This window comes from Canis lupus, chromosome 10 (assembly GCF_003254725.2).
Source record: "Canis lupus dingo isolate Sandy chromosome 10, ASM325472v2, whole genome shotgun sequence".
NCBI lineage: Eukaryota > Metazoa > Chordata > Mammalia > Carnivora > Canidae > Canis > Canis lupus.
In genome coordinates this window covers 69,989,644-70,128,761 of record NC_064252.1, presented here as the reverse complement: position 1 = coordinate 70,128,761, position 139,118 = coordinate 69,989,644, and the positions used below count along the sequence as shown (strand labels likewise).

Genomic DNA, 139,118 nt, shown 5'->3' with positions numbered 1-139,118 from the left:
CTTTGGGGATATTCAAGTGGCCATCATCTGGAGGCTGTTTGGGGTGAAGGGGATGGGCGCTGGCTACAGACACAGCTGGGGGAGCCCTGGGTTCGTTGGTTCTGGTTGTGGCAGTGGGAGTGGGGGGTTGTGCAGGAGACATATTGCTTTATGGGAAGAAAGCTGAGGGCAGAAACAGGAAGTCAACCTTCAGGTGGCAAGAAGGGAAAGCGGTGTTTTTTGAGGACACTATCCAGGTAGGCAGTCTTAGAGGCAGAAGGAGAACCAGGGGGTGTGCAGTTGGGGAGGCTACGGAAGGAGAGAATTTTGAGAAGGAGGTGGCTAGTGCTGGTGAATGAGCTCACGTAAAATAACCCATATGCGCCCACTAACTCTGGGCAATTAATAAGTCATTGGGAATGAAGTTCCTGTGGGGAGTAGGGTGGGCCCTGGGGGCAGAGCACCCTCAGCAGGGTGTGAATGAGAGGAGCGTGATGAGGCTGAGGTGGGGCATGGCATGGCAGAGGGAGGGATTAAAATACACATATCATTGTTATTTACATCGTAAAAACTCCATATTAACAATAGACAATGTGCAGAGATTGAAAAAGAAAATGATGAGAAAATAACCACTTGTATATCCATGAACATTTCTACATTTTTAAGAAGACTTCTTTATTTGAGAGAGAGAGAGGGAGCAGGGGTGGGGCAGAGGGACAGGGAGAGACTGAGCACAGGGCCTGAGGTGGGGCTCGATCTCATGCTCCTGAGATCAGAGCTGAAACCAGGAGTTGGAGGCTCAACCAACTGAGCCACCAGGTGCCCGTCTACACTTCCTGCATGAGTCCACCTCTGAAATGAGTAATACATTATATGTCAATTAAGTGAGTTTAAATAAAAAATGTTTTAAACAGGGTATTGTAGTGGGGAGGGATGGACGAGCTGAGAGTGATAGAGGCTTGTGCTCACGGGATGAGCTTTCAGAGCTTGAAATTGGGGGGTCAGATAGAGCAGGCCGGAGTCGGTGCTGGTGTGGGCAGCTGCGGGGGATGGAGGTGAGTGAAGGGAGTGGGGGTGCAGCGGGAGGGCGGTGCCGCCTCTTAGATAAGGGAGAGGAGGGGAGGTGCAGGGGTGAGGGTGCAGCAGGGGGGGGTACTGCCTCTTAGGGAGGGGCAAGGAGGGGGTGTGAGGTGCAGGGGGCTGCGCAGTGATGGCAGCGAGGCCATCGGGGCACCCCGGGGTGCAGCCCAGTGTCTGGCTGGGGACGGAGGTACTGGGCTGGGGCTGGAGGTGCAGCCTCCCCGCGGCACCTCTGGGGCCCTGGGCCTAAGCACTGTGCCGGCACCTGTCCGGGGAGAGGTGGCGGAGCTCCTGGCTTCCCCGACCGACCGACCGACTGGCGTCACGTCCGCTCCAGATCAGCTTCTTCACCTGATCCTGCAAGGCTGGGAGGCCCATGGCGCCAGCTTGTACTACTTCTCTCACGTCAAGAAGTCCTGGCACGAGGCAGAGCGCTTCTGTGTGTCGCAGGGAGCCCACCTGGCCTCAGTGACGTCAGAGGAGGAGCAGGTCAGCATGCAGCTTCGGGGTGCGGCAGGCGGGGGGGGGGGGGCTTTGGGGCTTGGCTTTCCTCCCCTCCTGGTGGGTGGGGCAAGGCCTGCGTTCCTCACTTCACTCAGGGGACTCCCGGTGACTCAGGTCCCAGGGGCATCTTGCTCTGGAGGTACAAGGACTGACAGCCGACCTTGCTGTCCTCGAGAATGAGGGAGGCACCCAGAGGCCCGCAGGTGCCCACAGGGAGGGAGGGCACTGGGGACTGTCCTTGGTGTGTTGGGAGCATCCTTCCCTCCCTTCCCCCCTCTCCCTTTAGCTTCTGCTCGGGTGTCAGTCCTGATGTGACATCCGCTAAGGCAGTGGCTGTGGAAGGCTCAGGAGCAGGGGACCCAGCCCCTTGGGACAGCCGGACACAGAGTTTGAGGACCAGCAAAGGCAGCGTAGCTGTGGGCCCCGGGGCCCTCTGCCGACGGCCCTGCCAGAGTTCTCTAGGCCCTAAGCTGTTTGGTCCATCTCTGGAGCTGCCCCCGCTGTGGTTCTCCGGAGACCCTCCTCGTACGTCTGTCAAAGGACATGCGATGTTTTTTCAAATAAAATGCTTCTGGGCCACGGCCGGGTCAGTGCTGTCCAGTGAAGCCGTCCTCAGGGCCCCATGGGGAGGCTGGGCCTGGCTGAGGGGACGGACCCCAGGGCCTGCAGGGTGGCGGGCCTCACGCCGCGCCAGGGAGGGGACAGCGAGCTCCCCTCCACGGGGCTGGGGATCGGCTCCTGGCCCGCGTCTCACGGCCTCGCCCTTTATCACAGGCCTTTCTGACGCGGTTCACGAGCACGTCCCACCACTGGATCGGCCTCACGGACGGGGGCCACGAGGGCGTCTGGCGCTGGGCAGACGGGACACCGTTCAGCGCTGGCCGGAGCCCGGCGTGAGTCTGGCAGCGACCCAGGACTCGGGCCCGGCCGTCTACACGCCGCTGCGCTGTGCTGGGGGCACACCGTGGGTCTGTGCGGGCGGCCGTGCATGTGCGGCGGCGTGATCGTGGTCCTCGCGTGGACGCCTCCACGGAGGGGCCTCAGGGCGGGATGGGCCTGGGGCCGGCAGGCAGCCTATCAGCGGGTCTTCCTGTGTTTTCATTGCTGTTTTGTTGTTTGCCTGTCCTTTTTTTTTTTTTTTTTAAGATTTTATTTATTCACTTGAGAGAGATACAGAGAGTGAGCACGAGTGGGGAGGGGGCGGAGGCGGAGGGCGAAGCAGACCCTCCGCTGAGCAGGAGCCCGATGTGGGACTCGATCCCGGGACCCTGAGATCATGACCCGAGCCGAAGGCGGACGCTTCGCTGCCCTGAGCCCCCGGCCCCCTGCTCTTTCCCTCCTAAGCCCTTCGAAGGCCCTGCCTCGGGGTGGGGGGTGACTCAGCTTCAGACACCCTCCCATCCCTTGACCCCCGGTAACCACAGACCACCTCGGCGGGGCCACCCTTGGGCTCCCTTGGCCCGGCTGCATCCCCACCCAGGGCTTCCACGAGACGAGGGACCCGTATCACCCCGGCTCCTTATGCTATGGTCGGGGAAAGGGGCCCTTTCTTCGTCTGGCCGAGCCAAGCCCTCTTACTTCCAGGTTTTGGGGCAGCCATCAGCCAGACAACTGGCAGCACGAGGACGGCCGGACGGAGGACTGCGTCCACATGCAGCACAAGTGGAACGACATGCTCTGCGACACCCCCTATCACTGGGTGTGCAAGAAGCCCACCGGCCAACGCGTGGCCTGAGACGGGCCAGGAGGGAGAGCCGCGGCCACTGCCAGCCCTGGGCGCCACCCCCCCCCATGCCCTGTGGAGACCGCTGCGCCCAGCCCGCTCCCCGGGGCTCCCCGTTCGGCCCTCTGTGTCCCCTGCTCGCCCTTTCATTTAGCCCTGCACACCCGCTAACGTCGCGTGACCTGGGGGGCCCCAGGGCTCCTCCAGGCCAAGGGCTTGCTGTGCCCCCGCGTCCCCCTCAGCTGCCAGCGTGGGCCTGAGACGGCGGCTCCCCAATAAACACTGAGTAGTGCACGAGGGCTCCGGCTCGTCTGGCGAGGGCCGCCGCACCCTCTCCCCTCAGGCGCGCTTCTCCTCCCTCGATGTCCCTCCTGAGCGTGAACCGGGTTTCTGGGTCTGGCTGCCCAGGGAAGAGCCGCGGAGGCTCCCTGGCTGCAGGGGTGAGGGCATCCCGGGTACCCGATAAGGCCCTGGAGCCACTCCGCGCAGCTTCGTCCTGTGGTAGCCCCCCTCATTTCCCGGCTGCAAACCTCGGGTGCTCTCTCTCTCTGGCTTTGGCGTCTTCTTGGGGCCCCTCCCCCTTCCAGGGACTGGAGTGTAGGATGAGAATCCCCGGAGCCCCACAGACTCACAGCCCAGGAGCCCAGGGCAGGCTTCTGGGGCCCCCGGCCTGCATGACTCCCTCCCCTCCGTGCTCCTCCCCAAACCCTGGCAGCTCCGGATCCTGGGGAGCTCAGCCCGCGTGGCGGCTCCTCCTGCACTGGGATATGGAAAGGGCCTCCACGAAGAATCCCAGGCAGCTGGAGGCTCAAGCTGTCTGCTTCCCCACTCGGGAACTCGGATTTCAGTTGTTCGATGTCTGAAAGCAATTGTTTCATCAAAGGTTTCATGAATTTTGTCCAGTGTTCCCATTGCTGACGGCAAAAGGACTAGTCCCGTTGCTCCACCGGGACCAGAAGTGGCCACCGGTCCTACCTGCTGTGGTACCTGTGGCTGAACAGGACTTTAACTCGTTTGTTTCCCTTTTGGCTCTTCTTTGGCATTTTATTTTATGGCTTCTTAGCTTTTCTTCAGTCTTAGAAACTCCTCCCCTACCTCAGGACTGAGATAACATTTCGCTGTATTCTAGTACATTTACAGTTTTGTTTTTTTCTTAGACTTACATATGTTACTGGATCTGATTTCCTGAATCTCCTTGGTATTTTTTAGCTGTGGCAATGTAGGTATTTACGGATAGGCTTATTGTTTTCTTTTTATGTATTTCTATTCTTTGTCTTAGGGTTTTCCTTTTTTTTTTTTTTTAAGATTTTATTTATTCATTCACGAGAGGCACAGAGAGAGAGAGAGAGGCAGAGACAGAAGCAGGCTCCCTGCAGGGAGCCCGACGTGGGACTCGATCCCGGGTCTCCAGGCTCACGCCCTAGGTGGAAGGTGGTGCTAAACCACTGAACCACCCGGGCTGCTCTCATGTCGTATTTCTAATAGCTTTTAACTTATGTATTTCCGTGTTACTTTAACGTCTAAAGCTTCATAACCATGAAGCCTCCTTGAAGATTTTTACTTTTTACCAATATCCATGCAATCCAGGATCATTTCCTATGCCTCTCCCATGGCCCAGGCACTTTTCCAGGTTTTCAAGATTTGAAAGTGAAGGAAACAGGGGCGCCTGGGTGGCTCAGGAGGTGGGGCGTCCGTCTCTTGCTTTCAGCTCAGGTCGTAATCTCAGCATCGTGAGACTGAGCTCCACGCTGGGCTCTGTGCTCGGCAGCGAGTCTGCTTGAGATTCTCTCCTCTGCCCTCTGACCAACCCCACTCTCTCTCTCTCTAATAAAAATAATAAGATCTTAAAAAATAAACCCTCCCAAAGTGAACAACAGATAAAAGCCCCTCCCCGCTCCAAGCCAGCACTCCAGTAGGGAGGACAGGTGGTTGGGACACCCAGTCCCTGCTCACAGCCCCAGGAAGGGTCCCCTGGGGCCTGAAGCCTGGCAGTGGCTCCACTCCGGAGTAGCGGCCAGCTGCTTGCTATCCGTCTAACCAACCTGGTCTGTGGCCTGGAGCTAATGGAACAGGGACCGGTAAACATCCTCACACTCCGGGGTCAATTCTCACGTCCGGGCTGGCCCGTTCTCTCTGCAGAGAAGGTACTGAAAGCTGCAGGTTCCGCAAGAGAGAGCCAGAAAGGCAGGGCGATGGAGTTCTCTGCAGACTGAGCGGAGCCATCTGGGGAGACAGACTGAAGTGCTCCGCTGTCCTGGGGGAAGCGGTCAGCTCGTCGTCCTGGAGTCCCTGCCCCACCCCGCCTCTGCTGTGGGGACGCTGTAGAGCCGCCACCGCGGGTGACCGGGGATCGCACTGGTGAGAGACCTAGGCCGTGACAGTTGGCGCCACGTGGGGCGTGCGGTTGGCGCCCGGATGCCCACAGCCTTTCCTCCCAGCGCCGTGCTTTCCTGCTTTCCAGCGCTTGGCGTGCAAGGACCCGGCCCGGTGGAGGCGGAGTCTGCGCGGGGCGGTTGGGGGAAAGCCCAACTCCGGCACACGGAGAAGGCACAGACCCTCTGGCTGTCATGCGATGACCTTCCAGACTCGGTTTTCTAGGCCCAGGGAACGATTTCTCAGTCAGGAGAAGGCACATTGTGGAAGCAGATGCCACAGCCTTTTGGGGATCACTACCTGTGCTGTAGTCAGCGACTCTGAGCGTCCTCCGCCAGCTGATGCCCCCGAAACTCTGCAGGTCTTACAGCCCAGATTTGCGCCTGGGCCTCCTGACCTGCCTACGCCTCGCCTACCGGAAAGAGCCTCTCCCTTTGTGTTGCTCTCACATTTAAGGACCAGTTATAAGTGGCTCTACCTCCATCTGCCGCTACCAATTCCTACAGCTCAAAGCCAACCAAGACCAGGGACCCCAGTACCAGTATAGCCCCAGGCCCCAGTGAGAGTTACGGGAGAGTGAGGGGGCCTAGGATGCTCTCAGGAGGGGTGGCTTAGGAGAGCAGAGGGTCTGCTGGCTGGGCCCCAAGAAGGCTTTGCCCTGCGGGACAGGCCCCGTGCAGCAGGGGGGCCACCACACAGCTGTGTCTCAGTGCCCCTCCCCTCCCCAACGCAGCCTGGAGCCTACTTCCCCTCGAATCTCCTCAAAGCCCTGCTTCTGTTGCAATCTTATCCTTCTTAGACCTGACAAGCATTTCTCGCAGCAGCCGGTCCCGGGACTGGGATTCCAGGCCCTCTTCAAGGGGGCCCCAATGAACCTTTCATGACATCCCTGCTACAGCATCACCAGAACCCGGCCCTGGACCTCAGTGTCTCCCCAACCAGTTCTGATCGCAGCTTCTGCACTTTTGCTCACGACACCCTCTGCCTGGATCACCCATGACCTGTCTGTGTAATCGCCAAGTTTGTGGACATTGCATCTGGTTCGTACGTCATGACTGCTCTTGCAGCCATCACTCACAGTGGGGTGGGCATCATGGGAGGCAGGAGAGATTGGTGCTTAGAGACCCAGGCTCCATGGCCAGACTGCCTGGGTCCAGTCCTAGCTCTGCCCCTGCCTTGGTGGGAAAGCTGGTTGCTTGATTTTTGTCTCTCGATTTCCTCTTCTGTGAAAAAAGTACAGGGCCCCTCTCTTGAGGCTCGTGTGCAGATTAAGAAAGTCAATCCATAAAATGAGCTTTCACCAGCTTCTTGGGGACAAAGCCTGTGAGTCTGTTCCCCTTCTCTGTTCTTGGTGGAGAAGCACATCTGACCCATGGTGAACTCTGCTGGTGATGTGGCCAAGACAGTAACCCCAGCTCGTGCCCAGTGGGAGTGGAGCAGGAGCCTCAAGGGAAGGGAAGTCCAGGGCGTGGCAAGCAGACAGGGCCCGTGTGTCCGCGGACTGGCCAGCTGGAGGTGACCCTGGGATAGAGGGCGTTCAGATCTCGAGGAGAACCCGACCGTCCGTGCAGCCTTGCCTAGTCTCTCAACGTCCCCGGCGCTGGTTTTCTCCTCTGTACCGGGGGGTAAGGTCCAGCTCCCAGGAATATGGTGAAATAAGATAATACATAGTTTATTCTGTATGTTGGCAAATTGAACACCAATAAAAATAAATTTATTATTTAAAAAATTAAGATAATACATAGTATGTAATAATATGAATTTATATGAATATGAGTTAATAAGAGGAAATTGCCAAATTGATTTAGATAGGACTTGTGGGCCATGTAGATGTGTCGCTTTACAGGTTTGTTTGTTTTTTTTTTTTTATGATAGTCACAGAGAGAGAGAGAGAGAGAGAGAGAGAGGCAGAGACACAGGCAGAGGGAGAAGCAGGCTCCATGCACCGGGAGCCCAATGTGGGACTCGATCCCGGGTCTCCAGGATCGCGCCCTGGGCCAAAGGCAGGCGCCAAACCGCTGCGCCACCCAGGGATCCGCTTTATAGGTTTTTTTTGTTTGTTTGTTTGTTTGTTTGTTTTTTAAATGTTTATTTATTTATGATAGTCACATACAGAGAGAGAGAGAGAGAGAGAGAGGCAGAGACACAGGCAGAGGGAGAAGCAGGCTCCATGCACCGGGAGCCCGATGCGGGATTCGATCCCGGGTCTCCAGGATCGCGCCTTGGGCCAAAGGCAGGCGCCAAACCGCTGCGCCACCCAGGGATCCCCGCTTTATAGGTTTTGACCCCTTTTTCAGATGTCCCTCTTTGCCTTCCCTTATTAAGCTGGTTTTTAGCAGCTCTCTCATGTTCTGAGCAAACAGAGATGACAGGGACTGTGAGCCACAAGCCAGGGAGTGTGACGAAGGGCTGTCCAGGCCCCGGGCAGACGTGGGGAATGTTCCTCTTAGCTGGGCCCCCGGGTAGGAAGCAGGAAAGGCTGATGAGGTGAATGTGCTGGAGCCAAAGATGGAGCAAGAGCCAGCTTGGATGGCATCCTCTGCTCCCACCCCCTCCACCTGCGCTTCCCGCCTGCTTCCCTTCCTTCGGGTGCCTCTCGGCATCGCACAGGTGGGGGCGGGGGGGGTGGCTGAAATTCCATTTTCCAGAACCCCATATCCCCAGGATTCCAGATGCCAAATGACCTCCTTAGAAACAGGTGTATGGGGCAGCCTGGGGGGCTCGGCGGTTTAGCACTGCCTCCGGCCCGGGGTGTGATCCTGGAGACCCGGGATCGAGTCCCACGTCGGGCTCCCTACATGGAGCCTGCTTCTCCCTCTGCCTGTGTCTCTGTCTCTCATGAATAAATAAATAAAATCGTAAAAAAAAAAAAAAAAACAAAAAAGAAAAGAAACAGGCATGTCAGATGGTGAGCATGGACATCGGGCAGAGCTCAGGTCCCTGTCCTTCCATTGTGGACAAGCCCGGGAGTGGGGCCTGGGCGTTTCTCTGCACCAGCGTCCGGGCCCCCCCTTAGCTGCGGGGGCTGAGCGGCAGCTTCGGGGCTGTGTTCTCACACTGAGCCCCTCCTGCTCTGCTGGACCTCCCGGCCATTGTGTGAAGCAACTGGATCCCCAAATCAAATCACCCGGCATTTGCTTGGAATACCTGGAAGCGCTTCTGATCCTGCTCGGAATCATGACTGGGGTGAATGGTCTGGGGCCTTTGCTGCTCGGGGCACCAGTGATGACACAGGCCTCTGACAGCACAGCTGCATTTTTGAAAATGATACTCAGGAGCGACGATGGGGTGGGGGGGCAATGATCTGGAAGGAGCTCAAGTCCCCGGGTGACCACGAGAGCAGAGGTGCCTCGCTGAGCTACCCCTCTCACCGTGGGAGGAGAGAAACACTCACTGTTTCTGCTCACGAGGCCATTGCACCTCCGGGTAATGGCGAGGCAGCGGCACCAAGTCGCTGTCGGGTGTAACATCTTAGCTCAGGTGAGTCCACGTGATTGCTCTCCTTCAGAACACCTGGCTCAAGGTAGGAGTCTAATGGAGAAGATGCTAGAAAGCTATGGTTGGAGCTGACTGACAGGAGCAAGTAGGAAGGAGTAACTTCTGGGGCCTCACACTGGGTTCCTGCTACACACCAGCTTGTCCACTCAAGGGTTTAGAATAAAATAGAAAATGTCAATAGTGTCCTTTCTGATGCTCAGGGAAATTTAAATAAATGGGTAAGTGAGCCCTATTTTAAGCTCTATTTCCACACATTTGGCTCTTTTGCCTTCTGTTTGCCAGCAGACAACACCAAATAAACTTAGAGCAAGCAAAATTATTTTCCTTCTTAAATACATGTATACATATGTGACCCCTGCTTATTGTGAAAAACGTAAGACACAGAGAAGGTAAGAGGCGCAGATCTTACCTCATCCCCAGGCCCCCTGCCCAAGCAACCCCAGTAACGCATTTGGTGCGCCCTCTCCCCTTCCCTTGCCCCTCCCTTGCAGGCAGTGCCACGGCGGAGCGGAGCAGAGCACAGGTGAGGCCGAGGAGGTGGCCGGTGAGGCTAGGAAACTGGCTCTCCCTGGGAGTTAAGTGAATAACTAAGTAAATACATTGAGGAAAACAGAAGTCAGGTTTCTCGCTGTTGGAGACGGGAGTTGGAAATTAAGGAGCAACAAGAGACAAGAGAGAAATTTGAGCTATTGGATTGGAGTTGGAGGTTTTAGTGTGAACTCATGCTTTTTAAGTCTCCATTTATGCAGAAATATATATATATATGGTGGTGTGTGTGCGTGCTCGTGTGTGTCCATACGTATGTTTCCTACCTGCTAAAAGGGCTTAGAAGGATCATATCCCAAAAGGGATGAACCGTCAAGCATCTAAATCTTTGTTTCTAAATTCCATCTTCTACTAAAGGAATTGACTGATTCCACGGCTGGGCTGGGAAAATTCAAGATGAGCCTGGAACATGTTGTTCCTTTTTGGCACAACTGAGAAAGCGCACCAAGAGCGACGGGGTCACGTCAAGAACGGAGAAGCCAGCGTGAAAGGACTCCTATGGGCCAAATCTGGGAACATTTGATCATTGAATAGTGATATGAATAAATTACATCTTATTAAATAAAATAGAAAGTCACGAGCTCATAGTGACATAAACACAAAATGAATAAATTAATCAGGGAGAAGGAAAAGCTCTTCCCCATGACAGGATGTGACCATTTGGCCACAAAGTGCCAGTCGAGGCAGGAGTCGGCAAAGATGCTAAAGATACTGGTTTCCTCACAAGATATTCATCGATCAAAGGGAAAATGAGTCCATTTATGGTGAAGGAACCGGGCAGCCACCACCTCGATGGGGTCAAGGTTAACTCCTCAGTGGTGGGACGAGGACAGGGACGGGGATGGGCAGCCTCACACAGGTCCTGCGAGGAGGTGCTGAGACAGGCCCGGCCCCAAGGGATTGCCCAGGGGGGCAGGAGGGAACAGTGGGCAGCCCCCAGGGGCAGGGTGGCCTTAGAATGAAACACGTCAAGGCCTTGAAACCGTCAAGGCCATGAAGACAGGACAGGACTTAGGACATTCTTTCTTTTAGAGAAAGAATCATGAAAATGTGAATATTCATAGAGAAAAAGGTCAACGGGGTAAAGGGGAAGTTAACAGGCAGGGGGTGTAGGTGAAGGGGCTACGGGACCTCTTTGCTACTGTTCTTGCAACTTTGTTTCAAAATGAACTTTAAAAGTTCTCTGTGTAGCCATCGAATCTGGTCCGTGTACATGCGCACGTGCTGTATTTGCCTACAGGTGTCTCCCTGTAGCCAGGGGCGCAGCCCGCAACCTGCATTGACCGACGGAATTGGGGGGATTGGTTCTACCAGGTGGGCGGGTGAATCCAGGGTGCGGCCCAATGTGAGAGCAGGTGACGTCCGCAAGCCCCTTCACCAACGTCACCTGCGGGGCTGCTGCCCCCCCCACGGCCCCCAGGGCCTGGCTTCTGGAGGGCGGCCCAGCCTCCCGCCCTGGGGGGGCAAGGGGAGGCGCAGGTGGTCCAGGCCCCGCCCCCCGCGTGCCCAGGTGCCCACGCCAGGCCCCGCCCCACGTGGCCCAGGTGCCCACGCCAGGCCCCTCCCCCCTGCCCCGCCCTGTGCGGAGCAGGTGCCCTCGTCAGGCCCCACACCCGCCCCTCCCCCACCTCACGTGGCGCAGGTGCCTCCAGGCCCCTCCCTCCCCACGTGGAGCAGGTGCCGCCGCCAGGCCCCGCCCCCCCCGCCCCCGCCATGGAGCCGGAGCCCGTCCTGGGCGTCGCGCCGGCCGAGGTGCTGGAGGACGTGCTGCGGGAGCAGTTCGGGCCGCTGCCCCAGCTGGCTGCCATCTGCCGGCTCAAGCGGCTGCCGTCGGGCGGCTACTCGTCCACCGAGGACCTGCAGCTGGTGCTCGAGCGGCGGCGCGTGGCCAACGCCAAGGAGCGCGAGCGGGTGAGCGTCCTGCCCCCGCCGCCCCCGCCCCCGCCCCCGCCCCCGGCCGCGACCTCGGAGGCCCGCGGGGACACGCAGCGCCCGCCCCCCTGCCTCGCGCCCGGGCCCTGGGACGGGCTCCGCGGCGGCCACCCGCGCCACCTGTGCCACCTGAGCCACCTGCGCCCCCCGCGCCACCCACCCCACCTATGCCACCCGCGCCACCTGCGCCCCCCGCGCCACCTGCGCCCCCCGCATCCCCTGCACCCCCCGCGCCACCTGAGCCACCTGCGCCCCCCGCGCCACCCACCCCACCTATGCCACCCGCGCCACCTGCGCCCCCCGCGCCACCTGCGCCCCCCGCATCACCTGCACCCCCCGCGCCACCTGTGCCACCTGAGCCACCTGCGACCCCCGCGCCACCTGCCCCACCCGCGCCACCTGTGCCTCTCGCGCCACCTGCCCCCCCCCGCGCCACCTGCCCCCCCCCCCGCGCCACCTGCGACCACGCCCACGACGTCTCCCCTCCAAGTTGTGCCTCGACCTCCCTCCCGGCCGCTCCGCAGGCTGAAGCGCTGGGGCGCACGGGGCTCTGGTGCCTTCCCTCCCCTCGGCACCTGTGCCTGGACGCAGGGGTGGGGCGAGGCGGCCTAGACGAAGCTCTTTTCTCTTGTCTGGAGGAAGGAAACACAGCGCCCCTGCGCGCGGCTCCCGCTCCGGCCCGTGTCCCGCGTCCCAGGGGCGGCGACAAGGCCCCAAGGTCCTGAGGCCGGAGCCCCCGGGGCATGTACTGGGGGTTTCAGTGCTTCCCAGGGCAGCCGGGCCCCCAGGTCCACCCCCACCGGCCTGGGCGCAGGGTCCCTGGGTGGGAGGCGGGAGGGGCCGAGCTAATGACCTTCATTCTTCTTGACAAGGATAGAACTAAAACACCCGAAAAACGGAGAAGCGACAGGGAACAGAGGGAACAGAGCACAGACCTAACGACCCTGAAGTCCTGCGTAGAACCTCGCAGCCTCTTTTCCTAGTTCTGTGTGTGTGTGTTATATTTATATAATGAAATTGTGAGGGGGTACATAGTCTTCTAGGTTTTTTACTTAACAGTATCGAAAGCATTTTCTCATTTTTTAAAAGGTGGACATATAGTATACCATTAGTTTCAGAGGTAGAGATGAGCGATTCATCAGTCTTACATAATCGCTCATTACAGGGCTCGTCACACCACCTGCCCTCCTTAATGCCCGTCCCCCGGTGACCCCATCCCCCTGCCCCCCACCCCCAGCGACCCTCAGTTTGTTTCCTGTGATTAAGAGTCTCGTATGGTTCGTCTCCTTCTCTGATGCTGTCATTTTATTCCTCCCTCCTCTGTTTTGTTTCTTAAATTCCACATATTAGCAACATCATATGATAATTGCCTTTCCCTGACCTGTTTAAGTTAACATGATCCCCTCTAGTTCCATCTGTGCCGTTGCAAATGGCAAGATTTCATTCTTTTTGATGACCGAGTAATGTTCCATTACATGTATGTCACCTCTTCTTTATCCATTGGTCTGTTGATGGCCATGTGGGCCCTTTCCATAGTCTGGCTCTTGTGGACGTTGCTGCCATGAACATTGGGGTGCAGGTGCCCCTTTGGGTCACTGCATCTGTATCTTTTGGGCAAATCCCCAGCAGTACCATTGCTGGGTTGTAGGGCAGCTCTATTTTCAACTCTTCGAGGCCCCTCCACACTGTTGTCCAGAGTGGCTGCACCAGCTCGCGTTCCCGCCCACAGGGTAAGAGGTTCCCCTTTCTCCATATCCTCCCCAACATCTGTCGTTTCCTGACTTGTTCATTTTCACCGTTCTCACTGCTGTGAGGTGGGATCTCATTGTGGTTTTGATTTGGGATTTCCTCATTCTTTCTAAGAACGGCTTTTTACTGCATAGTCTTGTTGTATAAATGGACCAAAAATATCCAGTCTTTGTGCTTTTTGCAGCTTTTTACTGGTCTTTATGTGCATGTCTGATAATTGATCTCAAATAGAACGCTAGAGATGGAATTACGGGGACAGAGGATGTGCGCAACCTCACAACGTTCGATACCAGTTGCCCAACTGCTTTCTAGAGAAGTTTACTAATTTTCATCCCTTCTTACTGCAAATAGAACTCTTTCCTTTGTCCGGCTCCAGTGCTAGGTATAATTAAGCAATATTACCAGCTTGGCGCATGAAAACTGATATCTAATTTCTATTTTGTAGTTCTTTTGTCCAAGTTCCAAATTTTCATATATTTATTGGTCTTTTGTCCTGCTGTAATGGGAGGACTGTGTCCATTGTTCACTTTGATCTGGAGTGGAAGGGGGCTCTCACTCAATGGAATATATTGGCTTACGGTGAAAGGAAGAGGAGGGGGTTCAGCAAGCACACAGACCCCCCCTCCCCGCTTCCAGCCCATGCACCCACACAGCTGAGCTCATGCCACCCCTTCCCGGTCACCAGGAACTGTGCTGCTGGTGCAGCAGTGGCCCCGGCCCAGGCCGGCTTAGGTTCACCCCCCAGACAAGCCCTCACAACCCTCTTCTGGGGTTTGGGGGGAGATATTGTATCAGTTAGCTTCTCTGCCTGTCACTGTGCTTTTTTGTTTTCCAGATAAAAAATCTCAACCGTGGTTTTGCCAAACTGAAGGCACTTGTGCCCTTTCTCCCCCAAAGCAGGAAGCCTAGCAAAGTTGACATCCTTAAAGGTGCAACCGAATACATACAAGTTCTCAGTGATGTCTTGGAAGGAGCCAAAGTCTCTGAGGTAACCGCCAGGCAATTTCTGTGTTCTAGCTGTTTCTTACAATCCTGTGGGTTGTTTATGATCCGTGTCTTAGGGAAGAGGAAACCAAGATACAGGTAAAGGCCACACAGCTAAGAAATTTCAGGACTGGGCTTTGAACCCAGATCTGTGTGAGCTTTGGCACAGAGTTCCTGATTATCTATCTCTCTACTTCTTTTTTCTTTTTTAAGATTTTATTTATTTATTCATGAGAGACACAGAGAAAGAGAGAGAGGCAGAGACACAGGCAGAGGGAGAAGCAGGCTCCACACAGGGAGCCCAATGCGGGACTCGATCCCGGGTCTCCAGGATCATGCCCCGGGCCGAAGGCAGGCGCTAAACCACTGAGCCACCCGGGCTGCTCATCTCTCTACTTCTTGTCACCGTCCAGGGCACCTAGCTTCTTGATAGCTAGGGAGTGAGAGGAGGCTTCTGCAAGCCCACCCTGCAGTGTGGTTTTCCACTGGACAGGACTCAGGAAGGAAGAGGCATTTTCCTTGGAGAGCACCCCCTGCCCCGGATAGACCACGCTGGAATGCTCAGCAATGGTTGTGATGCCCGTCTCATGGGGTTTGCAATGATTCGATGCAAACCATTGGATGAAATCACTGAACTTAATAGAAAATATATTGTTTCCAAATGAATTGGCAAACTGTGAGCACATAGTTGTCACCACCGTTATCTGGGTGCACAGCTGAGAAGTGTCCCTTGGGCAGTAGAAGCTGTGGGCTGGTTATATGGGCTTGCTGCATGGTCAGGCAGGCCGTGAAGACTTGCAAGTGGGTTGGTCACCAGAGGAGGTAAGATAGGAAGAGAGAAAGGCCTTAGAAATACGCCCTAAGTGGCACCATTGGCCTGAGGGGAGAAAGAACCACGAGAGAAGGAAAGGTAGAGAAGCAAGATGGGACCTAAAGGCGGGTGGGGGAGACTTTTGGGAATCTGAGGGTGGGAAGCAGTGCAGGAAGCTATAGAAAGGCCCAACATGTGAGATGTGGGCTAGAAGCCACTTACAGGGGGTTGCGTGTGTGTGAGTGTCTGAAGTCCAGGCAGAGCATGATGGCAAAGTCCATCAAACTTGGAAATCTGAGGTCGGAAGGAAGGAGCAAAAGGATGAAAGAAGAAAAGTGGTTAGATCAGTGAAAGTCTTTCCTAAGTAGCAGAGTGACTGTGTTTAGGAACAGAAGAGGACAGGCCCTGGAGAGTAGAGGAACCCAATCGTTTTAGAGACTTAGGGCAGGAATTGCCAGGCATCTGATGGTACTTAATTTTTTTCCCCTTGTGCCCTCGTCCTACTTGGGTGACTGCTGAGGGGAAGCATTCTGCAGTCAGGAACGGATTGTCCTGTTAGCTAATTGGATGCTTGGCTCGTGGCGCGACCACGGGGTTTGCACACACACGGGCGGCTGCCTTGGCCTTTCCTTGCACGCATAGCAGACGTGCTCTGTTTGTGCTACATTCATTATAAGACACGGGATATGCTCCAGGGGATAATAGTTTTAATGCAGCTGCCAAGTGCACAACACGTTAAGGTCATAGACGAATGGATACAGCCCATTGAGCAATGATTTTCTCTCCACAATTAAGATTGCCTTTGTCGCTTAAGCCACATTGATTAAAATTTGGGGAATATATTAAGTCTTCGAAGTCTGATTGTCGTATTGCACTGTTTGACCGCTAAATATGGTTTCTAGAGACAGGGTCCAGGTCACCAGAACTATAGCAACCGCCCTCCCGAACCACCGGTAGCGCTGGCTGGAGATGTGCGGAGGAACCCCGGGCAGCACGCCGGCCGCCCTGTGGGCTTGAAGAGCGAGGAGGAGAGGCCCTGGGCGGACGGCGGCAGCGGTGAGTCGCGCACTTGTCCCCGAGCCTGGCGTCTGCGACCGCAGTTCTCTCCCCAACAGGGAGTCCGGTGAAGTGTTTCTTCCTAAGTAGCCGCATAGGTGTCAAGACCTCAAAGTACTTTCCCTGAGGTGTGTGCAATTTCCCGTGCTAAAAAGGGCCGGAAATAAGACCGTTTTGTGGAAGTGCCTCGGTGGGAAAGTGAAGGCTGGTCGTTTGGAAAAAATCTATTAAGTCTCAGCAACTCAAGGAGAAGGCACCCCCCCCCCCCCCCCCGGAATGACTCAGGACAGACCTGAGTTTGCTTTCTTATGACCCTAATTATTTCTCAAAAGTTTGACTCTGAGGTCTCCAGGAAAAGAAGCAGCTAGCCGTACGTGCAGGCGCCTGCAGATACCAAATACGCGTGCACGCACGGTTTCTTTTGTTTTTTGTTTTTTTTGAGTCGGCTTTGTTGGAAAGTAGCATTTTCTCTTTTTAAAATTTTATTTCATTTAAATTCAGTTAATTAACATATAGTGTATTATTAGTTTCGGAGGCACAGGTCCGTGATTCCCCAGTTGCAGGTGACACCCGGTGCCCACGACGTCACGTGCCCTCCTTCATGCCCGTCCCCCAGGCACCCCATCGCCCCTCGCCTCCCCTTCAGCGCCCCTCAGTTTGTTTCCTATAGGAAGGCAGCATTTTCTAGGTAAAAACAAGAATTTATCAGAGTAGCTCTTATTACTTTGCCAAACCGGTGAAGCTGCGAGACAGGGGAGCAGCTGCTTCCCCGAGTCCTCGAGGGGACTCCTCGCCCCGTGAGGTTCTGTGCTACTCTGACGAGCCCCCCGTCACCCCGCAGCACGACCGCGTGGAACCGGAGCCAGGCCCGCCGTAGCAAGGAAGGCGCCTGGTGCGACGTGAGGGGCCGCGTGAGTCGGGGACTCATGCGTGATGCCCGCCGGTGAGGGCCATTCAGATAGCAGCTGAGCGTGGGGTTCAAATGCCGGCGTCCCCCCTTGCTAGCTATGCGACAGCCAGTGAGCTACCGAAGCTCTCTAGTCCCCAGTTTTCCCGTCTGTGGAATGGGAACGGTGATCATACCTACCTTGTACATCAGGCCGTTGCGTGACTCAGTGGCATCGTGTCACAGAGGTGTCTGGGGCAGTGGCTGGCCCGTCGGTGCTCACGTGCACGTACACCTGCGCAATCAACATCCTAGCTCTGCCTGTAGCAAGTGCTCTGGTTTGTTCCCTTGGCCCCATAGCGCTCTCCTCGGGTGTGGGGTCCTGCAGGCTCCCTGCGGACCGGCTGGCCTTGGCTGCCACTTCTGACTTGATTACTGTGTCCTGAGGATTGTACTTTTGCACACGCGCTGTTTCAGGTGTTCATGCTCCGGCCACCTGACCTCCCTACAACCAAGCCTTCCCTTCCAGTCAACGCTTGGGGAGCAGAATTCCTATTGCTACCACAGGAGCTCACAGAGAATGGCCGAGAGCAAAAGCCAGGGTGAAGCTATGACCTAAGCTCAACCTCGAACCTGGCTCTCTGTTAGTGACATCTTCATGGGTTCCAGGTGTTACGGCAAGACCCCTCCTTGCGGGTAGTCCTCACCGATCCTCGGCGGGGAGATCTCCGCACGTCATCCTTGTGCCGAGCCGCCTGGCTGCACGGGCGTGAACTGGGCTGGGCGTGAACCGATGGAAGTGGAGCCGGCGTAGGTTTGGCGACGCCAGCAGCAAAGATCTATAGGGCGGCCTCGTCTTCCAAGGGTTATTGATCCTGGAAATAGGCCATTGCTAGTAAGTAGATTGAAAGTGGAGACTAACACTTTCTAGTAAGATGCAGAAAAGTCCTAACTGGAACTTTCTTTGAAAAGGGGAGAAACACACTTAAATTTTTTGTCCTTTCTAGCAGAAGGTCCAGCTGGAAGCATGAGTTCATTTAGCTGTCACACCTCTAGCCTCCATCCGTCCGGAACACTCCGCTGGTCCTTCCATGGCTTTTATGACCTTGACGTGTTGGAGGATCATAGCCCAGTTTTGTCAGGTGTTTGATTTGGGTCCATTTCCTCCTGATTAGATTCAGACATGAGTCTTTGGTGGGGGGGAAGATCACCCCCTACTGGGTGGGGTGCATTCTGATTTGTTCTATTACTAAGGACATTCGCTTTAGTCGTTGGCTTCCCGTGGTGAAGCTATCTCTACGTCCCGTTCTGCATCCAACATTCTGTATTTGTGAAACTTTCGATTTTGAAATAATTATAGATTCACAGGAAGTTACAAAGGTAATCCAGAGAAGTCCCGTGTACCCTTTAGGGTCTGGACTTTTACGTAGGGCAGTGCCCTTAAATCATCCCAGGGGTTGTATTGAAAGTCCAGGCCCCCTTCTCTCCGCTGAGTGTTAGTCCATGGGACGGATGTGTCACAGTTTTTATCATCATGATATCACAGCGTTTCATGACTTATTTTGTTACTCAAGTTGTCCTCATTGTGGCCAGTGAAAGCCCCTCAGATGGGCCACCTTTCTGCTTGACCTGTCACTCTCCTTCTTCGACCACTTCCTTTCGGGCAGAAGATGCTCTGAGCTTGAGCGTCATGCACTTTCCCATTCCTGGCCCTGAAACGGCTCTTTCATCAGCGACACCCCACGTGTGACTCACCTCTCCTCTCTCTGCTGTCTCCCGCGCGGTGGCTCGTCTCTTCACCCCTTTTGGGCTTTAGCACCCCGATGAGTTTGTGAGGGCTCCCATAACAAAATACACGGATTTTGGTTTAAGCAACAGAAATTTATTTCTCGCAGTTCTAGGGGTTGGAGGTCCAAGATCAAGATGGTGGTAAATTTGGTTTCTTCGGAGGCTTCTCTCCTTGGCTTGCAAATAGTCTTTCCTCTGCATATGTGTGCCTCAATTTTCTCTTATAAGGACACTAATCATCATGGATTGGTGCCCACCCTTCGTTACATTTTATTTTATTTTATTTAAGATTTTATTTATTCATGAGAATACACAGAGAGGAGATGGAGAGAGAGAGGCAGAGACCCAGGCAGAGGGAGAAGCAGGCCCCATGCAGGGAGCCCGATGTGGGACTCGATCCCAGGTCTCCAGGATCACGCCCTGGGCTGAAGATGGCGCTAAACCGCTGAGCCACCTGGGCTGCCCCATTTTATTTTTTTAATTTAAATTTTAGTTAACATTCAGTGCGATGTTGGTCTTAGGGGTAGATTCAGTGATTCATCATTTACGTTCAACACCCCGTGCTCATCACAAGTGGCCTTGTTAGTGACCATCACCCATCCCACCCACCTGCCCCACCTCCCTCACCCTTCATTTTAACTCAGTCACCCCTTTTAAGGCTCTGTCTCCAAATACAGTTGCATTCTGAGGTGTGGGGGGTTGGGCTTCAGCATGTGAATTGTGAGGGGACATAATTCAGCCCGTGACAGCACCTGTGACAAGCTGCCCCTCCGTAAGGACCCTCTCCCTGGTGCTGACGTTCAACTCAGGCCACCCCTCCCCCACACAGGGACGCCTCCTCACCTGCTTGGACTCTGGCTCACCACGTGAGGTCACCTAACGCACGCAGGCCTGCTGGCTTTGGCATGGGTGTCTTCTCCCCGTGCCCCTTACCCTTCTTACCCGGCTTGGGTCTGACCCTCCATGCCAGCTGCCCTTCAAGGCCCCTCTCCTGCTGATTGGACTTCACCTCTTTGCACTGGGCCGCCCCCCATGCGGGCACGTCCCGTACCTGCTTGGTCTCTGACACCCTGGACTCAGCCATCTCCGTGTGTGGAGGCCATCCTCACTCTGCTTAGCCTCCAGCACTTAGGGCCACCATGGGTCCCCCTGCCTCACTGTGAGCTAAGCAGGTGGCTTGAGCAGGTATCCAAAATCATAGTTAAGAATTTTAAAAGGCCCGCATTTTACTATCAAGAACCAGGATGGAGTAAGGGGGTCCAGAGAAACAAAGCTCAGCCTGGCCTTTGTTTGCCAAACAATTCATAAGGGTATGCAGCTTACCTGAAGAGGCGACTCTACAGGGCTTCGGGGTCCTGGCCACACACCCTAACTGGGAACCTGGAGATAGCTGATGGGACTCATTGGACTGAACTGCTTAGGTACGGAGGGGCTTAGAGTCTGGGAGGCAGGCCACCTCCAGCTTCCGTTTGCAGGCACGGCAACCTTCCTCCTGCCCTTGGAGAGGATCCTGAGGAGTGGAATCCTGGTGCTGGCAGAGACGGGCATTTTTGGGGATTTGAGGATGGGGTCAGAGCAGGCTGTGCAAGATCAACAACATTCCTGAGAGGCAAAAATCCCAAATGAAGTACATAAGAATCTGCTGATGGCAGGCATGGAGATTAACTTCTTGGGCCAGAGCAGCTTCACTTGGGGACTGAATCAGCAAGCGTGTCTGCAAATGGAGAGGGCCACAAGCTGCGTGAAGCCGCTGCACCTGCCATGGCAGGAATAGGGGTCAGTGTCAAGGTCCTGGTGAGGCTCATTAAGAATTGGACTTTCGGGACACCTGGGAGGCTCAGCGGTTGAGCATCTGCCTTCAGCTCAGGCCGTGACCCCGGGGTCCTGGGATCGAGTCCCGCATCGGGCTCCCTGCATGGAGCCTGCTTCTCCCTCTGCCTGTGTCTCTGCCTCTCTCTGTGTGTCTCTCATGAATAAATTAAAAAAAAAAGATTTGGGCTTTCAAGGTATAGGATTTTGCTGTCTTGGAATCGATTGGGGTGACAGGACGTTCACTGACCCGCCATTGCTTATTTTGACACCTGTGTTGGTGGCTTGGGCATTTCATATCCTGCGAGGCTCTGACTTACATTCAGAGTCGCTTGAGTTCCCACAGAGGCCGTTTCCCTGGACAAAGCCCGTCCTCATGTTGAGGTGAGACGCCAGCTCTGCTGGGGTCAGAGGGCTCTGGAAGGGAGTATGTGGATGAATGTGAGCACCTGTTAGGGCCCAGATGTGCTGGCCTGTCGTGGGCGCGCACCTTGGAAGGGCTGGTGTGGGATGGAAGCCTCTGCGGAAGGTGATTTCCACTACCAGGTTGCGGTTATCTGTGTGTGATGCTACTCCCCGGGGGCATTGCCTCTACTAGCACTTTAAGCTCTGAAACGCGGTGGTCTAGCCAGCTGGGATGTTCATCAGCCCCCTGGGAAGGTGCTGAGCACCTGTGCCCTGCCTCCCATCTCCCATTTCCCCCGGGCGCTGGTGTGTGGTAGGAAACCTCCTTGTGAGCGGGGTGGTTCAGGCTTCTCCCTGGGAACCATAGGTCGCTGGTACCCTACTGGGCGTGTTCTGATGAGTTCACCCAGCAGAATTTTCAAAACTTGAACTTTCTTTCGATGGAGTGGGTGCTGTGTGGTTCATCAGCCCCCCCCCCCCCCCCCCGCACTGCAGTACTGGTTTTGGCATTAAACTCTCCAAGCCAGGACCCGGTGCAGGCCACTCTAACGGTTGCATTGGCTCAGGGTGTTGCTGTGTCTTCTAAAGTCTGGGGGTTCAGGGATTGGTGCTGCGATGATACGGATGTCGGCTGTTCTCCCTGGAACTTCGGAAAGGTGAGATCTAGAGCAGACGGGACAGGATCCATCCAACCTGGGAGTGACAGCACCTCTATCGGAGGGTGCCTCGGGCTGCAGCTGCTCAGGAAGAGATGCGAGCGGCATTCAAGGAAGACTCTTGAGGCTCAGTCTGAGCGGGATGAGGAGAAAATGTTAGAGGAGAGATGAATTTCTCCATGAAAATGAGAGGGAGATTTCCTTTGTTGTGACTCTCGGTCTTCCGTCCCCACAGAAAAACTAATCACAAAAGTGGGTTTGGTGAACGTGTGTGAAGTTGGGTGCGTTTAATAAGATCTCTACCTACCATGTGCTCCTAACTCTGTCTGTGAGCCGAGCACAACTCGACAAAGCCAATAATCTCTCTTTCCCTGACATATGATGGGCCGGGTGGTTAAGTTAATGAAGTAAGCCCTAATCTATTCTAGTGGACTTCTGGAGGGAATATTTATAGGAGTTTTATAGAAGGCCTATCTTGTTGGTTCCACATGGATACAGAGGAAAATCCCCCCTCAAAGGTCGAGGCAGGACTTCTCTGACGTGCTACCGACGTCCCTTATAGATGTCTCATTGGGTTCGCAGAAAGCCATCGAGTACTAGAACCACAGAAGCTAGCTCCTGAGGGGGGTCAGTGTGTCCTCCCACCCTCTACCTTATCGGCCTGTTCTAATCTCTGGGTTATCCGGAATGGATTAGCAATAAGATGGACTCTAGCGACGTAGTGTTAACGGTAGATCTTCTGGTGGGAGGGTAGGGGCTATAAGTACGACTTGATTATTTTGGGGAATTCTTCCGGTCCTCTTTGGGTCACTCCCTTTTTGGAAGACGTTTGTCCCCAAGAATGTATCCTTCTGCAACACCAGTAAGGAAGATGGGCCTGGGGCACCTGCCTCGTTGGGGTGCTCTGAGGTGAGGAGAACATAGGAATAGGGTTTTCCTGCATCATACAATTTGGAACAGGTCCCCAAGGGAAAAGACAGGCCGTATGGGACTTGGTGGCCAAAGCCCTGCTCGTTATAAAGGAGCTCATTTGCTGGAAGACCATCCGTGCAGCCTCCGCCCCCCCCTCCCCCGCCCGGAGATGTGCGATGACGAGGCTAAGGTCGCAGTGCTGGGTTCTGATCTCTGGGCTTTCACACACCAAAGCAGGATTGACGAATAATGAGCACAGTTTAGAGGGAAAGGAATGTAACTTTCTACACTGGCTTCTACTTGTTTTCAAGAACCCAGTAAGACCCATGGCTCAGGTGGTGGGAAGACTGGCTTACCCCATTAAGGGTAAATACTGTATCTCTGTTCAATACTCAGATTCCCTATGGGGCTCTTTGCCTCGTACGCCATCTCCCCTAGGAGATCTCTTGTCCTCCTCTAGGTGCAGCCAGGGTTGTCCGTACTACGGGGCTGGAGCGGGAGTGCTCATGTGCACTTCCCCAGCTATTCCTGGGCCCCATCCTGTTGAGCTGACATCTGCTTGGATGTCCATGGCCCCACTGTGGCTTCTCTTCTCCAGGCCAGGCTTTCTGGGCCTTCTCCCTGCAGAACGCAGGCATCTTCTGGTCCCCTTGACTTTCCCGCTTCCAGACAGGCCATGCCGCTGCCCTCAGGCACCTACTTGATGATGTCCCTCAGCCACGCGGTCATAAATTCCCAAGAAGTGGGTACAAATCCTTGCTTTCCTTAGATCCTTCATTACCTTTCTTGGGTTCTGTTCCCTCATGTAACTCCTCCCCATCCTCGGGTCGAGGCCCAGGATAACGTGATACAGGGCTCCTCCCAGGGATGTGGCAGCTTCTACAAACCAGCTCTGTCCCCTCTGAATAACTACTTCCTGCTGTTTCAACCGTCATCTCCATTTTGGATGTAGGAAGTCTTCCCCATAGCACGCTTGCCTCCTCCCCGCTTGGTGACCACCTGAGCTGCCAGGTGAGCGCCGGCCCACCAGAACGCACACGCTTATTCTCCCTTCCAACAAAGTCAGCTTCTTTCAAATGAGAGCCTTGCTTTTTCAGACTATTGTTGCCGAGAACTGAAATCTGAAGCTGAGCGAGGGCTTCTGGGTGGTATCTAGCTACGTCTTTCCTTGCCCCCACCCCAAGCCTTGGCTCAGCGGGGGAGGGAAAGGCACATTGAACGATATGTCAAACCATACGGTTATACAGCCAACAACAGTCACATACCCACCTAATTAGGGGGACTGAGCAGCAAGCTAGTCTGTTTCTGAGACCACCCTCTTCCTAGACCCTCAACTATTCAAATGAGGCCAACACGCATTTCAAAAAAAAAAATGAACTATAGCAACATCAATAATCTTCAGCAAGTTTCCATATTCTGATACTTAAATACTTACATTTCTGGAATTTTCTAGCTAATGCTTAAAATCAAACTAAGGTGATGATCTTAGTTGGGTGATGGTACAACTCTAGGCTACAGGGTTAAATTATCCTTTAACTCTTTGGGTAAACCCAGTTATACTGGAGTTTGCCTTTTAGGTTTTAGCACACTCTGGATATGTGACAATTTTTTTAAAAATCTAAATGAGACTTTTAAACCTAAATTTGAACTATTAATGTTCACTTAATCACATGTGTAGTGGAAAGACTTGATCAAGATCAGAAGTTATTGATACTTACTTTGTGCTGGGCGCCATTCCTGGTGGTGTATATGTATTATTTAATTTTCATGACCACCCTGTGCTGTATAATTATATCCACTTTACGTATCAGGAAACTAGAAAACAGAAGTTAAGGAACTTGCCCAATATCCAGATGGGTCAGTGAAGGATGGAATCAGGGCATGTGACTATAATACCTCATTATCCACAGTGATTGACTGCAGTGACTTTATTTTTCATCATGAGTTTTTTTTCTTCAAGTTGAGATTTCAGAATATTAAGACCCAAAATGATCTTACCATCTTAGTGAAATTACTGATGAAAATATACTAAAGTGCTTCCGAAATTTTTCTTATACAACAGAATTAAGAAACTATCACAGCGTATACAACACCGTGTTTCTGTTTCTTCTTATTCTATCACTGACACATTTAGAGGCTACTACAAGTTTTAATGGTCCATTAAATGGAATGGTTTTCTAATTTTGGACATTTAAGTTGTTTTCAGGCTTTCGTTGTCATAAATATGGCAAACAGCCTGATGTGTTTATGTCTTTCTGTCTTTTAGGGTAGGTTCCTAGAAGTGGAAGTCCTGAGTCACAGGTAGGTACAATCTATGGCTTGACGCATGGGGTCACTTTATAACCCGTCCAGCTCTGGGTGCCGATTTCACCATATCCTTGCTAACAGTGGGATGTATTAAAATAATGAAATTTCAAAAGGTTAAAAAAATGCTATCTTTCAACTTATAAAGCTTTGATGACTAATGAAACATTTTTTATATAGTTGTTTTGGGAACGGTCTGTTCTTGGCATTTAGCCATTTATAAGGGACTTTCTTCTCTGTTACAGGCTCCCCCAAGTATGAAAAATGAACAGGCCCCACCCAGGGCGATCTTCTAGAGACAAATAAATGCACTCTTGAAAGTTTTGGAGTCTCATTAAAAATTGTGATATTTCAAAGTTTAACAATTACTCTTTAAATGGCCTTACTTGTCACACATCTACTCAACTCCTTTTCCTTAAACTCATGCTTTGAAGAAGTAGGCTTCAGGGTCTTCAGCCTTTTTGCTTACCCCTCAACCCCTATGCAGCTCCCATCCTCATCCTTTCAGGACTTCTGTATAATATCCTTCACTCTGTTTCCATCACTTGACGAATAAGTGCCTATTCCCCTTCCTGGGGGAAATTAACCTTTAATAGGAATATAAACTTTTTTAAATGATTTTTTTTATTTATTCATGAGAGACAGAGGAGAGAGAGAGAGAGAGAGAGAGAGAGAGAGAGAGAGAGAGAGGCAGAGACACAGGCAAAGGGAGAAGCAGCAGTCTCCATGCAGGGAGCCTGACATGGGACTCGATCCCGGGACTCCAGGATCACACCCTGGGCCAAAGGCAGACACCAAACCCCCGCACCACTGGGGCTGCCTGGAATATAAACTTAAACTAGAAGAGTAAGGAGTGGTAATCATCGGCCACTGGTGGTGACAATTTTCAAGGCTGTCTAGGTACCCAGCTCAGGCCAAAGGCACCTTCAGCATGGGGACAGTCTTCATCTTTATAACAACTGCTCACAAAGACGCAGCACTTCTATATGCTGTATCTGCTCCTACGCTTCACAGGTTACCTTGTTCTCACAACAATCCTGTGAAATAGGCATCAGGGTCCCTCCCTGCTGTACAGGCGGAGAAACCAAGGTGCAGAGGTTGCGTATCTGCATGGGCAGCCACAATCTAAATCCTGTACTGGGTGCCTTACACAACAGAAATTTATTTCTCGAAGTTCTGGAGAAGTCCAAGGTCAAGGCCAGAAGGGTTTTGGTTTCTGGCGAGGTTGCTCTTCCGGCTTGCAGGCTTCTCTCCACGGCCTCGCATGGCAGGGGGCTGTGGGCATAAGGAGAGAACAGGCAGTGTGTGCGTGAGTGAGCAAACCCTTATCCCCCTTCTTCTTAGAAGGACACCCATCCTGTCAGATTAAGGGCCCCCAAAAAACAAACAAACAAACAAAAAAAAACAAAAAAGATTAAGGGCCCCAACCTTATGACCTCATTTAACCCTAACAACCACCTAAAAGCCCTATCTCCAAGTACGGTCACGTTGCGGTTGGGGGTTAGGGCTTCAACCTACGAATTTCGGGGGCAGGGCACAATCCCTGGCCTTTGGCCCCCAACTCCAAAAGTTCATGACCTTAACACATGCAAAATATGCTTCATCTCAACAGCCCCCAAAGTCTTAACTTGTTCTAGCGTGAGTTCTAAAGTCTGAAGTTCAAGGTCTCCTCTAATATCCTCTAAATCACATACGGAGGAGACCTGAGTATGATTCATCTGGAGGTGAAATGCTCTTCCAGCCATGAGCCTGTGAGACCGGACAAGTTAGGTGCTTCCAAAATACAAGGGCAAGCAGGCGTAGGACAGACCTTCCCGTTCCACAGGAGGAAATCAGAAGAAAGGGGCGGTGGGTTCCAAGCAAGCCCCGGACCCAGCAAGGCCAATTCCGTTATATGGTCAGCCTTTGTAGTAATCCTCTTTGGCTCAGTACCCTACCTCCCAGGCCCGCCGCGTTGGGAGCGTCACCCCAGGCAGCTCTGCGGTGGCTCTGCCCTCTGAAGCCCAGGAGGAAGCCAACTTGACCCCTAGGCCTGTGGTTGGAATGGCAGCCCTGATGATCCCTGAATCATCCTTGGGGTCGTTCTTCCCCTTCCTGGAAGAGCAGGGCACATCTGGACCCGAATAGCTTTGTGGTTTCGTCATGCAGGATCCAAGAAATTCGACAGTCTTCCTTCATCCTGTCCTGCTTTTTCTGCCCCCTAAGGTCAAACCAGCGCTGTCTTTGCTGGAAAAACCCATTTCTATTCTAGCCTCTGCTAAGGTGGCTGACTAGGTCCGTGAGTTACACCCCCGTGACCTCTCTATAAAATCATTATTCAGCCACAACCTTCGTGCTCCCTTCAAAACAAGCTTTTTTTTTTTTTTTTACCCTTTGCAGCGTAGATGGGCTGAGACTTTTCCTAGTCTTCAAACTCTGGTTCCTTTGTGTTTCATGATTCTTCCTTTAATTCCTCGTTCCTCTTGTATTTTACTATTAGTAGTAAGAAGGACCCTCATTGCCCTTTCACTATTTTGCTTAGATATCTCCTCTGTTCAATATCTAATTTTATCACTTGTAAGTTCTACCTTCTACAAAGCAGTAGGACACAATTTGGCCAAGTTCTCTGCCACTTTTATAACCAGGACTGCCTTTCCCTGGAGTCTGGGGCGCTCCACCAGCTGCGGGCGCTGCTTCGCCACCCCACCCTGTGTGGCCAGAGTTATGGCTGCTGGTTGTCTCATTCTAATCAGTAATACGACTGTGAGTACTTACACCTGGTGTCCTATTTTGTCTGCACAACAACCCTGGGTGGCAGGAGACTATTAGTTTTGTACGGTTGCCATATCAAAGTAGCATAGAGTGGGTGGCTTGGGCAACAGAAGTTTACCAGAGAAGTTTACCAGAAATCAGGGTGTCCAGAGGTTTGGTTTTCCTCTCTCCTTGGTCGTTGGCAGTTCACTTCTTCCCGTGTCTTCACATGATCTTCCCTCTGTGCCAGAGTGTCTACGTTTCCTCTTATAAAGATACTTGTCCTATTGGATTAGGGCCTACCCTTACCACCTAATTTTTTTAACCTTTTAATTATGTCATTCATTATCTCCATTATCTCTTTGAAGATCCCATATCCAAATAGCCACATTCTGAGGTTCTGGAAGTTAGGACTTCAACATAGCAACTGGCGACAGCAGGTGGGTCGGGGGAGCACAGTTCAGCCCATAGCAGAGGGCCAGGGCTGTTACCCCTACTTTCCAGCTGGGAAGTGAGACCCCAGGGTCAGTTCTTCCTCAGTCCACACAGTCACCAGGACTGAGACTGGAGCCCTGGGACTCACACACTGGCGTGTCTCGGAGGTCAGCCCAAAGGACTTACTAGGGACACTTGTTAAATACAAAATTCCTGGGCCCACTCAGAGTCTGGCTCTGCAGCAGCACTGGGTGGGGCCTGGTGATTTTATGCGAGTATCTAAAGGCCTTGGTGCCCACAACCTAAGAGGAGCAGCGGGGCCCTGATCCGGGTGTGGGAAGGGACCACAGCTTTCCTGGAAGCCATCCTTGCCCTGCAATCCACGTTGAAAGAAAACAGAAGGCATGCTGATGTGGGGGGGCCGCTGGAGCCTGTGGGGGGGGCCTGGGGCCCGGTGATGCTGGGCCTTCCAGGTACACCGGAAGCACCAGGTACACCGCGCTTTCACGGACTAGGACGACAAGGCCCAGGAGGGTTAAGTGACTTGGTCGAGGCCACACAGCTAGTTAGCGGCAGGTCTAAGGCTGCAGTCAGGCGGTCCGGGTCTCCATCCGGCTCCCTGGTCCCTGAGCACCTGCCTCCTGGGATGGGAGGGGAGCGCGGAGGCGGCGAGCCCGGGCCCGACACTTGCTGTCCTTGAAGACGGAGCAGAGTTCACACGGTCAACAATCGCCATTGCAATCCCGAGAGTTAATTTTCTAAAGGCAAATCTCCTTCGCAGACCACAGAGACTTTTTTCTCCCCTTGTTAATCCCAGGGAGGATCTATCCGTGAAGGAAGCTCACGTGTCAGACTTTGTTCCAGTAGCAGGATCCTCCTAGTAGCTCCCGGCCCTTGCGGGACCCACGGGGGGGGGGGGGGGGGGGGCAGGCGGCGGGACTGCGGGGGCGCTGCGGGCCTGGGGGAGAGGGGGTGGGGGGAGGGGGCCTGTGGGCGGGGCCTGAGGGGGCGGGGCCTGCATGGGGCGCTGCGGGCCTGGGGCCGGGGCCTGTGGGCGGGGCCACTGCGGGCCTGGGGGCGGGGCGGGGCGGGGGCGGGGGCGGGGCGCTGCGGGCCTGGGGGCGGGCCTGTGGGCGGGGCCTGCGTGGGGCGCTGCGGGCCTGGGGGCGTGGCGGGGCGTGGCCCTGCGGGCCTGGGGCGGGGCGGGGGCGGGGCGCTGCGGGCCTGGGGCGGGGCGCTGCGGGCCTGGGGGCGGGGCCTGCGTGGGGCGCTGCGGGCCTGGGGGCGGGGCGGGGAGGGGCCTGCGGCGCGGGGGCGGGGTCTGCGTGGGGCGCTGCGGGCCTGGGGCCGGGCCTGCGTGGGGCGCTGCGGGCCTGGGGGCGGGGGTGGGGCGGGGCCTGCAGCGCGGGTGCGGGCGCGGGGCGGGGCGCTGCGGGCCTGGGGCGGTGTCTGCGTGGGGCGCTGCGGGCCTGGGGCCGGGCCTGTGGGCGGGGCCGCTGCGGGGCGGGGCGGGGCGGGGCGCTGCGGCAGCGGGTCGGGGCGGCGGGGCCGTGCCCGCTGGAGGGGGCGCTGTGGGCGCGGCGGAGCGTCCTTTGTCAGCGCGCCGCCAGGGGAGCTCTGGCTCGCTCCCGCCCGGTGCGGGAAGTGGATTCGGACGCGACGGCGGGGCGGCGAGGACGAGCGGGAGCGGCCGCCCTTTGTGGGGCTGGCGGAGCGGAGACGCGGCCCCGGCGGCGGGCAGCGCGCGGCTGCGGGATGGAGGGACGCGCCGTCCTGCGCTCCGGCGGGGGCGCCCGTTAGCAGAGCCCGAGGGGGGACGGCGGAGCCGGGCGGCGGCCCCGGGGGAGCAGGGACCGGCGAGCGGCCGCGCACAGGTGAGCCCCGCGGGCGCCGCGGCTTCGGGTCGTTTCCCCGGAATCGGAGAGTCGCGCGGCAGGCAGGTCCGCGCTGGGGCCCGCGCCCGCCGCCTCGGGGCTTCCGCGGATGATGCAACGCGCGGCCTCCGCGGGGCGAGGTGCGGGGCGAGGCGCGGGGCGCGGGGCGAGGGGCGCGGGGCGCGGGGCGAGGGGCGGGCGCGCTGGCTCCGGGCGCCACGCCTGACAGGTGCCGCTTCCTTCTCAGGGCTGCGGGGGCAGCGGGGGGCGTCCCTGCCCTGCCCTGCCCCGCCCCGCCCTGCCCGCCGCGACCACTCCTCTCTCCTCCCCTCCCCTCCGCTGCCTGGGGATGGGGGCCCCTGCCCCGCCGCATCCTCCCTCCCCTCCCTGCCTGGCGGGGGGCGCCCTGGCCCTGCCCGCCGTGTCCCTCCTTCCCCTCCCCTTCCCTCCCCTCCTCTGCCTGGGGGTGGGCGCCCCTGCCGTGCCCCATCCTCCCCTCCCCTGTCCTCTCCTGCCCCGCCCTCCCCTCCCCTCCCCTGCGTGGGGTGGGCACCCGTGCCCCGCCGTGTCCCCCCCTGCCCCGCCGTGTCCCCCCTGCCCCGCCGTGTGCCCCCTGCCCGCCTTCTCTCCCCCCTGCCCGCCGTGCCCCTCCGCCTGCGGGATGCTCCGTGTCCCCCCTCCCCTCCCCTGCCCGCCGTGTCCCCCCTGCGCGCCGTGTCCCCCTCCCCTCCCGTGCCCGGCTTTCTCCCCCCTGCGGGATGCTCCGTGTCCCCCTCCTGTCCCCTGTCCCCGCGGCGGCCCGGCCCAGGCGGGCGCAGTGCAGCAGCTGCGGGGCAGGGGGGCGGCGTGGGCAGGGCCCGCCGCTGCAGCCGGGAGCCGGGAGCCCGCACGTGAGCAAGTCCCCAGTGGATTTGGATTTTCCGCCGCCACCACTTTGGAGGGAAAACCTGCCGGTGTCCCCCAGAGGTCCGGCCAGCGCCGCTGCCTCGGCTTTCACCCCCCCTCCCCTCCCCTCCCCTCCCCCTCCGCCGGGGCGGCCCCCCTGCACCCGCAGGTGGGGGCGGGCGGCTGCTTTGGGATGCGGCTCAGGCTCAGGCGCGGGCCTGCCCATTGTCTTGCTTTCTCTCCCCCTTCCTTTTCCTCCGTAATCTCCACCCTTTGGCAGAGAGAGCGAGAGAGAAAGACGGAGAGAAAGACAGAAGGGAAGGGGGGGGACCAGCCCACACCCTATCAGATTCTTTTAAAAATTGTCATTTATCTGTGACACATGATTATTACCCATCTGTTTCCTCACACCCACTCTTGCCTCTCGCAGTTTGTTGTCGAAGGTTCCACGGACTCAAATGAGCCTTGTAAATAATAGAAACCAGTTCTCGGTTTGGTAAATGGACATTTTGTGCTTTCTAAGCCCAAAGGTGAGGTTGGTCTGACATCCTGGCAGGAGCAGCGATAGGGGAGGGTGGACCCAGCTCCTTTCCCTCTAGCCGGGGGTCTAGCCGAGGGGCATGAGCTGCATCTTTAACTTGTACAGTGAGGGGTGGCCTCCTTAAAGGGATTTAAAATTGGGCTTCATTTTATTTATTTTTATTTTTTTAAAGATTTTATTTATTTATTCATGAGAGATAAAGAGAGGGAGAGAGAAGCAGAGACACAGGCAGAGGGAGAAGCAGGCTCCATGCAGGGAGCCTGACATGGGACTTAATCCCGGGACCCCAGGATCACGCCCTGGGCTGAAGGCAGGTGCTAAACTGCTGGGCCACCCAGGGATCCCTGGGTTTCATTTTAAAGGAGAATTGGTAAACGTTTGAAATGAAATTGCTTGAAATGAATGAGAGCAGTTAACTGAGGTTCAGACTTGCAAGTCACTCTGGCCGCTGGCATATGGATAGTATACAGTAGAGATTTTACAGAGGGATTTAGACCGTTTAACGTTTTTTGCTTCATGGTGCTCTCCCTTCATTCTGTAAGGTGATCAGACTTCCATCAATGCCCGGATCTTGCCCAGCCCTGCTTGTCCCCTGACCCACCACTTTTTCTCCCCATCCCCAATAGCTAACCTTTTATTATTATTATTGTAATTTCAATATATTTTGCAGAACCACAAAAGATAAATCATTCTTTGATCCCAAGTCCATACATTTTTGTGGCAAGCGGTATGTTCTTTCGTGTCCAGTTGCCCAACCTTATTAGAAATCTGCTTATTACACACAAACTATACACCACTGCCTGAAATGATGCAGCATGTGTGGTTTCTGGGCTTGGGTTGAATTTGCTTGAAATGTTAAGACGGTGCTGGAATTAGCAAATCACAGCTATTCTTAAGAGTTTACAGGTGATCAAATATGTTTGATGGGAGAAAGTTTAGCATTAAGGTTTTAAATATATCTTTAAAACCCTTTGATAGATATTTTTATCACCAACCTTGTTCTACAAGGAATCTGAGACAGTTTATCGGGCTTCATAGAACATACCAAGGGAGACTAACTTAGAAGTCAATGAGAAAGAAAGACTAAGGGTAGAGTTATAAAATGGCATTAAGACTGAAGCTAAAAAAAAAAAAAGACTGAAGCTAATACAAAAATACACGTGTGAGACCCTCTATAGTTGGTATGAGGGTAAACAAATCCAGCTCTAAACTTTCTAGCATCTCATGGAAAAAGAAGAACTGACCAACCCATGGCTCATATATTTTATTTGTTCATTGACTCACTCACCCATTTGTTCATTTAACACTCAGTGAGGACCTACTATGCTCCGGGTTCTGTGAAGGGTACAGCGACAGACATGGTCTCTGCCCCTACAGCCTTACAGACGAATGCAAAAAGCCGACATTCATCAGGAAACCCCATAAGTGAGGGTACAATTTCGGGTAGTGTTGAGAGCTGTGCAAAGTATGAGACACAAAACGTCACGTGTCCAGAACATAAAACACAAAATAAAAACATCTCAAGAGAAGCACAACAATTCCTGATTCTAAAAGCAGCAAGGAACTCTGCAAATACCACAGTGTTTTGACCGATGTCTTCAGGCACGTCCTTGTCAGACGCAAGGAGGGTTTCGTGCCTCTGTTTTTATAGTGTGAGCTTCCATCACTCCACGGGTCTCTCAGACCACCGAGGTGCTGAGGACGTACACATTTTGAGAGATCTGTATCTTCTCTAAAGTTAGCAGTTTTTACTTCAGTGATAATCTTAGGTTATTATTTAAAAAATTGTGTTCTGGATTATCTTTTTTTTTTTTTTAAGATTTTTTCATGTATTCATGAGAGACAAAGAGAGAGAGGCAGAGACACAGGCAGAGGGAGAAGCAGGCTCCATGCAGGGAGCCTGACCTGGGACTCGATCCTGGGTCTCCAGGATCACGCCCTGGGCCGAAGGCAGACACTCCACCGCTGAGCCACCCAGGGATCCCCCTGGATTATCCTTTTTTTTTTTTTAAGATTTTATTTATTTATTTGACAGAGAGAGAGAGAGAGTGCACACAAGCTGGGAGGAAGGAGAAGCAGACTCCCCTGCTGAGCAGGGAGCCCAACGTGGGGCTCCATCCCACGACCTGAGCCAAAGGCAGATGCTTTAACCCACTGAGCCACCCAGGCGCCCCTATTCTGAATTGATGGCAACCCCAAAGCCAATGGGTGGGGCCTATATCTGCCTCTGTATCTTCCCCTGTGAGCCAGGGGCAGGTCTGGTTGCTTAGGTCATGAGGCAGAGAGGAGTCTAATTAGAGCATCCTGGCAAGAAGGCTGAGTCCACACAGGGCACAGGCTTGTCAGGCTCAAAAGAACAATTCCTGGGATCAGCACCATATTGGCAAGGAGGGATGCTCTCATGCTAGTTCCCACAGTCACATGCACTGAGTTGCAGCGACTTAGCAGCAGGCGTTGTAGTGAAAACACAATGACAGACTTGCTGTTGCTGGTTTCAGCAATAATTGGATTAGGTCTACATTTAACGTAGATTTAGTAACCCCCGATTACTACCTTGTGTCCAAGGCAATGAGACAATTCGGTGTAATGACTGAGTGGAGCCAGGCTGTCTGACCTCAAATTCATTTTTCTACTCGCTAGCTGTGAAACTTGGGCAAGTTACTCAACCTCTCTGATCTCAGTTTCTTCTCTCTCTCTTTTTTAAAAATATCTTATCTTATTTTTTAAATATTCATGAGAGACATAGAGAGAGAGGCAGAGACACAGGGAGAGGGAGAAGCAGGCTCCATACAGGGAGCCCGACGTAGGACTTGATCCCGGGACTCCAGGATCACACCCTGGGCCGAAGGCGGCGCTAAACTGCTGCGCCACCCAGGGATTCCCCAATTTTTGGCATTTTAGTAACATAAAACTATAACGCCTGAGTGTTTAGAACTGGTCTTAATGAGTATATGTATTTAAGATACATTTTAATAAAAATGACTTAGGTCATCCCTGGGTCCGTGAGAAATTTTTTTTTCTCCAAAAGCGATCTCGGTATAGTTTAAGCCTTTTGCACTGTGTACAAGGACACACCCAAGATTCTTGGAACAGAATTTTTAATCTCTGGAAGAGACATTACGCTCTAACGTTTTATCTATATACTCGAGCACCATAGTTTTAACTTGAAGGAAATTTAAGGCCGTAACACCAAAAACTGCCTCTGTTTTCAACAACTCCGGCAAAGTCCCCCAGGCCCAGGGAACACCCGCGGAGCGGCCCGCTTCCAGCACAGGTGCGTCCCGGCCTGACGCCCGCGATAAGCCACAGGTGAGAGGCGCCCACGTCACTGAACGCGGCAAAAAGAAAGCCTTTTCTCCGTGGACTACGGTGTTCGGTTGTATAAAGTCAGTGTATTGGTTGTAGCGTTCAAATCTGTTTTTAGGCTTTCTCTGCGCCGGAGTGATCTGTCAAGGATTAAGCAAAATAGGCCGGTCTCCCGGTTAGGTGTGCTTCGGACGCTCTCCTTTCGCTGTGTGCCCACCCGAGGCCGGGCAGGGTGTGCAGCTGCATTCCGCACGGGTTTTATTTGGCGCTGGGTTCCTTCGGGCCCGGCTGCCAAGGACTGAGGGCTTTCCTGGGAGGGGGGACATCGAGTGCGGAAGCCCGGACACAGCGGGCTCAGGAAGAGATGTCTTTAGGTTGCCGAGAAGAGGGAGACGACAAACCCGGGCCCAGATTCGCCGAGGACGCCCTAGACTACGGCAGGGATGGTGTCAGCCCGCGCTGGCCAGCCATGAGCAGCAGGGGTCGTCCGGGCAGAAGCAGGATGGGCCTCCCCGCTGGCTCCTGGAACTCTAGGCTCGCTGCAGCAGGCCCGGGTGGGCTGTGGCCTGATGACGGGAGGGGCGGCGGCCCTGGGACCTTTATCAGCTCCTTCCACCTTGAGTAAGGCCCCCCGGGAACGTGGGCCGTTAACACGGCTCTGAACCAGGTCCGTTCTGATCAGCCCAACGGTCGCGGCTGAAACTAGAGATAAGGACGGAAAGAAGTGTCCCTGGGCCCAGGCGTCCGTGCCTCTGGCGTCTGGCAGCGGCAGCTCCAGGGCCCGTGGACACTCCCGCCCCAACTCCCCCCCACGCCCCCAAGCAGCTGACAGAGGGGACGGTGAGGACCTGGGGCCTCGGGCTGGTGGCCGCACTGGGCCACGCAGGGAACAGAGGCTGCGCAGACACCAAACAAGAGCCAAACAACAGACGCGGGGCGGTGACAGGTGTCCCCTGCTGCGCCAGCCAACTCCGGAGGTGGCCGAGTGATGGCAGTTCCAGCAGCTTCCGTGAGGCTCAGCTGGACCCCGCGGGGACGAGCTGGCCTCCGTCTTGCCTGTGCTGTTCCACCTGGTCACCCCGAGCCTCCCCTTCCCCTGCCTGCCCTGAACTTGAGCCCCCCTTGGCCCGCTCCCCCCGCAACGATCTTTCCGCAACAGAACTTGAATCTCCACCTGCCCCTGCTCCCAGGATAAAAGCCAGGCTCCTCGCCTTGGCCTCTGCTGCTTTCCGTGCTCCCCCGCCCCGCCTCTCTCTGTCTCTCAGGAATCAATAAACAAAATCTTTAAAAAAAATAAATCTTTCTTTCTGGAAGAGGAAATGATACTATTAGACTTTGAAACGCGTGAGGACTTTATGAAGACAGTTTCTTTTGCCGGTGGACACGGTTTTCAGCCTATATTATTTTATCGAGCCTGAGTTTCATTATGTTTGCTTCCTTTACTCGGCGTGGAGCCCATATAAGGTCTCTCGACTTCTGCTTTAAAAAAAAAATTGATGGTGAAGGGGCACCGAGTTGGCTCAGTCGGTTCAGCATCTGACTCTTGATTTCAGCTCAGGTTATGATCTCGGGGTAATGAGATGGAGCCCCAAGTCCATGCTCCACGTGGAGCCCCCTGGGGTTCTCTCTCCCTGTCCCTCTCCCCCACATCATATGCACTCCCCCCCCAAATAAATAAATAAATAAAATCTCTCCGAAAATGGACGGTGAAAAGACACCCAAAAGTGAGGGTGCATTTGGTTCTTTCCTTCCTTGACTGTGTCAGATGCCAGAGCATCCCTCCTGATTGTCTCAACATCCCTTTATTTAGAATTTATCCTTCTTCCCTCCTAGCACCACATTTCTCTTAGATCCTTCCAACACCCTCATTTGTGTCCCAAATTAGCTACATCTGTTACCATAGTTATGCAGTTTCCAGCTTAACCCCTTGCCTGCTTGTTCCTGCCCTACTGTGCCTGACGCATCCTTTCTTGCATTTCCATCAGACCTACCGTTTTTCTTTCGTTTTTCTTTCTTTTTCTCCCTCCCTCCCCCCACCACCCCCGCCACCGCCTCAGGTTTTTTTGCTGGCTTTAAGGTAATGCCTGTGCATAGTTAATAGCCCGAGTAGGCCGAAGGGCTTCTAACCGAAAGCAGCAGTCTGCCCAGCCCAGGCCCTCGGCCAGGTCAGCCGGTCAGCCGCGTTTGGCCGTTCCCTCCTGCTGTAGTTACCTTCCTATCTCGAAATCCTATGCTTACGTTAACGTCTCTGAATTCATCAGTGACCTGCTGTGAAAGCCAAGGACGTCGTTTGGTTACATCATCCCTGCATCTCCTCATTCTCTCTGGTCATCCCTGTGGCTCCACACAATGCATTTGTTCAAACCAGGTTTCTCCCTCCGCGGCCTGTTGACTGGGTCCCTCGACCCCCGGCTCCGCGTAGGACAAGGCCATCAGCACCCCTCCTTACCCTGCTTCCTCTTCCCTCCAGCTTCGCTTTACTTTTGCATTATCGAACTCGGTAAAATATTCATTCTGTTCCGTTGGCCGTAGTTGATTCCTATGATTTGTCTGTAATTATAGTGATGTTAAAAGCTGAAGAGTTCTGACCTGTTCATTATCTGGGTTGATACGTTCACAAGTAACACATGCTAGGGTTTCATATCCTCGGCCGGCTCCCGGCTCTCAACCCTCGGCCCTAGGTGGGAAGTGCTCGCACGGTGGCCCAGGGCCCCAGCACCGTCACGCCTGCCCCAGCCCGCCCGGCGGGGTGTGCGGCTCCTCGAGGATCCCTCCACTGGCCACGCCGGTGGGCTGCGCAGCGGCCGAGGCCCCACTACCGGGCCCGCAGGTGGCCGCAGCCTGGTGCCGGGCCGGGGCCAAGCGGTGCCCTCTGCTCAGCACCCAGGGGGGACCTCTGCTCAGCCCCTCCCTCCTGCCGTCCATGGTGCCTGCTGCCCGCCAGGCGCTGCTCCTTGGCTCCCGCATCCTCCACCTCGAGTCCGGGCTGACGCCACTTGGGCCCCAGACATTCATCACTAGTTCCCACCTGCTTTTGGTCCTGCAGAAACTCGCTGAACCCTGTTCCAATGACGGCCTGCACTATGCACGTTTACTCCCTGATGACCCGCGGCATGAGGTCTAAGGAGAGAGCGGGAGGTGGGCGGTGGGACCGGGACGCCCATGGCCACGCAGTCCCGGGATCTTCTCCCCGACGGTGCGGTCGCCGCGAAGGCCTTGCGGCTTACATGCAATCCAGCAAACTCCGCTGTTTCTCTTCAGGAAGGTGCAAGTTGGCAAATCAGAAGAGTTTGGTTAATAGTGTGCAGGAGCCCAGGATGAGATGAGGGGTTAAGGGAAAAGAGAAACTTCTCCGGGTAACCTGGGCTGCAGTGACTGGCCATGCGCCGGCCGCGGAGATCATTGGTCAGCGTTGCTGGCGCTTGACTTACATCCAGAACGGAGCAGCCGACAGAGACAGTTAGTGGGTTCACACCCTGTGTCCCCGGAGGGAGGGGGCTCCCGGATAAGGAGGCAGGATTCGTGGGCGCCCATGGAGCTCTGTTCAGCAATAAGTCTGGAGATACGGACGTAACATAAGAAATTCCAGTTGCCTCTACATTTCCATCTAATTTGCAGGTTATTGCTTCATTTTCGGCCTTAACAATAGTCACCGAGACAGAAGAGAGTTCTGGGGCTCCTGTTTTATGTATCTTAACTGTTAAAGGCTGGAAAAGCTGTGGCCAGCTTTGAAGACTGTACCTACAGTCTTCAACCGTATCAGGTTGTAGGACGTTGAAGAATTAAAATCTGCTTTTCAAAACCTATTCTATTTATGGATGAAATGATACAAAATCTTTTTCTGTTGGGGATGAATGGGGTTGAAGTGAACTGAGGTGGACTACAAGTTGGTAATTGTTGAGATTGGGTATAACATCTAAACTGGCACTTTTTTAGAGGGAAAGGAGGTACCATGAATAATTGCATTGGAACAAGAGGCATGACCCCGACCCTCTTGGGAAAATTGCAGTCTATTCTGAAGCTAGATGATGGGTACTTGGGGTTCATTATATGGTAGGCTCCTAATTTTGCATATTTGCAGATTTTTCCATCATTAAATTGTCTGCTGTTTTATCCTGTTTGCTATTTTGTTAAAATTGGAGACTTTCACCTTAACATGATGTTAGGCATTAGTCAACTTCAAATACAAAATGAAAATAGCAAGAGAATATTGTCAAAGAACAAATCTATTAAGTTAATTTATACTAATGGGACAAAAATCCATGGACTCTGCAACTGGGACACCCAGGAAGCAATATTTAATTAAGTCGACAATGTTATAAAGCAGATCTCTAGCTTTAGTTATGCAAAAGGGCCTTGTTTTATCTCTGTGGATTGGGTTCATCAGGCTTTTACGGGTGGGCGGGTGCATCCCCACAAAGGTCGAGTCTGCTGGGAAATAGAGCGCATTTCCCAAGAAAGCAGGATTTCTATTTGCAGAGCAAGTCAGCAATAATAACTACCGATCGGTAATTATCTTTGCGTCTCTCCTATGTGAGATTCTTCATTACCTCTTACCTGCTAAAATAGTCTTTCGAAGTTACCCAGAAGTTGAGAAAGAAGGTCTCCTTTCTTGCTCTCTAATTACCATGCTGTGTCGTCCCATGGCTTAGTGAAGTTTTTGCTTCTGGGCCCGCAAGGAGGTATGGCCGGGGTGCGTGCATGAGGTGGCAAGGGTGGGCTCCGTCTTTTAGGATGTCAGGCATCTTGCTTCTGCCGATCAGAGGGCTCACGTGGTTGTGGATTTGGAGTGAGGGTCTTGGTGCCCTGTTCAGAGAGGGGCTGAGATGAATGCCCAGCTGCCAGGAGCCTGGGACTGTCATGCAAGGTACTGTACCAGATGTGGGCTCTCCAAGGCTGGAGTGCTGCTTCTGTAGGATCAGAAGCCCGTTTTTTGAAAATTATTTGTTCTGCTGCTGTTGTGTCACTGGTGTGATTTAGTATCATGTCCCCTGTATTATGCAAAAAAGGTCACTTTCTATTTGCTTATGGTTTTTGAAGTCAAGCTTACCGAGATATAGCACACACATAGTACAATTCGCCTTTCGTAAGTATGTTGTTCTATGATTTTTGACAGATACATACACTCACGTGACCACAACCGCAGTCAAGATAGGAGGTTCCCTGTGTCCCTTTGTAGTGAATCTCTCCCTTATCCACCCACAGCCCGTGACAACTGCCCATCTGCTTTTGCCTTTTCCAGAATGTCCTATAAATGAGACCATACAGTGTAGTCTTTTGTGTCCGACGTCTTTCATTTCGTATAATGTTTTTGAGATTAATCCACGTCGCTACAAATATTAGTAGTTGGTTTCTTTTGATTGCTGAGTAATATTTCTCTGGATGACTGTCCCAGTTTGTTCAGGCATCCACCATTAAAGAATATTTGGGCTGTTTCCAGTTTTTGATGATTATAACTAAAGCCACTGTACGTAATGACATACAAATTTTTGTGTATTTTGGTTCTCTTGGGTAAATAAATACCTAGGAGTGGGGTTGCCTTATTGTGTGTGTATTCTTAATTTTATAAGGAACTGCCGGAGTGTTCTCAGAATGGCTCCATTTTGCATCCCCGCCAGCAATGTATTAGACTTCTAGTTGCACTGAACTTGGTATTGCTAGTTTGTTTGCTTGTTTTAATTCTAGCCGTTATGATAGGTGTGGGGTAGTATCTCACTGTGGTTTTAACTTGCACTTCCTTAATGTCAATGACCCTGAGCATCTTTTCAGGAGCTTGAATGCCACCGTATCTCTTTTTTGGTGGTTTCTTGTCTTTGAAATGTCTGCGAGTTTCTGCCATCCTAAGGCAGACCGCAGAAGGGGTATTTTCTTAGTCTCAGATAGTCTCAGAGGGGGAGCAGAAGCATAATGGGGGTGCGGGGAGCTCTATAGGGGGATGTAGGGAGAGTTGCCTAAGAGGAAGGTAACATGGGAAGGGTGGAGGGGGTGAAGTCAGGAGCTGGGGTATCTCATCCTTCCCTCCTGCCCAGGCTGCTTCTGGAGCTTTTTTTCTGGAGGATTGTGTGGTTTATATTATGAGGAGCTACTCCCTTAGGAAGTAAGAGAGGGATGGAACAGGACAGCTATAATATTGATTCATTTTTTTTTTATGTGCTTATTCCAAATTCTGGTCTTTACATCCTTAGCTCAATAAGTATCTCTTTAAAATAGATATTTGGCTCAGATAACTCCTTCTGTTAATTTTTGGGTGGAAGAGAAAGGAGCGTTACATAAAAAAATATTCAGGAAAATGTATATTTAAATTTAATTGATGTAGGGACTCAAAGAGATATTTGAATGACCCATGTTCATAGCTGCATTATTCACAATGGCTAAAATGGAGAAGCAACTCAGGTGGCCCATCAATGGATGAATGGATATACAGTCAGGTGGTGTATGTCATATGGAATAATGGTCAGTCTTAAAAAGGAAGAAAATTCTGACATATATTACAACATGGATGAGCCTTGAGGACATACACTGCATGAAATAAACCAGTCACAGAAAGACAAGTACTGTATGATTTACTTACATGAGGTGCATAGTGACAGGAAGTAGCATGGTGGTGGCCAGGGGCTGGGGTGGGGAAAATTGTATAATGTTTAATGGGCATAGTGTTCCAGTTTTTTTTTTTAGAGATTTTATTTATTTATTCATGAGAGATACACAGGAGAGAGAGAGAGAGGCAGAGACACAGGCAGAGGGAGAAGCAGGTTCCATACAGGGAGCCCGACGTGGGACTCAATCACGGGTCCCCAGGATCATGCCCTGGGCTGAAAGTGGCTTAAACCATTGAGCCACCCGGGCTGCCCCATACTGTTCCAGTTTTACAAGATGAAAAGAGTTCTGGAGATGGATGCTGGTGATGGTTACACAACATTATGAATGGTGCACTTAAAAATGGCTAAGATGATCAATTTTATGCTATGTGCATTTTATAGCAATAAAAGTTTAACGTGATTGAGGTGTGCTAGCAACAATGAATAATGTATCGTGATGGTGGGTAAGTTTGTGATGTTTGACTATGTCAATCGGTGTTAACCGAACACCTCTACACGCAGCTACTGTTCCAGGTCCTGGGCATGCCTTGGTGAACTAGGAGATCACACTCTAGTGAGGAGAAAAGGAGGGTGTGGGGATTTGAGGAGAGAGTGAGAAGGTGGGAAATGATTCTCTCGAAGAGCCTACGCCAAGGAAGGTTGCTTGGTAATGTTCAGAAATCATTTGGAGAGAGTTTTGAAATAGGTCCAGTTTGCACAGCTGTGTGCAAGGGTCAACTACTCAGTGGTACACCGGGAGCAAGGTCTTATAGTGTTTGACCAAAGGTGCAAGTGGTGACAACAGTAGAGGAGAGAGAAACAGAGAAGTTAGAGGTACTTCGCAAGGGGATTGTTACCCCGCTGGACTATAAGCCAGGTAAGGAGGGATGTGAAGAGTGGGCTTTGGTGGTAGATAGTGAAAAGTGAGTAAAAGGTCTCGGAGACATTGGGGAATTAGAGTAGGTAGGCTGGAAGGGGCTGGTCAAGGAAGAGGATGGGGAATGAAGATGTTGGAGGTGGTAATCGTATTGGTGATGGCGAGGTCTAGGGCATATGCCTATGGGTGCGGGCGACTGAGCCTGGGTGTTGGGTAAATCACCGCGGGGGTGTGAATGTTGACGTCATCAGTAATGAGAAAGGAGAGCAAGACAGTCAAGTCATCAGTGAGTGAGGGGAATGACCAGCAGAGTGGTGGGGGATAGCCACAACGGGGCTGACGGGACGTCTGTCTAGTCGGGAGCCTTGGGCTCTCAAGGCAATGGGTTGTTTTGAAGCAGTGGAAGTAGATGGACATGTCTGTGGGGCACACAGAGGCTATCGACATGGTGCCAATGCCCCAACTCTAGGAGATGTGTGCTCTGAGAGAACAATGAGCTCAGGAGAGTGAGGCTTTAGATTTTTTTTTATTCTTGGATCACAGAAATGGGCTTTATGTAGCAGGATTAGGGAATCCTGCAAAGATTTATGGGATTGTTGATGAGATCGGCTTCTAAGCAGGAAGGAGGGTAACCAAGGAGGCGTTATTGACTTTGGGCTTATTCAAAACTCAATTAAAGGCAATTAACAGTATCTGGTGTTGTTTACAAAAGTACCGGTCTCATGAGAGACCTCCTTGCAGTCCTGGTGCATTGTGAGAAGAGAGGGAAAGCTTCCTCTCTTGTGGCATCTTGTGTCTTTATGTCATTAATGCCCACGTCACCCCCAGCCATAAATCTCATGGAGGGGACAGGAGGTTTCTGTGCCTCCATATCACCGTCTTGCTGTGGCTCTGAGATGACTCGCTTGCCTAGCCTGGCTCTGCTGGTGGTAACCTTTAACAAAATAAACTGTGACATGAAAAATAAAGATTTTTCGGAGAAGATGCGCTTTCTCAAAATCCATGTTCGTGCATTAGAACAGGACACTGTGGGGGAATGAAGCATGTTACGGGGAAGTGTGGGGTTTCTTAAATGCCTGGCCCAAAATCTCAAGGAAGCGTTCTGCACCACGTGGCAGTCCTGAAGCATTTACTCTCCCACTCTCCAAGATAAGTATTTGACTCCTCTTTTTTTTTTTTTTTTTAAACAATCTCCTTTCCTCCCACTCCCACCCACCTTACCGGGTGCCTCCAATTTCATTGAGAGATGGAAGCAATAAGCAGAGCGGCCCTGCTTTTATCGGGGGCCACCCTTTCTCTGGGATCTGGGCCGCGTTGCCTCTCACCTTCTCAAAATCACCACGCCAGCAGTTGGTCATTGTCTTCTCTGCTCGCCGGCCCCCATCTCCTTCCTCTGTCTCCGTCTCTGTCTCTCTACCGCAGCGTTCCCCTTGCCATTCCGGCATCCTCTAGGGTCTCCTCTCTAGCGACTGCCCCCGTCTCTCCAGGTTCTCAGCAAAACTCCTTGCAAGGATTGCCTTGCTCGCTGTCTCACTTTCTCTCCTCTGTGGTCTGTACGTGGGCTTCTGTCCTCTCTATGCTACGGAGACTGCTCTTGTCAAGGTCACTAATGACCTCCTTGCCGCTAAATCTAATGGTGTCTTCTCTGTTTTTATCTCACCCATCAGCAGCTTTCAACACGTGGACCTCTTCTCGAAATAATCTATTGTCTGGCCTTCTGAGCCCCTTCACTCTCCTGGTTTTCCCTTGCCTCACTGGCTGTTCCTCTTCTTCCTCTCTGAGGTTCTACTCACCTACCAGACTTCTCAATGTGGGAGAGGCCCATGGCTCTACCCTGGGCCACCTAGTCTCCTTTACACACTCCCCCAGGGGAGCTCATCCAGGCCTTAGCTTTGGACTCTCTTTATATGCCAATGTGTCTAGTCTCTCTTTTTCTCAGAACTCTAGCTTAGTGCTACTCAAACCGTATTGTGCATATGGATCACGGGGATCTTGCTAAAAATGCACATTCTGGTTACATTGATCTGAGGTGGGGCCTAAGATTCTACGTTCCCAACAAGCTCCTAGGTGATGCTGAGGCTACGGGCCTGGAATCATATTTAGAGTAGTGTTGAGCACTGGGGCTACAGACTTGTATTCCCAAATGCCTCCTTGACATTTCTGCATGGATGTCTCCTAGATAATTCAGACCAAGCCCAACATGACCCTAGTAGAGTCTTGATTTCTTTCCTCAGACCAGCTCTCTGTATTACATCATCCTCCCAGTTGCTCAAACCAAAAGTCTTGGAACTGTCCTTGGTTTCTTCACTTTCCCATCCAACCTATCAGCAAATTCTGTTGGCTTAATCCTCTAAAATGTATCCCAAATATTTCACTTGGCTCCATCATAATAGTAGTAGCTGACGTTTATTGAGCACTTTCTACATACCAGGCTCTGTTAATCATTTGCTCTAGACCAAATATTTATGTCTCCCCAGAATTCATATGTTGAAACCTAATCCCTAATACGATCGTATTTGGAGGTCGAGGACTTTGGAGATGATGAGGTCATGAGGGCTCTGCAATAATGAGATCAATGACCCTATAAAAGAGACCTCAGAGGGCTTCCTTGTCTCTTCTGCTATGTGAGGACAGTGAGAAGACAGCCCTCTATGAACTAGAAAGCAGGCCCTCAGCATATACCGGATCCCCTGGTGTCTTGATCTTGGACATCTCAGCCTTCAGAACTGTGAGAAATAAGTTTCTGTTGTTTATAAGCTACCCAGTTGATAATATTTTGTTATTATGTGTAGCTTGAGCTAACACATATAGGTACATTTATATTTATATGTATTAAAAGTCTAGTGATCACAACAATCCTGTAAGGCGGATGGTAGTATTAATCTCCTTATTTAGATGAGGAAAACTTATTTCTAGGCAATGCTATATAAATGATCAGTTTATGACTTTAAAAACCCAATTCATTCTTTTGGTTTATTTTTCTCCTCTTTTGTAAATATGGTAGTCAACAGGGCTATTGATATACTAGGAGAACTAGGGAGGTACGATCTTAAGTTTCTGTGTCCTTGCTAAGTACAGACTACATTGCAGATATCCATAGGCAAATGTCCAAAGGGTGTGCATGTCACAGGATTTATAGTCTCTTTAGCTTTCTCAAGCCATTTTTGGCAAGGGCTATACGCACTTAAAACATTAAAAATATTTATGTCTGATAATTATAATACCGTGATGCACCTTACAAAGACATTGTATCATGTGCATCCTTGTACAACGCAGGGATTCTTCTGTTTTCACTCCTGCATTTCCCGTAACCTATGGGATGCACGGAGAACACGACCTTAAGCTCCAAGATGTGCTCCTTGGCTAAGCTTCATCGGCGTCGGTCAGTTTCAAGAGCGTGGCGCTCCGTGTTGGTTATCACACAACCTGCGAGAGGGAGCGGCCGGGGTTCAGGAGAAGGCAACCTATGTGGTCTAATAGATGGAAAGTAGTTCATATGAAGAAAAATCTCAAGGATTTGGGGTTGTTTAGATTAGAAAACAGGTTGAGCCACTACTTGGCTACACTGTTCATTTTAAAGGAAATCTTTAGTCATCTTGTTGGTAAAATAAAGGCATCTTTTTAAAAAAAAAAAAGATTTATTTTTATTGGGAGGGGAGAGGTTAGAGGGAGAGAATCTTCAAGCAGACTCCCCAGTGAGCATGGAGCCCAACACCTGACTCTCTCGTGACTCTGAGCCAAAACCAAGAGTTGGATGCTTTACCGACTGAGCCACCCAGGTGCTGCCCCATAAAGACATCTTTTGTAATGTGAGTAATTTACTTGGCTCTGTCAGTGTGAGTTTGTCAGGTGGGAAAAGGAGGCACACATTCATCATTATGCTAGTAATTTCTATCACACCTGTCTCTAAAGAACCATTCCTCTCTCTCAGAACTTACGATACGCCAAGGCAAACATTACACCAAACATGACACTGCAGTTCTTTCTCTGGCTCAGTTCAAATATCCTAGGAAGCAAGATTCTTGCCTATAAATGAACTCAGGAAAGCTCAAAAGGAGCCCCGACCATTAGCAAGGGCCTGCCATTCTTTATGTCTCCGAGGAGCCTGTGTCAGATGTCCCACTTGTGGAACACTCACTGGAATTCCAGCATGTGGGAGTGCAAGGGGCCATGCAGACCTTCCAGTCCACCCCCGGAGTTACAGACAGCAGACAGGTGAAGCCAAGAGAGGACAGACACCCCAGGCAAGGCCATGATTACTGGCAAATCTAGGGTTCCTGAAAAGCTATTCTTTAGGACATTTCTTTCTAAACGTCAACCTCTCCCTTTTTTAATGTCAGAGTTTTCAAGATGCAATTTAGTTTCAAGGAAAAGAGATGGGAAGAATAGAAGTTTGCTTACAAGAATCTTAAATATGGTAGAAGAGACAGATGGGGCTGAGCCAGGCCTCCACCCATGATGATCCTTAATCCTCATCCTGGATGTGGGAGAAAAACTTATAATGACTTACACTTCATTACAATGTCCCAAAGTACGTTGGGTCCCTAGGGCTGCCTTAATAAAATACGACCGACTGGATGGCTTGCAACAGGAGATTTATTTGTCCATAGTTCTGGAGGGTAGATGTCCGGAATCAAGGTGTTGGTAGGGCCACGCTCCTCTGGAGGCTCTAAGGGAAGAACCCCTCCTTGCCTGGTCCTGCCTTCGGGTTACCAGCATCCTCGGAGTCCTTGGCTTGTAGCCGCATCAGTCCAGTCGCTGCGTCTGCCGTCACATCGGCTTCTCCTCTGCGTCTCTTTATATCTAAAGCTCCTTCTCCTTATGAGGACCCCCCACCAGTGGAATTGGGGCCCATCCTATTCCACTATGACTTCTTAATTTTCTTCAAACACCCTATTTCTAAAGAAGGTCACATTCACAGGTTCCAGATAGACATGAATTTTGGGGAGACACCGTTCAATCCAGTATGCAAAGTCACGGTGCTTTTATGTTTCATCTTTTGCTAAGAACTTCTGTTTGTATGCTGCAGAGAGGCACGTGTGTTCTTAGTCCAGAGGGAGAGAGAGACAGAGAGAGAAAGTACCTGAAACATTACTTTCCAAAGTGTATCTGGTAGGACTCTATCCTCAAGAAATGTAACATGAAATATAAAAGTCTTGATGGTCAGGAGAATTTGGGAGACACTGTATTCCTCCCTCCTCTCGAAGCATCTTGGAGAATCTGGGATATAAAGGGCTGAGGAAGTCCTTAAGAGGACCTGTGTTTATCCTACCAATTCCAAAGTTTATTGGATAGAGAGCACTGTTGTCTCTGGCTCTATATTGACTAAGGGTCGCCTCCACTTCATGAGACAGAAACCCGACCACAGTACCTTAGTCCAATAGGGATTTATTTCCCTCACTTAGAAAGTTCAGAGGTGACAGGCACTGAGGGGGGCACTTGATGGGATGAGCACTGGGTGTTATTCTACATGTTGGCAAATTGAACACCAATAAAAAATAAATTTATTTAAAAAAATAAAAAATAAAATAAAATAAAAAAGAAAGTCCAGAGGTCAGAGTCTGGGCTGACACGGTGGCCCATTGTGGCCCCCACGTATCAGGCTCCTTCTAGCTCTCTGCTGTGTCATGCTCAGCAGGTGGTATATTCTTTCTCCTGAAAGTTTGCAAACCAGAAACTCCATTTCCAATCTTCCAACTACCTTCCAGCCAGAGAGGAGGAGGAGGAAGGAGTGATGGAGACAGGGTAGCATTTCTGTTAGGAAATCCAGCTTTCCCAGAAATTCCCAACAGATTTCTGTTTGCACATGATTGACGAGGACTGTATCCTAGAGCTGCTTCCAGCTTCAGGGAAGCCTAATGAGCGCAGGGTTTTTGTTGGGGACATTGGACAAAATTGAGGTTCAGTTAGGAAGGAAGAAAGGGATGGCCACACATAACTTCCCAGGGCATTAGTGACCAAGAGATCACCCTGTTAAAGATGTGTCCACGTCGTGCTTCGCAGGAGAGTGTTTCCTTTAGAGTGCCAGGTTTTTCTCACCAGCCTCCAAGTGTAATCCTACCAAACACTTTTTTTTAAAGATTTTATTTATTTGAGAGACAGTAAATGAAAGAGAACACACGAGCAGGGGCAGAGGGAGAGGGAGAAGCAGGCTCCCCTGCTGAGCAGAGAGCCCGAGAGAGCCCGATGCGGGCTCCACCCCAGGACCCTGAGCCCGTGACCTGAGCTGAAGGCAGGTGTTTAACCGACCACTGGGCCACCCAGGCGCCCCGCCCAAACATTTAGCTCAGTTCACTCAAGAAGTTTGAAGTGCCCATGCTTGAATGGCTCCATGCTACCCTAAGTGCTTTTTAAATTATTTAATGGCTTGATGTGTGCTTGCATTCCTAAGCTAATTTCATCTTCTTTAATGTGCTCTAATGGAATTTGGAGCTTCCCTGGCTCCAAATCCCTTAAATATATAGCTGCCATGTTTAGAGTAATACATTTGGAATGCATTATGGAAGCATTGCCGTTTCTTCTGGCCAACGTTTAAAGCAGCGGAAAGACAAACTGCCACCTTCTCAGAGACCACCGAGGTCACCTTGTGACTTAGGAGACTTGATAAATGCCAGGGTCCTCAATGATCACTGTTGTGGTCACTTATCTAATCACCAGGAGCTCCCAACATGCAAGCCTCCATCCCCAGGAGGGACCTGCATCGTGAAGCACATTGCAGGAGGAGCCGAAAGGGTCTGCTGCTCTTTTTGGTTTCCCCCGCTGTCACGTCGTGTGGTCACGGAGAGCACACAGGCCAGGAGAAAGAAGGCTGGTCGGCGCAGGGCCGCGCGGTGGTAACGTCAAAGAGAAAGGTACAGAGACATTCGACAGATTCCGTAAAAGATCTCCTTTTGATCTCCGTCCGGATATGTGGTGTTTCTAATCTTGCCTTTGGAGAGCGGTGAGGAGGAGGAAAGGGCCACAGGGTGAGGCAACCAGGTCATCAAACCTGAGAGCAGGAATGTTCTCCGCAAGTGAGGGCCTAATGCCTTGGGGACAACAGCCACGGACACTGGGCCAGTCTCCACTTCCTCGTACGTACACAAGCTCTTTCCCTCATTCTGGGTGCAGGCAACCCAACCGCTCCGGGATGTCAAAACACCTGTTTTTCCTTTCAGCAAAAACATGTCACCATTTCTCAAAAACGATTAAACTTTATGCCATTATTATGCATTCCAGAAAAAACACAAGTTACACTGGCCTCCTATCCAAATAGCCCTTGTACTATTTTGGTGGTTGACATGCTCATCAGAAAAAATTTTTTTTTTCAATTTGTAACCCCCACCCTCACCCCCCAAGTGCAAAGGAAATCATTTATCACAGAATAATGTCTCAGAAAGGTCACTAAAAATTGTAAGTGGTTCCCAAGCCACTGACCCATGGATCCTGTCCCTGGAGTACGCAAGGAGTCTAGAAGGTTCTAGGAGGCGGCAATGTAGCAGAAGCCAGGATGAGTTTCTCCCACCCGGGTGACTGCTGGGGCGCGCTGGGTGCGCACCTGCCCTGCAGCTCTGGATTATACCCCAAGACGTGGCTTCCTTGTTTGACTCCATTGCTGGACTCTGTGTTCTGGGCGCAGGAACCTTTTGCTAAACCTTTTTTTTTTTGTTTGGGAGTTTTATGGTCTTATTAACACAAATACGATATGCACATAAGCTGTCTCTTCATTTCTCTGCTGCGCAGCCTGGCGTTGGGGTTGGTGACCCTCAGGGCCGGCTGGGCTGCTCTTTCCACCACGACTTCGTGGTTCTTGGAGGAGACACTGTGAGCAGTCTCTGCACACATTCGTTGCGCATCAGGAGGGCTTCAGGCTCCTTGACATTGTGGACTAGGAACTTCTGGAAACCACTGGGCAGCATGTGATGTGTTTTCTTGTGGCTCCCGTAGCCAGTGTTGGGCACCAAGATGTGGCTCTTGAATGCTCTGTGCTCTCTATTGTCCATGCCTCTGGGTCTCTGCCTGTTGAGCTTAATTTTGACGTATCAGTCCGACTGGTGCCAGGTGAAGTTCTCGCTCCTCTAACAGTCTAGGGCTTCACCAGAGGTTGGAGACTGGCCGTGATGCCGCGTGGGAGACGGCTGCCACCTTGCAAGAAGGGCCTACTTGCTAAACCGTTGCTGTCTCCCCGCACTTAGGCCAAAAAGCTGTGGGATGGGGAAGGACTCTCGGAAAGAAAGGATGCCCCATAAATCCATCCAAAAACATTTGTCTCAGCAAAAGCTTTTGGGTCAGATGCTAATCCCGTAGCTACAGGTTGTGTTCGGTGGTGGGAAGCGCAGCCACGAAGGGGACAGTCGCTGTCTTAGAGGGGAGAGTGGAGGAGACTGAACTCTGGGCTTGCAGGGAAATCTGCCGGCGGGGGAGCTCGGTGAACATCCTAGGACGACACAGCAAGTGGACACCGCACAAGGCCTTGACCCCAAGTATTGGACTCCCAGGCCAGTGGTTCCCCCCATCCCCCCCCAGTCTGTGGGGTGGAAGAATTGGAGACCTGCTTGTCCTCCCTTAGGTGCTGTGTGACTGAGGACACACCCTTTTACCTCTGCTGCTCTGTTTGCTCATCCCCGGGGGACCGACTTCGTGAGGGTCCCGGTGGGCATGAGAGGAGCCACCGCGCGGTCAGCGCCCCCCGGGACCCTGGCGTGGGCACCCGCGGCTCCTCTAAGGCCCGGGTGGGAAGCGGGCGGGGCCGTGCGCTGGGCCCTGGACCGGAAGAGAGCCCCAGGGACTCCCACACGGAGAGTGGGACAGTCGCGCCGCCCGCGACAGGGCCGCGGGGGCCGGGACGTCACGCTGACCTTGGAGCTTGGCCTTACAAAGCAAGTTAGGGGGCTCCCGTTTGATTCGATTCCTTCCTGAAAGAATCCTTTCCAGCGCCAGGACCCGATCTACTGGGGGCTGTCTTGGGAGCGATCATTGCAGTTGCAGGCTCCCTCGCTTGTTCCCCTAGAGTTCTGACGAGGGGTATTTATTATTTACGACTTTCCCCCGCTATTTGCAGAACCTATAGATTTAAAAAGCAGATTTGCCTCACAGTGAATTTAGATCAGATTAGTCCTTGTTTTGGCAATAGTCTCCGCCCAGAGGGATTCGTGCAGTGTATACGGTTAATTGTTTCTCTCCTGGCTACAGATGCTGGCCTCGTTTCTCTCCTCTCTGCAGGGTCTTCTGTTGCCCTTGAATATCCATCTCACATATGTCCCTGAGTGTGTGCAACTGATTAATCATAAATATGATGACATTCCTTGGAGTAATTGGACATTATATAAAAAGCATCTGCTGTGCTTTCTCAAGAGGGAGGGGCAGGCGATCTCCCAGGCAGCAAGACAGCTGCTCCTCCGGGGGGATGTGTCCTGAGGCCATAGGCTGGCAGTGGTGGTGGGGAGGGGGCCCTCAGCACATGGCATTTCCCTGCTTTGTGCTGGGATGCTAGCAGTGCCGAGCTAACCTCGGGGTGTGGCCTGTGCCTCAGGAGGAGACCAGACCCCAGGACATCGAAGCGTCATTTCTATTCCCTGAGGACCTTCTCCCCGCGGCATGTAATTGCTCCGTCTCTGGTTCCGTACTTGGTGGCACTGGCTGGAAAATGGTGTGGGAATAAGAAGCAAAACAAAACCCAAATCTATGGCAGGGGTAGGGAGGGACCCCTAATAGTTCACCTTGGAATCTTAGGTTCAGTCCCATTAACTGATCCAAAGCTTGAAAGGAGGGAGGCAGAGGCACACCCAGGTCACTATCAAGTCCTGTTTGATTTCTATTTTGTTTTGTCTCCTAAACATTCTCAAACCCATGCACTTCTCACCGCCTCCCCACGCCCGAGTCCAAGCCCCTTGCTCCTCCTCTGGACGTCTGGACGTCTGGACGTGGGCAGTGGCCTCTAGCCTCCCCACTCCTGCTGTGCCCTGGCCCCAGGCTCTGTGGTTCATTCTCTTCTCCTTTCTTCATTGTTTACTCTTTCTCTTCCTTGGAGGATCAGTCCAAGTGTCGTCCCCCGGCAGGCTGGCTCAGGCCTGTTTACTTGGTGGGTGAATCCTCCCCCGTAGGAATTCCCGGCAGGATTGTGTCTCTCCTCAGAAGCAGTGATCGCAGGTACACGTGCAGTGGTTTCCGTGTGGCTGGCCAGTGCCCGTTTCTTGCACCAAACTGTGATTTCCATATTTGCTAGGATGGGGCCTGGCTTTGCTCACCAGCCTACCTTCTGCACAGCATTTGCTGGATGTGCTGTTTTCCCTCAATTGAATCACCGACAACATCTAACCACAGCACTCATTTCTTTCCTCCAAGCGTTCGGTTTGGATGGAGTTGATTGAACAAGCCACTCAGCCAATTTAAATCTTTAGTGTTTCGTAGAAAAGTCTTCTCAGTGTGTTTTTATTACTGCAAAATGTCCAACAATTCTATTACATTTTTCTTTAGCTATTACTTCTATCAGGTGTTTACTCAGTTTTCAAATAGACGCATGCTTTCATTTTCAACGCTGAATGATGTGTAAGCAGGTAATATTGTGACCCTACGTTGCCAAATTAAGTTCAGCTGATTTATTAAAAATATCACCAAGATGGGCAAGCCAGGGTATTCTTGTTATGTTTCAGAGGTATCTAGTGAGCTTCGCGTCAGAAAAACGCAGAACGATTTCTTGCTTCGTTTGAAATACTTATATCAGCACCTTGCCTTGAAACAGGTAATAAACTTTGCAGTGGAAAACTAATATTCTGGAATGCATGCCCCAAAATATTACAAGGAATTCTGAGAAAGGAATGTTTAAAGACAAGGTCTTAATTTGCTTGGCACATTAAAACCTTGATTTGAAAGGGATTCCTACTTCTTTTTGTTTGTTTGTTTGTTTGTTTTTTATTTTTTTATTTATTTATTTATTTATTTATTTATTTTTTTTTTTTGGATTCCTACTTCTTAATAGCTTGTGCGTATTTTTGCCATGTACAAGGATGGCTTTAAATAAGCTACAACCAAAAAAAAAAAAAAAAAAAAAAGCTACAACCATGCTTTTGGGAGGTCTCTACTCCTGGGTTCTTAAAACCAGGTTTATTTAAGGGGCGCCTGGGTGGTGCAGTCGGCTACACGTCTGACTCTCGGTTTCGGCTCAGGTCGTGATCTCAGGGTCATGAGATGGAGCACCCTGTTGGGCTCTGTGCTGAGCTCAGAGTCTGCTTGAGATTCTCTCTTTCTTTCCCTCTGTCCCTCCCGCTCCTTCTCTCTCTCAAACAAATAAATCTTAAAACAAAACAAAACAAAAAAACAAAACAAAACAGGGGATCCCTGGGTGGCTCAGCAGTTTGGCATCTGCCTTTGGCCCAGGGCGCAATCCTGGAGTCCCGGGATCGAGTCCCACGTTGGCTCCCTGCATGGAGCCTGCTTCTCCCTCTGCCTGTGTCTCTGCCTCTCTCTCTCTCTCTCTGTGTCGATCATAAATAAATAGATAGATAGATAGATAGATAGATAGATAGATAGATAGATCGATCTTTAAAAAAAATCTTTAAAAAACCCCAACAGATTTATTTAAAAATAAACCTGACAAGTCTTTCCAAATTTTACAAATGTACTTGAGGTTTTACATACTTACTGAGAAGAGAGGACATTTTCTCCTCTTCCCTTGTCAATGTTAAGTGTGCCAAAGCATGCATTCTCCTTATTAATTACCTGAGGGATTATAATGTCCAAGAAGCAGCATAACGAGAACCACAAGTTCCTGCCTTTCTATCAGTGAAACTCAACGTTTCCTGTAGAGCAGAAGTTCCTCGCGCTCACCTGTATTTCAGTAATCCAGCTCCCAGAGAAACCGTAAAAAGGACGACCAGGTTACATTTTGCATGTGTTCTTCTGTGAGTCAGACATCACAATGCACATATTACTTACTTGCACATGCACATTACTGTGTGGGGCGACGCATCGACCATCATGCTCTATTGCTCTATTTTTCCTGGCCATTGAGATGTCCAGGGATAATTTTGACTTTAACCAATTTTGGCCTTATTAATGGACTTTGGAACCTAATCCATCACAAGATGTAACTTTGTGGTGATGACTTTGACCTATTTACTTAAGTCATTAAATGCACAGTCTTGGATACTTGGGGTGCGGGGGGTACTGTGCTGACAGCAGTACCATATTTTTGAAGTAGGCTTTTCAGTTGATGCATATGTAACAAGGTCTATAGAGTAAGATTTAATAAGCTTTTACAGGAGAGCATGTGTTTTTCCCTCCTGGGCGATGTTAAACGTGCACTGTCAGACTTCAATATTGCATAACCTGAAAAAACACGTTGGGATGTTTGTCTTATACTGAGTGTAGCCAAGGACCTCAGGTACATGTTCTATGGCAGACACCCCCAAAGCTCATTTTGCCAGAGCTGGCTACAGAGCACATCAAGAGCTTGAATGGATCTTGTCCTGAAAGGTGAGTGCTGAAGACAGGTAATAGCTACTGCATTTTCTTGTCTTTCGTGGTCTTCCTCCTGTTTCACGCACTGCGGTTCTGTAGCCAAAAACAGTGGAAGGATCAGTAGGTGCCGGCGGAGTCTGGCTCGGCGTTTCGCCTTGAATTTGATCACTTTGGTCACAGGCATCATCATGTTTTCTTTTTAAATTCTCTGTCTTCAACCAGCAGTCCCGTTTCTCTTTTTAAATTTATCTATTCCACTTCCCCTAAAAGAAACTACGTATAAGTAAAGTTAGAGGGGGTTACCTGAAACTTAGTCTTGCCGTATCAAGAGCTGGCTCCCGGCACAGGTGGAGCTGAGCTGCCCGTGGCGTCTCCTTGGGCCGGGTGCACATGGTCTTGGGTGATGCACTTGATGGCACATTTTCGTGTGAGCAGACGTGCCTAGGCGTTAACTCTCAAAAACATCACAAGCTCAGAAATAGAACTTTCTTGTCCCAGGACAAGTTTTAGGCAGCTCTCCAGTCTGCAGAAGGAAAAGCAGTTATGGAAAAGAAGAATTGGCACAAGGGATCGGTAGTCTGAGACATATTTATATTAGTGATATTAAAGGCATGGTTTATTATAGTCTTTCCAAAAGAACAGATGGAATCAGATGCTTACAGAATGCCTGATGCATTTCTCTAGAACCTTGAGCGTTCTCAGGATACTTTGAAAACGTCTTCCTTTTATTGCTGATCGGAGAGATGTCAAAACTGGTTGATTGATTTGCCTGCAAGTCCATAGCTGGGAGGAGTTGGGATTATGACCCTGGCCTCCTGGCTCCAGGGCGGTCAGGTGGTCTGGAGTGGGAGAAGGAGAAGAGAAAGAGAAGAGAGAGAGAGAAAAGCAAGGAAATGCCAAAGAAGGGTGATAAGTGGTGGTTGCCTAGTCAGAGCTGCAAACGGTACTTGGATTTTTGTAAAAGGATTTTTTTTTTAGAGCATTTTTAGGTTCACAGCAAAACTGAGCAGAAGCTACAGAGGTTTCCATATACTCCCTGCCCCCACACCTGCTTAGCCTCCTCCGCTGTGCGCACCCCTGCGAGCATGGTATGTGTGTTATAATGGAGGAACCTACGCTGGCACACGACCACCCAAGGTCCGTAGTTTACATTAGGGCCCACCCTCACCAAGCAGATGTAAGTAGGGGCCCAGGCTGGAGGAGGGGCTTGGCCCAGCCCTCGAAGGAGAGGGAAGGCCTTGACCGTCACAACCCTCAGAAGTCTAGACACACCTCTTGTACCGCATGTTGGCGTCAGGTTGTTCTCCTGGTGGACTTGGCTCCCTCCTACGTCTCCAGTAACTGGGGGTACTTTGTGAGCCGGTCCTAGGGGGAGGCACCCACCCGGATCCAGGGCAGTATGAAATGTGAAGAGGCATCATGGACTAGTCATGAGGATGTCCCCTCCCTCCCAACACCTGCAAAGCAGAATTGGATTGTTCTCTATGTTGCGAATTGTGCTCTTGTAACTCATGCATGGAGCTTGTTGCAAATAGGGCTCTCCCTGGAAGTTGCCAGATCAAATGGTAACACTCGACACAATTAGGCAGCCGTTTTCCAAAGCAGGGTCATTGCTGAGTAACATCACACAGTCCTTCCTCCCCTCGGTACCTCCCCAGCCCCCCTGGCTGGGCTGCCTGTGCTCCTGTCCTCATAGATGGTCATTCTCCCTCTATAAAGTGATATGTTCCCATTCCCAGTTTCATGTATTAGCCACTTCTTTATTGAGTTGCCAAGAATATATCTATTTATAGCCACCTCTTGGATTAGTTGTTTCGTTGATTTTTGTTATCTTCATTCCCTTCTTCTCTCCTTAAACTTACTCTGTTTTTCTTTCTTTCTTTTTTTTTTTTTTTAAGATTTCATTTATTTGTGAGAGAGAAAGTGAGTGAGAGGGAGAGAGAGCGTACACGCACACAGCAGCGGGAGGGCCAGCGGGAGAAGCAGACTCCCTGCTGAGTGGGGAGCCCATTTGGGGCCTTGACCCCGAACCCTGGGATCATGACCTGAGCCAAAGACAGATGCTAAACCCACTGGGCCACCAGGAGCCCCCGTCTTTCTAACCTTTAAAGTTGAGTGCTTAGATATTTTGTTTTCAGTCTTGTTAATAAAAACCTCAAAGGCTGTAAGACTTATTTTGTTTCTAAATGTGGCTCTGGCTGCAGCCACCGATGGTTGGCCTATAGCGTTTTTTCTGTAATTTTCTAAAAAATATGCAATTACAGCTTAGATTTCCTTTGTGAACAAATGTTATTTAGGGGAGAGTTTTAAGATTTCTAGGTGGTGGTTGTTTTTTGTTTTGTTTTTAAGTGGCAGTTTTCTGTTAAAAATGTGTTGCCTAGTTTTAATGCTTTGTGGTCAGAGAATATGTCTTTCTCAATCTTTAGGGTTTGTTGGAGATTGCTCTCTGTCCTGATTTGTAGTAAATTTTTATAAATGTTCCATCAATGTGTTATCCAAATGTCTCTAAGACCTCTAGTCCCTTTTTGATACGCAGTTTACCTTTCTTTTGACACGTAACCAAAATGGCTCAAACCTCTATTCCACAAACTGTAGGAAGGTCCATGCCTTTCACAGATTCCCTAAGACATTTAAAAAGAATGAGTTTTATTTATTTATTCCTGAGAGACCCAGAGAGAGAGGCAGAGACACAGGCAGAGGGAGAAGCAGGCTCCCTGCGAGGAGCCTGATGCAGGACTTGATCCCGGGACCCCGGGGTCACGCCCTGAGCCTCCCAGGTGCCCTTACCCAAGACATTTTGGGTGGAGGAACTTGCATTTCTTGGTCTACTTCTTAGTCTACACTACAGACCATGACCTTATTCAGACCGTGTTGTGACCGACCTGCCATGCTGCAGCATCAAACCCCTCCGTGACTCAGGGGCTGAGCACAAGAGAGATCTCGCGCTGGCTCCTGCTGCTGGTCTCTTACTTTTCGGAGGGGGGCCCTATCCCACGCCTCCCTTACTTAGAGACTTAAGCTGATGGATTTGTCACCATCTGGAAAGTGCGGGTGGCTGCAGCAGGGGGATGGGCTCTAAAACGCTTCTTCCCAGAGGAGCTTCTGTTCATAGTTCATTGATCACAAGAAGACACAGGCAGTACCGAGCCGGACGCGAGTGGGAAAGGATCATCCTCCTCTGTACCCGGAAGTGGAGAGGACGCAGATCCCGGGGAGCAGCGGGGAGCAGGCGTGCCCGTCCTGCCCAAGGAGCTCCCTGTGCGTCATGCATTTGCCCTCACCAAACGCTGTCCTCTCGCCTTCCTCCTCCCAGAGCACCAGTAGCGCCAGGCTCTGTGCTTGTCAGGCTCCGGACCAAAGGATCAGGCTCACAGAAGGTATTTACAGCAACGGGCTGGAAACGACTTTGAAATTTAGTTCAGCATTGATGACTTTTGAGATTTATCGGCTGTTCTCCATCACGGCTAATTCCCGCCTGTGTGTTTCTGTAGGCCCCTGTTCCGGCCGCGTTCCTGTCCAGGGCACCTGCCTACTCCTGCATCCCCCCACCTTTCCCCATTTGCTGCCGGTGTCCACTTCTGATTCCCTGGTTACTCTTTCTGCAAGGCTGTCGATCCCCTCGTTTCCCCATCTTCATCCACATCAAGGCTGGTAGGCGTTGGCAGGTAAAAGGAACTTGTTTCCTTTGCCCACAGTATTTCTGACATGAAATGTGTGAGGTTTTTTGTTTTTGTTTTGTTTTGTTTTGTTTTTTTTACACTGACCAATTCCATAATGCCAGAAGAATTCAATTCAATCCTGACACGACCTAGCAGGAGTTGGCATCAGATACAACAGGTTAAGGGCTCAGTCTCACAAGACTACACTCATTTCAGAAGCCACTTGCAAGCCCAGGTCTCTGCACACTTCTGATTGGCTGTGAATCAGGAGTTCCCCAACAGCCCACAGAATTTAGGGAATTGCTTACGTCTCCTGGTTTATTATATAATAAATGATAAAGGATACAGATGAACAGTCAGATGAAGAGGTAGAGACGGTGAGGTCTGGAAGGGTCTCAAGCACAGGGCTTCTGTCCCTGTGGAGTTGGGGTGGGCCACCCTCCTCCCATGTGGATTCACCAACCTGGAGGCTCCCCAAATCCTGCATCTTAGAGATTTTTATGCAGCTTCATCACAGAGACATGATCAATTATTATTAACTCAGTTCCCAGCCCCCCTCGCCGTGCTAGAAGATGGGAGATAGGGTTGAAAGTTCTAGGTCTTTCTGGTGACCCGCCTCCATCCTAAAGCCCACCAAGAGTCACTTCTTTAAAACAAAAGATGCTCCTATAATCCAGAAAGCTCCAATAGATTTAAGAACTCTGTATAAGACACGCCTATCCTCCCTGTCACCCAGAAAATTCCAAGGGTTTTAGGAGCTCTGTGTCAGGAACCGGGGGCAGAGACTAGTATATATATATTTCTCATTTCACAGCAAGGGAGGCAGGAACTCACTTTCCTTTTCGTAAGAGGCCCATCAAAAAGGTTCTTAGACCCGAAAAATAGAACAAAACAAAAAACATAAAAACTGCACTATCTCCCTCAAGATAAATGATGCTTCTAGAATGAAGAAATGCCTTGCTGGACTGTTTAACAGGCATTGTGCCCTGCTCTCGATGCGTGCAGTGAAACCGCTTTCTATAAGTTTATGTTCAATATATACTTTGTCATCCAAACCTATTGGTCCCTAAGTTTGTATTGTGAGTTGTGGGTATCAAGGGATACATTTAAGCCTAACTGATCGACCTGTTCAGGCTTTTGTACCCTCTCCCCTTACTTTTTAACCTTTTTAATTTGTTATGAACTGAGAAGTGTATTAATGTCATCCATTATTATTTGGATCCCTTTCTTTTCTTTTCTTTTTTTTTAAAGGTTTTATTTATTTATTCATAGAGACACAGAGAGAGAGAGAGAGACGCAGAGACACAGGCAGAGGCAGAAGCAGGCTCCATGCAGGGAGCCTGATGCAGGACTCGATCCTGGGTCACGCCCTGGGCTACAGGCGACGCTAAACCGCTGAGGCACTGGGGCTGCCTGATCCCGTTATTTTCTAACTAATTCTCATTTGCTTTTGATTATACACATATGTATATGTAGCCTATATGTATCTATAACGAATATGTGTATATACATATACATCAAAATATATATAATTTAACACTATGTTACTTGATGCATAACATCAGTCCTTCAATATGATATTTTCATTGTGGGAATTACTCTTTTCAAATATAAAAACAATCTTTGCCTTGTCTAGAGGTTTTTACCGTGAGTTTTGTTGTATGTGGTATGAATGTTGTTTGTTTACATTTATTTTTTCCTCGATAGCTAATAATTTCTTTTTTTTTGATAGCTAATAATTTCTTTTTTTTTTTTTTTTTTAATTTTATTTATTTATGATAGTCACATAGAGAGAGAGAGAGAGAGAGGCAGAGACATAGGCAGAGGGAGAAGCAGGCTCCATGCACCGGGAGCCCGACGTGGGATTCGATCCGGGGTTTCCAGGATCGCGCCCTGGGCCAAAGGTAGGCGCCAAACCACTGCGCCACCCAGGGATCCCCTAATAATTTCTAATCATGTTGAATGACATACGCATATCTTTGTATAAGCAGCCTAGAGGTGGATTTTTTTATTTTTATTTTATTTTTTATTTATTCACGATAGACATAGAGAGAGAGAGAGAGAGGCAGAGACACAGGCAGAGGGAGAAGCAGGCTCCAGGCAGGGAGCCCAACGCAGGAGTCGATCCCGGGTCTCCAGGATCGCGCCCTGGGTCGGAGGCAAGCGCTAAACCGCTGAGCCACCAGGGATCCCCCCCCAGAGGTGGATTTTGTTTGGTTCCCACACACCTCCTGTGATCGTCGCTTCTTATTTGTGTCTTCCAGTCCCTCGCTGCAGCGTGGGATTGGAGTCCGTCCCGCCCCTGGCTGCGTTGCAGACGAGCACTGCCGTCCTGGTGCAGGTGCCGCACGTGGCAGGAGATGCTCACGAGAGGTGCGGAGCAGCTCTGGCCTCTCAAGGAACCGCTCCATGTGCTGGTGGGAAGGTTGCTGAAATTTCTGGGGAGGACAGAGCCGGGAGGCAGGCAGTGGGGGAGGAAGAAGGTGTCACCGCCATCTACTGAGCTTGGTCTCCTCCAAGTGACAAAGAAAGGTGCCTGTCAGTCACTACCTGGGCCTCTCCTTCTAATCTCTTAGGTCTCGTGATGAATAAACGCCCATCGCCCATCGTTGCTCTGGCTCTAGTCTTATAGTCTTTGTGAGTCATGATCTGATTTAACGTGTGACTCAACATGGGGTTTTAGTGAAAAGTCGAGGGAGAGTGAGTAAATGGATCATTAGGTAGACACCATCCTCAACTGGCGTTTCTTATAATATTTGTCATCATTTACAACATTTTTGGTCACCCATGACCAGATTTTTGTTTGCATTTATAAAAAAGTCTCTCGACTAGTGTTTAATTTTCTTTTTAAATAAACCAGCTATAGAAACAATTGCTACGCCTCTTGGTTTCCTGGGCTTTGGAATCGGATGAGCCCACGGCGAGTGTTCAGCTCGGCCACTTATTAGCTGTGTTTCTGAGAAACGTAAATGCCACGGGCCTCAGTTTCCCGTCTGTAAGATGGGAATAACAATTTCCGCTCTAAAGAGCGGTGGCGAAGATGGGAGGCGATCTATGGTATGTTTGCCAGAACTTGCTGTCTTTGGGCCTCACGCGGATGTGAGAAGCTGAACCGCAGAATTCTCAGGGAGGTGGAATCAGAACATCGCTTGAATGAATTAAACGTCTCAAAACAGTACGAAGCCCCAAGTGTCCGTTTGATAACAGGGGTGGCCTTCCTCCCCTAACGGAGCCCTTGGAGCGTACCGGCTGGGCTGTTTCCGCCGCCCTCCAGGCTGCTATGATTCGAGTATTTCATTCAACTTTTGTGTGTTTGTTTAAATCAAGTATGGAAAGAACTAGATTCTTTACAAATCTTAATAAGATTTTCTGAACTGGGCAGCTTCTTGAAAGGCACAGGAGCAAATCTAGATGTTCCCTAACAGGGTAAATAGCTTCTCCCAGTCCCTAGCTCTCTGTCTCGTCTTCTTTGTTTAGAAATTTCAGCTGAACCTGGGGACCGACCTCAGGGGACTGCTATGCTTGCATCATGAGGCCCAGAGGAGATTTTGCAAAACCACCTGAATGTTGTGGGTCAGCACAGTCAAGGAGCCGTCACCAGTTTTCTGTCTACCCGATGGGCACAGAAGCAGTTTGTTTATTTTATTTTTTAAGATTTTATTTATTTATTCACGATAGACACAGAGAGGGAGAAGCAGGCTCCCTGCAGGGAGCCCGATGCAGGACTCGATCCCGGGACCCCGGGGTCACGCCCTGGGCTGAAGGCGGCGCTAACCACGGAGCCACCCGGGCTGCCCAGTTTAAATTTCACCATAATGTGAGGAGTCTTCTATAGAAACCTCAGCCAGCCCGTGTCGTTTCTATGAAAATGTGGTTGCCTGACCCTGTATTTCTACAGAAACTAGCGTTAGGGCGGCGTGGTGGGCAGCGCTCCGACTCCGGCCGGCTGGCCCACCCCGCGCGCTGCTCCGTGAGCCTCGGTTGTGCTTCGTGCCGGCCTGGCTCTCCTTCCTCTGGACACAGTCCTTCTGCGGGGGATGCAGCAGAAGTCATCGGCGTCCAGCTGACTGTTCTCGGTGTTTCTGTTCTGCTCCCTGGACGCTTGAGGACGACTCCGGTTTGTGTACACGGCTTCTTCCCTTGCCCTGTGGGGGCAAGGCAGGGGGAAGGCAGGGCTGCCTAATTAAGCCTGTTCCGCGGCTTCTGGGGTGCACGGTGGGGGAAGAGGGACGGGGCCTGGAGGGAGAGGTGGGCAGGGCAGGAGAAAAGGAAGACAAATTGAGTGAGGTTTCTGCATAATGGAGGTGAAGCTATGGGGGGGGGAGGAGGAGAAAGAAGGGGGCCAAGGGTAGACTAGGCTGAGCCGAAAGGGAAAGGCCTGTCCAGCTGCCTTAGGTGAGTGCCATGCATCGGGGAGGAGAAGGGAGAATTTAAGAAGGACTGCCGGGTGAAGGACGGATGATGGAAAACTGCGTCTGAAACTAGTGATGATCTCTATGTTGCCTAATTGACTTTAAATAAAAAAAATTAAGAATTAAAAGTACTGCTGGAGACTCTATTCTTACCAGCGCTTGAGAAATCCAGGCGAAGGATTTGGGATATTTTAAACTTTGTGTTGCATGAACCGTGTCCCCAGGACTGGCCCCCTCCCCCCCATAAGGACTCAGTTCCTCTTTCGTTACTCATCCCCGGCACCCTGTGCCCTCTTAGCGTTTAATCCCAGGAGTGCCCTTCGTTCCCTATTTCCCTGCTCCCGCGTCTCACTGTGGGCTTCCTGTGACGAGGCTCGTCCTCATCAGTGGTGTTATCGGTCGTAATGAGGCAATCGCGATAAGTGGGAGAGTCGGAGAAAGCACCACAGGGGCTGAAAACCCAACCACCACTCTTTGAACTCAAGAGTCGAAAATCTTAAAATTCTTTCTCCTAATCGACTTCAAAATTGTGAGCGCTTTCTGTGGGTGATGTCCCAGTGTCTAGAAGAAGCCTTCATTCACGAACACTCCGCAGAGCCACGCCTAGGCCTCGTACGTGCAAGGGGTCCTTCCGGGGCTGCGGAGGACAGAGATGGGTCAGGACTGCATCTGCAGGACTCTTGGGCTTTCTTTTTCTTTTTTTTAAAGATTTTATTTATTTATTCATGAGAGACACAGAGAGAGGCAGAGACACAGGCAGAGGGAGAAGCAGGCTCCATGCAGGGAGCCCGACGCAGGACTCGATCCCAGGTCTCCAGGATCACACCCTGGGCTGCAGGCAGCGCTACACCGCTGGGCCACCGGGGCTGCCTGGACTCTTGGTTTATAAGGGACGGATAAAGCACGTGTCCACATAGGGTGATGCAAGGTGAAGGGCGCTCACTTCTGACAATGTGGCTCAGGGAGTTCAGAGCATCAAGCACAGTGGTGGTTTCCTGGGCAGGACCGACCCTAACGTGTATCCCTTCAGGCCCCCATTGCCCGCGCTCGGGTGTCGCAGAGCATATCCCGGGAGGTACCAGCCATCGTCTCCCCTCCCTTGGTCTTTCCCTGTCTCTGACCCCCACTTCCCTGGTGGTAATAATACTGGGGTTCCCTACCTCCGACTCTCCAGTGCCCCCTTCCCAGCAGGGGGATATTTACCCAGACCCTTCACCCCCGAAAGGCTCCCCTGGGCCCCACTCCCCGCCTCGCACCAGGTTTGAGCCCTTGGTAGATGCCGCTGGGCTGACTCTCCCATTTGGAGAAATGCGAGGGTGGGTGTTTTGGAGAAAAAAGTGCTGGGTGGCATTGGAGGGTTAATCCTACTTCCCTAAGCCATTCCCAGTCACGTGGGTCAGTTGCTTGTCCCTCGTCAACTGTTCTCTCCCTTTACGGATGAACTCATTTCCCCCGGTGCACTTGTTCGTGTGGGCTGTGCACCCGTCGGCTGCGCTGGTTCGGGCCGTGCAAGGGGCCCCTGCTCCACCGGCCGGTGCTCCTGGTGCCGTGATGCTCTCGGGGTCCCCAGTGGGGAGGAGGTGGCGGGCCCTGTGGAGAAGTGGGCAGAAGGCGGTGCTGAGGCTGGGCCCCGGCTTTCTAATTCTGGAGCTGAGAACAGACTGGTTTCCTTGACAACAGAGATGAAGTCTGCTCGCAGGCCCCTGGGGGTGGGCTTTGTGTGTCTGCGGAGAGCGCGGGGACTCGGCGACAAGAAAGGAGATCCTTTCTTCATCGGTGCAGCAGCCCGGTCCTGAAAACTCGCCAGCTCTTACTGTATTTTAAAAATATCATAAACGTCCCAGGTGGCTCGGCGACATCAGTTACGCCGTCTACGCGCTGGCATCCAAGGGACGCGTCCTCCCTTGCTTCCCGCCCCATTGTTTCTGCTCCTTGACGTATTTTACCAGCAACACCTTGATAACACGTCTTAAGGCGTCAGTAGGTAGGTTCTCACCGGGCGCTCTTGACGGCCGCATGAAAAGCATTTTTTCCTCCTTTAGCTAGAAGTGATCCGCGTGGCCAGGCAGCTGGGCGGTCGTGGAGTCCGCGCCCGACAGGCTGACGCTGGCTCACGTGGCATCCTCCGGACAGGCTTTGGGACCCAGGCCCTTCCCTGATGCGAGCCCGCAGGTTCAGCTTGCTTGGCCCCCAGGCCGACGGCAAGGCAGCCTGTCTTGGGCGCGGTGGCTGTTTAATTCGTGCACCACCCCCTTCCTCAAAGGGCGGCCTGCAGGTGGCAGGGGAGAAGGCAGGCCGGGGCGATCTCACGCCTCCCGCAAGCGGCAACATCTGCTGCCGGAAAAATGCGGGGAAAGGATCTGCAGCATCGTAGCCCGAGGCAGATGCGACACACGTGGCCACGGGACCCTGAGCTCACACGAGCAGCGCGTCTGTTCCAATCCGCCTTACTCTGCGCGTGTCGTGTCGGTGCACAGCACTCGGGTGCCGGCTGGGTTAGATGGGAGACTGAGCAGCACCCGTGGGCCAAGAGTGACGGATGGGATGGGAGCTAATTAGCAGAGGAAGGCCCCTCGGACAGGTGCACGGACAGGCAGCGGGGGCCGCGACCCGGTACCTCCCGGGGATATTTTTGGGCAAGTCCTTCCTCTTGTGGCTCAAACTTCGCTCTCGCCTGCCCCCCTCTCCTGGTAGGCAAAGGGCGAGCTGTAGCCTCCTGGAGCCGCCCGCGAGGCCCTCTGATTCTTTCATCCTCCGAAGGGAGGACCCCGACCCCCCAGGCAGGCAGGGGGCCCCCCTCACAGGAGCATCCTCGGCTCGGCTTTTTACGTGGAGGCGACCTCCCCGCCCCGGGACCTTGCTACCCTGTGGGTCCCGGCAGACCCTGTCCCGCATCCCCGCTCCCGGCACGTCTGAGGGCCAGCGAGGATGGCCAGGGAGACGGCGAGCCCGCCTCTGACCCACGGGGCACCGCCGGGCGCCAGGTCGCAGGGCGTCTCAGAGGCTGCCCACGGGGGCCCAGAGGCCCAAGGACGTCCAGGGCTTGTTCTCATCGCCGAGCAGGTCGGTGCGAGATGCAGGACCAGGTCCCCGGCTCTTCCCGCGGGACCGCTTCCGACGGAGTCTCAGCAGCCTCCTTGCCGGCGGGGCCTCGACATGCGGGCCACAGAGTCCCCAGAGCCTCCGTCAGGGTCCTGGGCGGCACAACTGCTCTCTCGTAGGGCGAGTCTGGCTGAGAGAAACGCGAGGTCCCGCAGTGCCGCCTCTACCCTGTCGCACGCACTGGGTTGGGGGGGCGCCCTCGTCGCGAGTGAGGTGCCGGCCGAGCTCCCGCGCATCCCCCGCCCGGGCCGCAGCGCGGGGAGGAAACGGGGCGCCTCCCGGGACGCAGCCCTCCGCCGCACGACGGTCGCAGGTGGCACCCCTGAGAAACCGCGAGGCGTTAATTAGCAGAAGCGCCGCGTGTTTAAGATGCGTGGTTTTAAATAACTATTAAATCAAGCCTGCTTCGCAGAGCTGAGACTCCGTCTGCTCCAAAATCTAAGGCGCTGAGTTTTGCTTCATGCACTGAGAGAACCGCTTAAATGCACCTGGAAGTGATGGTTTGGGGTCACTTTGGTTCCCTTGGACGTAGAAACTGAGGCACAGAGGCCCACGGGGCTGGCTGTGCTCGGGGCCGGCTACACTAAGGCACGAGTGTGCACCTCGCGGAGCAAAGGCCTGAGTGGCTCCTGGCGTCCAGCGGGCACGTGAGGGGACGGGGCTTGGGCCCCAGAAGCCGCATGACAGGGCTCAAATGCAAAGACCGAGCCCCCCGGCTTTCCGCAGGGGTGAGGCGGGTGGAGCCAGGGAGCCCAGGCCGCCGGGCCAGGCTATCCCCGGGTCCCTCCTTGCACAAGTCACACGCCCTCAGCCTCCGTCTTCTCAGGGTTCGGTGAAGGGAGCAGGGAGCTGGGCTGTGTGTCCGTCGGGCGCTTGCGAGGACGGATGTTCCTCGGCGGAGGGCGTTCACCGCGGGCCGGGCCGTCTGCGCAGGCAACAGGAAGCGACACGGTCCCGGGGCCGCCCAGGACCCGCCCAGCGGGAGGCCACTCTGCCGGGGAGGGGGGAGGCTGGAGGGAGGCTGGGGATGCGGGTCCACCCGCCCTGGGGCCAGGGCCCCTCCCGCGGGAAGCTGCACGGAGGTGGGCGGCCCGGGAGGGAACTGGCGAGGAGGACAGGCCAGGCCGCAGGAAGCTGAGGCGGGGCGGGGGGGGGGGGGGGGGGGGGGAGGCGGGTGGCGGGAGCAGCCCGTCGCTGGGTCGGTCGCTCTGGACTCTGTGTCCTTGAGGCCAGAGGAGCCTTGGCTGAGACGCGCGGCTCGGCCGCCAGGAGCCCGCGGGCATCGCGAGGGGCGCTGAGCACCTTCTGCGCCGGACTCGCCCCGGACGGACACGAGGCCTTCGGGGAAGGGAAGGAGGTCACGGGGTTGCACCCGTGACCCCGAGGACTCCCGCGTCCACACGGGGCTTCTGCCGTGAACAGTTCCCAGCAGGCCGGTGTCCGCGGCAGGCTTTTCGAGAACGCCGCCTGGATCGTCACACGAGCACCTGCTCGGAGAGGGTGTCCGGTCAGCACCGGGCAGACGGGATGGGTTTGCTGTCCCCTCACCTAAGGGAAGGAGGGGGCACGGCGGTCACATGGCGCCGTCAGGCCGCACGCGCACAGGCGCTCTTGCCACAGACCCCTCCCCGGGCGTCAGGCTCCTCATCGGGGGGACCCCAGCCCGCTCGGCCCTGCCACCGTGGGCTCCCCGGCCCGGCCGACGGGTGCAGAAATGACCCCGCAGGCCGTCGCGGAGGAGAGCTCGGAGGCGTAGACAGATCCTCCCGCAGCCACATCCCTGACGTCCACACCGTGTGCCGTGCTGTGACCTCAAGGACGCGCTTCAGTGACCGGAAGCCCTTCGCGATGACTCGAGGTTTTGCGTGTCCTGACTGTGAAACGGGGAGTGGGTGGCCACACAGCTCCTGAGCCCCCTTCTCCGCTGCTGCTGCCCTTGCACCTCACGCTGCTCTTCTCCCAACACGGTGCCTTAGACGCGCCCTCCCCGATGGTCCCCTGATTCTCTCTCAGCTCCTTTCCCCGTCCATCCTACCCCACAAAGCACGGAAGAGCCACTGAGGCCAGGGGGCTCCTCCTGGAGGTCAGGGAGGCGAGGCTGCGGGGCGGAGAGCTGGGAACACCCATGCAGTAGTCGTCTTTGTCCCGACTCACGTGCAGGGGTGAGTAATAGCAGGAAAAGACGCCAGCCTGGTGGCAAACGCCAGGTGCCAGAGCCACGAAGCGCCAGAGAACCAGGCGCTGGGGAATGGGGGGGCCTTGGCCTGGGGAGGGGAGAGCTGGGCCCAGGCGGGCTGGAGGGTGGCCGTGTGTCTGGGGCGGGCGTTCCCTGCAGACACACTGGCCGAGGCGTGAAGGCCGAGAGGACTTGGTCCTGTTCCCCGGGAAGACGTGGCCCGGGGGCCCTGCCCTGCCCTGAGCCCACGCTGACCCCGGAAGCCGCCTCCCCCGCTGCTGACCGAGCGCAGAGGGCGTCTGTCTGCAGCCTCCAGAACGCGGGAGCTGCCGCGTGATCCAAGGGAACAGCCATCGTGGCTCTGGATGCGGGCGATGCCATGGGTTTGTGACCCGCTTTAGGGACAAAACCGTCTATGTGGATTGGATCGCAGGCGGGGCGCTGGAGACGGATCCGTGGGAAACGAACATAGTGAGGTTGTTAAAGACAAAATTTGAGAAGGTTTGAAGGTCAGTTGGCTTTTATTCAGTAATTCGTGGATCGGGGAGCATCGGAGGGAGCTGGGAGGAGCTGACGGAAGGGAAGGGCTGCACAGGCAGGACCTGGCTGGACCCTTAGCAAAGGAATGGACAACAATGTTCCAGGAGAGGCCACCTCCTGGTGGTGGATGGCCTCCTCGTCCTTGGGGTGGGGGGTCTTGGTGGTGGATGGTCTCCTCGTCCTTGGGGTGGGGGGTCTTGGTGGTGGATGGTCTCCTCGTCCTCGGGGTGGGGGGTCTTGGTGGTGGATGGTCTCCTCGTCCTTGGGGTGGGGGGTCTTGGTGGTGGATGGTCTCCTCGTCCTCGGGGTGGAGGGTCTTGGTGGTGGATGGTCTCCTCGTCCTTGGGGGTGGGGGGTCTTGGTGGTGGATGGTCTCCTCGTCCTTGGGGTGGGGGGTCTTGGTGGTGGATGGTCTCCTCGTCCTTGGGGGTGGGGGGTCTTGGTGGTGGATGGTCTCCTCGTCCTTGGGGTGGGGGGTCTTGGTGGTGGATGGTCTCCTTGTCCTTCGGGGTGGGGGATCTTGTTGGTGGATGGCCTCCTTGTCAGGGACCAGGACGGGTTCTGCGTGACCCCTGATTCCTACAGGCCACTCAAGATGACATTTCCGGGGGCGGGGGGGGGCTTGGACTGCAGGCAGCTTAGACAGTGAGCCCCGGTTTGGTGACTTGGCCTAGCATCACGACTCCATTTGGGGCTGCTGGTTTTCTCTTTAACTAGGCCAACGGGGCGTCTGCCTCTTCTGCCCATGCCTACGTTGCCCTTGGCAGACCAGCTTTTTTTTGTTTTTTTTAGCCCCAGGCTGTTTTAGTGGGTGAGCTACCCCACTCCTGCCCCCACCCTGAGACGTACTGGTGGCCTCTGCTCTGTCGAGCAGCCTGAGCTTCTCAACACCCACTCCCATGTCGAAGAGCCCAGGCTACACGACAGGCGAGTTCTCGTTGCCTCTTGGACCAAGCATTTTCCACTCCGTAAAAACAATAGGGAAGGGCTGCCTGGTTGGCTCAGTTAAACGTCTGACTCTTGATTTCGGGTCATGATCTCAGGGTCATGTGGGGCTGCGCGCTCAGCATAGAATTGCTTGTCCCTCTCCTTCTGCTCCTCCTCCTCCTCTCTCTCTCTCTCTCTCTCAAAATAAATAAATGAATAAAATATTTAAAAAAACACAAGTGCTGATGCATAAGTCTCCGTCGGGTTCACCGAAGGTGGGAAATGGGGACTCGATCACCCGCGTTTCCATTCTCCTAGGAATTATTCGGGGCCCTCGTAAGCCGGGATAAGGAGATCTTATTTCGTTTTTGTTACTGTTGGTTTTTTTTTTTTTTTTCCATCCAAAAGGATGAGACCACTTCTTGGTTGACCCTGTTAGAGAGTGATGAACAGGAGCCGTCGGAACCCATTAGTACTGCCCCAGTGAGCTGCTGTTCAATTCAGAAGCATCGACCGGGCCTGGGGAGCCGTGCCGCCCCAGCCCGCGCCCCGCTTCTGCTCTCTGTCCTCCAGCCCTTCGCTGTCACGGTGGCCAAGTGTAGCAGTTGACTGGATCTGCGACCTCCGGCCCTTTGTTCCACGCGTCCCCTTTATCATCACGGGGCTGCCGGTGACAGTATGCTCTTACGCGCTCACTACTCAGAGCGCGGTCTGTGGACCGTGAGCAATGGCATCACTTAGGATCCGTGGAGAAGTGCGGCGTCTCCGGCTCGCCCCAGGCGACTGAACCAGAGCCTGTAGGTTGGTAGATCCCCTGGCAGGTCGTATGCATGCGAAGGTTAAAGTAGCGCCCAGACGCTCTGGAGGCCAGAAGTGCACAACCGAGGCTGCGCGGCCTCCAAAGGCTCCAGGGGAAGAATCCCGCCTTGCTTCTTCCAGCCGCTGGGCTGCTGGCGTTCCTGGCCTTGCAGCTGCGTCACGCCCGTAGCTGCCCGTCTTCCTGGGGCCGTCTTGTCCGTGCGTCCCGTCAGGGATGTGTGCTGGGATTCGGGGCACACTTGGATACTCTAGGACGATTTCAGCGTGAGATTCTTAAATTAATCTCATCATTCAGGATCCATTTTCCAAATAAGCCCCAATTGTCAGGTTCCGGGAGTTAGGTCATGGACGTGTTTTTTGCGGTGCCACTGTGCGACCTACTACAGACCCCCTCGGACACGTCCGTGCTTCCACGCCGCATGCCAGTGCTCCCCCTCTCAGTGGTCCAGCCTGGAGTTTGGGTTCACTCGCGCCGCTGACCGTCGCCAAATAATAGCAGCATTCTTGAATGTGTCTTCCGTGACAGATCGCGTCCTATGCGTTTTCCAGGGATGAATCCTTTTGGCTGCGACAACCCTTTGGGGTTGCTATCATAATCACCACCCCCCTTTACAGATGGGGAAACGGAGGCATGGGGTGGCTCAGTAACATCTAAAATCTCACAGCCAGCAGAGGTGAGCCTTGGGCACAAACCAGTCTGCGCCAGAATCTGTGAGCTTTGTCATATGATGATGCTTCTGAAATTATGTAATATGTTTCCGAAATCATACAGGGTTCAAAGGTGTAGGAGGGAGATGGCATCACGGCCCTTTGTCCCACTTCCCAGGGAGGCTGGGCACAAAGAAGGCAAAGATGCAGTGTGGGCAGCTATCCCACCCCCACCCTATAGTGTTTGGAGGTTGGGGGGACCCTCCAGGTATTATTTGTTCCACCCCAAGGCATTTTCATTTAGTACTGGATACGTGCACTTTACCACGACACAGCTTGTCCTGGCAAAATGCCTTATGGCTGTTTATTATCAAAGAGCTCTTTAGGGGGATGTTTAGGCCTTTGGGGAGATGTTTAGGCCTTTTGGGGGATGTTTAGGCCTTTAGGGGGATGTTTAGGCCTTTGAGGGATGTTTAGGTCTTTTGGGGATGTTTAGGTCTTTGGGGGGATGTTTAGGCCTTTGGGGGGATGTTTAGGCCTTTGGGGGGGGATGTTTAGGCCTTTTGGGGATGTTTAGGCCTTTGAGTGATGCTTAGGGCTTTAGGGGGATGTTTAGGCCTTTGGGGGATGTTTCAGTATGTATCCTATCTTGCTTACTAACCATGTGCAAAACTTCATTTAATTTACTTTAAAAGCCTCTTTTTTTGAGGTGAGAAAGGGGGGGGGTCTCCCCCTGTATTCACTCACTTTGTAACCCTCCGTGATTTTCTGCCTTGGTTTGCAGCCCTTTGCCACTTGTATTTTTCCCAGACTGAAAACCTCACCCCTTTCTTGTAATCCCAAGCTCGACTGCCAGGAAGGGCCAGCAGTCCTCCCAAGGCACAAGGCATGTCAGATGTCTGGGCACAGCTTTCTGTGTCTGTAATAAATAGCCAGGTCAGGGGGGTCAGGGAATTAGCTGGAAAAACCTGTAAGCAGTCCAGGCATTCTCATCAGTGATGCAAGGAGAACAGGGTAACAGCACTGGAATCTCTAGATTATCTGCTCGGATGGAAGAGAGAAACCCACCATTTAGAACCGCCTACGGACCAAACATCTACCTGAGTCTTTAGTACAGAAATTCAGCAGCAAACATAATCTGCCTAATTTTATTAAGCCGAGTTTCACGGATGCGTTGACGTTCCCTTGAGAACATCTGATGGGGCGGTGAGCCCAGATGTATGCTTGCTGGCAAGGCGGAATCCAGGCTGCAGTTTTAAAAAATCCAATTGTTACGACGTCAATAGGCCACAGGAAGAGTGATTCAATAGTAGCACCTAACGGGTATTGAGCCCATATCGTTTACTAGGCCCTGTGCTTTCATGTATTATTTCGCATAATCGTCTAAGAAGGTTCTGTTCCTGTGTCCATTGTACAGGCCAAGAAACTGAGGTTTAGAGAAATTAATTGATTTGCCCAAATACATGAAGCTAGACAGATGCAGAGCTGGGTTTGATCCGGGCCCCTGATGCTTTCCAGAGTTCTTAGCCACAAGGCCGTAGGGTGGGGCCACCTCCCTGAGTGCAGGGAGACAGCTTGGACTTCTACAGAGTTACTTGCCGCCCCCCAGTCCCCTCGGTAGTTATTCATCTTCCCTCTGTTTGCCTCAAATCTGTCTTCTCCCAAAATTGGGGGAAAGGCAGGCAGATCTGGGAAGGTTCTGAAAGAGAGGACATGGGAGGTGGGAACTAGCAGCTGTTGAGCACCCAGTATGTGCGAGGCCCTCTGGAGAGCACCCCCAGCCAGGGTGGTTTTCAACCTCAGGTCGTGGATCCATCTCCATTTTTTTGTCTCATCTTGTCTTTTTTTTTTTTTTTTTTTTAAGATTTTATTTATTTATTCACGAGAGACCCAGAGAGAGAGGCAGAGACACAGGCAGAGGGAGAAGCAGGCTCCATGCGGGTCTCCAGAATCGCACCCCGGGCTGCAGACGGCGCTAAACCGCTGTGCCACCAGGGCTGCCCTTCTTTTTTTTTTTTTTAATAAATTTATTTTTTATTGGTGTTCAATTTGCCGACACATAGAATGACACTTCTTCAAGCGGATGTCCTGGAGGCGAAGCTGCCTGAGTCTCCAGAGTCTCCCTCAAGTTGCTGCCGTGACGCTTATCTTCCACTTCCTTCTTTCCGAGTTTTATCAGTGACTTTATGGGATCTCAGGAGCCCCTGAAGTGGGAGGTCCTGTCTTACGATCTGCGGATTCAGCTAAGTATTCATGTCAAGTATGGACAAGGGGGGACCCTGATCAAGTCGACAGGAAAGCATCTCGAGGTCCGACTGCAGAGCATGGCTGTGTCGTTCGGGTGGGCCGTGAGCCGTGACAGCAGCCTCAGCGTCCCCAGTCGCTCGGGGCCGCCTGCAGTGACGCCGCAGCCCCCCGCAGTCGGTGGCCGCGATATCCCCAAGGCCCCAGAATTTCTCCCGGATCCTCTGCATCCAGCAGGGACGCAAGAGGACAAAGTGTGTGGAGCAGGCACCTCTGCTCCTAATCACCCAGGCGCCGGGCGATGCACATCACCTCCGCTTAGAGCCTCGCCAGGCCGGGAGGCCGGGGAATTGGGCGCCAGGAAGACGACGACGTGGGTTCGGTGAGCGCGCGGCATTGACCCCGATGCACCCGCACGCAGAGACGGAGAGAGGTTGAAATAGTTCCTCCCTTAGCACCGTCACAATAAAATCCAGGCCGTAAAGAGCCGCGGGGAGGATCACTGGGAGGAGAAGCAAGTCCGGCAGATGCCTCCTGTTGCCCCGTCTTGGTCCTGAGAGGACGAGGGACTCCGTGGCAGCCTGAGCCTCCCTTCCCAGGCTCTGGGGATGTCTCTGCCTTGAGATTGCAGAGCCCAGCACAATTTCCATGCAAGCCTTTAGATTCTCCCACCCTTTAGCCCGTTTCCTCACCATCCCCTCTCCCCGGGCCCGTGGGGTCTTCATCCCAGCCCCAGCTCGGCAAGGCCTGGGTGTCACTGCAGCCGTGAATTTTTACCGCATCCTTTGTCTGGAGGCTTTGGATGGAGTCCGAGCCCACTCTCGTCCTAGATGCGAGGTCCTCTTAGAATTTCCTTTTGTGCCCAACAGGTAGGAAAGCCCTCCCAAAAAAACCAATGGGGGAAAAAAAAGAACAGCAAAACAATTCTGACCTGAATGTGCTCAATAAAAGAGCATCTGTTTCCATCCCCGTGGCCTAGGACGCCCTTTAGCCTAGTGGACATGGAAGGGCAGGTCCTCACTAGCTGTCTCCGGGTTTCCGGGCTGGAACCGGGACTGGCGAGCGACGAAGCCCCGCCGCGCGATTCAGCGGGTCACGTTTCACTCTCCTGCCGAAGAGCAAATGACCGCGGTTGAGGCCAAAAAGCAGAACCGACTGTTCCGCGTCTGACCTTGACCGAGGGGACGCTTTTCAAAATAGAGCTCCGTGGGTCTCGGGTCCGGTTCGGCCGGAAGTGAAAGGTGGACAAGACGACGGCTCGGGGGTGTCCGCGCCCGGATTCGAGGGCGGCCGGAGGCGCGGAGCAGGGAATCAGAGGACGTGTCAGATCAATTAGGCCGTCCCCTTGACGAGCTTTTATCCACACAGTGTGCACGTTCCGCTGACCTTTTCACTGAGGGGACTGAGCATTTGAAGGCTGGGCCCGGGCTTCCTGCTAGCTCAGCGTTGTCCCTCCGTCACCGGGGCGTCCGCAGCCCCCCTTCGTCCCCCTCACTGAAGGCGGGAAGCCCGCACGGTTTTGCAGTTGGTGGCAGAGATGCCTGACAAGTGGATTAAAGCCGAGGGCCGGAGACTCAAGGTTGGGGCCTCCCTGGGGCCCCCTGGCTCGCAGGGCGCTGCAGCAGCTCTGCCCCCAGGACTGCCGTGATCCCTCCACGAGCCACCCCTGCCCCCAACTCCATCGCAGGCGATTGTGAATCATCCCCTCTGGGGTCCCCGTGCCAGAAATAGGGACCGAATCATCCTTTACGGGGCTTCTCTGAAGCGTAGGAAGCCTGGGCCTCGGGCTTTAGCTGTTTGCTGACCCGCTGCCCTTCCCACCGGGCCCCTTGCATCACCTTCACGTGGAGGAGAAGGACACGTGGTGAAGTGCAAGGGGCCGACAGGCTCTGGAACCAGATGGGTTCAAGCAAGGCTCTGCCCTTGGATGGTCTGCGGCCCCGACCAGGTCACCCCCTGCCCTGGAGCCTCCAGGTCCACCCCTGAGAGTCGGGGGGCGGGGGCCGCCCTGCGCTTCGGCGCTGATGAGAAGGGCCCAGCAGGCCCCTCCCCGTCTGGGTTTAACAGCCCGAATCTTGTTGAGGGAATAATGTCTTCCTTCAAGATCTGAAAACTTGGGTCCTCGTAAACGTGGGCCTCGGGCTTCCAGTCTCCTCTTCCAAAAAAGCGTTGAAAACAAACATTTATCTGCAGTTTCCCGTGTGTGTGTGTGTAGAGAGACACGGTCATCTCAGAGGCGGCCTGCAAGGAGTGTGCTCGCTGCTTGTTGCACACACGCCGTTGTATCCATGTTCGTATTTTTCACCTTAATATGACGGCGGGTCTGTAGCAGGCGGGGACCAAGTCTCCTTTCGTTTGGAGACATCTCCTCTCCTGCCCAGTCCCAGTTCTCGCTCACTCTTGGCCACCGGTAGGTACAGAGCAAATAATCGCGCTTGTCCCGTGAGAGGGAGTGGGGCCGAGTTCGAGTGGTGACAAGGGAGGCCAGGTCAGCTCGTCGCCCAGCCGTGCGACTTCTGGGTGATGGAGGGGTGGGGGGACGTGCCCGCCCACCGGTAGGCCTGGGGCCCGTTACTAGAAGGGCTTTAAAATGCCGCGGACGTGGCTGGAAGGGGGCGTCGTGGATGCTCGGACGCCAGCGCTTCTGGACGTGCGGCGGTCCGTGGAGGGGCCTCCGGAGACGGACGCGGACACTTCACCGTCTCTCTCCTTCCTCCCTTTCTTCCCTTAAACTGTTTTTGTCCTACGTGGTCACAGCAGCTGATACCTAAAGTGGAACTCGGGGGGCTCAGGACCGGGTGGAGCCGGGGACAGGCCTCAGCCACGCCCGCGGAGGTGCCCTCCCTCTATCTGCGGGGCCAGGCAGGGCGTGGCCGGGCCCAGGGGAGCAGCGGGGCGAGGCCCTGGCCTCCGCCGCCTCCCGGAGGCCCCGGGGCTCGGTCAGTGAGCTCGGGCTCCGACTTCAGGTCCGAGGCTTGGCCGGGAGGCTGTGCTGTGGGGCCGGGGCAGCTGGGCGCCGCCGTGCACCGCGCCTTTGCACCCGGGCTCGGGGCGCTCGGGCCTGTCCTGTTTGGGCAGCGCCCACTGAAGGGGGAGACGGGCCTGCCTGCCCCAGCTCCTCGCACAACGTGGGCCCCGTGCTCCTCTTCCAGACCTTCCGCTCCTCGGGAGCCGCCAGGAATAACCCGTAGGAGCGCGAGTTCCCACTCCCGTGATTCGTGGCCTGGTCTGCGGGGGACACGGAGGAGAACGGCGGGGTGTGCCCACGTGGGTGCCGTTCCCGGCTGCTCTCCCGGGAGGGCGACAGCGGGACACGCGAGGCAGAGCCTCAGGGTGCCGTTGGGCGAAGAGTCGAGGGTCCCAGGCAGCGGAGGGGCTGCTGGCAGGGGAAGTAAGAGCCCGGCCAGGGGCTGCAGCGACAGCCTGTGGCACCTGTTGTGACCCCCGCTTTGTCCGCCTTTGCCCCTTTCTCCCCGTAACCAGTGCGACCCCGTGACCTTGGATCTGCCCGTCGAGTGGCAGTGGGTCGTGGCACTTCTGCTTCTCAGCAGCCGAGAAGAGCGGCTTGTCGCCGAGCAGGAGGCCCGTGCACCAGGGGGCCTGCCACGGGCCCTCCGTTAACACCCGCGGCTCCCCGTGAGGCCACTGGTCCGCAGCACCTACCGCAAGCCCCCCAGGGGCCCCTGGGACCCCAGGGCCCCGCAGTGCGGCCTCAGGAACCGTCAGTGGAGATCCAGCTCGACTGACATCGGGGCAGCAGGGGCACCAGGTCTGGAGGCAGCTGGGGCACAGGTGCAGGCCCCCCCCCCCCCGCCCACCTGCCCGCCCACACCGGGTCATAGCCTGGTGCCGTCAGATAGCGGGTGCAGGGAAGCGGGGAGTAGAGGCGCCACGGGAGCTAAGGGACCGGTGGGGGGGGGAGGACCTGCTGACCCGAAGGAGAAAGAAATGAGGACAGTTTTCCGGGCAGAGGTGAGCTTGGACAAGGCGGGGAGGCAGCCACCGGGTGCCGTCGGGCCCTGGGAATAGCCCAGCGCACCCACGGGAGGCGGCCGGGGTTGGGCAGGCCCTGGGAGACCTACGGGGTGAGGGCCCGGGTCCCTCTCTGCTGGGTGGCAGCCGCAAGGGAAGGACAAAAGCAAGGTCCCCCAGTCGTCCGGCTGGCGATGGGGGAGGCCTTGGGTCTCCGGCACGCAGCATGTGTTGGTTCGAAAAGGCAAATTCAGAATTAAACCTTTATGTTTGGTGGCTGTAAAAAGGATCCGTGTTACAATCTAAATTTGGCTGAATTTCGGCCAGAAGAGCAAGCATCAGCGGGAAGGAAGCACAGGAACGCTGCCCCAGGCGGCGGGAGCCCCGGGTGGGCGTGTGGCAGGGCGGTGACAGCACGGTGGCCCTTCCGGACGGTGACGCGGTTGCGGCAGGGTGCTGAGGCCGCGAGACCGGGGGCCCTGGTGACGGGCGAGGTGTGCCGCGGGAGCGCGGGAGGAGGGGCCGGCTGCGGAGGGGGCCTGGCGCTGGGTCAGGGCTGGCCGCCCGCACAGGCCCACCCGCAGTGGCCGGGCGGCACCTGAGTGAGCAAGGGCCCTGAGCGTCGCGGCGCAGTGGGCCACCACCTAGGGCAGCGACCCCGCGCCCGCGCGCCACCCTGCAGCCCTGCCCGACGGGACCTGGGAGCAGGGGCCCTGCAGGTCCTGCCCCTGGGAGGTGCCGGGCACCCTGGGCAGGGTGCTGCTTTCTCGTGACCCGGGGCGCCTTGCCTCTCGGCTCTGCCGCAGGTGCACGAACGGCTGGGCGCTAAGCCTGCAGAGCGCGGGGACCTGGGGACGTGGAGCGTGATGTGGCCGCTGTGGTCCTGGGGTCCTCGCCCCGCCTGGCCGAGCAAGCAGACCCCGATGGTTGGGGCTCCATGGGGGGGTTACGTTTGCCTGATACTCCTCAGGCCTATTTTCGTTTTAATCAGGGGGTAACGCTACAACCCAAGGAATGAACCTCTAATAGCAGAATTTTAACAGCAGCTGAGGTCGGGATAGGAGTTAGGGTCCAGTGCATACTGACCTGGGGGACGGGTGCCCGTCTCCATATGCAGGTGGTGTGGGTCACTCCTGGGGGCAAAAAAATGAGTTCTTTCAGTGGACACAAGAAATAGCTCAGACTCTGAGAATCCAGGTCTTGGCAGGTTATGGCCACAGACCTCGCACCCCTGTGGCAGGGGCCGCTGCGGAAGGGCAGGAGCTCGTGCCTCGGGAACGACAGCTCACAAGGCTGCAGGGGCAGTTGAGGGACACGCGTGGCCGCCCCACAACAGACTGGCATCCAGAGGGCCTGCGCCGGAGCGAGCCAGCCTGGAAACGGGGGTGGGCGTGGGACAGAAGCAGCCTCGGGTGGCCGTGACCCCGTTCTAGCTGAAACTAAGGCCCGTGGGAGGGCGACCCCACCGGCAGCAGGCCCAGCCGAGCGCGGAGAAGAGTCACAGAAGCAACGGGCAGGGCCCTCAGAGAGCCGCGAGCCCAGGACCGGGTCCAGGGGGAGCCCAGCGTGCGCCGGCCGGCCGGGCGGACAGCGGGGCCCCCGCGGGCGCGCAGAGCCTATAGCCCCTCGCACACGCCACGCCTACCGAGACCGGCTCTCCCGGCGCCCGGCCGGTCGGCGAGTCTGCCCAGAGTGGGGGACGCAGCTGAAGTGGCCGGTGAGGAAGGACGGCCGGGGAGCGTGAGCAGGAGCTGGGGGGCCGCCAGCCCGGGACACAGGCCTCCTCGCTGAGCCTGCGCCCGGCCGAAAGCGCAGAACCATCGCTCGTGTTCCGTGTGTCTGAATGTTCTGATGACGAACGTCGTGAAGGGCCGGCCGCGCAGGGTGTGTCCAGCAGTGGCTCATCTCTGTGAACCCCCCGTCCGTGGCCCGTGCCCGTGAAGCCCCCGTGCTGTCCTGCGGCGTGCTGTGTGCCAGGCCGCTCCCGCTTCCTCGGCTGCAGCCGAAATTCTCTCCCACCAGCGGCTGTGCACTGAGGCTCCTCGTGAAGGGCCGGGGCGCGGAATGGGGCGCCCTATGCCTCCCAGCCTGGCAGCCGTGGGCCTCCGCGCCAAGCGGGATTGTGCATTGTGCTCCCTCGGCCGCGTGGAGAGAGGCCAAGGCTCAGGGGAGGGCTCTCCCAGTTCCTCTCTGAAAAGAACGTCGGCCCTACCTGGGGAGATAATGAAGCCGCCCGTACAGCTCCGTAGACAGGACGGGCTTTGACATCAAATTCCACTTCACGCTCATCTTTAAGAATCTCTCAGCAGCTGATGGGTGAGGAGTGCTGGTGTGGCGGGCAAGACCCTGATACGTGCGCTTGTGTTTTTCAGCCTCCACCCGGATGTTTGAGGTCCTGTAGATGCGGTCGGCGCCCCGAGAGTGAAGCGGGTGCACGGGCCGAGCCCTGAGAAGCCGCAGCCTGGGACAGCGCCGGTCCAGCCTCCTGGTAATTGGTTGGCAGTTTTGGTGGTGATGGGGCGTGAGGCACACTTCTCGGTTGGGTCCATCTCACCAGGACGAGCCTCCAGGTGCCGGCGGGATTGGGGGACTTGTTGCCGTGAGTCTGAAGGACCTTAGAAGGCACTAGTGCACCCCCCCCCCGGCAGGGTCCGAGGTCCTCGCACAGCCCCCTTAGTCACCTTCCTCCAAGGAGACGGCGCACCGCCTGCAAGGTGCCCGCCTGCCCGCCTTCCGTCCCGAGCGGCTGCCGCGGGTGCGCCTGTGCGTGGCCCCCTCAGCTAAAATCCTCGCCTCCCGCGGCCCTGCAGGCCCTAGGGAACCAGTTAGGGAACCAGGCTTAGGGCACCGTGGGAGCCCAACGGACATCCGGGGACAAGCAGCATCTGGGGCCGGTCAGTCCCGGCGGAGATCCTGACCCCACGTTACCTGCTCGTTACTCCGCTCGTGTCGGGCAAGTTAGCGTCTCTCCCTGAGACCCAGTGTGCCTGTGCCTGTGGACAGTGACGGGGCTGCCCGCCCGCGGAGTGCCCTGGGAGTGACAGTAATCACGGAGACGGTTGCTCGGCGCCCTTGTGTCTCCCGACCTCTGACGCAAACCGGGCGTCCTGCAGCTTAGCTCGATTCTGACACCCCGCCGGGTGGAGGGCGCACAGTTAACTACGCTGGTTAGCTGTGGGCACAGTTAACTACTGCTGGTTAGACTTACGGGTGCATAGTTAACTATGCTGGTTAGCTACAGGCACACGGTTAACTACGCTAGTTGTAGGCAAAATCACCAGTAGGAACTGCCCCTGCCTCAGGAGCCACGAGCAGGATCCCCAGGCCACCGCACTTCTCACTCACTTGGCGATAAAGGTGAGGGTTTCCATGCCGCCCTTCCGTCTCTAATTCACTACAACAACGCCAGAACTCAGGGGAGGGACTGCAGTTGTGATTCCAGTTGTATGATGGAGGGGTCAAGTCGGGAACAGCCGATGGAGACAACGCATAGGGCAGGGCGTGGGGAGGGAGGGGATTGGTGCAGAGCTTGTGCGTCCCCTCCTTCTAGAATCTGGGTGTATCACTATCCCAGCTACCACAGGAAGCTCCTTCCAGCCTTGATGTCCAGAGATTTTTAATGGGGAGCTTTATTACTAGTAGGCACAGTTGTTTAAATCATCTGCCACTTGATTTAAAAAAAAATAATTAATCATGAGAAAGAGAGAGGCAGAGAGACAGGCAGAGGGAGGAGCAGGCTCCCTGTGGGGAGCCCAACGCGGGACTCGATCCCAGGACCCCGGGGTCACGCCCTGGGCTGAAGGCAGACGCTCCAGCCCTGAGCCCCCCAGGTGCCCCCATCTGCCATCTGACTGAACTCAACTTCCAACCCCTCCCCCTCTGTCCTCCGTGGCTGGGGATGCGGCTAAGGTTCCAACCTTCTAATCCTGTGCTTGGCCTTTCTTGGTAGCCAGTCTCTCCCTTGAACCATCGAAGGGCCACCGTAAGTCGCCTCATGGGCGTAAATTCAGGTTCAATGCAATGGGCTCATCATGAATAACCAAAGACCCTCCTGACGTCCTTAGGTATTTTAGAAATCCCAAGGCTTTTGGAAGCTCTGCAGGAACTGGGGACGAAGGCCAGATACATTCTTTATGATGTCACACCTGGCCCACCGAGCACTGGCCTCTGATGGTCACCACCCTGCTTGTCCTCTTTTTTGTGATCTCCGGGTTGACGTGTTCCCAGTATCTAATCAGAGAACCAGTCATTCTCGTCGGTCTTTTTCTAGATGCTCAAGATTGAATTAGGTTTTGGGGCTACAACATATAATTACAGTTACTCGGTATGCACCTGTTTACAGTTGAATCACGAGCCTCTTATTGCTCGAGTTCCTAATGCTATGATGATTTTAGCCCCTAAATGACACATAATAAGAGCAAATGCTTAATAGCACTGTTTTGAATACTTCACATACATTAACTCATCTAAATCCTCAGAAGAGCCTAATGAGGTAGCTAAACAGTTCAACCCCCATTTTATACACGGGGGAACCGAGCCACGGAGAGGTTAGGTGACTTGCGCAACGGGATCACATAGCTGCTGCGTGGCATGGTTAAGATTGGAGCTCGTCCTCTTCTTGGTCCGGAGTCCATGCTTTCAACCACAAAGCCGCACGGCACAGAACTTTGGTCTCCTGTGCAACATTTTGGAAGGAAAGGGAGAAGCCCAAAAGGATGCCTCTGGCCCGTAAAGCCGAAGGCTGCTTTTCCGTGGCCACCGTTGTCATGCTGAGGGGGTCAGGGCTTCCATCTCCTGCCCCCTACCCATTGGAGCATCTCTGGAGTGACCTGCTTGGGTTGGACTCTAAGAAGCGAAGGCAGGCCTGGGGGCCGGGGGGCATGGGCTCCTGTCCAGCAGGACCTGAACTTCCTTGTAGGATCCTTGTGCTTCAGGGAGGGGAATGCGACTTCAGCCTCCACGGACCCATTCCTGAGAATGCAGCCATTCCAGGGGGGAGGAAAGAGGGCCGGCCTTCTCCACCTGAATAGAAAGGATTTAGGCCAGGAAGGCTCAGTACCGGGCTGTGCGGGCCAAAATGATCCGAGCCCCAGAGACTCGGAGGGTTCAGGTGGCTCTGGAGCTGGTGGGACCTGGAGTCATAAGGAACACAGGGAGCTCATCCCCGTGTGTGTATCCATTGTACCTCCTGGGAGAGGCTGCCTGCCTGTTTTTTAAAAAAAAAACATTGAAGATTGGGGCTACAGAAGTGATATAATTAAAATGGGGGGGGCAGTGCCCCTGGGAAAATGTCCGCGGGGCTCTCTGCCCAGGAGATCTGGATGGAGCCTGCATGTCTGCACAGCTCTGATGCAGTCCCGTCGTTTTTGTCCTTGCAACCCCTTGTTGCCTCTCGTTGCGGGAGCAGGCCGGGGGCATGGTGGAGGTGAAGGATTCGTGACTCACTCCACACACGTGGGCCTGACTTGAACCTGCAAAGCAAATGTTAGGGGGTCGTGTGTGTCCTTGGCAGCTGCCCAGTCGGCATCTGGCTGGAGGGAGAGGCCCCGGGGATGGGGAGGCGAGGATGCAGGAGAAGGTCTCTCGCTCTGGGAAGCCTAGATCCTCCATCCTTCTGCATTTTCTACGTGAATCTGTCTCTCTCCGTAGAGTGTAGAGCTGGAAGGGGTCCCAGGGTTTATTCTGTTCTTTCCCTCATTTAGGGATGGAAAAATGAGACCCACAGAGGGAAATTACCACTTGCTCAAGGCCGTGCAGCTAGAGAATGAGCGACTGAGGGTGACAGTGTAGACTCAGACTTCTAGTCCGGAGCTAACTGCCCTGGGAACATCCCTGATGGACTCAGTGATTCTCTCCACTGGGATGAAGAATCTGCCTTGAATGTCACTAAGTACATCTTCAGCCATTCTAGCAACCTGCCGTATCTGTTTTACACTTTTCTTTAGAGAATTTTTTTGCTTTTGGGGTTTTTTGGCTGCCACTTCCAGAAGCTGCCTCCCCCACACTCCACCACTCACAGGCAAATATTTCGTCTGCAGGAGCAGTAGGCAGGGCGCCGGGTAGGGGAGAGCCGGTGAGGGCATCCATAAGGAAATGAGTAACTGGCGAAAGAACGGAGACGTCGTGGCTCGGCAAACTCGCAAAAGCAGGTTGTGGTGGCATTTGGGGAACGCGTGCTGTCCCAGGACAAGTGTGTGGTGGCAGGTGGTCACTGGAGTCGGACGACAGGGCCGGGACAGCCATGAGAAGTGGCACCTGCCAGTGGAATTAGAAGGTGACGTTTGTGCCGTCTCTGGCTGGCTCGCTAAATGGCCAACACCCGGAATGGGTGCCTTCCATCACGTGGCACGGCTATTAACGTCTGGCCAGGGGTATTTCAACTCTGGCTGCCTCTTGGAATCACCCAGGGGGCTTTTAAAAATCCTGATGTCCAGGTCACACCCCCGGCTAATAACATTAAAATCCGTGATATCAGTATCTTGAACCGTTCCCCAGTGGATTCCAACATGCTCCTCGGTTTAAGAGCCACTGCTCCAGGCCAAGGGTTCGGGCCATTAGCTGAGGGATCTGTACGTGCCCCCTCCCTGGACTTTGCTATTTGCTCTTCCCCGAAAGGGGCAAATAGGAAGGAAGGAAAGAAGGAAGGAGGGAGGGAGGGAGGGAAAATGAAAGGAGAGGGAAAGGAAGGAAGGTCATCTGAGTGTTCTGGGCTGATGGGGGGCGGACCCCCAGCTCTCCTGTCACCTGGCGCTTCGCCCCAGCTGCCCCACTCAGAGGGGCTGTAAGGTGGAGGGAGGGCGGAGCCCCCCGCCCCGGGGTGTGCTTTCCTGGCTGCCGCAAGGCCTCTTGCATGATGACCTGCTGCCAGCAATGAAGGTCAAGGTTTGGGCGAACAGGATGGGCCGAGGGGGAAGAGCAGGTTGGGACGGGAGGCGGGAGGGGGCAGGCAGCAGTGCTCCAGCAGGACAGGAGAGCACCCGCCTCCTGTGGAGTGAGGGGGAGGGCAGGGTGGGGACGGGAGCCAGGTGTGCCAGCCCCCGACGCCCTCGCTGGCATCTCCGCTCGTCTTCAAAAGCTCATCCTCGTCCAGTCAAGAACTGCTCGTCGTCCCCTGAGAGGGGATCACGCAGCAGGGAGGAGGCCAGTGCCCTGGAAGGTCTAGCGGGGCCCACACGACACGACAGGACACAGGAAGGGAGCGGGTGTGGCCCGAGCCGCAGCCGGGAGGTGGAGGCTGGACGTGCAGCTTCTCCAACGGGCTCCCGTGGAGTCCGAGAACATTCCTTCCCTCGCCAGCAGGCCCTGAAAGAAGCACACTTGCGAGGGAAAACCTAGGGGTCCCGGCCGCATCCCCAAGGCCGCCCTGGCCCTCACATGGGTCCGGCGATTGTCCCTGTGTGTGTGCTGACCCCCGGGGCACAGCCTCGCACTCCGGGCATGCGTCACAGGCGTGCTCCACTCGTGCACTCGCTTGCACGGGGTGACAGGCAGCAGGGCAGGGGTGATGGGCAGTAGGGCAGGAGGTAGCGGGCAGCAGGGCAGGAGTGATGGGAGTAGGGCAGTGGTGTCCCCAGCAGCAGGGCAGGGGGTGGCGGGCAGCAGGGCAGGGTATGGCGGGCAGCAGGGCGGGGGTGGCCCCGGCAGGTGCTAGCGCCCGCTGGACGCTCCGGGCCCGCAGGGGTGCAGCGCTGCTGCAGGTGCCGGGCGGACCGGGAGCAGCCTCCGCCTCCTCCGCAGGCTTCCAGGCTTCGGCTCGCGCGCCAGGACCATGAGTGAGGACGCCGTCCCCGACGCCGCGTCCCCGCCGCCCCCGCAGGGCCCGCAGTACTTCGACCGCTTTCCCGACGATGACCCCGAGTACCTGCGCCTCCGCAGCCGCGCCGCAGACCTGCGGCAGGACTTCAGCCTGATGGAGCAGAAGAAGCGCGTCACCATGATCCTGCAGAGCCCGGTGAGTGGGGCGGCCCGGGGGCGGGGGCAGGGGAGCGGCCGGCCCTCTGGCTGACCTGCAGGGTCGCCCCCTTCCACTGGCTCCCCGTCTGGCCGATCTCAGCCCGGGAGCAGGCCGGGCCTGGCCCCGTGGGTGTTTGCTAGCTCCCTAGTCGGCTGGACGGCAAAAACCTGGTTTGTGCGCAGGCAGCTTGGCCAGGTGCCGGAGGGGTGGGTCTGACAGGGGCCCTGCCTCAGTTTCCCGCTTTCCCCGAGTTAGCGAGCCGACAGGGATATTGGGTACCCGGGGCCCACGGGGCGCAGGGGGGAGGCTGGGAGCCTGCGTGTTCCATCACCACGAGGACCTCCCGGCGGGGCAGTAAGGTTGACGTGCGGGGGCAGAGGTCAAAGGCGTCAAAGGGGTCTGGAAGCACCTAGATGCTGAGAGTGGGGGGCGGGGGCCATGGGCCAGGGAAAGGGGGGCGAGCGGTTGCCCTGCCAGGGCTCACCCCTGCCTGCGATCCGTGGGCACCTGCGCGGCGCCAACACAGAGCTCGTCCTCGAGCAGGTGGTGCCCCGGGAGCAAAGCAGGGGCTCAATGGACCAGGAGGGGTGGGGTGGAGCTGGTCCCCAGGCACCATGTGGTCCTCGGCCCGGGGCGCTCAGGGTGGAGCAGGCGTCTCTGTCCCCACTGGGCCTCGGGAGACAGGACTGTGGGCGGGCTGGGTGTGACCGTGGTCAGGGCGCCCAGTGAGCGCGAGGCCCAGGCCTTGGTGGCAGGGGGCCTGCGAGGAGCGGGGCACGCGGTACTGAAGGCGGCGATGCCAGGGCGGGAGGAGAGGGCGCCCAGCTGGTACCGACCGGGTCTCGGCTCTTGGCCGGGCCCTTCCTCGGCCCCGTGTGGCTCCGCCGGGTGGGCAGGAGGCACAGCCTTAGGGCAGCAGGACGTGGGGGGGCGGGAGCCGCGGGGAGCACAGCGAATCCTTCCGTGTCCCGGGAACCTGGGGTCCCGAGAGCCCGGGCAGAGCTGGCGCCGGGGCCGCACGCCGTTCCGTTCAGCTCTGCCGTCTGACACGGCTCTCGGTGACTGAAGCGAGGCCCTGCGTGTCTGATGGCAGAGGCGTGGGGGGCGTGGGGGTCGGTTGGGTGGGCGGGACCCGGGAAGGACCTGGAGCCTGAATTTCTGGACAGAGGGAGCAACAGGGGCCTTCCCCGACAGCAGCTGGGAGGGTGGGGCTCCTGAGGTCCCCGTGGGTTCCCGGTGCCGTCTGAGGCCCAGGGGCCCTGTGAGCCCTGGTCCAGTTGACCCGGGGCAGGGGCGGCTCCTGGAGGGGTCGGGAGCCTCCCCATAGAGCCACCGGGAGGACCAGCGCCTCCGCCCGCTTCAGTCTTTCAGGGAGGAGCTGGAAGGCCTCATCCAGGAGCAGATGAAGAAGGGCAACAACTCCTCCAACATCTGGGCCCTGCGGCAGATCGCGGACTTCATGGCCAGCACCTCGCACGCCGTCTTCCCGGCATCTTCCATGAGTACGTGGGAGCTGGGGAGCTGCCAGGAGCAGGGGTGGAGGAAGCAAGGTGGGGAAGGGCGGGTGGGTGGCCAGGGGCCAGGGCATGGGAAGACCCACAGGGGAGTCACCCCTGATGCCCAGAAGTCGGGGGGGGGGGCTCACGGGGAAGTCTCTAGTTCTGTTGGGGGAGGGGGCAGGACGACTTGGTGCCACTGTTCTGAGAGGCAGAGCAGCCCAAGTGTGACTCCGTGTCCCCCTTCGTCCGTGGGTCACGTGAAAGGGGGGGCTTTGCAGCTAGAAGTCTCTTACGGGGCCTCTGCTTGAGGACCGGGGTGCAGAGAGGGTCCGGCCGCCGACCCCCACCCCATGCAGAACCGAAGGAGGGTCCTCGCGTGCTAGCGGCAGCCCCTGACTCACACCCCTTCCTCGGTGCCCGGGAGCCACTGCCCGGCAGGTGGCAGGTGGGGGGGGTCGCAACCCCCTGGACAGGCCAACCGGACTCCGCAGCCAGGCCCAGGCATGACACCCTCTTCTTGGGTCCGAAGCTCTGCCCACAGCCTTGAAGGAACAAACACACTATCCCGCAATCGCACAGATACAGGATTGCGATCAGAAATCAGGAAAATAACGAGGAAAAGGGGGAAATTACAATCAGGGTCCTGTGTTCTTTCAACCAAGAAATGACTATTTTCAATATCTTGGTGCATATCCTTCCCGCCTTTTTCTCTTAACACGCATAGATGAGGGAAACAAGAATGGAATCACATTATTCACGTAAATTGGGTAGCTTTAACGCATCTCGACTGATTTTCCACACGGTAGAACATCATTCTGTAATAAAGGGTTGGTGAGGCTGTGCGGTCCTATAGCGTGATCGAATGTGCCGTAGCTTATTTAACCAGATTCCCGTTTTTAGGCTTTTAGGTTATTTACAACTTTTTGCTCTTACGAACAACGATACAGTAAATCCTTTCATTTATTCTATGACCATTTTCTAAAGATAAATTACTGGAATTAGAATCGTTGCATTCAAGTATTCGCATGTTTTAAAGATGTGAACGCGTAATGCCAAATTACCCCGGAGAAGCGCGGAACCAGCTCACGCTCCCACCAGCGCCGTGGAGCGCCCTTTCCTCCATCTTCATTGCAGTACGAATTATACTATTCGTTTCATCCTCCTGATTTGATAGGCGAAAAATAATACTTTTTTTTTTTTTTTTTTTAATTTTTATTTATTTATGATAGTCACAGAGAGAGAGAGAGACGCAGAGACACAGGCAGAGGGAGAAGCAGGCTCCATGCACCGGGAGCCCGACGTGGGATTCAATCCTGGGTCTCCAGGATCGCGCCCTGGGCCAAAGGCAGGCGCCAAACCGCTGCGCCACCCAGGGATCCCTAATACTTTTTAATGTGCATTTATTTGATCACTAATGAGATTAGATACATTTTCACACTGTGATGATTTTTTTTTGTAGTAAATTGCCTGATGGCATTCCTTGCCAGTTTTCCTACTTGCATATTCTTTTCTTACGGGTTTTTAAATCTTTATAAAGTGGAACTAGTTCCCTATTAACCTGTCAAATATATTGCAATTTTTTTCCAGTTCCTCTTTTGCCTTTTTTGTTCATGTTTTTATATTGTAGAACTCTTTAATTTCCATATAGCTGAATCCTTGGTTACTTTTCATTGTGCACTCAGAAACACCTTCCCCAAGTTTTATCATCTCATGGGACAAATAGCCTTATTTATTTTTTTAAAGATTTATTTATTTATTCATGAGAGACACAGAGAGAGGCAGAGACACAGACAGAGGGCTCCCTGCAGGGAGCCCAGTGCGGGACTCGATCCCGGGACCCCGGGGTCACGACCTGAGCTGAAGGCAGATGCTCAACCGCTGAGCCCCCCAGGTGTCCCTGCCTTAATTATTCTTAAAAATAACTTAAGAATGATTTTGTTAAGTCCCCTCCCCACCCCCAGTATACCTCAAAAATTCCCTATTGGGATTTTGATTGGGATTATTTTAAATAGATTAATTTGGTGGAGAATTTATAAATTTATAATTTTATATTAGAATATAAGCTCCATGGGGAAAAGATACTTGTATGTTCTGTTCATTGCTATATCCTAGAATAGTGTCCTGGACTTAGAAAAGTAGCTGGCACAGAGTAGGGGTTTTAAAAATATTTGCACAAATGAATTTTAAGTCTGTTCAGAAATGATGTATGCCGTCTATTTATTTGCCTTTTTAAAAAATGTCCATTTAGAAAAGGTTAGTCGTTATTTTTTTTCTTATTTTATTTTATTATTTTCTATTTTATTTTATTTTCTTATTTATATTAGAAAAAGGTTAATCGTTTTTCTATTTTATTATTTTATTTTCTTATTTGTATTAGAAAAGGTTAGCCGTTATTTTCTTATGGTCTCTACTGATTTCTTATTAAGTTTATCCTGGAAATTTTATATAACTTTGTTATTTTAAATGATTTTTTCCTCCATTCAGCTTTCTGGTTATAGCCGTCTTCCAGGGAAAGTAGGTTCTTGTTGCACTCTTAAGTTCTAATAGCTTCTCTTGGGTATTGTATCTCGAAAAATCACATGACCTGCAAATAATGGTCATTTTCAATCCTTTATTCCAACATTCACCCTTTGGTTTCTTTTTCTGCTTTTCTCACTGCATCCATTACAACTCTCAGAACAACGTTTAATAATAGATTAGAGAGTAATCATCCTTGTCTGGTTTCTGACTTTAATAGAAATCCTTTATCACAAGAGTTTGAGTTCGTTATATTGAGGAAGTATCTTTTCATTCCGGTTCAATATGAGTTCTTCTCAGAAATGGATGTTGAATTTTATAAAATGCATTTTGGGCATTTATTGATTTTTCTTTCTTTGAACTATTGATATGATGAATTATATTAATAGATTTCTGCATATCGAACTCTTTTTTTCATTCCTGAAATCAGTCATTCCTGGTCTTGATGCATTCTTTTGAAAATACTCTTCTAGATTTGGTTTGCTAGGCGTTTATTCAGGATTTTGCATATTCATGAATGAGATTGGTCAGAAATTCACTTTTTGTGCAGTCTTCATTTAGTATTGGTATTTAGGCTGTAACTTCATAAGATAAGTCAGAGTGATCCCCACCCTTCTCTTTGTCCTGATGGATTTTAAATAAGATAGGAAGTCTCTCTTCCTTGGAGATTTATTATTTACTTGTAAAGCCATCCAGATCTGGAACATTTTTGATAACATTATTTTTCTCAGTTTCATCTAGGGTTTTTAAAAAACTTATTTTGCTGCTGCTTGAGTAAATTTTGACTATATGTTTTAAATAATCCATTTCATGGAGATTTTCAAAATTATTAGAGTGATTTACAATATTCTACCATTTAAACTTTCTGCTGTAAATGAGATGACATCCTCTTCTCATCCCTGGTGTTGTGTATTCCTTCGTTCTTTTATGGCCAATCCAGATGTTGGTTTATTCATAGATGTTCTCACTTAAGCCAATTCTTGGATTTCTATATTGGTTCTACTAATTTTTTAGTTTCCCAATTCACTGATTTTGTTTTTTTCTATTCACTAATTCTTTTCCATAACTTTTCTTTGGTTTATTTTTAGTTTTTATAGGGTAGAATAAAATGGATGCTTTATTTTCATTTTTAATTCAATAATAAAGACATTTTAGGCTATGGATTTTTTTCTCTGAGTGTAAGTTTGGTCTTATCCCGGGCATCTTGACACAATATTTCCTTTATTGTTAATTTCTAGATAGCTTGGAGTTGCCGTTTTGATTTTATTTTGTTCTAAGAACTCTCTGAGAATGAGTTTTCTCATTTCCCAGCGGTTGAATTTGTATTTTTTTCAGGGCCTGTTGATAACATCTGTCTTTATTGCATTGTGTTTGGAAAATGTGGTCTATTTAACGTCTGTGTTGAGGATTTATTGAGATTTTTCTCTGTAGCCTAATAATATCATTTTTAAATGATATGCAAATATAGACTCTATCTCCAGGGCATAATATTTCATCTGTATCTTCATTTTTTTTATTTTGTAAAAAATGAGAGTTGTGTTTCTTCCACTGCATATTTAATTACTGTTCGTTTCTCTTTGTATTTCTAGTAGCTTTTGCTTTGTATCTTGATGAAATTACTTATATATGTAAGTGGTCTTTATAGCTATAGCTTCTTTATGGATCATACGTTTAGTTCCTGTAGAACGACCGACGCGGCGGCCCTCCCGCCATGGGCTCTGCTGCCTGGCTTTGTCTGGGGGGCGTTTGCCTTGGCTCTTCCTCCCTTCTTGCTACCAAGGGTGAATATTCCAGAAGGATATGGCTTTCCCTCATTTCCACTTTGATAATAATATTGTAACCTCTGTTTATTTCTGGGGCCTACTTTTGATGCTTCTTTTCCGTTTACCTGCCTCGTGTCACTTTAGTCTCATCCGTTGGCAGACCTCCGATAGCGTTGCCTCCTGGCATTTATTTCCATATCAGAGAAATCTGAAACAGCCTATTTTTTTTTTTTTTTTTTTTTGTTCCTTTTGGTAGATGTTGGTGCCTTTTCCCCTTTATCCTCGTATTTCAGAAATGTGCCGGGAAGCATATAATTGCAAGCCTTTTCTCTTTATGGACGCTCCCCTCTGGAATGTAGTAAATCCTTATAATTCACGCAGGTCTGTTTCCAGCTCAGAAGTCGTTCCCGTGGGGCCGGTGCGGGATCTGAATGTGTCTCCCTCCGGCCTGTGTCTCCCGCCGCGCTCCCTTTCTTCCTCATCGTTTTCATGTCTCTGCCTTTATGCTCTTTCTTCTGAGAGAGAAGCGGAGCCGAGCAGCATCCCCACTGCCCCCACCAGCTCTGGCGGGAAGACAGTGGGGTGCCTGGACGTGGAATGAGCCGTGGGGGCGTCTGAACCCGGACGCGAAGCGGGGAAGGTCCAAGAGTCGGGAGTTCAAGCACAGATCGGTTGTTCTTTGTTCAGCTCCGTTTGCCTTAGGATTTTGCGGCCGTTTTGTGTTTTTATTTGGGTTTCTCTTTTGCAATAGTGTGTCCTTCAGTCTTAGCGCTCTTTGGGGTGGTTAGGGAGTTTTCAGCTTTTTCTGTGTTTTCCTGGATCCCTTGAGTAAATGGCTTGGTGGGCTCCGAGTCATCAGCCTGCGCTCAGTCGGCTTAGCTTTTGTGAGGCTGCTCAGAATAAGCTTCTCTCTCTCAAAACCCCGAGAGCAGGGGCTCGGGGAGGCCTGTGGAGCCTTCTAGTCTCTCCTCCCACCTGGGTGTGCGGGGGGCAGGGGGACACCAACAGGGGACGTGGGACACAATGATGGGGCTTTGGACCCATCCTGGCTTCCTGGCGCCCTGGGCCTCCACAGCTATTTGTAAGAGAAGGACTTGAAGCAGTCGGGGTCCGAAGACCCTCCCAAGGACAGCTCCCCGGCCTGGCTGTGTCAGGGGGTCACGCTCCCGTACACCTGCCTGTGGCTGCGAGGGGGGCCGAGGGCCCAAGCAAAGAGCCCACCGGAGCTGGGGGCAGAGCGGAGGGAGGGATCCCGCCCGGGCCGATTCCAGCTGGAAAGTGTTGACTTTGGAATTCCGTTGTTGTTATTTTTGCCGGTTCAGCTGAGCCTCTGGACCACTTGTCTCTGTTTCCCGTCAACCATGGTCAGTAGGCGCGTCCCTGGAGGTGTCCCTCCGCCGCGGACACGGGCTCGGTGGCGACATGCCCGCCCCGCAGGCCCAGCAGCCCCTGCCCTGCATCCCCGCAGACCAGCTCGTCATTTCCGCGGGCGGCAAAGGTGGCAGGGAGCTCACTGAGGCAGTAGAAGCGTCGAAAGGGCACTTAACCCCTGACGCTTTGGGGGGATGTCGGGAGAGGCAGCACCAGCGGCTCCCAGCCTGACATCATCTTAAGCCAGAACCGTTTCCTGTTGATGCTTCCATTGGTTTCTAGACACTGACTAGAGGGAAGTGCGGGGCTCAGACACCTCTCACGCCTTCCAGGGGCCTGCACGGAGCCGTCATCGTTTTGACAAGTTATGCTACGTGGTCTAGTTCTTTTTTTTTTTACGTGGTCTAGTTTAAAACAGGCCGATAAGCAGGCCTACTGCTTGGCGGCATCTTCACCAAAACCAGCTTCTGAAACGGACCCGCGCCTCCGCTCGGGACCGACTCTTCCTTTCTTCGGTGCCCATCTTTATCGGGAGCTTGGCCTTCCGAGAACCCTTCATTCTGTGGTTTGAATCTGGCCATGATTTTTGGCCAAAAGCAACGCCATTTTTCTCTGAATAAGCAGAAGACTTTCTCGGGCACAATACCCCCGGGATGAGGATCAGAGAATATTTAATTCCCCGCCTGCAGACGCCTCTTGTGCAGTGGACGTGCCAGTGCGAATTCAGAGAGGGCGAGGGCGAGGAGGGACGGGGCACACAGCAGCCCTGGCCTGAGCGGCCCCGTCCCCACCCTGTTTCCCCGCAGCCTTCTCCATGATGACGCCCATCAATGACCTCCACACGGCCGACTCCTTGAACCTGGCCAAGGGGGAGCGGCTCATGCGGTGCAAGATCAGCAGCGTCTCCCGTCTCCTCGACCTCTACGGCTGGGCCCAGCTGAGTGACACCTATGTCACAGTGAGCACAGCATCTGGGCGGGGTGGGCACCACCCGCGGGAGAGCTCCTGCCCACTGCGTGGCCACGCACTGGGCCTCCCAAGGTTTCTAACCAGTGCTCACCTTTCCTGGGGCCCCCGCCCTGGATAAGGAGCTGGGAACCCCTGGATCCTATTCCTGGGGCCACCCTTGACCATTGGGGAGTCCTCGTGTCATCCGTTGCCACGGTTCCAAATGAAGGCTAGGTCCTCTCCATCTCTCCGGTGCTGGGGGAAGATGAGGGTTCTTTTGAGTGAATTTTGGGTGCCATGGACTCAGGGGAGGAGGGCATTCAGGCAGCGTGTCCCAGGAATGACCCTCCCCCTCCTTGCCACTGAAAACGCGTGTTTTCCCTCCAGCTGAGAGTCAGCAAGGAGCAAGATCACTTCCTCATTAGCCCCAAGGGAGTTTCTTGCAGTGAGGTCACCGCGTCCAGCCTGGTACGTATAGTCCAGCGTCGCGCGGTCCGTTCCTTACACGAAAGCAGCCTTCGAGGACGGGTCATTTCCAGATCGGCCACTGCCCTCCTGCTCCTCGTGGAGCTCGCGCTCTGGTCTCGCACGTCATCCCAAAGCATAGCACACCCCAACCGTGAGGCCAAGTGTGAGGTGCAGGTAGCACGTCGGAGTAGGGGGTAGGGGGAGGAGATGGGCCTGGGGTCGGACCCCAAAGTCTGAGAGTTGAGGAATAAAGTCTGCAAAATACTGGAAAGTCTGCAAAGTCTGCATCGGGGAATATCTTAGAACAACAGCCAGTGCTTTGTCTCCAAGCAGAGCAAGAGTCGCCTAGTGCCGGTGCCATTAGCAATAGTTTCTAGGGTCCCTTTGGGTTCTCTTGCTCCTTTTAGGTACAGTAGGAAGAAGCTTCCAGATCAGGAAAGATTCCTGGGTGGAAGGAGGAAAGAGGTGGGAAGGACTGTCCTACCAGCAGAAGAGGCCCGGTGGCTCTTAGATGCTGAGGCTCTGCTGCTGTGCGTATGCCTGGGGACAGAGGGTGCCCCCGGGGCCCCTGCCAGGCTTGAGGCATACGGGTTGAGCCCAGGTGTGCAGCAGGAGAGCCAGCTGACCAAGTCACAGAGCATCTGGGCAGGGTGGGACCCTGACTGCCAAGGCCGCTTTACAGGCAGGAGGGGACACTGAGCCCAGGGAGGTGAGTGACCTGCACACGGCCACCTAAGGAGGTCAGGGCCGAGGCACACTGGGACCAGACACAAGGAGGCACACGCTCCGCCTTGAAAGCATTTGTGGCCTCGCTGGGGAGGCAGACAAGGCAGGCGATGACTGAGTCAGAGTGAAGAAGGCTCCCCTAGAGCAGGACACTTGGGGAGCCCCGCAAGGGCACAGGGACCCAACAGGAGGGGCAAGGCAGGAGCATGTGGGCTGGCCCGATGCTGAAGGAGCTGAGCCTCCAGGAGCCACAGGATAAGAAAATGTAGACCAGGGCAGGGGGCAGAGACGGGCAGAGAGGACTGTGTCCCCGGCAGGAGGGCAGCTACACCCAGCCAGGCGCCGGCCAGACCCTGGCAGACCTGGGAGGACAGTGGGCGGCTGCGTGTGCTCACGGACCCAGTGGGTGGGGGGAGGCTGGGAAGGGGATAGGGACCCGATGGTAAGTGTCCCCGAAGGCGTTGTTGGGGCTTGTCTACTGGGCAGGCGGTGAGCCGCTGAGCTGACAGCCAGGTTCCCAGGTAGCTCCTGGCCTCCGCCAGCTGTGTGCGGGAGGACCGGCAGCAGTACGGCTGGCTGGTCCCCCGAAGGGGTGCTGGATGGTCCCGGGAAGGGGTGCTGGCTGGTCCCTGGAAGGAGTTCAGGCTGGTCCCAGGAAGAGCTGCAGGCTGGTCCTGGGAAGGGGTGCTGGATGGTCCCAGGAAGGGGTGCAGGCTGGTCCCGAGAAGGGGTGCAGGCTGGTCCTGAGAAGGGGTGCAGGCTGGTCCCATGGAGGGGTGCTAGATGGTCCCAGGAAGGGGTGCAGTCTGGTCCCATGAAGGGGTGCAGGATGGTCCCCGGAAGGGGTGCTGTACCGGGTCGTGCACCGAGGCGGGAGCGGGGCTTGGAGCAAGGCTGAAGCTCATGATTGGTAGGAAGCCCCGGGGTTCCCGTTAGCTGGAGGGGATGCTGGACATTTCCGTGCTTACACGGTGTCAGTTGTCTCTGCCTACATGTGATTAAGGAATAGGCTGTTGTCCTGCTGTGTCACAGGCGAGGTGCCCTGGTCCCGGTGATATTCTGTGCGACTGTTTAGGTCGGGGGGGTGGGCGACCACAGCCTTCCTGCGCGGGGCCCCCCGGAGCCCAGCCGTCGTGTGCACCCGCACCCGCACCCGCACCCGCACACAGGAGCGTGTGATTCTCAGCCATGACACCTCCTAGCTCCCGGGCATCAAAAGCAGCTTATAAGACCAGTGAGTAGTTCCAGATTATAAGACCAGTAGGTCCTTTAGGATCTAGCTCTCGGGTGATTGGTAAATGGTGTTTATTATACTGTTGTCTTTACCTTAGTGTGGATGCTTAAAAATTCAAAATAAAGAGTAAAAGAAGAAGAAAAAGCCTCAGCTTAGATGTTACTTCCTCTGGGAAGGCTTCCCTGAGCCCCTTCTTTTACCGGGACAAAGACTCCTCCCGTCTGCTTCTAGAGAATTCTGCGACTGACTCTCTCCCAGCACCTCTACCCAGGGGTGATCTGGGGACCAGCAGTGCGGGTTTCCCTCGGGAGCCGGTCAGACATGCAGACTCTCGGGCTCCATTCTTGGCCCTGCTGAGTCAGAATCTACATTTATTTCTTTTACTTTGAATTTTAGTTAACGTAGCCTCATGCAGCATTGGCTTTAGGAGTAGGATTCAGTGTCCTCCCTCACATACGACACCCGCGCTCATCGCAGCACGTGCCCTCCCACCCCCATCACCCTCCTGGCCCCTCCACCACCCACCTCCTTCCGTCTCCTCCAGTTTATTCTCCTCCGTTAAGAATCTCGTATGGCGTGTTTCCCTCAGCCCTCTTCTTCCCCCCTTCCTATATTTTCCTCTGTTTTCCTTCTTAAATTCCGCATGTGGGTGAGATAACGTGGTTCTTTGTCCTTCTCTGGCTCGTGTCATCTGGCTGTGTCCACGTCTTGGCAAACGCTGGATTTCAGTCTCCTGGATGGCCGAGTGATGTTCCACCGTAGAGACGGGCGTTGGGTCTTGGCCATGGCACCCTGCACCTCTGTGAGGCTGTATCTGCGGGTCAGTGCCCAGTAGGGCACCTGGCCATAGGGCAGCTCTACGCGCTGTGCTCCGGCGTGGCTGCCCCATCTCGCGGGGCGTCTGCATCGTGACGGGCTCTCCGGGCGATTGTCAGCCCCGTGAGGTTCGAGAGACTCTGCTCTAGCCGAGGTCTGCATCTGAACTTTGGGGCGTCAGACTCTTAGGAGAAGTCCAGTTCCCTGAATTATAATCCCCATGTGTCCTGTTAGCCTTGTGCCCACTGAAGGCGGGAGCCAGGTTGTGCTCTCCCCACGCCCGGCACGGCCCTGGCTCCTGGGGCGACCCGCTCTGAGTGCAGGGTTACGGCCCAGCCGCGGGGAAGCCCGTGAGGCCTCTGCCTCCCCAGGGGCCCTCAGTTTCTCTTCCCTGGCCCAGATCAAGGTGAACATCCTGGGAGAGGTGGTGGAGAAAGGCAGCAGCTGCTTCCCGGTGGACACCACGGGCTTCTGTCTGCATTCGGCCGTCTACGCAGCCCGACCGGACGTGCGCTGCATCATCCACCTGCACACGCCAGCCACGGCAGCCGTGAGTGTCGCGCTGGGGCCGGCGTCTCAGTCCCTGGGTCCCCGGGCCAAGCCGAGGAGGGGGAGCACTCAGTTCAGTGTCCCGACCCTAATCCTTTCCGCTTGTCCAAGCCCGGGAGTCTTGGTTAGGGGACCCCAGGGGGCCGCGCGGAGGGTGCTTTACTGCCCCCTCCACCCCCTGTGGCACACACACAGACGCGCCCTCGCCCAAGTGCTGGCCCCTCTGGACCTTGCGCTCCGGTCAGAGCCGGTGGGCTGAGGGCTGGCACCCGCCGCACCCCCGGCCCAGGTCTGGTGAGAGGTCTCGATAGACGGTGAGACGGTGGGAACCTGGCCTCGGCCGCGTCTCATCGCCCAGGGTGGGCGGAGCGCTGGGGACCCACCCGAGCAAGGAAACTCAGAGCAGAAGGAAGACCCTGGAGCATCAGGTTGTCCCCCGGGGCCCTAGCCACTCCCCGTGTGTCCCTGAGGCACAGCCACCAGCGCGGGGTGGCCCCTCCAGCTTCAGCCCCTCCTACTGACCTCCAGGCCGCAAGCCTAGAGGAGCCGAGCGGGCTTGTCACTGGCCTGGGGCTTCTTCCGCGAGGCACAGCAGTTACGAGCGCTCAGACTTTCCAGATTTGGGGCCAAGACTGATGTATTTGTGCTGAGCGTCCGCTGCTGCAGGGCCCGGCTTACGCGTGGGGCAGAGCGAGCAGACAAAGCCAGACGGCTCTCCGCCAGCTCTCCGTGCTCCTTCTAGTAAAAGGCAGGGTGTGGGGGTGGATCGTGACCGTCCCCCGCAGCTCCCACCGCCCTGCTGCCAGTAAAATGGGGCCTCCGTGTTCGTGCCCTGACCTCAAGGTGGAGGACGTCCGCCCATGCAGCCCGGAGGGCCGGGGTCCGGCTGCACCCCAGCCGGTGCCGCCTGCACTGCTGCTGCCTCCTGGGAGTCTAGGCGGAGGCACGGGGCGGGCGGCGGGGGCAGCAGCCCTCCTTCCCACGGGCCCTCCCAGGAGCAGTCAGGGAGGCGCACAGGGAGCCGTGTGTTGACGTGGCTGCCGCAGGGATCAGAGGAGGCGGCCGAGGGCCAGGTCCCACCAGGCGCCATGGTCACAGGACAGGGGCAGGCGTGGGGCCTGGCCGTGCCCCTTGGAGCCTGCCGTGAGGACAGGGGCTGGTTGCTGCAGGTGCTCACCCTCCTCCCGTCCCCCGGCAGGTGTCAGCCATGAAGTGCGGCCTCCTGCCCGTGTCCCACAACGCCCTGCTGGTGGGGGACATGGCCTACTACGACTTCAACGGCGGGATGGAGCAGGAGGAGGACCGGGTCAGCCTGCAGAAGTGCCTTGGACCCACCTGCAAGGTTCGCTCACTGTTCCCTGGAGACACGCTGGGGCGGGAGCCTCAAGAGCCCACAGCGTGAGAGACGTGTGTGTGCTCGGGGGACGTGTGTCGAAGTCACACGTGAACAAAATAGTGGGATGGAGTTCCCTCTGCCCCGTTGTCCTGAGGTTCCAGGACACGCTCCGCGGTGGTGTTCACCTGAGCTTCCTGAGCTAGGATCCTAAACACATTCTCCTTTTTCCCTTAGCAATATCCAGGAAGCACCTTTGTGTGGTTCTGAATATTCTCGAAGTCACTGCCTTTAAAAGTTTTTTTTTTTAATTTTTATTTATTTATGATAGTCACACACAGAGAGAGAGAGAGAGAGGCAGAGACACAGGCAGAGGGAGAAGCAGGCTCCATGCACCGGGAGCCTGATGTGGGATTCGATCCCGGGTCTCCAGGATCGCGCCCTGGGCCAAAGGCAGGCGCCAAACTGCTGCACCACCCAGGGATCCTGAAGTCACTGCCTTTAGATTAGTAGATTGTACCTCGCAGTATGAATGGCTGTGCCACCAGCCACCCTAGCGGTGCTGTGACTGGACGTTGGAGGACTGCTCCCCTCTGGCTTCCCTGAGTAGATAACATGAGATGAAAACCCTTTTGGTTCGACCCCTGTATATGCCTAAAGTCATCGCCTTAGGATAAGTTCCTGCGGATACACATCCCAGGGCTCTTACGTCACACCCCGAGGGCTCTTACGTGACATCCGGGGGCTCTTACGTCACACCCCAAGGGCTCTTACGTCACAGGGGCATGTTGCCCCCTCCTTCCGCAGGATCTAGTGCGTGTGAAAAGGCTGCTTCCCTGCGGTTTCCCCAAACTTGAGTGTTTTATCACTTTCACTTCTTTTTTTTTTTTTTTTTTGCTAGGTTGATACAGAAAAACAATCTCACATCATTTGGTTTAAATCTAAAGAGCTATTTTTTAAAAATATTTTATTTGTTCATGAGACACACAGAGAGGCAGAGACGCAGGCAGAGGGAGAAGCAGGCTCCATGCAGGGAGCCCGATGCGGGACTCGATTCCGGGACCCCGGGGTCACGCCCTGGGCCCAAGGCAGGCGCTCCACCACTGAGCCCCCCAGGCGCCCCTAAACACCTATTTTTTAACTGCATGGGATTAGGCGTAGCCGGCTTAGCACGGGACGTTCTGGCGCTGAGCCTGGGTTGACGCGCGCCTGTGCCTGGCCTGGAAAGGCAGTCGCTGCCTGAGCCACTTCCAGCCTGAGTCCCCGTCTTCCCGTGTCACGCACGGAGGAGAAACCCCGTCCGTCTGATGATCTCTAAGTCAACTACGTCACAGGAGCAAGAGGTTGCTTCTGGGGTCAGACCCTCGTATTGGGCGTGACGTAATTTCATCCACCAGTTTTCCAGACGTCCGAGAGCCCCGAGACCTAAAACCCCAGGCGTTGCCCAAAGAAATGGACCAAGCTCTCCGGTCTCGGTTTTAAGAACTGTCTCCTGTCTCCCAGGGAGGGGGCTTTGGGTTAAGATCACACGTGGGGCGACACGGGGTGTCGGTATGGGGGCAGTGAGTGAGGAGTTGGGGCCGTGCTTTGGGACTGGGTGTGGAAACTGGCCTGGAATAAATGCAAAATCTCTCCTTAACTCCCGTTTGAAAGGCTCGGAGCTTTAATCGGCCGTGTGCTCCTCTGCAGATCCTGGTGCTAAGGAACCACGGGGTGGTTGCCCTGGGGGACACCGTGGAGGAGGCGTTCTACAAGATTTTCCACCTGCAGGCTGCGTGTGAGATACAGGTGAGCAGGGCCCTCGGGGTGGGCCTGGCCTGGCCCTACGGAGGCCCCCGCTGTGGCCGCAGAGGTCCTGGGACCCACCACGTAAAAGCCTCCCCTGTTTCTCTGCCTTGGCGCCACCTTATCCTTCGAAAGTTCCACACTCACGTCGGTTTTGTGGCTCTAGAACATCTCTCAGTGTCAGACGTGTGCCCCTCTTGGGGGCCAGGGCCCAGGGCAGGGAGCCCATCAGTCGGGCCGCAGAGAAACCGTAACAGGGGCATCGAAGCCCTCACCCTGCACCTGTCCCGGGTGTAACGGTCACGCCTGGCAACGCCCAACAGGCGCCACGTAGGCGGGTCTCTCTCTGCCTGGAGGGCGCAGTTGGCAAAGGCCGTGTATGTGGTCCAGCCCGGGAGAGGTGGACAGCAGGCCCGGGTGGCGCTTGGCACGGAAGCCCGGACACGGGAGCCGCCGAGATGACGGGGAGCCCACGGCCAGGTTCCCCCGACAGTCGGGGATAGGAGACGGGCGGCTGGGGGTCACCCGTGATCTGGGGCCCCTGGAGGGGCTGCTGGGAGAGCAGTAGGAAAACGCAGATCCCGCCGTTTAGCCAGGTCGCACCTGCTCCCTTCGGGGTGCCCGGGGGGTGGGGGGCCGCGCAAGCTGAAAGGGCCGGGCCCTCCCCGGCTGGGATCGGCGCCCCCACCGCTTCTTTCCGCAGCCTGGCTTCCTCGGGGCGCACGGGGCTGTGGTCCCCATGGGTCCCTGTGAGGATGGCGCCTCCCAGATCAGGAGCCGCGTGGCCTCCGACGGGAGGGCCTCCGGGTGCCCTCTCCTGGCTGCTCAGGGCGGTGCACGCCGGCGCGGGACCCGCCGTCTGCCTGGGGTCGGCCGGGGTTGGGATGCTTCCGAGTGGCGGTGGGGATGCGGCAGGTGGCGCCCTTCTGAGCGATTTTTTTAAAGATTTTCCGTATTCAGTCGTGAGACCCAGAGACAAGCAGAGCCGAAGGCAGAGGGAGATGCAGGCTCCCCGCGGGGACCCGATGGGAACGCGGTCCCGGGACCCGGGGTCACAGCCTGGGCCGAAGGCGGTGCTCCACCGCGGAGCCCCCAGGGCCCTTCCTCAGGGTCGCCTGTGCCGGGGGACAGGTGTGAGGACGGTGAGGAAGACGCGTGGGGAAGGTGCGCAGCCGCCCCCCGGCCCGGGAGCTGCAGCCCCTGACAGAGGCCCCACGGCCCTCGCCTCCCCATCTGGGCTCCTGCGAGCTCCCTCGCTTACTTAAGAAGAGGCTGCCGTCCCTTGGCAGGCAGCCGGGCCCTGAGCGGATGGGGGAGATGCCCGTGTGCCCCCCACGAGGCGCCGACGTGCCCCCGGCCCCGCACCGACGCCTGTGCCAGCGAGTGAGCCGGGCAGGTGGAAGTGCGGAGCCCCAGGCCCCGGCCCCTCTCGGCTGCACCCACTGCCACGTTCTCTGCAGTCGGGACTGGCTCCAGGCCACCTCGTCCCAGTGTGTCGGGTGACGGAGGCAGCTGCCCCCGGGAAGGCTCCGGTGCCTTCCTTGTGGCTCCTGGGGCAGGGAGGCGTCGGAGGAAGCTGGAAGGGGCGGAGGCGGCAAGGCAGGCTCAGGCTGGAGGCGGGCGGCAGGGGCGTGGGCCACCCAGGGTGGGGTCACGGCCGCCTGGGGACGGCCCCCAGCTCGGCGCCCAGGTTGTGCTGCGTCGCGGGCCCACCTTCCGCGCTGGGGGTGGGGCCTGGCCGGGCAAGCACGCGGCCGTGGCCATCTCCGTGGCTCAGGCCCGGGGCCCGGCCCATCCTCCCGGGACGGTGTTCCCACTGCTCCCCGTCGGTTTGGGGTCCTGGGCACTGGGTCACCCCAGCTGAGACAGGCGCCCAGCTCTGCCTGCAGCAGATGGGAGGAGGCCCGGACGGTCCCCTCCCCATACTCCATGGCCTGGAGATGGGGGACGCGGGGCCCTGGGCAGCCCTGTCCTCCTTTGGGACCAGTAGGTCCCGGGCCCGTCGCCTCTCTCATGGGCGAGATTATTGCTCATAAACGCAGACGCGCACCCTCCGTGCGCCCGGGCATTCTTGGTGCCTTATGGTATCAGCTTAGGTGACGCTCGCGAGGCTCGAGCGCCTCTGGCCTTCGTCTTACAGAGGGGGAGGCAGGCACGGGAGGCCAGGGAGCGGCCCGAGTGCCAGGGCGAGGACGCGGCCCCAGGACTCGCACCGGGAGCCCACCTCCAGGTCCCTGGCCGGCCCCTAGCGCTGCACAGCCTCGCGGCCCAGGGTCTGCACCGGGCCCAGGGCCCCGGGGAGCACCGCTGGCACAGGGTCCCCCCGGCATGGTAACGGGCCTTTGGTTGCGATGCGCGGCCCCGGGGGGGCTCCCCAGCCGGCAGCAGAGAAGCTGGGCGCGGCGGCGGAAGCAGGACTCGTGAGGGCACGTAACAGGCAGTAGGCGTGGACTCGGGGCGACCGGCACCCCCTGCTGCCCCTGCTGAGGTCTGCCCCCCGGGATGCCGGGCCCCCAGCTCTGGGGCTGGAATGAGCCACGGGGAGTCCCCATTTTCGCCAGGTGTGGGGTCATCGGTCTAAGATGAGGATGCGGGCTTCCGCGGGCACACGTCCCGGATGCGGAGGGCGAGGAAAGTGAGGGCTGTGGCCCCTCGCCTTCACAGGGTCCCGGGTCACCTCGCGGGGACGGCCTGGCTGACCTCCAGGACGCCCCGGGCACTCGTCACACTGCCGGAGCCCACACGGGCCAGGGCGTGTTCCCACCCGTGGGCTCAGACACGCGGGCTCACCTGCAGGCCGAAGCGCAGCCTTTGGTCTTCAGCAGAGACTGGAGCGCTGGGGCTCCTGCGATCGGCGTCCCCTTCCGACGAGGAGCTGACAGGCTGGCACGAGGCGACCAGGGGCACAGCTCAGCCCCGGGCGCACGACCCGGAGCCCCCGGAGCCGCCGCGCTCCTGCTGCCGGAGTCAGCCGGACGCCCGGTCGTGACCTGTCATATCTGAGCGCTGGACCCGGGGAGGGACCGGGAGGCAAGGAGATGGTCAGGCTCGTGCACCCGGCCGCTGGGGTCGCACGGCTCTCGCCCTCAAACCTGAAGCCCGCGGCCCGCAGCCGTGTGTCGTAGCCCCTGGCCGCGGGGCCCGGACGGTGCGGCGGGCACCCCAGGCCCAGGGGTCCAGCCGTCGTGTGGCCCCGTCTGGGCTTCCCGGACGCGCTCACCGCTGCGAACGAGGAGTCTCCGTGAGGCCCGGTCAGGCCGCGCCGTGCTTCGAGGGCCAGGACGCCAGCCTGCCTTCTTCAAGGGCTTTTCCTAAACAAGAAAAAGGCAGGGAGGGGGATTTTAGACGAACAGAGAGATGAAGAAGGAGAACACGGTGCGCACCCACTGCCCACCACCCAGGCGAGGAAGGTAAAGCCTTCCTACGTCAGACGTCTTCCTCCCGCGGGAAGGAGCCGCTGCAGACAGGCGCTGACGGCCTCTCGGGAGCTGACCTCCCACCTTCCCCAGAAATGACCCCAGGTTGAGGTTGGTCTGTATCCCAGGTAACGCTTCAGCCTTCTGTATCGCTTTAGCGTTTAGTATTCTAGAGGGATGTTGCTTAGTTATTCGTGAGACACGGAGAAAGAGAGGCAGAGACCCAGGCAGCGGGAGAAGCAGGCTCCATGCAGGGAGCCCGGCGCGGGACTCGATCCCGGGACCCCGGGGTCATGCTCCGCCGCTGAGCCCCCCGGGCGTCCCTGTATTGCGTTATTCCTAAGGCTTCACACTTGTGGTTTCTTCCTCTTCTGGTCTCCAAGGGCCGGAGCGGCGTTTCCTCCGGGAGGAAAACCCCAACCACCGCTCACATCTCCAGGCGTGTGCACACACGCAGGCTGAGCCTTTCTGCGCCTCCCCGCAGGTGTCCGCCCTGTCCAGCGCTGGGGGCGTGGAGAACCTCATCCTCCTGAAGCAGGAGAAGCACCGACCCCACGAGGTCGGCTCCGTGCAGTGGGCAGGGAGCACCTTCGGGCCCATGCAGAAGAGCCGGCTGGGGGAGCACGAGTTCGAGGCCCTCATGAGGATGCTGGACAACCTGGTGAGTCCCCTGCCGCTGCCCTTCCCGGCCGGTCCGCTGAGACAGTCGGGGGGACGCTGTAGGCGGGCACGAGAGGGGCGGCACCGGGGTTAAGCTGTCAAGGCCTCGTCGGTTGGCGACTGACTCACAGTTTGGAGTCATTCTAGTAGGAGTTGAGTTTTTTTAGACGATGGCCTAGCGCCCCCGGCTCTAGGGGCTGCGGATGCCGTCTTACGTTGTGGCTCAGCTCTCTCTCGGGCAGTTATTTCTGCTTCTCTTATCTCATGACTTGAATGTAGCAACCACGTGATACACGGACTGCCCTACAGTATCCTGCGTAACGGCTGCATGAGTCCATCGTGGAGGGGTCACCCGGGACGTGTCCGGGGGTCGGCTTTAAAGGATATGGGGTGTAGAGTTTATTTTTTAATTATTTTTTTAATTTATTTATTCATGAGAGACACAGAGAGAGGCAGAGACGCAGGCAGAGGGAGAAGCAGGCTCCATGCAGGGAGCCCGACGTGAGACTGGATCCCAGGACCCCGGGATCATGCCCTGGGCCAAAGGCAGATGCTCAACCGCTGAGCCCCCCGGGTGTCCCTGGGGTGTAGAGTTTAGTTGGTGACGTGACATAACCGGGGGGCAGCTGGGAGGCAAGGAGAGCGCACACGACGAGGAGCTGGGTGCGGGGAGAGACTGCGGCTTCTCTGATTGGTCGGAGAAGTGAAGGATGAAACCCATCCCCGGACCGTGTCCGTACCTGACTCGTGTTCCCGTCCTCACTGCCACCACCGTGGACCCTCTTTATCGTGACCGGGTCATTGCTGTGCTTGATCTTTTTCTCCTTGCCCTCGGGTCCGTCCAAACCATCCCTACCTTATCGTCAGGCTGACCATGAGAGTCACTTTGTAACGATGAAAAATACAATCTGCCTTGAAACTACAATTCCCAGTAACACTCATGTGCCGAGTAATCGACGCCTAGACAAAGCACCAGGGCAAGGGAGTTTGCTACAGAAGTTCCATCAAATCTTTAAGAAACAGATAATTCTTCTGCCAGTTAAACTGTTTCAGAAAAACAAACAAACAAATAAATAAACAAACTGTTTCAGAGAGTGAAAGTAGGACGTGGAACATAACATAATTCTAACAGGTTCAGGGCAGTCTCGCTCTGAGTGGATGGCGAATGCTGCGCGAAGACCAGCAGGTGGTGTCCAGCGTGACGTGGGAGTGAGAACACACGATAACCCAGGGATGGCTCATCCCTAGTATTCGAGGAGGGCCTGATGTTACAAATCTTTTAAGTATGTTTCATGATCTTAGTGAATCAAAGGATAAAAGCCTTTTGGTCTTTTAAATAAATATCAAAAGTTATCTGCGGGGCGCCCGGGTGGCTCAGTCGGTAGGGGTCTGCCTTCGGCTCCGGTCATGATCTCGGGGTCCCGGGATTGAGTCCTGCATTGGGCTTCCTGCTTATGGAGCCAGCTTCTCTCCCTCTCCCGCTGTCTCTGCTCCCCCCACCACACTCATGCTTGCTCTCTCTCACTCTCGTGAATAAATAAAAAAAAAAGTTATTTGGGGGACCCCTGGGTGGCTCAGGGGTTTGGCACCTGCCTTTGGCCCAGGGCGTGATCCTGGAGACCCAGGATCAAGTCCCACATCGGGCTCCCTGCATGGAGCCTGCTTCTCCCTCTGCCTGTGTCTCTGCCTCTCTCTCTGTGTGTCTCATGAATAAATAAATAAAATCTTTAAAAAAAAAGGTTATTTGATGAAAATGTATCCATTTATAAAAAAATAATAGCTGTTAAGAGAGGAGGACGCTTATTTAACATGATTAAAATAATTTTTTTTTCTCGGAACAAGAGTCAATATCTTGGTGAAGCACTAGAAGTATTTCCACTAATTTTGAAACAAAATAATGATTCTTGCTGTCAGCAGTTTTAATATTGTTCTAGAATAATATGGGAACAGGATCTGAAATAGTGAAGCATCAAAATAAAATAAATATTGAAAAGGAAACAAATTTACTTGTCTGTATAGGTATTATGGTTACATGCCTATAAAGTCCCAAAGAGTCAACTGAGACAAAAACATTAGAAATAACGAGTGCATTTTAAAGTAGTCAGTTAAGAAAATGCATTTTTAAAAGGAGTAGGTTTTTTTTGCATCTTAACATATAATAATATATTTGAAAATACAGTAATGGGAGGAAATAGCCCTATTTGCAAATGCAGAAAAACCATAAAACATTGAGCAGAACTGATTTAAAGGAAACCATAAAATTTTACCAGTAGATGTCAGAGGAAGCCTGAATTCAGTGAAGAGACACAGTTTCCTCTTGGTTAGAAAATTCCATAAGGTGGGGACACCCGGGTGGCTCAGTGGTAGAGCATCTGCCTTGGGCTCAGGTCGTGACTCCAGGTCCCGGGATCGAATCCCACGTCGGGCTCCCTGCATGGAGCCTGCTTCTCCCTCTGCCTGTGTCTCTGCCTCTCTCTGTTTCTCATGAATAAATAAATAAAATCTGAAAAAAATAATTCCATAGGGTTAAGAGGGCCCCTTTCCAAATCAATGACCTCAATGTAACCCTTCAATGATAGGGGAGCACAGAAGGACTTTGCAAAAATGTTTTTCCAAGTGGAACTGAGAGTGGCCAGGAAAACCCTATGAAAAGAAGAGTAATTGAGGATACTTGTCCCATCACATGGTAAAGCGTGAAAAAGTTTTAGCAACTAAAGAGCGGAGCCCCAGTGCAGGAAGGACAGGCGAATCAGTGGGACAGAGAATCAGAAACGGATCCTAAATATATGGGGGCTGAACACAGGGCAAGTAGGCATCTTATGAAGCAGGAGGAGGAGGATTGACTGCTAGCACTTTGGGAAATAAATAAGATAAATCATTTATTTCAACCAGAAGAATTCCTGATTTATCAAAAATTTATAACATAAAATAGACTCCTAGATATTTAAAAACGGATTTATACGTTTGATGCTCTTTTGTTGGGAAACAACTCACCGAGCGTGGTGGGAAAGTCTGAAACCATGATGACGAGCATTGACAGATATGATATTAAAATTGAAAATGTATATTTTTATGCACTCTCCCTCCCTCTCATCCTAACGCGGGGAGGCACGCTCAGTGGGGAGCGCTGACCCGGGGAGCCCCCCACGCAGAGCACCACCCCGGGACTCTGGGATCCTGACCCGAACCAAAGGCAGAGGCTTGACTCACTGAGCCACCCGAGCAGCCCAACCGCAGAGATTTTTAGTGCTTGTCCCTGGGGATGAGATGTTTGTGTAAAACCCACTTTTGTCTTATGTTTTTCCATATTGCCCGATTTTTGTAGATAGGTCTGTATTTTCTTTATAATCAGAAACATATTTTAATGCCTCCTTAATAAAAAAAAAAAAAGGCAAAGCGAAGGAGGACGGGTCAGGAGCTGTCCAGATGACCGTTCCCAGTGCGCAGCGGCCCCTCCTCGCTCAGGGGGCGGGTGTTCCTGAGCCAGACCTTCGGCTTCGGAGAAGGAAACGGCCTAGAGACCTGGGAGTCGGGAAAACGAGGGCTGACTGTTGGAATCAACTGGAAACTCTTAAAAATCCTATAGCGCAGAGCACGCGGGAGCTCTGAGGGCGCGGGCAGCAGCCTTGGGAAGCCCCCCGAGGCTCCCTGGGGGCAGCCGGGGTGAAGGAGGAAGGTCGGGGCCGGGCCCCGGGGCGCACGGCGCAGACTGGGATGGAGGAGACCGAGACCTGGAGAAGGGGGGGCGCGGCGTGTGGGAGCCGTGCACGGGGGACGGTTCTCCCCACGGTAAGTGGCCGCGCCCCCGTCCCTTCTAGGGTTACAGAACAGGCTACACCTACCGCTACCCCTTTGTTCAAGAGAAAACCAAACACAAGAGCGAGGTGGAAATCCCAGCCACCGTCACGGCCTTCGTGTTTGAGGAGGACGGCGCCCCGGTGCCCACCCTGCGGCAGCACGCCCAGAAGCAGCAGAAGGAGAAGACCCGTTGGCTCAACACGCCCAACACCTACCTGCGGGTCAACGTGGCTGATGAGGTGCAGAGGAGCATGGGCAGCCCGCGGCCCAAGACCACAGTAAGGGGGACGGCGGGCGGACGGGGGGCCTGGCCCCGTCTCTGGTTAAGCCTGGGGCTGGGGTCAGATTCCCATGGGGCCTCCCACTGGGCTCACGCCCCCGGGGCTCTGTCCCTGTTCCCGCACCTCTGCGCTGGGCCGGGGTCCTGGGGAGCAGCTCCCTCCGGGGCCGACCGGCCCTCGCTCCCCACTGCACAACACCCGGGAGCACGTGGCTTTTGCTTCCTGCCCCCACCCCCCACGGGGCTTCTGGGGAGGTCCCGGGCGTCCAGCATTTGGACTGTGGATGCAAGCCCAGGAGGTGGGCGGGATGCTGCGGTCTCCTGCGTAGGCTCCCGCTCACGCCCCTTCTCTGTCTCGGGCTCTCGCACACTCACGGACACGTTGGCTCTTCATCTGATGTTTTGTTGACACTAAAGTAGCTAGGAGCCAAAGAGAACAGGCTTTTGTTAAAAATAAATAATAAAAAAAAAGCAGCCCTGCAAAGTGCAATCATAAGTCAGGGCCCCCGGGGGGCTCCGTCCGTCAGGCTCCCAGCTGGCGACCACAGCGCAGGTCGCGACCTCAGGGTTGAGGGACCCAGCCCCGTGTCGGGCTCTGTGTGCTCGGTGTGGAGTCCGCTTGGGACCCTCTCTCCCTCTGCCCCCACCGCTCTGAGCAAGTACATAGAATCTGAAGCCGGTAAGTCACCGGACACTGCGCTTGGGCAGCTGCCTGCCCGTCACGCCGGGGGTCAGGGTGCGGGCCGGCTCTCCAGCTGCCGCCGACCGCTGGACGGGCCCTTTGGCCCCCGGGCCCCGATGCCCATCTCTGCTCCGGGAGGCGGCCAGCCCTGCAGGAGGCCCAGGCGGGGAGCGTCCGTGCGCGGGCCTGCTGACCATCCCCGTGGGCCGCCCGGCCAGACCTCGGGTGGGCCGTGGGGCGGCGTGCGGACCTCACGCCTCTGCCTCACCCCCCGGTCTCGTGTGTCTGCAGTGGATGAAGGCCGACGAGGTGGAGAAGTCCAGCAGCGGCATGCCCATACGGATCGAGAACCCCAACCAGTTTGTGCCTCTCTATACCGACCCCCAGGAGGTTCTGGACATGCGGAACAAGGTAAGGGCAGCTGCCCAGCCCGCCGCCCCTCGCCCGAGCCGCGCTGCCTGAGGCCCCGCAGGTACGAGCCGAGCGCCAGGATGTGCCCAGGCCCTCTGACGAGAAAGAACCGTCCGGGCGGTGGTAGCCCGCGACCCCGGCCCTAGAGACGCTGCCTGAGCCCAACTCGAGTCCACGCGGACCTTATGCCGGTTCCCTCTGGGCTCATCCTCAAAGTGCCGCGGTCCTTTGTATTTATTTCTCGGCCTCCGCGAGTCGCTCGCTCCGTTTCTCGTTAGACTCCGGGCGTAGCTGAGCCCGCGCGAGGTCGACACGCCCGTGGAGCGGGGATGCGACGGTGGTCGGTGGTCCGAGGACCGTCTGCGGGGCTTGGGTGACAGGCGCCTCCCCAGGGAGAGACCCAGGCTCCAGAGTCGTGGCTCCCGGCAGCCGGCGCAGTGAGGAGACCCCTCGGGGGCTTCGGTACCGAGCCCCCCAGGGTGCACCTCGCCTCGGCCTGCACCCCCGCGGCGGCTCCCGGCGCTCGTGGGCTCCGCTCGCCGACAGGGCCTCCCAGGGGACACGGGCCTCCAGCCCCGGGGGACGGCTGTAGCCCTGGGCCCCGGCGCCCTCGACGGCCCCCGACGTGCAGCCGCTAGCTCGCTCTCTCTTCCCTTGACCCCAGATTCGAGAACAAAACCGACAGGACGTGAAGTCAGCGGGGCCTCAGTCCCAGCTCCTGGCGAGCGTCATTGCCGAGAAGAGCCGAAGCCCGGTACAGCAGAAGCCGCCCCTGCCCGGAGGGGAAGCGTGCTCGCCTTCGGGGCCTTCAGTGCCCGAGGCCGGGCAGCGGGACCCCTGAGTCCTCAGGCCCACCCTTGTCCGTGATCTTGGGCGCTGCCGCTCTTGCTGCAGGACGGACGCTGTGAGGACCAGGGACGGCGTGGGGCCGGGGCGGGGAGCAGCGCCCGCCCGCCCCGCAGTGACGCTGACTTCCAAGCTTGACCCAGGGAACCCCGCTCGGCCCCCACGGCTCCTGCCCAGTGGGCGTCGCGGGAGCGCGGCTGGCGGTTCCAGCTGCTCCCGGCCGGCCTGCCCTCGGTGCTCCTGGCCTCTGCGCGTGGACACGGCAGCAGCCGGCCGTGGCGCTGGGGGACGCCCACGTGCTCGCAGAGGAGGGGCACGTGTGTGAGGACGGTGCCCGCTCAGGCCGGCCAGGAGCCCCCACACCCACGTAGAGTAGGACGTAGGGAGTCGCTCCAGGGCCGAGATGGGGCCGCCCGGGTCTAGTGCGTAGGGAAGGGCGGGAGGGTCAGAGGCGCAGCTTGTGTCACAAGCCATTGCCCCGAGGGCGGCCAGGAGGGAGGGACACAGGACACGCTCCGCGGGCGGAGCAGATGGAGGCCGCTGAGCTCAGGCTGCAGCCACAGGGAGGGGCCGTGCAGGCTCCAGGGTGGGGAGTCAGAGTTCCCGCGACCCCGGGGCGGGGCGGTGAGTCCTCAACACGGGCTGGTGTGCGGGTCCCTTGGGGGCGCCGCGGCGTCGTCAGGGGAAGGTGGCCCGGAGGCCGGCGCAGGCCCTGCCCGGGCTCGCGTCCTTTGAGCGCCGCGCTCTTTGGCTGCTCCTCGGCTTCCGAGCACGGCGCCCTCGAAGGCCAGCACGAGGCCCCCATTAGAAGGGGCCCGAGGGGTCAGAGGACTGCGGAGGCTCCCGCGAGGCCCGGCTGTGAGCTCCCCCGAGCCGGGGGCTCCGCAGTGCCCCCAGGGACCCGCGACGCCGGCCCCGAAGATCCAGGACTCAGGACCTTGGCTCGCTTGTGACTTACGGCCGTGCGCGGAGCAGGACTAACCGCCGGACCGACGCTGAAGCCGCTGTGTCTTGCGCTGACCTCGTGCCTGTGCTGTGGCTCGTGCTGCCGTGGGCGGGGGGGGGGGGGGGGGGGGGTGCTGGGCCGGCGGCGGGACGCGGGGCTTCGGGGCTGCGGGGCTGCGGCTGTGCATGCGGACGGCGCGGGCGACCCGCGGGGCTGCAATAAACGCGTCTTCTTCTGCTTGGGCGCATCCTTCGCCTTTCTTTCCGGGGCACAGGGCGGGCTCCCTGCATCCGGGGCGCGGCAGAGACCCCAGGGCGGGGGGGGGAGGCAGCGGGGGGAGCGGACGCCCCAAGGCCCGGGGCCCTGCCGTTTCCAGGAGCGAGAGCGCCGGCAGCCGCGGGAGGGACAGAAGCTTGGGCCCGGGCCCGCGGCGGCGCTCAGGGGGCGACACGCGCTCTGTGGTTGACTTTCAGTCCACGGAGAGCCAGCTGGCGGCCCAGGGCGACGCGGACACCAAAGACGAGGCGGAGGAGACGGCGCCCAACCCCTTCAGCCAGCTCACGGACCAGGACCTGGAGGAGTACAAGAAGGAGGTGGAGCGGAAGACGCTGGAGCTGGACGGTGAGGGGCCCCCGGGGTGACGGGTGCGGCCCCTCCGGGCCTGCCGGGCGTGCGACGGGGCCACAGGGGCGCTTGGGGGGGTGACGGGGTGACAGGAGGGAAGCCCACGGCGGACCCGTTGCATTGGGCACCAGCTGGCCCGCCTGCAGGGGGACACCCGCCAGCAGCCTCCCGTTGCCCCCTCACCCCTCCTTCGCTGCGGGATCTGCAGCCCGGCCCGTGTCTCAGGTCGACCCCACACGTGCCATCACGGCGGCTGTGTGCTCACGGTCACGCCTGTGTCCCCGCCTGGCACAGCTTCCCCCCCGGGCTCTGGCCCCAGCACTGCCGTCTCAGCCCCGTCCCTCCTCACCCCCCCCCCCGCCCCGTGTTTCAAGAGCACGTGGGGCCGAGGCACGGAGACGTCAGCTCCCTGCCGGCTTGTGTCCTCCCAGGCGCAGCCCTGGTCACGCCCCCTCCCCACGCGGGCTCGGCGCCTTCCGGGCACCCAGCAGGCCCTGCCTGGTGGGCTCGGGGTGCTTGTGTGATGGTTGAAAAATTGGGGAGAAAACAGGGTGCTTTCTATCCCCGGGGGGATTATTGGGCCGAACGTGAAGTCAGATAAAGAAGCTCCGAGCACCCAGACCGTGGGCGGGAAGCCTGCGGCCCCGTGGTCCCGTCGGGGTGACGCCGCCCTGGGAGACCTGCGGGGACCCCGACTCCCTCCTCCGTCTGCCTACCCCGGGATGTAGGACAGACTCCCAGAGGCTTGTGGGGTCAGCGAGGAGGAAGAAGCACCCGTGGGTGTCCCCTGTCTGCCCTCCTCCCCTCCGCTTGAGCCCACCCCGAGGCGGCTTTCTGTGCTTTCAGGGGAGAAGGAGACCCCGGCGGAGGGGCCGGGCTCTCCGGGGTCGGCTCCAGCTTCTGCGGCCCAGAGCCCAGCGCGGTCGGAGACGAAGAGCCCCGCGGTGTCTCCCTCCAGGTCTGCAGACGGTGAGCGGAGGGGACGAGGCACCTCCACAGCCGGGCGGGCTCCGCGGGGGGCCCCGGGGGCTTTCTGGGATCTGAGACCGGGGCCACCAGAGTTAAGCTTGTTTCCTTCACGAGCCGGGACATCGTGGCCTAAAACTTGTGTCTCCGCCTGCGGGATGATGAGGAAGCTGACGGCTGGCGCGCGGCCTCCCGACCCCTGACCCCGACGAGGCTGCTGGTGGTCCCTCTAGGGGCTCCGGCCGGGGCTCAGGCTTCACTGCGGGTGGGGTCCCCGGGATCTCGCGAAGGCGGAAGGTCTGCGGTGGGAGCTGAGCTGTTTCCAGAAGCTCCCAGGTTAGGCTGACGATGTCCTGCGCAGCCCTGGGACCTCGGCAGGTTGGAGCCACCTGGGGGCTTCCCACCCCCGACAGCGGCCTGGGCCCCAGCACGGCAGCACCTTGGTCCCCGCCAGCGGTCCGGGCCGGGGCAGAGGAGAACGTGCCGGGCCGGCTCCCTCCCGGGCTGAGAACCGCTGCGCACGTGCTGGCCCAGAGCATCTAGGTCCAGGCCCGACTGGAGATCGGAGCATCTTTGTGCCTCGGTTTCCTTGTCTGTCAGGTATTCTCCCTTCTTAGGGTTCTTAGAGGGAAGCCGTCGTTGAGAGCGTAACAAATGGAATCTAAAAATACAATGAAAGAAAATAAAAACACTTAAGGGTAAGATCCAGCCGGGGTCACGAGCAACGCTGCGCACGGCGGGTAACGGCCCCGCTGCAGCCTGTGCCCCCGAGATTACCCAAGGGTCTCGACCGAGCTCCTGGAGCCCCCCGGAGCGGGAGCCGTCCTCCCCAGGGCCCCGGACTCGGCGCTGGGCTGCCCAGCAGGGCTGGTGGCCCGATGACATCTTCCGTGTCCGGGACGGGGTGACCGCCGTGCGCCCTGCAGCCCCCCGGCCCCCTCCACGGCTGGGTCGCCGCCTCGAGCGCGGTCCCGGTGCCACCCGAGGAGACCGTCTGCTCGTCTGCTCGGGGCCAGGGCTCCAAGCGTCGTGCCCCGGCCGCTGCGCTCCCCGGCCTCCCGTCGCCGATCGCTGCCCCTTTGTGCTTCATCAACGGAGGGTCCCCGATTCTGAACACCTGTCTCCGTAGTGAGGGAGGCGGGCGGCTTCCTCACCCCAACACTTGCCGCGGGGCAGGAGGTGGCAGGGAAGGGCTTCGTCAAAACGAGTGGATCTCCGCCAGCTTTTGCTTGGGCAGCCGGGGCTTCGGGGGGTTTCCTGCTGTAAAACCCACAACCCGCGCGGCCGCTGCCAAGTCCGGGCTCGGCTCCCCCGGGTGCACACGCGCGGGACGGGCCCGGGCCACGCTGCTCCGGGAGGTGATGCGCTGCAGGTGGGGGGCCTCCTCCCTCCCCCGGGCTGACCCCTCAGTGCCCCCCGTCTGTGTCCCCCGCAGCTGACCTCAGTGCCCCCCGTCTGTGTCCCTCCCAGCTGACCCCTCAATGTCCCCTGTCTGTGTCCCCCCAGCTGACCCCTCAGTGCCCCCCATCTGTGTCCCCCGCAGCTGACCTCAGTGCCCCCCGTCTGTGTCCCTCCCAGCTGACCCCTCAATGTCCCCTGTCTGTGTCCCCCCAGCTGACCCCTCAGTGTCCCCCGTCTGTGTCCCCCACAGCTGACCCCTCAGTGCCCCCGTCTGTGTCCCCCCAGCTGACCTCAGTGTCCCCCGTCTGTGTCCCCCCCAGCTGATCCCTCAGTGTCCCCGTCTGTGTCCCCCCAGCTGACCTCAGTGCCCCCGTCTGTGTCCCCCCAGCTGACCTCAGTGTCCCCCGTCTGTGTCGCCCCCAGCTGACAACTCAGTGTCCCCCGTCTGTGTCCCCCCAGCTGACCTCAGTGTCCCCCATCTGTGTCCCCCCCAGCTGATCCCTCAGTGTCCCCCATCTGTGTCCCTTGCAGATGACCCCTCAGTGTCCCCCGTCTGTGCCCCCCCAGCTGACCCCTCAGTGTTCCCCGTCTGTGTCCCTCCCAGCTGACCTCTCAGTGTCCCCGTCTGTGTCCCCCCAGCTGACCCCTCACTGTCCCCCATCTCTGTGTCCCCAACTAACCCCTCAGTGTCCCCATCTCTGTCCCCCCAGCTGAACCCTCAGTGTCCCCCATCTCTGTACCCCCAGCTGACCCCTCAGTGTCCCCTTCATCTCCCCCCAGCTGACCCCTCAGTGTCCCCGTCTGTGTCCCCCCCAGCTGACCCCTCAGTGTCCCCGTCTGTGTCCCTCCCAGCTGACCTCTCAGTGTCCCCCATCTCTGTCCCCCCAGCTGACCCCTCAGTGTCCCCCATCTGTGTCCCCCCCAGCTGACCCCTCAGTGTCCCCGTCTGTGTCCCCCCAGCTGACCCCTCACTGTCCCCCATCTCTGTGTCCCCAACTAACCCCTCAGTGTCCCCATCTCTGTCCCCCCAGCTGAACCCTCAGTGTCCCCCATCTCTGTACCCCCAGCTGACCCCTCAGTGTCCCCTTCATCTCCCCCCAGCTGACCCCTCAGTGTCCCCGTCTGTGTCCCCCCAGCTGACCCCTCAGTGTCCCCCATCTCTGTCCCCCCAGCTGACCCCTCAGTGTCCCCCGTCTGTGTCCACCCAGCTGACCTCTCAGTGTCCCCCGTCTGTTGCCCCCAGCTGACAACTCAGTGTCCCCCGTCTCTGTCCCCCCAGCTGACCCCTCAGTGTCCCCGTCTGTGTCCCCCCAGCTGACCCCTCAGTGTTCCCTTCATCTCCCCCCCAGCTGACCCCTCAGTGTCCCCCGTCTCTGTCCCCCCAGCTGACCCCTCAGTGTCCCCGTCTGTGTCCCCCCAGCTGACCCCTCAGTGTCCCCCATCTGTGTCCCCCCAGCTGACCCCTCAGTGTCCCCCGTCTGTGTCCCCCCAGTGACCCCTCAGTGTCCCCCAGCTGACCCCTCAGTGTCCCCCGTCTGTGTCCCCAAGTGACCCCTCAGTGTCCCCCTGTGTGTGTCGCCCCAGCTGACCCCTCAGTGTCCCCTGTCTGTGTCCCCCCAGCTGACCCCTCAGTGTCCCCTTATCGCCCCCCCAGCTGACCCCTCAGTGTCCCCCCCATCTCCCCCCCCAACTGACCCCTCAGTGTCCCTCCTCATCCCCCCTAGCTGACCCCTCAGTGTCCCCCCATCTGTGTCCCGCCCCTCGGCCTCCGTGAAGGATCCTCCGTCCCAGCCTCTTCCTCCGTGTCGGGCGTGTCCGCCCCCCTCCCCCCACCTGCCGGGCCGCCCCTGTCCTGCTGACCCCCGTCCCCGTGGCCCGTCCGGAGCACGTCCTGTGCCTCCCGGGGGTTAGCCCAGCATCAGCGTCACACGGGCTCCGTCGCCTACTATTTTGCCGTCACAGATGAGTCACCTAGAGAGCCTGCAGCGTGGGGGCCGCCACCCCGGGTCCTCGCGGGCCCGTCCAGAGCGTTGTCCCTGGGCTCAGCGGAGTCATGAGCCCGGAACGGCCCTGGCCCCGTGGGTGTGTCGCCCTCCTGGGCTGTGCTCGGCGTGAGAGGCTATGGGCCCGCGTCACGCAGCAGGCGTGGGTCGCTCCGCGGCGTGGATGATGCTGGGTCCCGGGGCGCGGGGGAGCTGCTCCCCAGACCTCGGTGCCCTGGGCCGCGGGGTCCGCTGGGTGGCCGTGCCCGGCCCGGAGCGTCCAGGGCGACGTGCTCAGCAGGTGCCCGGTAGGTGCCCGGCAGGGAGGCTGCGGGCCCCTGGGACGCGGGGTGGCGGAGTCGCTCCCTGTCTCCACGTCCACGTGGCCTGAGCGCCGCTCGTGTGTGCCGCCGTCCAGGGCGCAGGGGTGTGGCATCCTGGACCCTTGGAGCAGAAGCTCCTGGGCCTTCTCCAGCCCCCCCGCCTGCAGCCACTCCCTGGACTTCCTCGGAGCCGCGGGGGACCACAAACAGCTGTGTCCTCTTAAAAAAAAGTGACACATGAAAGTGAAAAATGGGTAAATTGGCAGTAGATTTAGGGCCGGTCAAGCTCAGGGTCAGGGGTCAGGGGCCGCTGTGGGGCCGACCGGAGGGCTGCGGAGGACAGCCGGGGGGTGGGGGTGTGGGAGCCCGCGGTGGGAAGGGTGGGGGCGCGGCCGCTGGCGTCCGGGGCCTGGAGGGCACGGCTGGGGTCGACCCCACAGGGGCCAGGACCGGTGTCGGGGCTGAGAGGGAGCCATCGGGGGTGCTGGCTTTCACCGGGTGGGGGAGGCCGTACCAGTCAAACTAGCCCATCCCACCTGTCCCCAGACGGACACTCGTTGCCCCGCGTCCCAGGTAACCACACGTTTCTCCAGCCTTTACCCCTGAGAATCCTGATTTTCCTGGAAGTCCTCCCGTCAGCCCTTCATTCCTCCTGCGTCATGTCTCATCCAGGGCCCCCACCCCAGGGCCGCGGCGGGTGCACCCCCACCCCATCCGTCAGGCAGCTCCTCCGCTCTCCGCTCGTGCACCCCCACGCTCCCTCCCCACCCAGACACTTCAAAGCGCGAGGGAAGCAGAGTGAGGGGACACTGGGAACGGGGAGGGCGGGCGGGAGCTCCATTTCGGGTCTGAGCAGCTCCGGCGCTGAGCACGGCCGCGATCCACGGAGCCCGCCAGGCGGCTGCTGGGGTGGGCCGACCGGCATCTCCCCTTCCGGACGTGGGTCCGCGTGGCGGGGACTCCCATCCTCCCTCTGCCTTCCCCTCTGGGCCACCTGGGGAGACGCTCTCCATTTGTCCAAAAGTCCCTCCCTGGCCTAGGACGTGAAACGGGTATGAAAACCCGGCGTTTTCATTTCAACTAACTGGAATTTAAGCGAAAGCTTTTTAAAAATGCCATTTCCGTATTTTCACTGGTGAATGTGAACCGGTCACAGCGATTCTTAGATGCTCTCTGCGGTCCTGGGGCCTCTCCTCACCTGGGTCTGTCCCCTCACTTTGTGCCTAGGAAAGCGGGGCCCCTGTCACCTCCGGCCCCCGTTACCTGTGTCCGTTTGTAGACGCGACCCCAGAGTGTCAGAGCTGCCCGGGGCCGGGGGGTGGGCGAGAACCCTGCCCAGCCCTCGGCCCTACGGTGTCGGCCCGTCCCTCCCGTGGCTCTAGACTTATTTTATAGAGTCGCCTAGAAATGCTTCTGTTAACCCCGCGTGGAAACTCCCACCCGATCGAACTCTCATGGGTCGTATCTTTTGGTCTTTTTCTAGAAGGTGCTAAGACGGAAACAAGCAAGGGCACTGCAGAGCCTGAAGCGACGCAGCCGGAAGGAGTGGTGGTCAACGGCAGGGAGGACGAGCCAACCCCAGAGGACATCCTCAGCAAGGGCTTGAGCCAGATGACCACCACGGCCGACACGGATGTCGACACCTCTAAGGACAAAACCGAGTCGGTCACCAGCGGCCCCATGTCCCCGGAGGGCTCACCCTCCAAGTCTCCCTCCAAAAAGAAGAAGAAATTCCGAACCCCGTCCTTCCTGAAAAAGAGCAAAAAGAAGGAGAAGGTGGAGTCCTGATTGGTAGCAGCTTCGGCTCCCATCCGCACCCTCTCCCCTCACCCCTTCCCTTCTCCCATCTCTGTCCCCGGAGGCGCAGGGCCAAGGAGGGGTAGGCGAGGACCCTGGACCACCCTCTGAGGGCGAACTTGGAGATCGCGCGACCAACCCCTCCGTCTACGGCTGCCCCGGAGAATCAGGAGACTCCCCCACGGCCGCGCGGCTCGCTGGTGGCGAAGCCTGCGCCGGAGCGTGGGTCTGCTGGGCGCCCGCCCGGCCCAGTGCTCTCGCCACCGCCACCCCCGTGGGGACGCCGTGCACCGCGCCGAGCCCTGGGCGGAAGGCCGGAGGGGGCTGCAGGCGCCCACAGCCTCGGACCAACCCAGGCAGGGCCCGACTCTCCCGAGGAGCCAGGTCCTCCCCGCAGGCATGCGGCCTCCCGCCCACGGAGCTGCCCCAGCCAGAAGTCTCTCCCCGTGGGGTCCCCGCCCTGCCGCGCACACTCAGCAGACACATTGCCGCCCCCCTCCCCCAGCAGAAGTTAATCTTTGTTCCCAAGGGCTGATGGCTTTGCTTGCGCTTCCCCAGCCGCTAACCCCGGGCTGGCCTCACGGGCCCCTGGACGCGGACGGCGAAGGACCCGGGAGCGGGCCGCCGGGAGGGCTGGCCGAGGCGCCGCGGGCTCGCGAAGGGTTTGACGGGTGTCGGCAGCCGGGAGCCGGCCCGTTTGAGTCGCGCATCTCAGGCGCTTCAAAACTGAAACCAAATTTAGCTTAGGGTAAACGTGGTCTCACGCTCAGGGCAGAAATCCGGGGGGAGTTAGATCCTCCTGTCGGCCTTGGGTTGTGCGAGAGGATCAACGTGAGAGGGAAGCGCCGCGCCTCCCGGGCTTTGCATGACGCGGGAGCGATGCGGCTGCACCTGTTCCGCTCCGGTGGGGTCAGGTGTCCCCGGCCCGTCCTCCAGACCGACGGGAACCGGCAGCGAACCCGTGGCTGCTTTGGGGTCCGGCCCTCACTCGGGGTCCTGCAGAGGAGAATGAGCTGAGCCCTGGGGATCAGTGCTCTCGGGCCAGTGTCAGATGGAGCCCGAGCGCCCTTGCCCGTCACTGTCTGTCCGTCTGGGGCCTCGTGACGGCCGCAGCTGTCGTCGCAGGTGCCGGCACCTCGTCACGTCCTCCCGCGGGGCATCGATCAATGAGCGTTGCTGGCTCCTGAGAAGCAGACAATCCACGCTCTTCACAGCACAGCGTCTTCAAAGAGTATTTTTCCTCCGTGTCCTGATGATCGTGAAAGCACTTGCGAAAGTTCTCGATCCCCGTGTCCCCCGCGTGAGCCCTCACTTTCCACGTGGAGACCCTGCAGCTTTCCGTGCGTCGGACCCTCGGGCGTCATGCCAACCCTGCCGTGGGGGTGAGATGCTCCCGCCCGATGAGCACGGGAGCTGAGCCCCAGAAGGACAATCGACTTGTTCCAGGAAGGTCCGGAGCCTTTGTTCTTCAGTCACGATGACTAGACGACGAGCAAATCCCCGAGGGGGGTGGTTTCAGCCCAGGACCTCGCCGGCGCCCGGTCTGCACCGTGGAGTGAAGGCGGGAGCCCCCGTGTGCTCCCCCGTCCGTGCACGCGAAGGTCTTGAGGACCGGGGCCGGGCCAGAGCGCGGCTGCCCCCGGGGACGGACCGCGACCGTCCTGCCCACCCTCCCTGCCGCCGCCGCCCCCGCCCCGCTCTTCCTTGTGATGGCCACCCGGTGGCCGGGGGCTTCGCTGCCTCAAAAAAAAAAAAAAAAAAAAAAAATCTGTGATGTGGGAAATGCCTTTAAAAGCCGACCCTTTGATGCCTTCTCTGGAAAAATAGATCTCACGTTCATTCTTTGGTCCCCGCCGTGTTTGTCAAGCGCCCCTGGGCGGCGGGCATTGCCTCGCTGTGGCTGGAGCGACCGGGACACAGGGGGACGCGGCTGCCCGTGCCGGTGGCTGCAGCTCCGAGGGGACGTCGACGGGCTCTGCGCTCAGCAAATTCTCTTTATTCCCTTCCCAACCGTGAGGCCTCGTGGGGTGCAAGTGCCAGAGCCTTGCTAGGGCATCGTCCCTGGACCTCACGCCACGGGTCCGCCGTATGTGTCCCTGTGCTCCTGCCACGCGGTCCAGCAAGCGGCCGCCACGGCAAACCCCGAGAGCTGGGTCGCGGGGCAGCAGGCGGTCCCTGCCCACACGGGTGTCCAAGGACAGGAGGCGCCTAGACGCGTTGCCAGGAGGGCAAGGGCCGGGGTCAACAGGGACGTAAGGACTTCCTGTCCTCTGGGCCGGAGGGACTCTCCTGGAGGACGTGACGATGGAGTTAGGTTTGCAGGCAAACAGGGACCCGCCAGGAGGACGGGGGGTCGGTGGGGTGTCCGCGCTGAGGGCAGGGTGTGCAGAGGCCCCGAGGCACCGGGACGGGCCAGGAGTCAGGCACGGGGCACGGGGCTCCAGTTCCCTAAGGCGCTTGGGGTGGGCAGGGCGTGGGGGGAACCCCTTTGCCGTTTCCAGGTCTGTGCGTCCGTCCACAGAGGGGCCGCTGGGCTGCTGAGGCCCCGGCCGGGCCCTTCCCCGCCCGCATGCAGGGTGGCACCTCGGAGGCCGGCGCCGGGTGCTGGGGGGTCGGTCCACGCGAGAGCACGGGCTCGGGGGCTGGGGCTTCTCCTCGGGGTCCGGGTGGAGGGGGCTGCGCAGAGCTGGGGCGCGTGGGCTCCCGGGGACGGAGCTCGGGGCCAGCCTGCGGTCACGGGGGGACGGGGGGGGGGCACAGAGCCGTCCCTCCCTGTCACCTGCTCTGCAGCTCGGCCAAGCTCTGCGGGAGGCGGGCCCCGTGCTGCGCTGGCCCAAGTCCCCGCCCTCCCGCCCGGTCCCACGCAGGCAGCGGCGACCGCCCTCCAGGGCCCCGGCATGGTTTCCGCTCAGCTCGTGGCCTGGGGTCCGGGTCGAGCCTCGGGCTCCCTGCTCAGAGAGTCTGCTTGAGAGCCTCCCCCTCCCTCTGCGCCTTCCCGCCCTCCCTCTCTCTAAAATAAATAAATCCTTGAAGAATCAGCCTCCCCCAACAGTCCGGAGTGAAGATGGGGATCTTCCCCTGCAGACAGAGGTTCTTGTTTTAAGATCTTATTTACCCGATGGAGCGCGAGGGGGCCGCGTGCAGGGAGAGGGAGGGACAGGCAGGACCCCACTGCCCGGGGAGCCCGACGTGGGGCCCGACCCCGGGACCTGGATTGGAGCTGAGCCGAGGGCAGGCGCCCACTGAGCCCCGGGCGCCCCGGGTCCTTCCTCAGAGGCCTGCAGGGTTAGGGAAGGACCCGGTGTAGTCAGGGCCGCGCCGGGAACAGCTGAGCCAGCCCGCGCCTGGCGTCCGGAGGTGGCGGGGCCGTCAGGCAGCCCGCGCCGTCCCCACCATGCGCCCCCCCCACCCTGAGGCCGCCCCGCTGCTGACCCTGGGGCTGAGCGAACCACCCCGGCGGCGTGACTCACTCCCGGACGCCGAAGAGATCAACCCCGGGCGTGGGCTGCTGCGTGAGGCTTGCGGGGGTCGCCCGGTCGGCCCGCCGTGGTCCGGGTCGGGGGCGCGCCGTCCTCCACTGCTGAGCACCTGGGAGAGCACGCGGCCCCGCTCGCGTCCCGCACACGCAGCAGCCCGTGAGCCGCCCGCGAGCACCGGGGACGCAGCTGTCGTGCCCCCGAGTCTCAGCAGCCCCGCAGAGGCCGAGGAGCGTCCGGTGGCGGAGACGCTCGCTTTCCACCCCACGGGGGGAGGGGGCCCCACGGTCGTTCACCGTCTGCTCCAAAAGCCACGCGTGAGCCCGATACCCGGGGCCCTGAGCGGCCCCCGAAGGAGCGCACGGTCGGCTACTTACCGGTTCCAGCTGTCGCGGGAGGCGAGCGGGACACCGGCCGGCCAACCTCCCCAGGGCGTGCGGGCGCCGTGTTGGCCGTGAGCACCGTCCCGCGGGCCGTGTGGACACGGGGGGCGTCCCCTGCTGGAGAGCCCTGGTCGCTCTGGCCGGGAGGCTTCTGTCCTGGGGGCCGGCCGCGTCCCCGCCGAGGGTTGCCTTGGGGTGCGGGAGTCATGGCTTGCACCGGCCTGCACGGGGTTTCTCCAAATCGGCGTTCGGCGCCGTGAGGACGTCCCCGAGGCCAGGCCGGCGCTGAGGGAACGGGCCTGCGTGTGGGGCAGACGGGGCCGTCGTGAGTGGGCCGGGCTGGCTCCGCGCTGTCCTCGCCCGGCGGCCCCCAGGGGGCAGGAGGAGTGTGGGGGCTGGGGCGGTGGGAGAAGAGCTCAGAGGGTCCCCACGGTGCTCCCGCCCGCCATCGTCCCCCGCGGCCTCCAGACCTCGTTCTGAGGGAGTCGGCCGGGCGGCAGCACTTGCACCCGGGACGCAGGGGCCCGTCCGCGACCGTCAGAGCTCCCGCAGCCGGGACCGCGTTGGGGGATCCCTTGCAGCCATGCCCCGGGGCCGACGTCGGGGTGGCGGCTTGACCTCCGAGGCCTGGGGCTCCCCGACTCCCCGGCGTCCGTGCCGCAGCCGCTGGGGCCCCCGTCGCGCTCCTGTCCCCCGAGGGTGCGTGTGCAGGGGGCGCGAGGCCGGGACCGGCCGGCGGGGGGCGGTGACATGTGTCCCCTGGGCGCCCCGTCCATGCGGTCCCTGGGGTGCCAGTCCCAGGCCTCGCCGTCCCCTCAGAGGGGAGCTTCCCGAGCCGCTGACGTGCAGACTGGTCAGCTTCCTGGGCTTTTATCTTGGGACTTAACACGCACACACGCGCACACACACACATGCACACACACATCTATTATATATATTTACGGGGTAGTTTTGTACAGTTTTATGTTTGAATCTCTGAGCACCGAAGCTGCCCTTGGGTTTTCAGGAGAACTTTCCGGGCGTATCTGTGGGGCGGGTGGACCTCTGTCCCTGCTGTTGTCTCACCTGCAGACTCACCCTGGTAAATGCTCCCGGTGTGTGACCATGGCCCGGCCCCTGACCTCCCTGGCCCCGGGGCGGCTCATGTAGACTTCCAGCCACACGGGGACGTCCTGCCTTTGAGACCAGCCCTCGCACGGGGGGAGCCGAGTGTGTGCCTGAGCTCTGGCGGGGCCGGGAGGTGGCGAGCATGGGGACCCCGGGAGGTGACAGGCGCGGGGACCCCGGGAGGCGACGGCCACATGCACCTGCACGCAGCTCGTCAAGGAAGATCAGCCTGGACGCACGGGGCGGGGAGGGGCCGCGAGAACACATGCGGGTGGTGCCCACGGGGCAGCAGGGGCGGAGGCCACGGGGTGAAGGGGGCGGGGGCGCTGGGGGGGCGAGAGGACGAAGGAGCCCCCCATCCTGTGCTTCACAAGGGGACGGCCCAGGAGCTGCTGAGCGTCCGCCCGCGCGTGTCGGGCCTCGTGTCCCCTCCACGGCACCTCGGGTAAACCCCACGGGCCCCCACGGTGCTCCCGTCACCACCCACACAGAGGAGGAAGCCGGCTCTAGGTCAGCGGGGGAGCCCTGCCTCACAGGGGACCCCACCCCCATCGCCCCGTCCGGCCGGGCCCACAGCCCCCTCGCTCCACTCCGCGTGGGGCACACAAAGGCAGCAGCCGAGGGCCGTGCACCCTCTAGAAATGCCGGGGTCGCTTGGTGCAGACACCAGGCCAGGGCCCCGCAGCGCCCTGGGGGGAGGGGGTGCAGCTGGCCTGGAAGCAGGGGCCTGGCAGCGGGTGCAGCTTCCCCCGGAGAGCACTGAGCGCAGCGAGGGGCCGGGCCCCCCGGGGAGTGGGCGCGGGGCCTGGGCTCACGGGCAGGCCACGGTGCCAGGGTGCTGTTGGCAGCCCTGTTTGCAAGGTGCACGGGGGTGGGGGGGATGCCTCGGCACCAGGAGCCGGCCAGGCGTCGGCAGGGGGTACCCCGGGGTCGGCCAGGCGTCGGGGGGGGCACCCTGGAGCCCGCCCGCCCTGACGCGAGCTGCAGCAGGGGACTCGGCCCAGCGCGGCGGCTGCCCCCACGGCCTCGTGCCCACCCTCTAACCCGACGCCGCGTGACCAGCAGACACAGGACTCTTGCCTTCCCTGTCCCCTCGGGCCTCTGCACGTGGACCCACACCCGTCCGGCAGGTGCCACGCTTAGGCTGACGCGAGCGCCGCTGCCAGCAAACAACACGGTAGAGACTCCGCGGTTCCAAAGCAGGAGACGAGTCTGACAAGTTGGGGGACCGGCTCCCCCGTGGAGCAGAGTCACTGCCGGGAGTTAACATCCGTTTATCGGCACCAGCCGCTCGTGAAAAGGGGCTACTTCAAATAGAGAAATAAAATGGCTTTTTGGTGATGGAAAACATCATATTTTATTTTATTTTTTTAAATTTCTTTTAATTGGAGCTCAATTTGCCAACATACAGCATAACACCCAGTGTTCATCCCATCAAGTGGAAAACATCCTTTTTTTTTTTTTTGAAAATGTCCTATTTTAAAACGAGGCACCGACTGTCAACCGCAGGCTCGATGCCGTTGAGAGGAGGGGAGGACACAGGCACGTTTACTCACGTGTGGACCCCGAGCCCGCCACAGCGAAAAAATTAGCCGGTCACGCCTCCGGTTGGTTGGAAAGTCAATACAAGTAAGAAACTCGAGAAAGGAGGAAACACGGAATTAAAACATGGTAGTAAAAAAAAAAAAAATTAAATTAATTAAAAAATAAAAAAATACAACATGGTAGTGAGCGGTTAAAGAAGTTTGCAGCCACATCTAGTTTTTCACGATCAATTTAAGAAACCTGAAGCAATTGCTTAAAAAAGCAGTTCCATAAATAAATAAATAAAAATATAATAAAAAAATAAATAAAAGCAGGTCCTAGCACACGCACGTGTGGGGGCGGGAGAGACGGAGACTGCGCCGGACACCGGTGAGAGGACGTGGTGCGTCGGCCGCTCCCAGGTCGTCCCTGCGGGGGCAGCGGTTCACCTGCACGCGAGGCCGTGACCGCAGAGGAGCCGTAGCACACGTGGCCGTGATTTTCGTTAAAAGGCGCTGGAGCTTCCAATCACTGAGCGGGAAAGTAGCAATAAGAGGTGCTCGGGAATCCAGCTAAGACGGTGCAACAACACCGTGTTCCCCTAAAGTACCACCAAATGGGGCAGCTCCCGGGGGACGGCCCTATAGACCCTGGAGGACGAGCCAGGAGGCGGCGTTGCCCCCTCTGCTGCCCCGACGCCGGCAGCCACCCCCCCCCATCCTGGCCTCGCCTCCCCCGGGCCCCACCCGGCCCCCAGCAGCTGAGCCCGTGTCCTGCGCCCTTGGGTGGCCCCTTGACGGCTCGGAGCCACCGTGCCCGAATCTGCAAACACACGCACTGGCTCTCGCTCTCGCTCCCTCGGCTTCTTTCTCAATAAACGTGAAATCGATGGCGTCCGCTTCCGTGGTGGTGTCCGCGCGTGACGTCCTGCCTCCGGAGCCTGCGGCGGGATCGCTCCCCTCCGGAGGCGGCTCTGCACCTCCCCGGGCTCCGCACGCAGCGAGGGTCCCCCCCCCCCCCGCCCCGACGTGCCCGCCCTGGACCCTGCAAGGGCAGGCCCGGGGCGCTCCCGCACGCACCCAGGCTCCGGGCACTCAGCAGAGGCAGGTCAAGCTGCACGTCTTAGGCCGAGTAGGTTCCATCTCCCACCTGCACAAATGCACACTCATACGGGGCCAAAGGCCAGGCTCAGAGTTGGGGCTCACCCAACAGCCGCCCCTGGCCGCAGTGTCAGCCCCAGGGTACGGACCCTGTCAGGGGCCTGTGCAGGCCCTGGAGCCGGGCATCCGGGTCCTGAATGGCCAGAGCCTGGAGCTCGGGGGGTGGGGGGGGGCACAGCCTGGGGCCCTGCTGGCGCCACAGCGGGATCAGGGCAGGGCCCCTGGGGTGCAGCCCGAGGGCCCGGGGGGCAGTGGCTTCCCCCGTAGGGCTCCCCAGAGGGCAGGCCCTGCCCCCTTCCCATCCCAGAGAGTGAGCCCTGAGCAGGGCCGTGCAGTGAGCCGGGCTGACACCAGGGAAGGGACACACGTGCGAGGTCCACCCAAGGGCCCGTCGCCGGGCAGGCTGACACCCGGCCGCCTTCCCCCCGCAACCGCAGGCTGCGTGAGCCCCTTGCGGGGACGCCCACGGGCAGCGAGCCGAGGAGCCCACAGCCGTGGAACTGCTCCCTCCGCGTCCTGCGCGGCTGCTGAGACCGTGACTACAGGCGGGACGTGCAGAGCGGCGTCCACCCGGCCCTGCCAGCTCCCCAGGCTCGGCCGAGCCCCAGACGCAGCCACCCTCAGCTCCCCGGGGCCAGTGAACCCACAGGATCAGGAAGCCGGGGAGGCCTTGGCCTCTTCCCTCCGTAACTGCCCCTGAGTCTTCACGAAAACTGGCATCAACAAGAAGTCTGGGTGACCGGGTGGACACGGAGGCCACGGAGGAGGAAGCTGGGCGGACACGGGGCAGGAGCAAGGGTCTGGGCCCGGCATTCAAGGCCCCGAGGCTGAACCATGCGTGGCCCCAGCCTCGTCTCGCTGCAGACGGTGCTGCCAGGACCCTGCATCTCACGTCCCCTCCGTGTCCCACTCCAAGAGGCAGGGACGGGCTCCTTGAGCTGCGCACAGCGGTCCCGGGGTGGGGACTGAGTCCCGGGGTGGCCCCCCAGCCCTGCCGAGCCACCTGCCCCTGCCGAGACGGGGAGCGCTGGACAGGGTCGGGCTGGAGGCGCGCAGCTCCCCGGGGTGCTCTGTCACGGCGGGTGACGGCCCCCAGGACAGCAGCCGGGGAGCTGGACACGTTGCCAGTGACCCGTGAGCCAGGTGGGGGACAGACGGCAAGGAAAGGGATGACGGAGGGGGTGACAGGAGCCCTGGACAAGGCTTTGAGGGGTGACCTGGGCAGGGGGCTGAGGAGGAGCCGCTGGCCAGGTAGGAGGGGCGGGATGGAGCGGGGCCCGGGGGGAGGGCGCAGGGACGCGGGAGCCACGGGCAGCGCCAGAAGCTGGGACAGGCCACCCAAGGCCACTGACCTCGGTGACCCACAGGCCGCGGGGCGTGGGCACCACCTGCCTCAGAGAGACGGCGGGCGACAAGCCACATGGGATGGCACCAGGAGGAAGGCCCAAGACGGGGAGGAGCGCAGGGCCGCGGGGACCCTCGACCCGGAGGGGAGGACGCCACAGCTGCTGGGGCATGATGGGGACGGGGCTGCTCCACAGGACGGGACGGGGACGCTCCAGGGGACAGGCGGGGCCTCTCGCGTACCGTCTTATGTGGTGACACAGTTTGTTCTCCTGAAGGTCGGGTTCGTCCTTGAGCACCGCGTGCTCTATTGCTGACCCGTAACCCTGGCGGGTCGAGCGTGTTAGTTGTGAGCATACGTGTGGTGTGTGTGTCGCACGCGTGCACACAGCGTGTCCGGGACCACGTAGCATCAGGTGACAGGAGAACGAGGTTTGCTCAGCGCGTGTCTGGAGCCCCAGCGCGTTCTCAGCCGAGGGACGTCGCTATCAGAAATCCTATTTATTAGAACTAACATCGGAAGAAACAGCCGTGAGAGCGCCACCCGCCGCGAGAGCCGGGCCTTGGACCCCGACCTGGGCATCTCCCCACCCCGCCTCCCCACGTCCTGAGCCCGCAGCTCCTCGGTGGCCCCGTCGCCCGTGGGTCACCCCAGGGCAGCCGCGCGGAGGCAGTGACAAGGCAGAGGCCACCAGGCCCGGCCTGCGGGAGGGACACGCGCAGGGGAGGAGCAGCTGGGCGGCGAGCGGGTGTCTGGGGGTGACCTGTTATTTGTTCCCTGTGAGGCAGGAAGCAAGGTGGGCTTGGGGGGCGGGGGGGAGGCGACAGGTGTGCAGGGAGCAGAGACCACGGAGGGAGAAGCGGGGGCCTCCCTGCACGAGCCCCCACGCGCCCCCACCCGCGGCCCTGCAGACCGTCCTGAGGCCTTGTGGCGTTGGGGGGCCGCCCGGCGGGGGACTAACCCCTGGGGGGGCAGAGGCATCTGGGGGGTGGTCAGGACAGCGCAGGGAGGAGAGTCAGAGGGACGGGGCGGGGGGCAGGGGAAGGGCAGGGGGGCGCAGAGGGGCAGGGGGGGCAGAGGGACGAGGGTGAGGAGACTGACGTGGGCAGGGTCTGACGTCACCGCCGTGATGCCCCCTCACCAGTGACGAGGCAGCCCTTTCCCGATACTGGCAGGAGGAGGACTCATGCAGCCCGCCCGATTGTCTCCACCAACAATGTTCCAGAAGCTTCGGGGAGGAGTAGGAAGCCAGGGACGCGGGGCCAGTGACCTGGGAACCTGGGGCCTGGGGCCTGGGATGGGGGGCCGCGCAGGCCAACACCTGCTGGCACTCCTGGCCGCGGGGAAGTGCCAAGTCCCCTAGACTGTCCCGTGGGGCCCTCGGCCCGGGTGCAGACCGGGACCCGCACGTCCCCACCGCAGGTCTAGTGTGGTCCCCCGGGCCTCGATGTTCGCCTCCGCGGGATGGGCTCGCGGGCAAGCAGGCGCCTCCCACCACCGTCACCGCGGTGATGACCGGGACTCTCCCACGCAGGGACTTGGCCCGAGAAGCGCAGGCTGGTGGGGCCGGCGGGACCCGTGTTCTGGCTCAGTCCGGGGCTCCCCAGCCAGGGGCCCGCCATCCTGCCCTGGCGACACCCACGTGGCCCGTCCTCCCTCCTGGGGGACCAGGCCGGTTAGCCCCGCGGGACGGTCACACGCGGAGACGAAGGGCTGGCGCATTATCGCCGCCTCCAAACTTCGCGCCGGTGGAAGCACAGGGTGCTCCTGACGCCTGGTGCCTGGGCCCCTGACCCTCGCGCCCCAGGCCCCCACCCAGGTTCCCCCCGGGGGATCCTCCAGCAAACGGGCTGGGATCCTGTGGCTGCCCCGTCCCCGCTGCCCCCTACTCCCTGGCCCGTGCCCCAGGCCCCCACTGGGGTCCCCCACCTCCCCGGGCTCCTCCGGCAGACGGGCTGGGATCCTGTGTCCCCCCCGACCCCCACTTGTGCCCCAGGCCCCCCCCCCGGCTCCTCCCCACAGCTCTTCACGGCCTCAGCCCAAGACCCCACGTGGGTGGGGTGCTGCTGAGCCCTGGGTCCAAGGGGCTACGCTGGACGAGGGGAGCCTCTATCCATGTAACCGGTGTCTTCACAAGGAGAGTGAACGGCCCCACGGACACCCCAGCACAGCCAGGCGGCCCCGGGGGACAGGGCAGAGGAGCGGGGCCCTGGGGGGAGCGAGGACTCAGGGAGGGTCTGTGCCAGGGGAGGGAGCGACCAGGCCCACCCTTGGGGCCGCCCTCCAGCCTCCAGAGCCAGACGACTCGGCCTGGTGGCCCTTGGTGGGGCCTCACGGCCCAGCCTCGGGGCGGGGGGGGACACGCACTGCCTGGAATCCGACTGCAAGGGGGATCGGGAGCTGCTGGCTCACCACGCAGGACGGCCCCACGGCCCCACGGCACTCCTAGGGCTGTGCTGAGGTCCCAGGGTGAGGTCCCAGGGCTGAGGTCCTTGCCCCGAGGTCCCAGGGGTAAGGTCCCAGGGCTGAGGTCCTGGGGCTGAGGTCCTTGCCCCGAGGTCCAGGGCAGAGGTCCCCGGGGTGAGGTCCCAGGGGTGAGGTCCTTGCCCCGAGGTCCCAGGGGTGAGGTCCCGGGGCTGAGGTCCTTGCTCCGAGCTCCCAGGGCTGAGGTCCCAGGGCTGAGGTCCCAGGGGTGAGGTCCTTGTCCCGAGGTCCCAGGGCGGAGGTCCTGGGGGTGAGGTCCTTGTCCTGAGGTCCCAGGGGTCAGGTCCCAGGGCTGAGGTCCTTGCCCCAAGGTCCCAGGGCGGAGGTCCCCAGGGTTAAGCTCCAGGGCCGAGCTGCGGTCGGACAGGCAGTTAGTGTCACTCAGGCCATCATCTCAGAGCACGGTGGGCACCTGGCTGCGGGGTGAGCCGGCCGTGGCTTAGGGAACAGTCCCCGTCCTCGGAAGGGAAGCTGAGCCTTCTAGAAGGAACCGTGTAGAGGCCGCCACGAGGCTGCAAGCCAAGGCTCGAGGAGAAATCGACCCATTCATAAAGCGGGTTTTTTGGCAGCGCACGGGGTTTCAACGTCAAAGTGAAGCAACATGTTGAGGAGGAGGTAGGGCTCCCGCGCCCCACCCCACCCCGCGCCCCGCCCGTCCTGGAGCCCCGCCAGCAGTGCCACCTCCCGGGTGTCTGCGGCCCCACGTTTCTGAGTGACAAGCACGTGGTGTCGTCCTTCACTGTTTCGTGTCCAGGTGCAGGGCGCTGCCTCCCCGCTGCGCTGGGTGCGCACCCAGTCCCCCGCCACCCGGCGCACCCCAGTTTCCCGTCCCTCCTCCCCCCACGTACACCCTGCAGTGACCCCGACGGCCTAGGACGCTCGGTTCACGGCCGCGCACTGCAGGGCGCTGCGATTGTGTTTCCTTTCTTAATTGCTGTTTGATCTGGAGTTAATAATCCCCTTGCTTGTTCATTGGCGGAATTTTCTGGACTTGATTGTCAGTTCACCCCACAACTTCCAAACGTGTCTGAGAACGTTCTTATACAAGGTCAACAGACATCAAGCGATTTAATTCTTTCTTTTTTCTCTCTCTTCTCCTTGGCTGTTGGAACCGCCCCTCACGAAGCCCGGCTGCCTCCTATGGGGGCCGCTCCCCGTTATGGGGCCTGCGGCGTAGCCGTCTTCCTGGGATCGACTGCTCTTTGGGGTTGTCCCTGAACTTACTTTTGCCTTTCTCTTTAGGTTGGATTTCCTGTTTCCTGGACGTCTGCCCCTTTTTAGTTTAACCCGCTGGTGGAACGGAACACGATTCCGGGAGCCTCGTCGGGTTAAAAAGACGGTCCAGCCGTCGAGGTTGTGCCCATGCTCATCGCGCCGCCCCAGTCTCGACAAGACACCTGCCCTATCACCTGGCCTACGGCTGTCACTCTGGGATCTCCCTTCACCATGTTTCTAGTGATTTCGTCTCTGGGTTGAAATTAATCCTCTTTATCCCATGTCCTTCCCCTTCTTGCTTTGCTTGCAACGGCCTCCTGAGAAGGGGTGCATGGGAGGTAGTTTTTGAACCCAAAGTTGTCTTTATCATATCTGTCCGCACATTTCCTTGATGGTTAACTGACTCTAGAATTCGAAGTTGGAAATAATTCTTCAAGTTGGAATTTTTTTTTTTTTTTCAAAATTCGAATTGCCCCGAATTTTGGAGCATTTCTCCACTGGGCTCTCCTCGCCACTGTGGCTACTGAGAAGCACAAAGCCACTAGATTCCTTTTATCTGTGATCTGGTTTTCCTCTCTAGGAGCTTGGAGGATCTTACATTCCGACAGTCCTCGGTGACGCCCCGTCACGTGGATTTGCAGGCTCCCACTGGGCCCTTCGAGTCTGGAAAGTCAGGTTCTTCAGTTCTGGGGATTTCCTTAAACTATTTCTGATGATCTGGTCCCCTTAGCCTCCCCCGTTCTCTTTTAAAAATTCCTCTTGGTCAGATTTTGGGTCTATTCCACTTGCCCTCTAACTTCTCATGTCATCTCTCTTCATTTGTATTTCTTTGTTCTTTTGCTCCACTTTCCAGGAAATTTCTTCCTGGAAGAAACTTAGCATCTGGTTTTTCTACTGAGTGTCTCATTTCTGCCATCCTGCTTTAATTTTCAGGAGCTTTTTTGTTATTGTTATTATCGGGGTGGGGGGTTTGGGTGGACACAGAGTTCTCGCTTCATCGACGTCGTCGCTCCTTGTTCTCCAGGAGTATTAATGGTGGTTCTAAAAGAGAAGTTTTCTTCTTACTCACATTCATTCCATTTCTTTTAGATTATTTTTTTTCTTCTCTGAGAGAGAGGGAGAGGGTGGGGCGGGGCAGAGGGAGAGACAGAGGATCTCAGGCAGGCTCCATGCCCAGTGTGGAGCCCAACCTCACAGCCTGAGATCATGACCTGAGCCGAAATCAAGAGACGCTTAGGGGGCTGAGGCACCCAGGCGCCCCTAGGCTCCCTTGCACCTATTTGCTGGGCCTCTCTATCCCACAGCAGAGAACTCCCCCAAGGTCTGAGCAGCCTCGACTGTCTGCTCTTGACTAACACTGGGCTCTGAAAACAGCGACTGGGAAGTCCTGGACGTGTGAAGGCCTTGGCAGGTGGGAGCCTGTTCCGGGGGGTCACAGGTTGTGTACCGGGCACCTGCCACTGGCCTCCTTCTCGGGCTGGCCGGGCTCCCCAGGAGGAGCCTGCATGTCCCTCCCGCCCCGAGCCTGTTCCCCGGCAACACACAGGCCTCGGCTTCCCTCTGTGCGGAAAGGCCTGTGCCTGGTGCCACGTTGGTGCAGCCCCGGGGCGCCCAGAAGGAAGAAGCCTCACCGCTCCTTGCCAGCTCTCCACCCCCCAACCCCGGCTTCGTATGTGAGCCCCTCCCGTACCCCCTGTTCTGAAGGCGCCCGGTGCAACCCATTCCTGAGCCCTTGGAGGGCTTGGAAGGTGAGTCGGGCTGGCCGCCCCCGCAGTCTGCGGACGGCTCCACCAGCTCTGCTCCCGGGGCTCCTGCACAGCCGCCTGGTTCCCAGCTTCACAGTTTTCGTGGCTCTTGTTCTCCCCATCGCCCGTCGTGAGTTTGTTTTCATTTTGTTTTAAAGTTTCTTCACTGGGGAGGAATGCGAGGCCTATATTCTATTCAATCGGGCACCTGGACCCGGAGCGTCTCAAAGCCCGTTATCCAAACCCAGTGACAGCCAACATTTTCGATTATTTATTGTGATCTGGGCAGTCATCTAAATACTCACACGTACTAACTCATTTAAACTCTCATATCGGCCCTAAGAGATAAGGACGATCATTTTCAAATGGGGAAACTGAGGCCCAGAGCTATTATGGAAGACCTCCCAATCAGTATGTGATAACGCTGGGATTCAAGCCCCTAAATGTGGGCCCACATCTACACACAGTCTTGCTCGAGAAATGTTCCTGTATTTACTCTAGGACCCAGTGACGAAAAGACGTAGCGTGATCTGCTCCGATTCTCTTCAGCAACTTGTTTCTAGTTAAACTGTACCTTTGTTCACTCTGCCTGTCTTGCACCAGGCACTGTGTTCCGCTCTCGTGTGGTTTTCAGTGCGTCCGTGTGTTGTGGGTATTACTGGGCACACTGTACGTATGAGGACCCCAGGGCCCCGGCCGGGTGGGGGGCAAGGAACCTACTGAAACCTCTCGTAGTAACTGGAAGACAGGAGATGCAGATGCAAGACCACATGGCTTCAAAGCCAAGGAGGGCTTCGGGCGGGCTCAGAATTTTGGAAGGTAATGGTCAGCACCAGGAAGCAGATCGTGCTCCACGTGCCCAGACATTTAATAAAACGCCCGTGGTTCGTTACTTTGGTTTTCTTCTTCAATCACACGCATGTTGGATCCCTTTTGTCTGCGACTCACATCTCCAGGTTTCTCTGTACATACGAGTAGGTTCCAGGATGGGGTTAAATGTATTTGCATGAGGTGGTAGGGAGGAAGCTGGGCAAGGCCTAGAAGGCCGTCAGACCGCGATGCAGGTGGGCTGCCGGGTGACGGAGAGAGGGACAGGGGGTGCGGTGACCTAGACTGACGCCGAGTCAAAGGAAAGCTTCGGCAGATACACTGAAGGGTCCCCCGTCTTCACGACAGTCAGTCACCGGCTGACAAATGTGTTACAGATTTTAGGCACAAAGGTGGACCCACCTCAGTGACAGTCCCCATAACCAGAGGTCCACGGGGTGTGTTTTCACGGCAGCCATCGTCATCTGCTCTGCATTGCTGAAACCATTTTATTTCAGCCTCACATTTTTAAAAAGATGTTATTTATTTATTTGAGAGCGAAGGAGAAGGCAGCCTGGAGGGAGAGGGAGAGAGAACCTACACCGAGCACAGAGCCCAGCGCGGGGCTTGAGCTCAGGACCCCGACGCCGTAACCTGAGCGGAAATCGAGAGTCGGCCACGTGAGCGACTGAGCCACCCTTGGAATTCTAGACCCAAAATCGTTTTTCCTTAGAACTTTGAAGGAATTGGATCCGTTGTCTTTTAAAATCCGGTTGTGGACAAGCAACCTGATGACAATCTGATTTCTGATTTTTATGTTTTTCAGATTTATTTATTCATTTGAGAAAAAGAGCGAGAGCCCGCGAGCATGAGTGGGGGAGGGGCAGGGGGAGAGGGAGCACGCGGGAGCCCAGCAAGGTGCTTGACCTCAGGACCCCGAGACCATGACCTGAGCCAAAATCAAGAATTAGCCGCTCAACCGACTGAGCCGCCGAGGGGCCCTTGTTTTCTGATTTTTAACGACTGTCTCTTTGCCTCCCCGCCCCCACCCCCCCCACCCCCCCCACCCCCGTCCCGTCCCTCCCTCTCCTCCCCGCCCCCCAACTCCCTGCCCTGCTCCCTCTCCTGGCTCTGGGACGTACCCTCCCCTCAAAATGCAGAGAGTCATTAAAGATGTGTGTGGGGGTCAATACTGCTTGGACTTTTAAAATCCGGAAATTTGGTTTCTTTTGAGCCTTAGGGAAGTATCTTAAATTATTATTTTTTTTATCCACTTTCTCTATTTCTCCTCCGGAACGTCTGTTAGTCAAGTATTCGACTTCCTGGATTGATACTTTCAGGCCTTTTACCTTTCCTCCCGGGTTTCCAGCTCTTGGCCTTATGTCCTAGGAAAGCGCTTGGACTTGATCCTCCAACTGCTCTATTCATTTTTTTCTAAACAATTTTCTGACTGTTTCTTTCCAACGGCGCCCTGCTCTTGTTTTTGTCCGTATCCGCACGACATCTTGAAAACCCTGTGGACGCTCATCAGAGGGCTGCTTTCACGTTTTCTCCCCTTGGCCTGGTCCCTTCCCAGTGATGTTGTGCGGCGGTTGTTCCACACTCGGGTGTCTGTCTTCTGTCTGGTGATCGCCAATTCCGTGTCGCCCTTTCCTTGCTTCAGCCGCTCTGCTCGGCCTCTGCTGGGAGTGGGCCGTGCTGGCGGGGTCCCCCGCGGGCGCCTCGCTCTTTAGGATGAGCGCGGAGACCGCCTGACCCGTGCTGGGTCTTCCCGGTGCACGCGGAGCGCTCGCCTCGCCAGCACCGGGACACCGTCCCCCCGGCCCCGCAGTCCCATGTGGCCCCTGGACAGAAGTTCCATTTATCTAGAGAAGAGCCTACATTGTGGGCCTGAAGGAAAAGGCTAGGCTCCTTCCTACAGCTGACCTCTTGGCAAAGGAGCTGAAAAGCTTGCTGCCTCGTCCTCTCAGCTCTCTGATGGTTCTAGAAAAACCAGGTGGGAATGGTGACAGCGGTCGCTTTCCACGTCCTCAGCAGAAGGGGCCCCCCCACCGGTTGCTCTTGGAGGTCGTGCTGTGGGTCCCTCACCGCGGCCCCTGGCCCGGGGAGCCGCTGCGTCCCTCGCCCGGACGGCTTGCAGCCTTCCCCTCTTCCTCCTGAAAACTCCCTCTCAGCTGAGGCATTTGCCTCCCGTTTCACTGACTGCAAAGAAACCTTCCACCAATGCCCGACGGGACACGAGCGCCGGCCTGTGTCTCCTCTCTGTCCTCCTCCCGTGACAGCGTGGACAGCCCGTCGTCCCCGCGGAGACACATCCTCCCCTGTCCACCGGGCCTCGTGCCACCTGCCGGCTGGGTGACACCCCTGCCTGTGCCCCCCTTGCCCCTCCGCCCCCCTCCGCCTGCAGCCGTCCGGGCGCCGTCTGGGCCTCTCCAGTACCCTCTCTGGCAGGGCGTGCGTCTGTGTGCTTTCTCACGTGGTCGTGTGGGGCTTTATCGCCTCCAGAAGCGGGGAGGCGGGCCTAATGAGGCTCCTTGAACCTTGGGCGTTTTCTGGAAACCTGCTCCCAGGGACGGCTGCAGTCAGGCAGGTGGCTGGTCCCTGCCGCCAGCAGAGGGCAGTCCCGGCGCCCCAACAAGCACCTGCGTGACGGGCACTCCTGGCGGGCGCCTCCGCGGGGGACAGAGGGAGGCCTCGGTCATCGCTACTGCGCAGCAGCCGGGAAGCTCCGATGGACTCGGCTTGGAAACCAACCGGAGCCAAGGGGTGAACGTGAACATGATCTTGGGTAACTGTACGTGGGTTTGGCTGCTGCGCCGACAGGGTGTTCATCAGTGAAGAGGGCCGCACTCCCACTGCCAGCTGGCTCGGCTCCTGCCCGGGCCACACCACCGCCTCTCAGGGTGACCTGCAGACGCTAATTCACGTCTCGGTGCCCGTCCACGTGGTAGATACCGTCAAGCCCTCCCCCCAAATGTAAAACCCACGGGGACCCAGGCAGCGAGGGGGGATTACTCCAGCCCGAGAGGTAAGTTCGTGCAAAGACCGGATTCCTAGGTTAGAGGCGAGAACCCACGTGATCATCTAATAGGTGCAGACAAGGCGTTTGACCAAATCCGACGCTGCTTGTGATGGAAACATTGCACAATCGAGGAACGGACGGGAACGTCCTCCGTCCGGGAAAGAACATCTTTGAAAATTCCACAGCTGGCGGCGGGCTTCGTGGAGAGAAACCAAATGCTCTCCTGCTAAGCTCAGGAGCAAGACAAGCTCTGTTCTCCCCAGTTCCAATCTAGAATGTACCAGAAGCTCTAGCACGGGCAACAAGACAGGGAGAAGTAAGACTAGGTTTGCAGATGACACGCTGTGACCTGGAAAGGTTGGTGTGGGAGCCGTCCTGGCCACCGTCCCGGCCCGCTGGCTTCCGTGGGTCCCCACGTGCTCCAGCTCGGCCGCCGCGGCTGCTAGTGAGGCCGGGCGACCGGGTGTCAGGCCCATAAGGCCCCTCCTCCGTCCAAGGCCTGGGCCTCTTCGTGGGTCAGCGGACCCTCTGCCCGCACCCCGGGCTGGGAAGCCGCCCTCAGCCCACCCAGCAAGGTGCCCCGTTGAGCCGCGAGACTCGCGCTTCCCCGAGTCGTGCTGCAGATGGGCTGTGCGGCGTCCCGGGCGACACCGGGGGTCCCAGGCCGCGGCCCTCCCGGCGGGCCGGCCATCCAAGGCGGGACGTGGCAGGAAGGCTGCGCCAGGCGCCTGGAGACCAGAGCACAGGGAGCAGTGATTCGCACCGGATTCCTAGCGGACGGCTGTCCCCAGGATCCGAGGGTCGGGCGGGTCGCCGTCCAGGGAGCGGAAGCAGGGCAGAAATCGGAGGCCGCGGGGCACAGGCGTAGACGCCCGTGCTGGCGGGGGCTGTGGAGCAGCCTCGGGGCCGAGCGCCCCGTCCTGGTCCGTGCAGCGGACGGCCCCATCCTGGCCCGGCGGGGACGCCTCTGGGGACCTCAGACCCAAGGGACCAGCCCAGGCCCTGGACACTGGGGGGGCGGGTTGGGCAGCTTTGCGGAGCCTCACTTTCTGAGAGAATGAGCAACACTCCTGAAGGCCCCCTGCCAGGTCCGCCCACCGGTGGTTGTTGATAGAGGCCGAGTCTAGACGCCCGCGTCCCAGTGCGCGGGTGAAGCCCCCGGCCGAGGGCCCAGCTCAGCGGGAAGCAGCCCTCATCCTCGTTGTCGTGCGTCTTCCATAAAAGTCCTTGACGACGTGCAGGTGAGTGGCTGTCGCCAGGGCTCATGCTTCCACCGGCGCGTATTACAGGTGAGGGGGTGGCCAGGCAGCCAGACGCCGCGGCCGAGGCCCCGTGGAGGCCCACCTGGGTCAGGGCGGGAACGCCGAGGGGTGCCCCGTGGGCTGCGCTCAGTCCCAACCCTGCCCCGGTCGCCCCAGTGGAAACCGCGTCTCCACCCCGGGCTGCCGGGCACACACCCCCTTGCTCTCTGACGTCGTTGAGTCTCGGGCTGCAAATTTCTGTGACATGTAACCAGACGCTCCGAGCACAAGGCAGCCCCACGCATGCTGCTGTGCGGATTTCGTGTGTCGTGGGAGGAGCGTTCACAGGCCCCCACGCACGCGGCCTGTGTTCGAGTCACGGCCCCGCCGCTCGGGTGCACGTGGCCACCACCGATCTCCCCAAGGCCCTTGACTCCCCACTTGCTCCCCCGTCAAGGGGAGGCCCCGCTCCACGTCGCGGGGGTCCATGCGGGTTAAGGAAGGACCATCCAAGAAGGGGTCCTGTCCCTGTTGTTCCCTAGTGGAAGGAAGAGAGGACACGCCAGCGGAGGGCCAGGAGAGGGCTGCTGGCTGCCTGGGGAAGGAGGCCCACCGTGGGCGCTTTGTTCCCGTGGGACCGGGGACGACTCAGGGCTTCGTCTCAAGAGGATTCGGTCACACGGCGGAGCCTCCAGCTTGGAAGTACACGATTTGTCTCCCCCTCCCTCTGCCATCGCAGCCTTTCCTGCAACCCCGAGTAGGGCCTGACCCCCGGACAGCTGGTCATCCCCGCCCCACCAGCCTCAGCCAGGCGGCCGCAGAGAGAGCCCCCGTCTCCCCCGCCCGGAGACAGGGGCGGCCCGGAGCCCAGGCTGACGTCGGGCCCGGTGTCCTCGGGGCTCCGCAGGCTGAGCGGGGCCCTGCGCCGCGTCCCCACCTTGCGCCTTTCCGTGGCCGCCGTGTGCAGAGCGGGGCAGCAGATGTGTCCACGGCCCCGGCTGCCCCGGATGCTGGGCCCTGAGGACCCGGGTCACCAAGCCAGGTGCTGAGCCACGGGGCTTCCCACAGTCACAGCAGCCGGGCCCGAAGTGGCATAAAGAGGAGCATCGTCCTGGCAGCAGAGACGGTTCCATGCACACGGCTGGGGGTGGGACCGCGTCTTACTACCTGCCCTCGCGGCTCCGATGCCCAGGGAACTCCCCGCGAGTCACGGAAGTCCTTCCTTTCTGTCGCGACAACCGCGCAGCGCGAGCCGTCCAAGCCCCGTGCGCGGGCAGCAACGCTGTCTGCACAGTGTCCCACAGACCCAGCTGCACATTAACCTTTTTTGTTCCTGCACCGAGAGACCATCGCCAA

The 139,118-nt window shown here is 56.9% G+C and overlaps 3 protein-coding genes across 3 annotated transcripts in view; all 3 read left to right on the top strand.

The window, feature by feature from the left end:
- The window catches only part of CLEC4F (C-type lectin domain family 4 member F), a 9,032-nt gene extending 5,452 nt beyond the window's left edge, over positions 1-3,580 (top strand). Inside the window, exons 5-7 of the mRNA XM_025470958.3 lie at positions 1,397-1,548; positions 2,338-2,456; positions 3,148-3,580. Of these exons, the coding sequence (XP_025326743.1) occupies positions 1,397-1,548; positions 2,338-2,456; positions 3,148-3,298 (422 nt within the window). The 3' untranslated portion in view covers positions 3,299-3,580. The remainder of the gene's footprint in view (positions 1-1,396; positions 1,549-2,337; positions 2,457-3,147) is intronic.
- A 7,836-nt stretch (positions 3,581-11,416) lies between these two features.
- On the top strand, positions 11,417-25,307 carry FIGLA (folliculogenesis specific bHLH transcription factor). Its single transcript, XM_025472407.3, has 5 exons — positions 11,417-11,614; positions 14,220-14,372; positions 16,082-16,235; positions 24,958-24,992; positions 25,241-25,307. The coding sequence occupies exons 1-4, from the start codon at positions 11,417-11,419 to the stop codon at positions 24,960-24,962; spliced, it is 510 nt and encodes a 169-aa protein (XP_025328192.3). The 3' UTR covers positions 24,963-24,992; positions 25,241-25,307.
- Positions 25,308-29,742: 4,435 nt separating this feature from the next.
- Positions 29,743-125,633, top strand: ADD2 (adducin 2). The gene is made up of 16 exons (XM_049115621.1): positions 29,743-30,034; positions 79,531-79,646; positions 84,896-85,109; positions 86,476-86,614; positions 93,069-93,220; positions 93,598-93,678; positions 96,855-97,004; positions 98,202-98,345; positions 100,026-100,124; positions 104,022-104,198; positions 108,016-108,273; positions 109,249-109,368; positions 110,033-110,122; positions 111,634-111,781; positions 112,631-112,753; positions 117,940-125,633. Exons 3-16 carry the CDS (start codon positions 84,927-84,929, stop codon positions 118,242-118,244), a joined length of 2,169 nt encoding a protein of 722 aa, XP_048971578.1. The 5' UTR covers positions 29,743-30,034; positions 79,531-79,646; positions 84,896-84,926; the 3' UTR covers positions 118,245-125,633.
- The last annotated feature ends 13,485 nt before the right edge of the window (positions 125,634-139,118 follow it).

What these genes read in the sequence shown, in the direction of transcription:
- FIGLA (XM_025472407.3), top strand. Translation starts at nt 11,417, where the DNA reads ATGGAGCCGGAGCCCGTCCTGGGCGTCGCGCCGGCCGAGGTGCTGGAG. An exon ending in ACGCCAAGGAGCGCGAGCGG is followed by an intron (nt 11,615 to 14,219) that starts GTGAGCGTCCTG and finishes TTTGTTTTCCAG; the next exon opens with ATAAAAAATCTCAACCGTGG. An exon ending in AAGGAGCCAAAGTCTCTGAG is followed by an intron (nt 14,373 to 16,081) that starts GTAACCGCCAGG and finishes TATGGTTTCTAG; the next exon opens with AGACAGGGTCCAGGTCACCA.
- ADD2 (XM_049115621.1), top strand. Translation starts at nt 84,927, where the DNA reads ATGAGTGAGGACGCCGTCCCCGACGCCGCGTCCCCGCCGCCCCCGCAG. An exon ending in CCATGATCCTGCAGAGCCCG is followed by an intron (nt 85,110 to 86,475) that starts GTGAGTGGGGCG and finishes CGCCCGCTTCAG; the next exon opens with TCTTTCAGGGAGGAGCTGGA. An exon ending in TTCTGGACATGCGGAACAAG is followed by an intron (nt 109,369 to 110,032) that starts GTAAGGGCAGCT and finishes CCTTGACCCCAG; the next exon opens with ATTCGAGAACAAAACCGACA.